At 43.2% G+C, this 144,179-nt stretch overlaps 1 protein-coding gene across 2 annotated transcripts; it reads left to right on the top strand.

Moving 5' to 3' along the window:
* Positions 1-68,733: 68,733 nt before the first annotated feature.
* KMT5B (lysine methyltransferase 5B) lies at positions 68,734-118,061 on the top strand. Of its 2 annotated transcripts, none has more exons than XM_054026562.1 (10): positions 68,734-69,368; positions 80,460-80,702; positions 82,290-82,437; positions 98,324-98,489; positions 102,899-103,008; positions 105,273-105,439; positions 106,020-106,039; positions 106,183-106,319; positions 109,255-109,451; positions 115,386-118,061. In XM_054026562.1, the coding sequence occupies exons 2-10, from the start codon at positions 80,543-80,545 to the stop codon at positions 116,855-116,857; spliced, it is 2,577 nt and encodes an 858-aa protein (XP_053882537.1). In that variant the 5' UTR covers positions 68,734-69,368; positions 80,460-80,542; the 3' UTR covers positions 116,858-118,061. The 2 variants fall into 2 exon arrangements, with proteins under 2 accessions (XP_053882537.1, XP_053882538.1); XM_054026563.1 differs by having other exon boundaries at positions 68,755-68,804.
* Positions 118,062-144,179: the final 26,118 nt, after the last annotated feature.

Genomic DNA, 144,179 nt, shown 5'->3' with positions numbered 1-144,179 from the left:
AGTACATCAGTGTATGCCAATCAGTAATGTAAACACAGTTTCCTCCCCATTACATTAACAGTCATGTCATCCAAAATACAAATTCATGGGACTCCATACCTCCCTCTAGTCACTGTATACAGGGACAGTACCTCCCCCCCACCCATTTCATTGTGTGATGTGACAATACCTCACACCCTGTAAACAGTGCTGTACTAAAACATTACTAAATGTACTATTCTCCATTGGCCCAGGCAAGTCCATAATATGGGAGCACAAAGCATCCCTGATTTCTGTTGCCTGGGTGCATCTTGCTCCAGCTGTGCTTGGTGCCCTTTCTGGTTGAGTGTACCTGTTCAGCAATCCATTACTGTCAGAGTTCTATTCCAGGGGCAATGGCTCACCTTTGGCTTCACAAAGATTGTGCAGAGTACAGCAAGCCACAATAATGCAGACAGCATTGTGGAATCCAAATGGGGTTGTAGACAGCACCGGCAGGATTTCAATCTGCCAAATGCACATTCAACCACCATTCTGCAACTGCGAAGTGTAATTAAATCTTCTTTTGTCAGGCCCTCTGATCTCAGGTTATGGTTTCATAAGACAAGGCAAGAGGGGGCACACAGGGTCCCCCAGAATAATGGTGGGGACTGTAACTCCACTTATGACAATGTCATTTGGTGAAAATAGTGTCCCAACCTGCCCATGAAGGTTGACTCCTGACTAGCAGAAAACCCTGGTATCCTGAACTTTTCCAATGCAGCCCATGTTGGTGTCCATAAATTGGCCTGTGTGGTCCACAACAACCTGCATAACAGTGGAGCAGTACCCTTTGTAGTTTATATACTCATGTACTCCTTGAGGAGGGCAAGCGAGTCCCATTAATAGCCCCGGTGCAGTCTGGAAAGCCCGTTCTCTCAAAACCGGATATTACTTCAGGGATATTGTCTATGCCCATCACCATTGGGGAACTCATATGCCTGATTGCCTCAGAACCTGCTGCCGCCACTTTACTCACAATTGATTTTCCAGTACCAGATTGGTTAGCAACAGATCTGTAGTAGTCTGAGGTAGCCAGCTTCGAGATGGTCATAGCAATTTGATTCTGGGCTACTATGGCCACCCTAATGCATGTGTCATGATGCTGGAAAATCAGGGCCAGCTGCTTATAAAGCTCCAGAAACGTAGCTTTCTTCATGCAAAAGTTCTGGACGCACTGCTGGTCATCCCAGGTCTGCATGATAATGTGATCCCACTAGTCTGCTCTTGTGGCCCTGCTCCAGAAGTGCCAGTCTATGTAGGGGGTATCAGTTGCTATACCAATAGTCATGAGCAGCATCAGCCAGTTCCAGTCTTCCAAGTCTGCAGTGTCCTCCTCCTCCTGCTCCATCAGGTACCTTTGGTGGGTTAAAAAAAAAAAAACCACCACCAAAATGGCCACCAGCATCTCATAGAAGCTCTGCCTGTTTCCTGAAGCAGGAGCGAAAGCCCAAACAAGAGAAGTTCTTCCAATGGCAACTCCTCCATATTGCTAGTTCTGGTTGCTGGGAGCAAGCAAACCAAAATGACGGCTTGGCAGGATGTGTTGGAGGCTGTGACAACTTCCTGTCACATGTGAGTTGGACAATCAAGTTTTCTCATGCATTGCGGAAGGGTGCTAGGTAGTCTGGGATATGGTAGGTTGGACGTGGGTCTGTGTACTGCAGTGTGGACTCTGGCACCCCAGTGTGGTATCCAGGCTCAAAAATTCTTAAGTTGGGCCACCAATGACTGTGGACACTCAAGCCCTGGTGTTTCAAACCCAAGGTCCATGAACTCTAGTCCCACTAACACTGAGCTTACACTGCAGTGTAGACATAGCCATCGTTGCTACTGCTGTGTCAAAGTAAAGCTCCCTTTCAGATACAGCTGCTGCCTGTGGAACATGCTAGTCCCAGCTTGAGTGCCAGCTCCCATAAAACACAGAACATTGAAAGGCCGGCAAAGGAGAGACTCTGCTGCCTCCACTTAAATCTGCTGCTTCCGCCCTGGATTTCAGTCACTATGGATGGCTGCCCACCTCTTCTACAATGACAATATAGCAGAAGGCTAAAATGCCTCCTTATTCTGACCAAGGGGAAATCCAGTCCCCCAGCCCCAGTTATACTTACTGGAGAACTCTAATTTGATCAGAGGCCCAGGGCAGTGTACAGAAAAAGCTCTCCAGTAAGATATCACTGAACACCTCTATGCAGCTTGATTCCTGTGCAGGCCTCCATAGTCTCCCTACCTCCTCTTTACTTTGTTTGCTTCAGGATAATAAAGCATTCTCCCCCCACCCCCATCCCATTTACACTGGACATGAGGTGGTTCTGCTTGGCTATATATGGCACAGTAACTTTGCCAAAAGGCCGGGAATAAATTATCAGGTGGTGGCACTGGATTTAACACGTCAGTCATTTATTCTGGCATACAGGGGTTCTGAGATTGACTCAGCTGCCTTTGTTGTTAAATCCAGCACAGATTTCGCCTGACACTGACTTCTCCAGTGCTTTAGTGACATTGTATTAAAGCAATGTTAGCTCTGCATAGGGAACAGCCTAAACGCCAATATGATTAATACAGCACCATAAACATACATCGTTCTTGGCACACATAGAGATAGTCCTGCATTACCCAGGACTTAAGGCCTGGTTTTCAAAAGGGCTCTTCTCCCATTCAGGCACCACCGCGGAGCACTTCGGACAATCTGGGCACTCAATTTAGGTGCCTGGATGGGAGACGAGCTCTTTTGAAAATCTGTCCCTTGCAAGCTAACTCAAACCAACAAAATACACAGGCCAGCCATTCAGATCCAAGAGCATTCATTTCAAATGCAAAGGCAGCACTGGGCCCTCAGCACAGAAAGGGCTTTGCAAACAAAGTGGGTTTAAGAAGGGATTTGAATGGGGGTAGAGAGAGTTTCAGCTGGAGCATGGGGAGGAGAAGGCTGTTCCAGACATAAGGTAAGGAGTAGAATTCAGGCAGCCCCTAGCTAGGGCATTTTTGCTAAAATTCCTTTCCACCATCAGAGCAGAGTTTGTGATTGGGGCTGAGAACCTCCTTGTGCTTTCCTAGCCAGGGGGTTTGTACCTCCTTGGCCTCTATAGGGACAATGGGCCCAACTCTCCCCGGCTTTGCACCATGTGTGGTCATTTACCTCTTTGCAGGGTAGGTTTGAGCCATTGCCTGATCAGCAGGGTAGGATTTCACATTCACTTTGCACCAGGGTAAAGGACTCTGTCCAAGGCATTGGAGAATCAGGCCCTTATTCTTCTCCATTTACTTTAAAAGGCTGGGGGGAGTGTCCAGCCAGTGCTGCATTCATTCTTCAATGGTGGTTGCACAGTGATCATACAGCAGCTAAATCGGAGCACGGATGCTGCAGAACTGCAGGGGGTTTGCCTTACACTCCCAGTCCTCTGACACACTATTTACCTTGGGAAAAATTATTGCCCGGGCACCAGCTCCATTCACTTCTTCTCGTGTTCTGCTGTTAGCAAAGGAGAAGGGTGTGCATAGAGGTGTGTACGGGAGCTGGGCGTAGAGAAGGGTGATCAGAGCAGAACTGCTTAGAATCCCTTGCTGCTCTTTACACTGACAAATGGCTAGAGACAGACATCGCCGGTAGCGTGCTACGCAGGATAAGGATTAACCCTGCAATAGGCAGGTGTCAACGTGGTGTTATGTGCAGTGCGATGTGTACACAGATGTTGTGCTCTGGAACCTTTTGGAGCCTGGGACTCAGCTCTGTGGTTCTGCCTCTGGTTTTCCACTGCTTTAAATAAAATAAAGGGGGAAAAAAAAGAAAAAACAGAACTGCCACACCATTGTGTTTTCTAGTGGCTAGAACGGCAAACCCAGAGTCAGGACTTCCGCAGGTGTCTAGTTGCTGTGTAGACTACCCCAGCTGGCCAACTCAGGCTTGTGGGACTTGGCCTGCGAGGCTGCTTCATTGCTAGGGCCCTACCAAATTCACATTCCATTTTGATCAATTTCACAGCGATAGGATTTTTAAAATAGTAAATTTCATGATTTTAGCTATTTAAATCTGAAATTTCATGGTGTTCCAATTGTGGGGGTCCTGACCCAAAAGGTATGGCCACCCTTACTTTTGCACTGCTGCTGGTGGGGCGCCGCCTTCAGAGCTGAGCGCCCAGCCAGCCACCACTGCTCTCTAGCCACCCAGCTCTGAAGGTAGTGAAGTAGTAAGAGTGGCAATACTGCAACCCCCCTACAATAACCTTGCAACCCCCCCCCTCCCCGTGACCCTCTTTTGGGTCAGTACCCCCAGTTTGAGAAACACTGGTCTCCTCCATGAAATCTGTATAGTAAGGTAAAAGTACACAAAAGACCAGATTTCAAAGGAGAGACCAGATTTCATGGTCCGTGAAGCGTTTTTAACAGCCATGAATTTGGTAGGGTCCTATTTACTGCTATGTAGACTTCCAAGTTTGGGGTGAAGCCCGGACTCTAGGAGCCTGTGGGTGGGAGCGGGGGCAGAGCTTGGGCTCTAGCCTGAGCCCAGATGTCTACACATCAATAAAACAGCCCTGCAGCCCAAGCCCCATGAGCCCGATTTGGCTGGCATGGGCCAGCCCTGGGGTTTTCATTGCTGTGTAGACATACCTCTGGGTTCCTGGACTGACTCCACTACTGATTGACTGTGCGACCTTGGGCAAGTTGTTACAAGCAAAATTGCCCAGTGAGCACTGATTTTGGGGCACCCAGAAAATGGCAAACCATATTTCTTTCCTTCTCTGCAGACATAGCTTGGTCCTAGGAGGTTCTGAGCAATTGCAACCCTCCTGTCAGCTTGAGTTACAGGGGCTCCACACAGCCCTGGTTGGCAAGTGAGCTGCTGATATAGGCTATGGCAGTTTTGGCCAGAGAAGAGCATTAGCTCTTGTGTCATGCACAAATTCCAATGTCTGTAGTTTAATTTTGCCACCCTGACTTCCCCAGGCCGTTTCAATTATGTGCAGTGTTGTTCTTCACTTCTCCTAAGCCTTTGGATAGTGCTGCTGGGGGCTGTTGGATCAATGGGAGTTAGGTGCCTAAATATCTTTGAGGATCTGGGCCTCACCACCTTCCACCTCAGAGGTGGGTGCCTATATTCCATGGGTGAAGCATTGCATATTTGGCTGAATTTTCAGCACTGCTGAGCCACAGCTTCATTGGAGAATTCAGCGCCTCTAAAAAAAGGCAGGCATATAATCTGTCCTTGATTACGTGTCAGGAGTTATTATTCTGCTTTGAGAAAATTAGCCCAGCTATTGAACAACAGGAAGTGGCCACTAGCACATCACTCTGCTAGTCAGGGGAGTAGACGGGGACATTCTTTTGCACAGTCCAGTTTGGCATCTTAGAAAGTTTTGCATGCTCATGTATCAGGGGGTAGCCATGGTAGTCTGTATCCACAAAAACAACAAGGAGTCCGGTGGCACCTTAAAGACTAACAGATTTATTTGGGCATAAGCTTTCGTGGGTAAAAAAAGCTTATGCCCAAATAAATCTGTCAGTCTTTAAGGTGCCACCGGACTCCTTGTTGTTTTTTTGCATGCTCATGTGGCTAAAAGGAGGGAATGTTCCTGACCTCAGCCCATGGTGCTAGGAAGCCAGCATCTAATACAGTTCCAGAGGGTGAAAGCTCACTGAGGTCTTGGGAAGAACAAGCTGCCGTCTCAGAGCTGAGCTGGATGGAAACTGACAAATTATGGAAAGCAGGAAACCAGGAAGTGCGAGAAACAAACCTGCCTGTAGAAAGGCACCGGGAGAAAAAGTAACAGGGGGATCCGGAGAGAGAAAAGCCAGAGCACTCAGTCAATGCAAACAGTCACATTGCTTAATAAAGATGCTGTTTCCTATAGGAGACCGATGCCATCTCATCCATCTGGAGCCCCTGTTATAAAGCTCCCAGCTAACTCAGTGGCTGCAGACGTGACATCCACAAAAAGTGGCTAGTCCAGCAGCAGAGGCAAAGAAAAGACAGCTCTGGAGACTGGAGGAAAACAAGAGGCCCCAAAGCAAAGAGGATTTGAAGAATGTCAGAATCACCTTGACAAGCCTCAACTGGGAACAAAACCCCATGCTGCTGCTGCCATTGTGTCTTCAGTTCCAGGCAAAGAAGGGGTCTGACGCATCAGACTGAAGTGTGACTTCCCAGGGAAGGAGATGCCTGACAAAGTATGGCCATGAGAATGTTCAGATGTCGCCCCTTCCCTTCCCAGCTCCATGTTTTGGCCAGTATATTTCTTTCCACCTTTCCCATCGAACTGACCTGGGCTGTATTTGAACAGGAACCTACAAGGAGAAGGGCTCCATTGCCCTAAACCTTCAGAATTACTAAACTGGAGAGCCTGCTGTCCCATCCCTGCAGAGGTGACTTCCGTGTTAATAAGCATTAATACCAACAGGAGTTCATGCCTTGCCCCTCTGCACATAGTGGACTGGATGGAGAACCCAAGCCCTGAGAGCTCCCATAAGGATCCATACAAAGAATCTAATTAAGTTAAGGCTGGCTGATCTGTTTAAAGGTCATCAGCAATGAAAAACAAAACTGTAAAAGAAAGCCTGAAAGGTCTGATTAGTCGGATTGGTTTTCAAAGAGCACTTTTCTTCCTTTTTAAAATTACTGGAAGCAATTCCTGAATTCTGCTTGGAGAGCCCCTTCAGGACCAGAGAATTGAAACAAGAGCTTTCTTAGCATCAGTGGTGTTAAAACTTTCAAAGAGATCTTTTTTCCCCCCCAACTGTTTGTCAGGCATCTGAGTTAAATAAGTCTTGGTGAAAGCAAACACTATTTTAAACAACCCTCTTCCCCATTCAGTTGCTCAGGTTTCACTTCTGCAGTGTCATAATCTTATTAGCAGCTCATCGGTTGGTTACAGAGTCTCAAAGAAAAAGAAAAGCAAACATGACTTAATTCCTAATGTAAAACACAAGCAGAAAAAACCCTATTTTATTTTTTAAAAGGAAAAACAATTTTCATGCCTCCTTTAATCATAATATAAAAGCAAAAAGGGGCATAGCCCCTTGTCAGAAGGAGGAAAGGAAGGATTCTCCACTGATTAGGGTTCTAACCTGGAATTCTGGAAATGCAGGTTCATTTCCATGCTTTGCTACAAGCTTATTGCATGACCTATGGCAAGTCACAGTCTCTCAATTTCTCCTCTGTAACACAAGGTTAATAGCACTTCTCTACCTCACAGGGGTGTTGTGACTAAGGGTAAATACACTGAGCACCTCACAGTCTTTAAATAGTACAGGAAGAGGGGCTATATAGATACTCAAGGTAGGTGACCTGAGGAGAGGGGCCATGACTATCTGCACATAGCCTCACCCTTGAAGGGAGAGTCACCTACAAGACAGTTTGGTTTAGCCAGATTACGCCTCTGTTTAATTTCTGCTAGATCCACCCCACTTTAAGCTCTCTGTTACTAAAGGCAGCGTACAGCTCAAGTCACCCTGCAAGCTTCAGTTACTGAACTGCTGTTGGAACTCTTCTAGTCTTGTATTTCCACCTATGGCATGAACATCTTCCCCCATTGTAACAGCAGCCACTGGCATCAGTGGCGACAGCCTGTTGCCCTTGTTATAAGTTGCCTTTTGTAGTCCTTTCCTAATTTTATATAACTGGCGTCAGGAAGCGTAGATCAGTCTCGTACTAGCACTCCTGTCCATTCCCCATTTATTGCAGCAGCTGTCATTTTAAGTCCTATTATGAGTTTTAAGCCCCACAGGGACGTTTAGGTGCTGCCCATCCATCAGGGAAGTCATATTGAAAGCCATAGGGCTGGCAGTTTAGATGTTCATCTGTAAAGAGATGTGTTACTTTGTGAGGCCCAAGGCTGTCTGAGCCATGCTGAAACATCTTGCTGCCAGTGCAGTTCTCAACAGGGGCACCAGGAAGCTTCCCTGGAACTTCTTTCTCTACCAGCATGGAAAGACAGAGGTCAGATAATTCACCAGCTGGTAACACTGGTCTACAATTTTTGACAAGTCGTCTGCTTCAGAGATAAAATGTGCTATTTATTATGTATTTTGATGTGCTGAATTCAAATATGACAATCAAAACAACTGATTGGCTACTGTTTCTAAGATATTTAAGTTTTTACATTTTATGTCTATGTATATTGTGTAGATAGAGTTTTAATCATAAATTGTAAACCTAGGTCTTCTCATGTGTTTATGGTTGCTTTACATGATAATATTTCACCTGTCCTGTTTATGTAACACTTTCAAAATCAGCAAAAGGGTTATATAAATAAAATTGATTACGAAACAAAAGGCAAAAAAACTATTATGTACATAGTTTAGTCCTATTCTGTGTCTATTCGGCGCTTCTTGGCCTGTCTCTTGTATTCATTAAATGGAGCATCTCTTGTCACTGTCCAGCAATAGTCTGCAAGCATTGATGGGCTCCATTTGCCCTGATAGCGTTTCTCCATTGTTGCAATGTCCTGGTGAAATTGCTCACCGTGCTCGTCGCTCACTGCTCCGCAGTTCGGTGGGAAAAAAAAAAAAAATCTAGATGAGTGCAAAAAATTTATCTTTAGTGACATGTTGCAACCAAGGGCTTTTGTGTGCCTTGAGGAGGTTTTCCACCAACAACCTGTAGTTGTCTGCCTTGTTGTTTCCAAGAAAATTTATTGCCACTAACTGGAAGGCTTTCCGTGCCGTCTTTTCCTTGCCACGCAGTGCCTGGTCAAATGCATCATCTCGAAGAAGTTCACGAATCTGAGGACCAACAAAGACACCTGCCTTTATCTTAGCTTCACTTAACCTTGGAAATTTTCCACAGAGGTACTTGAAAGCTGCTTGTGTTTTGTCAATGGCCTTGACAAAGTTCTTCATCAGACCCAGCTTGATGTGTAAGGGTGGTAACAAAATCTTCCTTGATTCAACAAGTGGTGGATGCTGAACACTTTTCCTCCCAGGCTCCAATGACTGTCGGAGTGGCCAATCTTTCTTGATGTAGTGGGAATCTCTTGCACGACTATCCCATTCGCAGAGAAAACAGCAGTACTTTGTGTATCCAGTCTGCAGACCAAGCAAGAGAGCAACAACCTTCAAAGCGCCACAAAGCTGCCACTGATGTTGGTCATAGTTTATGCACCTCAAAAGATGTTTCATGTTGTCATAGGTTTCCTTCATATGGACTGCATGACCAACTGGAATTGATGGCCAAATATTGCTATTATGCAGTAAAACAGCTTTAAGACTCGTCTTCGATGAGTCAATGAACAGTCTCCACTCATCTGGATCGTGAACGATGTTGAGGGCTGCCATCACACCATCGATGTTGTTGCAGGCTACAAGATCACCTTCCATGAAGAAGAATGGGACAAGATCCTTTTGACGGTCACGGAACATGGAAACCCTAACATCACCTGCCAGGAGATTCCACTGCTGTAGTCTGGAGCCCAGCAGCTCTGCCTTACTCTTGGGTAGTTCCAAATCCCTGACAAGGTCATTCAGTTCACCTTGTGTTATGAGGTGTGGTTCAGAGGAGGAAGATTGGAGAAAATGTGGGTCCTGTGACATTGATGGTTCAGGACCAGAAGTTTCGTCTGACTCAAGTGAAAATGATTCTGGTGCATCAGGAACCGGCAGTCCTTCTCCGTGGGGTACTGGGCGTATAGGTGATGGAGTGTTTGGCTAATGCACAGTCCACTTTTTCTTCTTTGACACACCTTTCCCAACTGGAGGCACCATGCAGAAGTAACAATTGCTGGTATGATCTGTTGGCTCTCTCCAAATCATTGGCACTGCAAAAGGCATAGATTTCCTTTTCCTGTTCAACCACTGGCGAAGATTTGTTGCACATGTGTTGCAGCATATGTGTGGGGCTCACCTCTTGTCCTGATCTCCAATTTTGCAGTCAAAATAAAGGTGATAGGCTTTCTTAACCATAGTGGTTATACTGCGCTTTTGTGATGCAAAAGTCACTTCACCACAAACATAGCAGAAGTTACCTGCACTGTTCACACAAGTACGAGGCATCTCTACTCACTTTGGCTAAACAGAAATGTGTCCCTTTGCAAAATCAAACACTGACAAATAAGAGAGCACGACACTGTATGATTTCTAGAGCTGATATAGGGCAATTTGTTCAGCAGAGTGATGTAAGCTTCGTTATGATTGCATCATCCATGACTTCTAGGAATAACATGATGCAATTCATATCACGTATGACGCAATACCAGCTTCAGATTGCATCATTCATTGTTTTGCCTAAAAAGCAAGTACTGTCCAAACCCAGTCATAGGTTTATTCATAGATCCAGTCAAAGATGTATTTTAGTCATTTCTGGTTTAAATTAAGATCCCTTCCCTTTATAACTCACTTATCCTCTGCCATTCCCAAGTCAAGGGTCGTATATACTGACCCAATAGCATATCTTGAAAACTAGAGCCAATCAACAATTTTAAGCATCATTTTCATTCTCAGTGACCCAGAATTAGTAAAGTTTGACTACATTTATTTCAGAAGCATTTTGGCTGTAGAGCAGTGTAATGAGGGGGGGGGGGGGTCATTGTGTTACCTCTCCTTTGTGCACTTTGGCATGTGTGCTGAAACTGCTGCCAGCAGTGACTGGATTGCCTGCTGGGCGTTTTCATGTAAGTGCTGACAACCCATAATATTAACGTTGGCACTGCTGCACTCTAAACAGGAGGAGGAAGTAGGGTGGGGATGGCATGGGAGACCAAGGAAAGTGGAATCTGAGGGCAGCAAAGTAGGAAATTGGTGGTTGTAATGGAGAACCAACTGCCATGGAGCTGAAAGGGTCATTTCATTCTGAAGGGAGTCTTGGATGTTTCTTGCAGGTCCTGTGTTGTTCTATGACCATAGTGCTTTTATTTAAATCTTAGTTAATGTTTAAGTAAAAAGTGAACACAACAGCAATCAGATCCTAATGTTAACTGCAGCCTGCAGCTCCCTGCACTCCAGAATCCTGCCTTCCAAAATAGAGGATGGACATGGTCATGTGCCAGTTTGTGGGGTGGCAAAGTGTGCTTGTGCGCGCACCTGGTGGGCCTTCAGCCTGACCCACCCAAACCGCAGCCCACCCCTTTGATTTGTTTTTTGGGTGCTGCTGTGTTCACCTCTCAGAGCCACCATAGAGAAAGAAAGAAGTGGTTTGAGACATTGTTTCTTTCATCATTATGATGATGATCATCTTCCCCACTCTCTCCTTTCTGTGAAAAATTATGTAGTCTGGAAGGAAGCGACCCATCACTAATCAGCCCTTTCTCGACCCCTGTGAGGCAGGGATTTGTCATCCCCCTTTACAGGGGGAGCAACTGAAGCAGGGGCAAAGTGACCTAGATCACACAGGAAGTCTATATCAGAGCTGCATTTTAAATGCAGCAGTTCCTAGCACAGCCCTTTACTGCATCAATCATTAGCTTGAGTGAAGTTCTTGCCACTGACTCAGCACATCCAGCTTTTAGACCTATGATTGAATCTATCAGAAAACCAGATACTGGCTTGTGAACTAACATGTTATAATAGGGACAACCTTTGATCTAGCTAAGAAAGAAGAATGATGCCCTAACTACTAAAGTTGATCAATCCCATAGGCTCACTTCCCTTTATATATAATCTACAACACTATTCCATGCTCCCTTTGTACGGGTATGCACATGGACAGCAGCTTCCACACTCATGACTTAAGGCCTGGTCTGTCTGGTATTTACAGATTCCGCTACATTGTATAACCCTTTCTTAGCTATTTAAATAGAATCACCTAATGTATTTCAGAAACTCTTCTGTGTTAGATGAGTTAGCAAGGAGAGTTCTTCTGCACCAGATACTTTGGATTGCATTGCCCCAGACATTTCAGTAGTCTGTAGCAGGAGCTGGTGATTTTGGGGAAACCCACTCATCTCAACCTGGTGTGATCTGAAATTAAAAAGATGCAGTCTCCTCCTACCTCTTCTATTTGGACCTGCACTGAGATTGAGTTCCAGCTTGTACAGGACTTACTCCCAGGGTTGGCTCCAGGCACCAGCTCAGCAAGCAGGTGCTTGGGGCGACCAACAGAGAGGGGTGGCACGTCCGGCTCTTTGGCGGCAGGTCCCTCTCGGAGCAAATGACCTGCTGCTGAAGAATGAAGCGGTGGCAGTAGAGCTATTGCGATCGCGGCTTTTTTTTTTTTTTTTTTTTGCTGCTTGGGGCAGCAAAAACCCTGGAGCAGCCCTGCTTACTCCTCACTCATCCACACAGAGAACACCTTTGGGGAAGTAGCCCAGTGTGGAGAGGGAGGCTCATCTTGCCCCAGTGGCTGCCTTCGAATGGATGAAGAGTAGGGCTGTCCCAGCCCCGCTGCTATACAGATTTCAGCTAAGGCAGGAGATGGGGAGCAGGATGTGTTGCTGAGGGTTCTGAAGAGGTGTAACTCTGCGGAAAAATTGAGGTGGAAGTTCAAGCTGTTTTTTTTCCCCAAACCCAGTTTTCCTTACACCTCTATACACACACACACCCCCCAAAGCTTTCTCAAGAAACCCTACCCACCTGCTCCAGCCTGACTCATTTGCTGAGACCACGTTCTCACATTTCTAGCCAATCTAGTGTAATTCATTGCTATAGCGGCCATACTGAAGTCAGACACTGGATTACTCCTAACACCTGGATTATTTCAGGGAAGGTAAAAAAAATCCATGCCTGATAAAACCTGGGCTGCAGAAGCAAAGGGTATACAGTAACTCCTCACTGAACATTGTAGTTATGTTCCTGAAAAATGCAACTTTAAGCGAAACGATGTTAAGCGAATCCAATTTCCCCATAAGAATTAATGTAAATGAGGGGGTTAGGTTCCAGGGAAATTTTTTTCACCAGACAAAAGAGAATACACACACACAATAAGTTTTAAACAAACAATTTAATAATGGTACACAGTAATGATTGTGAAGCTTGGTTGAGGTGGAGGAGTCAGAGGGTGGGATATTTCTCTTACTGCTAAATGATGAACTAGCAATTGGCTGAGCCCTCATGGGTTAACTCTCACTCTGCAAGGCAGCAGGAATGGAGGGAGATATGCGCATTTCCCTTAAGTACACTGCCTTGTTAATTAGATCAGCTTACTGAGACCGCAGCTGCTGCAAGCTCCCTCCGTCCTGAGCCCTGCTCTATGGAAGATGGGGTAGAGCAGGGTGCAGGGGGAGGGGGACACTCTGACATTAGCCCCCCTCTTCCTTCCCTCGCCGCCGGCACAGCAAGCAGGAGTCTCAGGGAGCAGCTCCAAGGCAGAGGGCAGGAGCAGCACATGGCAGTGAGGGGAGGGCAGGGCCAGCTCCAAGGTTTTTGCTGTCCCAAGCAGCCCAAAAAAAAAAAAAAGCTGCGATGGCGATCTGCGGCGGCAACTCGGCAGGAGGTCCTTCACTCCGAGCGGGATTGAGGGACTGTCCGTCCGCCAAATTGCCGCCGAATAGCTGGACGTGCCGCCCCTCTCTGGAATGGCCGCCCCAAGCACCTGCTTGGCAAGCTGGTGCCTGGAGCCGGCCCTGGGGGAGGGACACAGCTGAACTGCAGGCAGCTGCTGCACCAGGAACTTAGGGGAGCGGGGAGCTGAGAGAGAGGCTGCTAGTCCACCCTGGTTCCAAGCCCCCACCAGCTAGCTGCAAGGGGCAACTCTTCCTGCAAGCAGTAGACAAAGCAGGCGGCTGCCAAACGACGTTAGAAGGGAGCATTACACAACTTTAAACAAGCACGTTCCCTAATTGATCAGCAATCAACGAAACAACATTAACCGGGACGACTTTAAGTGAAGAAAGAACAGGAGTACTTGTGGCACCTTAGAGACTAACAATTTATTTGAGCATAAGCTTTCGTGGGCTATAGCCCACTTCGGATGAAGAAGAGTTACTGTATCTTCACTACGAAGTTAGCCAGGGTGACTGGCACCCAGGCGTGAATAGCACACTGAAGCCCTATCCAAGTTACTATGCTCCCCTGTGTCTGTCACCAGGACTTACAGAAGTCCAAGTACATTAGATCAACAGATCTTGGGAGACAGGCCACTCCTCGCTTACAGACAGCCCCCCAACCTGAAGCAAGTACTCACCAGCAACCACACACCACACAACAAAAACACTAACCCAGGACCCTATCCTTGCAACAAAGCCCATTGCCAACTCTGTCCACATATCTATTCAAGGAACACCATCATAGGACCTAATCACATCAGCCACGCCATCAAAGGCTCGTTCACCTCCACATCTACCAATGTGATATATGCCATCATGTGCCAGCAATGCCCCTCTGCCATGTACATTGGCCAAACTGGACAGTCTCTACGCAAAAGAATAAATGGACACAAATCAGACATCAAGAATTATAACATTCAAAAAAGCAGTCGAAGAACACTTCAATCTCCCTGGTCACTCAATTACAGATCTCAATGTCACAATACACCAACAAAAAAAAAAAAAAAAAAACTTCAAAAACAGACTTCAACGAGAAACTGCAGAATTGGAATTAATTTGCAAACTGGACACCATTAAATTAGGCTTGAATAAAGACTGGGAGTGAATGGGTCATTACACAAAGTAAAAACTATTTCCCCATGCTAATTTTTCCCCTACTGTTACCCACACCTTCTTGTCAATGGGCCATCCTGATTATCACTACAAAAGTTTTTTTTCCTCCTGCTGATAATAGCCCACCTTAATTGATTAGTCTTGTTATAGTTGGTATGGTAACACCCATTTTTTCATGTTCTCTGTGTATATATATCTTCCTACTGTATTTTCCACTGCATGCATCTGATGAAGTGGGTTTTAGCCCACAAAAGCTTATGCCCAAATAAATTTGTGTTAGTCTCTAAGGTGTGTGACAAAGTTCCTCCTCTATCTTGGTGGGTCCTGCGCTTATTGGCGGATTTTCTTGCCTCAGAGACTCACCATGTGGATTGGGGAACAGCCCAGAGACCTTCCCCTCTGGAAGAACCCATAGTCCAGGTCAATTGGGAGGTTTGGGGGGAACCTAGGCCCACCCTCTACTCGGGGTTCCAGCCCAGGGCCCTGTGGACTGCAGCTGTCTATAGTGCCTCCTGTAACAGCTGCATGATAGCTATAACTCCCTGGGCTACTTCCCCATGACCTCCTCCAAACACCTTCCTTATTCTCACCACAGGCCCTTCCTCCTGGTGTCTGATAACACTTGTACTCCTCAGTCCTCCAACACGCACACTCAGCTCCTTTTGCTCCCAGGTCCTCACACTCTCACCACAGACTGAAGTGAGCTCCTTTTAAAACCCAGGTGCCCTGATTAGCCTGCCTTAATTGATTCTAGCAGCTTCTTCTTAATTGGCTCCAGGTGTCCTAATTAGCCTGCCTGCCTTAACTGGTTTCTAGCAGGTTCCTGATTACTCTAGTGCAGCCCCTGCTCTGGTCACTTAGAGAACAGAAAACTACTCATCCAGTGACCAGTATATTTGCCCTCTACCAGACTCCTGTACCCCATTGGTCTGAGTCTGTCACAGGTGCCACAAGTACTCCTCGTTCTTTTTACTATTACCATTATCAACCAAACTTGAAATCTCTTCCAAATAAGTTAGTTGAACAATCTATTTTCCATAAACCCATGTTGATTGGCATTAATTATATTACCCTCTTTTAAGTCTTTATTAAAAAAGTCCCACGTCAGTCATTCCATTATTTTACCTAAAAAAAACAACAAGGAGTCTGGTAGCACCTTAAAGACTAACAGATTTATTTGGGCATAAGCTTTCGTGGGTAAAAACCCATTTCTTAAGATGCATAGAGTGAAAGTTACAGAGACAGACAGGCCAATAATTACCTGAGTTGTTCTGTTTGCCCTTTTTAACTGTTGAGATAGATTGTTCATGTCAGTTGTTTTTAGCTACTGTCAGGATGCTTAGATGCCACATCAATGGGCTGAGTATAAAACTGTGACTAAAAGTGACCAAGAGATTTTAAGTGTCTATAAGTGTCTCTCAAAGCACGTCCTCCTATCCCCCCAGATCTTGCTATGGACTCTGATCCAGGAATGAATCCTATGTCATTCCACCTGCATGGAGCTCACTCCAGGATCGGGGCTTTACTCAGATCAGCTGCAATTAGCACAATGACAGACTTCTCAGGCTCCATCAAGCTAGCTCTCAATCAGCAGGCAGAGTCCTCAGAGGTACAGAACATCTGCCACTCCTATCAGTTTTGAACAGGGGCTGCAGACACTTTGCATCTTTCAGAGTCTTTTCCAGCATGGGAGTCCTATGTAGTCTTATTTTAGATTTGATCTCACCAAGACCATGTTTCCAATCATGGTGTGTGGCATTTTTTTAAACAGGGAACATGCAACGCTTTTTTCTGGAAAATTCTGCACAGTAGTAATTTGTGGCCAAAAGCTAGGAAAAGTTGCAGCCATCTGTAGAAGACACACTTGTGATCATTGCAATAGTGAGTTTGTCCCTATCAGGTCCATGCACAAAGACTATTGTTTTTATTTTCCTCTTGCAAAAGCTGTATTGTACTAATGATTCTAATAAATATACTGGGATAAACACTTGTTAATAGGAGTCAGGAGCAAATGAGAAAGGGTTGGGGTGTGGCAATGTAATATCACTTTGATACCCTTGGATGGAAGGTGCTAGAGAAGAACAAAGCACTTCACCAACATTAGTTTAGCCTCAACACGCAAATGAGGCAGGGAAGTATTATCACTCCCATTTTTTAGGTGGGGAAGACAGGCCCAGGGAGTTTGCCGTGACTTGGCTCAGATCTCACAGCACGTCAGTGTCTGAACTGGGAATAGAATCAGAGTCCTGAGTCCCCATCCCCCATGCTAACCACTAGGACAGATTTGATTTTCCATAAGACTGGTTTGGACAGATTTTGGAATCAGATGCTGCCGTTTCAGCAACATATTATTAGCTCCCACTGCTCTCGGTGTGGGGGGGAGGGAGTGTCAATATTAGCCAAAACCTAACTCTGTACATAGTCTCTATTGGTTTCTCTTTTCTGCTATCCACCAACCCCTTTATACAATATACCGGGATGGCCAAACTGTGGCTCACGAGCCACATGCAGCAATTTTACCATTACAGTGCAGCTCACAAGCCCCCTGTGCCCCCCCCATTCTCCGCCTACCAGACTGGGGGTGGGAGGGAAGAGATTGGGACCTCTGCCTTGCAGTGGGGAGGGGGGGAGGAGCTTCTGTCCAGCAGGGAGGAGGGTCTCAGAGCTTCAGCCCTGCGGGGCGCATCTGCCGGGGCTTGGGGCTTCAGCAGAAGTGGGGCTCAAGCCCCGAGCCCTGGCTCCTAGCAGGTGTGCTCCGGCTCTCGAACTTCTGAAGATTGTTGTATGCGGCTCGGAGGGCCAGTAAGTTTGGCCACCCCTGCAATATACCCTCCACTCACCTTGTGATGGCACAAGTGAGCCATATTTATGCATACTTGCCTGCAGCATCATGGGTCACCATTTTAGTATGTTGATAAGACATCTGTATGCACGTCATGCTGTTTTGGACCGGCCGTGGAATCTCTGGAGGGGCTCACCCTGTGGCAATATAGCTTTTTGGGGCTGTGTTTCCTGTGGCCAGTTCACACCATCACGACTGCCAATACTGTGTAGTCCTGTGCTTAATTAAAAGGCGCAAAGCAGGGAGAGGACAGGGGAGGTCTAGCCACAGAATGTACACAAACAGCTTGCACCGAGGTCAAGAACAGTTTCTGAAAGTTATTAACCCTGACAATTGGAAGAGTGCTCCTCAGCAACCTAAGTACATATGATCCTCCCCCATCACTGTAGTACTGGAAGTGCCTTTTCCTAGCATGTTCATGCATTCCAGTTCCTTGGAACATGTGGACATCAGGAAGCCAGTCTCAGTGAAAGACAAGCTCTGCTTTTCTGATTGTCTTTTAATAGGGGAAAGTTGACTAGGAAAACAGATACAGGACGCCAATTCCAAACACAGTTAAACTTTGTCTCATTCCTATTTACAATAAATAAGCAATCTAAGAAACCCAGCTGAGTCTCCTTGCCCCTTTAGACCAGGGTATCAAGCACTCCCCCCACACCCACCCACACCTCTTGAGGTTCATCTTCTCACATAAACCCAGAAACACTTCCCAGGGAAAGCTTACAAAAGTCCCAACTTCTCTCCTCCCTAGAAGAGAGACTGAGCAGCCGGAAGATCAATCAAGGGTTAGGAGCAAGAGACATGGCACAGCATCCTCAAACCCCCACCCTACACACTGAAGCCACCTTATCCCCCCCTCAGCAACACCTTCTGGGTTAGCATCAGAAGGCCCCAGTGACCCTCAGCAGGAACAGACTGAGCAGTAGGTAGAATATCCAGGGCTCCTTCAGCCCCAAGAGCCTGCTCATGCCTTCCAACACCAGGAGGTCTTTCCTCACTGGAGCATCAGTTTGTTGGAGATGGTGGGTTTGTAGAGAGTGGAAGAAGAATAAAGGGCCAATAAGCAAGAGCTACAGATATCAGGTTTTGCGAGGGAAGAATTTTAAAAAAGCAGAGAGTTTCATTTTCTCCACTTTTGCCTCCATGGAATTATGGCTGTTTAGCGAGCCTGTTAGCTCTTCAGGGCAGGGACCTCTCTTACTTTGAGTGCCAAACGCCTAGATTGCTTAATGCCTCCAAATGTGCTACTGTTTAATACCATACGATTCCTTCAGAGGTTTCACACAAATTGCCTTCAGGATAGTTTGATAATCTAGAATTACACCCAGGAGAACCCCATCATGGAGGACACAGCCACACTCCAGAGAGCTCTGTCAGCCTTTGCAAAGCATGTTGAGATCCTTAAATTAAAGAGTACAAGATATTAGCTCTGTTATAAGACCTAGAGCCAGATACAGGAGAGCCTTTTGCCATGGTCTAGAGCAGAGGTTCTCAACCAGGGGTATCTCTAACCCTGGGGGTACAAAGAGGTCTTCCAGGAGGTACATCAATTTATCTAAATATTTGCCTAGTTTTCAACAGGCTACATAAAAAGCACAAGCAAACTCAGTACAAACTAAAATTTCATACAAACAATGACTTGTTTATACTGCTCTATATATTATACACAGGAAAGTAAGTACAATATTTATATTCCAATTGATTTATTTTATAATTCTATGGTAAAAATGAGAAAGTCAGCAATTTTTCAGTAATAGTGACACTTTTGTATTTTTATGTCTGATTTTGTAAGCAAGTAGTTTTTAAGTGAGGTGAAATTTGGGGGTACGCAAGACAAATTAGACTCCTGAAACGGGTACAGTAGTCTGGAAAGGTTGAGAGCCACTGGTCTAGAACAGTGAATAAACCCTTACTCACACACCTATTCCAGCCACAAGATGTCTCCAGGTATCATGTATAATGTTGGCGGTGTATATATTAGAGAATTTTAAGCATTCCCACCAGTAGTAACACTGGTTCAGTTGAGCTGATATTGCCATTGGGATGAGCAGTGGTCTAGAAAGGATCCAGTCAGTAGCTTTTGGTATTTTTACCACTGTGTCAAAGTGCCCCCTTTTGGCCACTCATACTGTGAGGGGACCCAACAGCTAGATCCCCTGTGCTTTAAGCCTCCAGAAGCTTAACTGAGTCCAGGCACTTCCCCTGTCTTGGAAAGTCCAGACACACTCTCGGGGTGAAGACTTCTATCAAGCACCCCCCTCCTGAAAGCTGAGGCCTCCTTGTCCAACTACCTAGTCCCTGTTACCAGTGCTGACCCCCAGGCATCCCTGTAGCTTAAATACACCCTTTCCCAGAACTCAAGCCAGGTGGTATGTGGGGCATGTGGTAGATGTAACACAAAACACATGCAGATAGATTTTGTACAGGATTCTAAAACACAACTGCTTGCCCTTTAATAGTCTGAGAAATGCACAGATCTATACAGAAACAATAAACCTTACATGCCTTCTACAGAGGACAAGTGTCACATAATCTTTAAAAGATATGCCTAACACCAGGTTCCAAAACAGGTTTTGCCATCATTAGTAAGGTTTTTTTTTTTTTGGTTTTTCTCTCCCACAGTATTAAGAAAGCAGCATAAATATGCAAATGCCTTAGTCAAATTGTTTATAAGGAATTATTATAGGCTAAGACGTGGGTGTGTTTTAGGGATAGGTCAGAGAAATAATGCCTGGATTCTATACTAGGTTACATAAAGATCTAGAGACCAACTTAGAAAAGGGTTTGATAGCACTAAAATCATACCACATATTCTTGAAAAATTTCTAACATGTTGAACTACATCTGAAATAGATATAAAAACTAGGTTCAGTCTAGCTTTAGATCTGAAACTAAAAAGGCAGCATACTATCACAATCACAGCATCAAAGCAGCTCTTCTCTGATAGTTTTCTGACTGTTATCAGCTCTGTCCTTTTATAGATTTTTTCCCTCTGCAGGCTTTTCTGGCACCAGCCCTTTAAATCTGGCACAGCTAAACTCTTGCAGCCCTAAAATAGTTCTTTTGTAGCTGCATCTTTCTTTTCTACCTGATAAATTCCTGTTTTCTTTCCTTTATTTTTTTTATTTTATTATAATTTTTTGTCTTGCTAAGGGGCATGGTATGGTCTCACACATGGGCTTGATTCTTCATTTTGAGTTCCTTTGTTCTCTTCTCCAAAATTCAGAGAGAGGATGGAATCAGGTTTGAGAATTTGTTTTGAGCCCTTATCTAATATCTATTCAGTGTGAATAAGTTACATGTAAGATTAATGAGTTTTGTTAATTTGTAAATGAATAAAATTCTAGTTTCTCTACAAATATGTGGCGAAGGAGTAGTTTCCTCTTTGCCTGTAGGGTGATCAGTGATGCTTGAATCAGTTTCTTAGGACCTGGAGAGAGACTTTAATTCAGAAAGCTATTGTAGCAAAGCAGGCCAAGAGCTTCTTTCAGTGGGGTTTACTTGGTTCTATGCCTAGACAGAGGTTGTTCAGGCTCACAGATTGGCTCACTATCTAGAAGGGTGTTTGTTACATCCCAGTCTCTGCAGCTATAAAAAGCTTTGCACATCTCTAGTGTCTTCCAAAGCAATTTCATAACATTGAGATTCACAACACCCTTGTGAGTCAGGTAAATATTATCCCCATTTTACAAAGAGGGAAATCGAGGCAGAGACTGGTTAAGGCCAAAATTTTCAAAAGTGATACATCATTTTTGAGTGCCTGATTTTAGACACAATGGGCCTGGTTTCCATAAGTGCAGGCCACCTGCTGCTTCCGTTGACTTCAGTTGGAGATTTTCAGGTCAATGGGAGCTATGCAAATCAGCCCCAAGGTGTTTAAAGTTTGCCATCCAAAAATTTTAAACGGGGCCAGGAATTAGAACATGATGCTGGCTCCAGGTTCTGTGCTATTGTTTTAGGCCACACAGCCTCTCTTACAATGGATGCGCATAAGGCTCAGAAACCTTGCTGGCCTACTGGATTTTTGTTAATCCCATTTTAAGTAAATTTAGAGCTGGTGTTAGCTGAAAGTCCTGGAGAGTGACATCTTCTGGGATCAACAGACCAGGTACATCATAGGCTGCAGCTTCCCCCATGTTGTCCTGCTAATGTGCCGCACCCTCTAACTGGAAGCATAAGTGCAACCGTTAGGGATGGGGGAGGGTGGTAGTTTTAAAGAGAGATTTTGCACATCCATGTTTTTCTGGACTGCTGCTCCCCCCTCAGCACAGAAAGCAGATTCATGATTTTCACTTTTGGCTCTTTCTTTCACAAATGCTTCTTGTGTGGTTGCACCACTCCTTGGAGTTTCTAGACTCCACGTTTTTCAGTTTCTAGACCCATTAGGTTCCTGTTCTCCCTTCTGGGACTTTCAATTGTGATGGTGATTTTCATTAGGAACTGGAGTGAGACAACTGACTTGTTTTATATAAATGGTGCCAATCAGGTTCTTTGATTTTTTTTCTTCAAGCCTCTTTATAAATGTCTGTAGCTACAGAGCAGAGAGTGTGAAACAGTTTGCTCTAGCTTGGATTGATAGATAGGATAGATATTTTTAGACAGATTGGGGTAGTGTCTCAGGTTACCAGAAGCCTTAACTAGTCCATTAAGACTTTGTATTAAGGCATTCAATGAAACCTACTAATTCTTTACATCCAGCAGTGTCTCTGGTCCAGTCCTACTATTATATATTGATTCTGTGTAATACCTGAGATGGATTCCTTAGGGCTTGTCTGTGATTCAGGTGTTTGAATGCTGGTTGGGGGTATGGAAGGGATGTCAAAGATCAAATGTTTGTGAGCTCTCTCCAACTATAACATTGTACATCTTATCTTTAAATAAAAACATGCTGTGTAGGTAAAAAATGAGCATATGTTGTGTAACTAGGAAGTGGAGCACTTACGAAGTTTCTTGGGCTAAAAATCAATCTACCATACTGTTTTAAAATCTATTTGCAAGGTCCATGTTATTCTGTAATCTTCATACTTTGTTTGTATATTATGTGTTACTGATATTTCCTCTTCCTTTCCTATTACTACCTTTGTGTTACAGTAGCACCAGGAGGCCCCAATCAGGAGCCCTGTTGTGCTAGGCACTGTATGCAGATATATCAAAAAGAGAGTACCTGCTCTAAAATGCATATAGTCACAGATGGGGGATAGCAAGTTGGATATGACGGATGGAGAAGAGCAAGGTAAGAATGAGATGGCTCTGATCACAGTAATAAACAGCAGTTGTGGCAGACACCATGAGAGACATTTGCGTGAAAAATGGACCTTTGTTTCTGAAGAGTTCATTGGTTCCTGCTGTTCTCATCGAAAACACACAATCCTTTGTTTGACATCACAGTTGGTTGCTATGGAAATGCTGATGTTACCAAAGATAGGACTGAGCTGGAGGGCTTTAGAAAGTCCTTGAGACCCAGGAAAGGTCAATGCCTGGTTTATTTTAGGCAGTGACACTGGGACCATTAGCGTGACAGAGAATGCAGTGCCCGTCCTGGGTAATGGCACCTGGAACTTCACAGTACAACAGAAGTTAGTGCTGTTTCTGCTTGCGAACTAGTATCACCTGGGCAACGAAGGACAGAGCTAGAGGAAGAGGAAATAAGCATACAAAAAGAATTGTTTTTATTGGGAATAGTGTTCGTCAGTTTTCGAAGAGAGATCATGTAATCTTTAACAGCCATGTAAAATAGGGATCTGTTAACTAACTACTAAATCTTATTAAATATGGTCTTGATAACCTATTATAACTCTGCCCTCATTTAGAGCTAACCTTTCATCAGGTCTCCATTATCATCAATAATATTTTTAGACCTGATTGAAAAGGGGGGAGGGGAATGTTGTGGATGTGTTTTTGAATTTTTTCCTTAAAAAAAAAAAATATCTAAAATTCAACCAGCTCCACAGTTGGTGGGAAACTAGGGGAACATTTGGAGTAAACGTCATCAACAAATTTCTGATTTTTGATAAAGGATCAACACTTAAGCTATATCTACAGTAGTTTTTTACCTCAAGTTAACTGATTGCCAGGTAACTACAATGTAGTGGATGATACTAAGGTGAGGTGGATACTCCATAAACATTTGTTCCAGGACACACGTTTGGAGATCAGACAAGATGATATAATGGTCCTTTCTGGCCTTAAAATCTAAGACACAAACGTTTGTGGTTTACAGAGTAAAACTAAACCCCTGTGGTGTAGACATAGCACAACAGATGTGCATATATCAAACTCTATGGTTGTATATGTGTGACCATTTTGTTCCTATCCCAAAAATGGGATTTGTTGAAGTGTCTCCTTCTTTTATCAGTAGTATTTTCATTCAGCATTATTATTTATTTGAATTACTGTACCTTTAGGAGCCCTAGTCATGGACCAGGTCCCCATTGTGCTGTACAAACAGGACAAAAAGATGCAAGCGCTTTGTGGCAGAGATCAATCTAAGTAATTAAAGTAACACATACCCTTTGCCATCAGCCTACTGCATCTGGTGACTCTTCTCCTTCTATAGTATTACCTATATTTTATATCTCCAGTAGACAGCACCTTCCGCCAAACGCCAGGCTGTGGTATTGGCTCAGTACTGAATCAAAAGGAAAAGGGCTTCTTGGACGGCTCTCCTCTAGTTCAAAATTGCTTCGTTTGGGAGGTTCAATGGGATCTGGTCTGTGATGGTCTGATTCCTACTGCACTGACAGTGTGTGCACATGTCTATTTGTGTGCACACTACTTTGCATTTGCACACAGCAGAACATGTAATGGTATGTACAAATGGATTGATAGAAGCACAATTACCCAGTTCACCTGTGCAGATTGATGCTTCTGCAAGCCTTGCAGGAAAAATTAAGAAGGCACTTTAGAAGAGCAGGGATGAGGAATAGATACTGTAGATTACACAAATGCAGAGAGAGTGATGCAGTAGATTAGTTTATATATTTATCCAGGAGTTATATTTCGGAGACCTCATTCCCAGTGTTACCAAAATTGCCCAAGAGCCGTTACACCCTCTTCTCACCTTCTGTCAGGGGCTTAAATGTGGCCATCTAAAATGCAAATGAGTCACAGATACAGATACAGTTTCTTCAGCACTCTTCGCCTCCCAGATGAACTGTCACAAATCATTTGGGTGCTAAAGAATGGAGGGATGTAGGAGAATCTTTCTGGCTGGTAAGTGGTACAGATGCTTCCCTGATTATTCCTGTCTCAGTTTAGTAAAATGATTAATTCAGAATGAAAAGTCGAGTTGCCTGATTTAAGACTGAGTCTGTCTGGCTGCAGTGGGGGTTGAAATGGAGTTTTGGGGTCCCCCCCCCCCGCCCTCATTGTTGACCTATGAAGTCACACAGTGAGAGTTTATTTATTGTCTGGAATCATTTGCTGCCAAGTCCTGCCTGGCTTTAGGCGATGCATTGGATAGATAATGATGCTGTGGCTTCTGTGGTGGGTGTGTGTACGGACCATTGGCCCACCCAGTCCATTATGCTGTCTCTCACAGTGGTCAGAACAAACTGCTTCAAACAATGGGCAAGAAACTCTGCCGTTATGGAATAACCTGCCTGCAGGGAACGTTTCCCTTGCCCCCCAGTAGATGGAGGCCAGCTTATGCCCCGAAGCAAGACAGCTATATTCTTGGGTTTGCTAAGGCCATTTTGTATCCTCTAACTGGCACACGGTGGCCTTAAAACATTCAGAAATAACAAGTGAAGAATTACCCCTTTGCTGGGGAACTCTGTGCTGGTGGACAGAGCATTTCCCCCTCCGGGCCAGATCCCCACTGCACTACTGTTGTAAGGGGAAGGAAGGTATGTTGGGGATATTCTGGGAGGGGTGAATGCGTGGGCAGGACACAGAGGGGAATAGAGATATGACAGATCCTTTACTGCATAGATCCCTAACTTGTTTCAGGACTGGATGGCCCTGAATCAGGGAGATGCAACCGACTCCATGCAGCACCCCATTTCCAATGAAAATTGAAGTCCTTGCACTACATCCCTTCCCAAACTCTTTATTTTTATATTTTACTACTAAACAGTCTAGAACAGCTTCTTTTTATTTAATAGAGCAACCCAGTGTGGTTTTGCAGTATTACTAAGACTTTTTTTAATTCTTCCCTGACAGAATTATGGCAAATACAATAATCTACACTAATGACACTTTAGGAATGCTCAGTTACTTAAGGATATGCAAAAGTTAATGCTATATGTGCTGCCTTGATTCTGTCCCCCCTTGCATATTTGTATTATGTATCTGTAATGTGATCGCATACATTTTTGAACTATCTTAGACATAGGTGCTCCAGGGCTGGAGCACCCAAGGAAAAAAATTAGTGGGTGCTTAGCATCCACCGGCAGCCAGCTCCTCCCCCCTCCAGTGTCTCCCGCCCACTGCGATCAGCTGTTCTGCAGCGTGCAGGAGGCGCTGGGGGAGGGGGAGGAGCGGGAAGAGGGCATGCTCAGGGGAGGGGACAGAACTGGGCGGGAAAAGGTGGGGCGGGGCAGAAAGAGGCAAGGCAGGGGTGGGGCCTTGGGGGAAGGGGTGGAGTGGGGGAGGAGCCTGGGGTTTAGCACAGGTTGAGCACCCGCAGGGAAAGGAGGAAGCTGGTGCCTGTGATCTTACATACCTCTAAATCATAAGCTAATATGAACACAGCAAGGAAAACTGTTTCTTAGTATTGAATTGATTCTTGTTCTCCGTCTGGATGAAATCTGAGCCTTCCTCCGCAACACAGACCACACTATAGTTGACCAGCTTGTCTCATTCCAACAAATCTGAATTTGGTAGGCAAAGCGTGCACCATTTAGGAACACTCTGGGGGAGGGGAGAGAGTCATGTCAGTAGGCATCTGTCAGCACTGAAACTGGACCTTCTCTCTGCCTATTTTGTATAGGAGAATACAGTAGGTGGGAGAGAGGGTCTTATGAACAAACTCTCCTCCCACTCAGACAAGATCAAGCATTTCTGGAATGATTGTTGCCATCCTGGGCTGAGTTTTCCCTATAAAAAGACGTTCTCCACATGGATGAACACTTTCACTGCTCCAGGCATTTCATTGTCACACAAGCACCAATCTGTCAAGCCAACTCTGCCTCCTCTTCCTCGCATCCAGACACCACACAGAAAAACAAACCAGTGTCAACAAGACTCAAACCTGAAAAACTACCCTTCTCTCATTCTTTCCTGGCTTCCAGCCATACCACTGCTGGCTGTGATCTTGTCAGACAGTATCTCAGAAGCCCTGGTAATAGTCATATGAAATTTAGCAGTTCAGGCCATAGGGGTTTGGTGGCAGCTTGTTTTTTTGGTTTCAGATTGCTGAGTTTCTATTTCCATGAAATTCACCTTCAATTGTCAGTTTGAACCCCAAAATCTCCCAATGAAGTTCAGCAAAAATCAGTTTCTACCTATAACCCAGCTTGGATTCCGATTTTGTTATGAAAAAATTGGATAAACCGGTTAGATAAGACTTGAATAGGAGACTCCCAAGCAAAACTTAGATGCTGCAAGAAGTTGTGATGGTGATTCAGTAGGTGTGTTCTTCCTTCTGAGTTTTTGATACTGGGCCCAGTGTAAAGGGCTGTGCTAGATTTTTAGAATTCAGCACCCAATATGTTGGCCTCTTTTGAAAAAAGGCACTGATGGGGGAGGTGCAGGCTTTTGGCTGAGTTTTCGTGACCATCAGTGGTAAGGATCTCATTTTTTTACAACAGAAAGAGTGAAACTTGGTGCCTTGGCCAACTGTTTCAGACAACAACTTGTTCTTTCTGCTACCTTAATTGCCCCGACTGTTCTGGATTAAGCAGTTCTCTTCTCCATCTACAAATCATTGTGTAGTTTTAAGGGTTTAGCGCTGGTGACTGTTGTTGCTGGTGGGAATGGGGTTTGGAGGCATGGAGTGAGTACCGCCTGTGAAGTGCTTCAAGATTAAACTGTGGCAAATGCTACATAAATGTAATGTGTCTGAATGTAGCTACCCATGTGATAATTGTAAACCCCACCTAGGACTTAGATAGTAAGGCTTTGTCTACACTAGCAGTTTTGTCGGCAAAATTTCTGTCGGACACCCCTGATCGACATAAGTTTTACTGACAAAGCGCCGGTGTGGACAGCACTATGTCGGTGGGAGAGAGTCTCCCACTGACATAGCTATGGCCGCTCGTTGGGGGTGGTTTAATTATGCCAGTGGGAGAGCTCTCTCCCACCAGCATAGAGTGGCTACACAGGAAAACTTACAGCGGCGCAGCTGCATTGGTACAGCTGTGCCACTGTAAGGTCTGTAGTATAGACATAGCCTAATTTTTATCTTTGGATTGTTTTACAATAATACAATCAGAAGACCTCCCGAGGTAGGTAAAGTATTATTATCCCCTTTTTACAGCTTGGGAAACTGAGTCAAAGAGACTTAGGGTTTGTCTAGATGAGAAAGTTTAACTTTATGTATTTAAACCAATTTAAACTGATACCATGTTCTTGTCTAGACAAGACCTAAGTGTCTTGTCCAAGGTGATTGCATCAGACCCAGGATTAAAGTTTGGAATTCCTTACTTCCTGCCATGTGTCCAGGCCACTAGATCTCTTTTTATATACCATCATTATTTCTAAACCTGGTCACTTTAAGGACTTTAAAAAGCACAGGACCCAGGGTCCTCCACTTTCTTGTCAGCATTACTAACGGCTTTAATGTGGACAGGAACCCATACGAAAATTGGAAGATCTGGATTCTGTTCCCTGCACTACCACTGACTTGTGATGTGACTTTGCCTCTCTGTCTCAGTTTCCCCATCCATAAAATAGGGATACTGACACATTCCATTGTAAAGTGCTTTGAGGTCTATGGATGAAAAGTGCCACATACTTAGTTATACGCTAAGTATTAGTAATCAACCTGTGTTGACTGTGTCAGCGAAGACACCTGCCAAATCAACACAGTGATTACTTTGTTTTTCTCAAGTTACCCTCCATACTGCAAGTGGTTACAATTTACAGATTTAATATTTGGATCTGACCCAATGCCTTTGCCTTAGGTACTTTATATGAATTGAATTGGCTTAATTTAAAAATGTTGTTTAGAAATGTAACGTCTGAGGCTAGCCATGCATATCACAGTCCTCCACTTTCTCTCCCCACCCAACCAGACCATCATAAAAGTGTGATTAGGTTGTTATAGAATTAATGTGCTGTTATCTCTCTAGAAGGAAATTAATTTTGCAGACAAACTTTCTAAACACTTCAATAACTAAGGAACGTTTAACCAAACAAAGTTCCACCACCAACCCCTTCCCAAAATAGAGGGGGTTAATTTTGAGGTTTTCATTATGGGTTGAGCCTATGAATATAAATAAAGGATTCCATAGCACATTCTACTCTCTCCTTGGGAATCCCACAGTCAGCATTGGAGAGAAACACACCATCCAAACAACTCAACCCGCCTTCCTCCCTACTTTGGTTTCCTTTCTGCTTGCTTCATGGATGTTAAACTATGTATTCAGCTACTGTTCTGCCTTGAATTGGCCCCCAAGGGCCTGTCAGTTGGCTGCCTTCTGCATTACAGACTGAGCATAGGCTTGAGTTCATTTCCCTGAATGGTCAGGGTCACAGTCACTTGCCTTGTGTGCAATATTTGGATGATTATGTTTGCTTGGGCTGGGTGAAGGGTTTAGGTGGAAATCGGGACCCGTCTGAGCTTGCCAGACAAACCCAAATATTTGAATAGGAGTGGTTGTGTGGACTAGTTGTTAGGACAGGCAATTTGTAGGTGTTTTCTCTGACTGGCTTGGCTGTGGACCCTGCTGTGTGGCTTCAGGCAAGTCACTTTACTTCTCTGGGCCAAATTCAGAGGCATGCAGAGGCAGATGAAATTTCCACTACTCCAACGGGAGAGGCACCTGCTGACACTAGGACTGAGCTTGGTCTTATGTGCCTCTCTTCATCTGTAAAATATAACATTGTAAGCAACGCATGTTCCAATGCCTGCACATTAATATTTCCCTAAAGCCCAGACCATTGGTAGACTTCATTAAAGTTTGCAATGTGCCTTGAATTAAGGGTGATCCATCAGTGGAAAGTATTTTCAGAATAACTCCTAGAACTCATTAGGGAAACACTTTTAGTGGCATCTGATGGAGGTTATTAACGGCATATGGCCAAACATGGAGAGGGTATCCTGGGTATGTTAAACTCTCTCACGCACTTCCCTGGGCTTGCTTGATTGTATGGAGAATCCTTTGGAATATGAAAATGGACAGAAAGGCCCAAGTTCCTCTAGAGGGACATGCTCCAGCCTGTGACAAGTCATCAGTTCCTCCAAATCCAAAGGAGAATGAAGGATCAGCAGCAAGGCCAGATGTTACTGATGGGCAAAAGTGGATTGAAGATAAGTGTTCTGTACTCAGGGATTTATTTATTTATATTTATTAATGGAGATATCCCATCTCCTAGAACTGGAAGGGACTTTGAAAGGTCATTGAGTCCAGCCCCCTGCCTTCACTAGCAGGACTGAGTACTGATTTTGCCTCAGATCCCCAAGTGGCCTCCTCAGGGATTGAGCTCACAACGCTGGGTTTAGCAGGCCAATGCTCAAACCACTGAGCTATCCCTCCCCCCTTGCTCTACTGGAGGAAAAATAAGGGGGAAATTATCATGAATACTTGTAACGTGTGAGTTTCCATCCTGACAATATATTCCATACCATACAGCTCGTGTTTCATGGCATAAAATAACTGACTTTAGAGTCCAAAAGACTCCACGGTCCCACTCCATATGCAACTGTGCATGCTAGGCATTGTATTTAGGGCTTTGGTTTTTTGTCTTCCTTTCAAGCAGGGGTAGTCTATTTTTTTGTCAAGGTCCAACTTTATTGGTCAAGATATAGTCAAGGTCCAGACTGCAGAGAAACATTTTACACTCCGCAATAATGATAAGTAAATAAAAAGATTTTGCAGATCTGTTCAAAAGCATCCAGTGGTCCGGATTTGCCTGTGGTCCACCTATTGACTACCCCTGCTTTAAAGCATCAGCTACCTAGGCACTTTAAGAAGTAGGATTCCAGAATAGATGGTCTGTCGATCTGATCCAGGATTTGCTTTACTGTGTTCCTGTGACAATTGGAAATGGACATCCAATCTTGATTGGTACTTTTCTAAAAGATGCTCTAGATAAGCCACAGATTATTAGACTCAACACAGGACTTAATGGATGAGATTCTGTGGCCTATGTTATGCTGGATGATCATATGGTCCCTGCTAGCCTTGAAGTCTATGAATCTCTCTTCATGCACTGTCACCCCGATCTCACTTGAGAGGAGTACAGTTTACAAGGGAAGAGGAGATAGTAAACTAATTTTGATGAAGGTGATAGTGGTAGATGTTGTTGCTGCTGGAGTAAGATGAAGGGAGCATAAGGAAGAGACAGAGAATCCTGGCAGTGATGAGGAATAGATTGGAGCGGGAAATGTCTGTAGATTTTACCAGAGGGACTTACAACACAGACCCCAAAGAAAAAACAAATCAAGTGGGGGAAGATGGTAAACAAAGCCAAGAGAACTCAAGGCCTCTGAAAATAAACATGGTTACAGGATGGACAGGGGATTCATTGTGAGTAATGAAGTCAAAGAAGAAGTCGTCTTCTTGGCAACCCGATAATTAATAAGCAAGTCAGGTACTGCTTCCTTACACTCTGAAGGAGTTCAGATCTGCGCAGCTCCAGGCCAGCGGAATACGCAGCGATCCAAACAATGGTTAAGAAGGAAAACAGGAAGGCACACAAAATAAGGAAAAGAGGAAGTTTTAGCAAAGAAAAGAAAAACCTAAATAACAATCTCAATGTCCATTTCTGTTTTGCACACAGACACTCCCATCTACAAATGCTTCACACTCTTCCCTGCCACTGCCCCTCCTCAGTACAGATACTGTCTGTCATTACTACACAAGGACATACCCACAGACACACACCCCTCTAAAAATAAAAAATAAAAGCCTTACAGATAGTGGTGCTTTGATGCTGCTGTATCCTAGAGTCTCTCATATTCTGGTCCATCAATATAATTCTAGGAAATTTAGTTGTTTCTCTGTCTGGAGATCATTAGAGGGACCCAGTCAACTTGGAAAATGCCCTTTCTTCTATAAATGTCTATCTTTTAACAGTAAACAACACTGAAGGTTACAGCAATGGTAAGAACGTAGAGAAAATATTTGTCGGTTCACTTAAAACACTTTGTGTATAGTCAGCTTCACTTTACCCCATGCTTAGGCTATTTCCTTGTTGTGTGTGGGAGAGGAGGTGGGAGGAGGGGGAAAACATTGTAAGACGTATAAATGTGATAGTAAAGTAACAAAAAGTTAGCTGGAGGGGGGGCCCCTCCCTGGGCAGGTGTGGTACCTAAAATTGATTTCCTTTTTTAAAAAATTGCCTATATTTCATGTTGACCGTGTCCCTTTAATAGCGTCCAACAACAGGATCATATGTCAAATGTAAGACCTTGCTGAAAGGTACAGTAAGATTGTCTAGGGAGAGATGCCACAACTGTCAGCACCCAATCCTCTAGACCTCTAGAGGTACTCACCAAGTGCCAAATATGGTATAGTATGTTTTAAATATTTCATATAATACAAATACAGTGTGTGGCCTCCAAGCCCTCAGCTACCTTAAAACGCATTTGCATGCAGGTCTGATGACCTTGTAGTAGTAACCATCTCATAAAACATTCTCTTGGGGGCAGGGGGGGGGGAAGAGGGGGAATCCACAGTAGAAGACAAGGGAGGAAATCTCCACTAGCATCCCTTCCACCTCACCATAGCTGTAATGAATATTGCAGATACCCATCCTGTACTGTCAAAGCGGATGAATAAGAATCCGGTCTTTACAGCTTTCAGTCCAGAATCTTTCATGCCAAGAAGTTCTCTGCGGCTTTGGGTTCATATTACTTGCCCTAATTCATGCACACATCCAAGTGGGTGATGTGCATGGACTCCCTTAGTTGTGCTCAGAACAGTGAGCATTATCTGGAGTTCTCCACTCCCCCTCCCCACCCCAGCACTCCTTTATTATAGCTTTGTCACTTTTAGTTGACTTTGGTTCCTTTGTAGACTCTTCTCTCTCTTGAGGGAGGGTGACACCAAATGATGTTCCCATGAGTGGGCCCTCTTGGAGACTCCTCCTTCTCCTAGTGAGGTTAAACAGACTAGAATCTTTGACCACTAAAGTAAATATGAACACCAATTAAATAAGCTCTCTTTAAAAAGAGAAATCCGACATGGTTTGGAAGAAGTTAGTGTTTGTGGTTGAGCACTGTGCAATGAGGAAGTTTCTCTGAATGTGGTGGCTATGACTCTGAACACAAATGTAAACTAACATGAGAAGCAGAGAGAAGAACCAAGTCAGGAGGAGGGAGGATTTAATTTTAGAGATTAACTCCTTCCATCTTTATTTCAAAGCTTCCTACCAGGCTGTATCTTGAGGCCAAACAACTTTGCAACAGGAAAAAAAAACAAGGCCCATAAATATTGTTGCTCCTCCTATGGCTGGAAAGCTGGCTGGGACTGTACAGAAATGTTTGCGCGTTGTGACCGAGATAGACTCCATTTAATCTGCCTTCACCTCATACCCTGTGGAGCCTAGAGTGACCAGATGGCCTGATTTTATAGGGACAGTCCCGATTTTTGGGTCTTTTTCTTATATAGGCTCCTATTACTCCCCACCCCCGTCCCGATTTTTCACACTTGCTGTCTGGTCACCCTAGTGGAGCCAGGCCTGTCACAGGCAGCACTAGACAGCCCTCCGCACTGAAACACTAGCCTGGCTTCCTTTTCAACTCTTACTTAGTGCCTCTTGGTTCCTTTTTAAATCTTTGGATTTGTTCCCATTTTCATTTGTGCAGTCTTCCTCTTGCTGGTGCTCACCACCTTTCATGCTGCTATTTGATTTTGCCGAATGCGAGTTTCCCTGACCACTATACTGTGTATTTACTAATAAAACAATGATAGTTGAGGACAAGTATTCCCTTTAGGGACAGGAAATCCTTTCTTATTGTAGGACACCAGCCTGCGATACGAATAGAGGATGGCAAAATGTCAGTGTTTAACTCTTTCTTAATCTTGTTTAACTCATTGCCATCAACAGAGTGGTCAAATGGTGCAAAAAAAATAAAAAAATAAAAAAAAATAAAGTGTCTGTGAATGTGCATACAAATTCCCAACAGCTGTTTGTCTGAACCATGTCTGTACCCCTTATTTGCTATTCACAAACACTCGGACTAAAGGTTTTTGTTTGTCCAGGATGTTTGGAGAATGGCTACTTTTCATATTAATAGCCATACTCTCATGCACACAGGAACATGAACAAAAGTATTGGCTCTTTGTCATTTACAACTAGTCACCTGTTTTAAAAAAGTGACTAATCAGGGAGCAGGAATAATATGATGTGACAGGTGACCACTCCACACTGCGAATAGCACATCTCCAAAGTGAACAATTCATGAACAACCCATAGACTGAAAATTGGTCAGCCCCCCTCTCTCCTTTTGTCTTTGTTTTGATGCAGGACATGGCTGGGGTCTCACTCGGCTGCTGAGTTATGTCACTGCTACGAGGCGTTATCACTCTGCCCCTCCTGTTGGACAAATGGCTGCAACTTCAGATCCATAAACCCGGATTCTTGCTATCCTAGCACAGGATGACTGTGCTCAACTCTCTGTAACTGAGAGGCAGCATGGTCTAATTGGTAAGACCCTAGCCTAGGACTCAGGAGACCTGGGTTCTAATGCTGGTTCTGTTAATAGCCTGCTGTGTGATCTTGGGCAAGTCATTCTTCTTTGTTTCTCCTTGTCTAGTTAGGCTGCAAGCTTTTCTTGTCTTTAATGTGCATACAGCGCCTACCACAAGAGGGATGCAATCTTGGTTGACTTCTAGGCACTACCATAACCCTATTAAGAATATAGAACTCAAAGGCATGATAATACATCCAGCGAGGGCATATTAAAGTTCAGTTTTCACGTAACTGAAGTGAAGGGAAGGTCTAAGTAATGAAAGGCCTACCGAACCCATCAGAATGCATGTTAGAGATTTGTAACCCAGATCTTCACAGGTACTCACCATTCCTATGTTCAGTAAGCAATGCCTCAGTGGGAGCTGTGTATCTGTGAGGTCTCCAACACTGGAGACTCAGCCCTCCTCCTATTTAAGTCACCCTGTAAAAGCACTTGAGATTTTGCCAGTCAAATTGCTTTATTTAAATGGACCAATTCCTATTCTCCACAGGACCGAGATCACTTCCAGTTGAGCTAGTGGTTTGTGTTAGGCCCCTAAACTATGCATCCCTGTCACTTTTCTAATATGATTGTTACTACTATTTCACGCTCTCCAGTGAATATCCTTGTCTCCTCTAGTTCAGACACCATAACATTTGTGTCCGCTCAGATTACACAAAGCAGTTAGAACAGGGTATGAATCATGAATCCCATGAAATCTGTGCTTGGGTTTCAGCCTTTTTGCTGATTCCTTAAATAACTTAAAATAAATGGAAAGTAAGAAAAACAAAGACAGTCTAAGAATTTTTTTTAAAACCTTCCCCCTCCTCAGTTTGTTTACTCTATGCATTTGACATCACTTGATGTATAGTTACTTTCACTGCTTCCCTTGTCTTGTTCTCTTCTGCTGACATGAAAAGTTATACAGAACCAAAGCGCACACAGCTTCACTTTTATATGTGGAAATTTTATCATACTGAAGCCTCTCCAAAAAAAATAAAAAAAAAAATTGAGGAGACTGAAAAAAATTAGTGAGCAAGTACCCTGAGAAAGCAGGCCACTTTTTCTAACCAGGCCCTGTAACTCTAGCTGGTGCATTCACTCTCCAGGATGACGTCAGTCTGGTCTGAAGGAAGTATGTTCTGGTCCTTACAGCTTCTGATGCATTACACCAAATGCCATCAGTTTGAATTATGCAATGCTGTTTTTATACTGCAATCGGCCTGCTAACTGACTTACTGCTTTTCAGTGAGGAGAATATCTCTGTGCATGCTGATACTGGCCAGCTCTCAGGATAAGACAGCATGGCCTGATGGATAGAGCACTGAACTGGCAGTCAAACATGCCTAGCTCTGCCACTCACCAGCTCTGTAACCTTGGACAAATCACCTCCCCCGTTTCCCCTTCCACCCCTTTTCTGTTTGGAATGTAAGCTCTCCAGGACAGGGACTGTTTTCTACTCTGTGTTTGTACAGCACCCAGCAGAATGGGTCCCCAAATTCAGTTGGTGCTAGTGTACTACAAATAATGCTAGGACTGAAAGAAGTTAGAAAATTCCCTATTTCAGTTTGTTTACTCTGCATTTGACAGCACTATATGTACAGTTATTTTAACTGCTTCCTTTGTATCTCATCTGTCTATTTCCCCTGTGGCTTGTGCACATCTCTCATGCTGCACCAGGGAAGACAAACATTTAAAAAAATAATAGGAAGATGCACTGTAAAACTGCAACAGTTGTCCGGGGACACCATAGTGGGGATAGTACCTGAAGCTACTTTGGACTCATTTTGTTTTGAGTTGACAAGACTTCATATTGATGATGTCCCATTAAAAAAAAACAAACCACACCACAACACTACTCATGCCCCATATCTCTCTGTACCCTGGGTCTGCCCTCATAAGCCAGTTGGTCAACATCACCTTGATTCCAAGTATTAAATGCTCATTTTCTTCTGACTGTTAAATTAAGTCTCCTGGCCACTGAGCTCAAGAGATTAGATCACAGCAAATAAAAGTTTCCGTTCAGAACATGTTTATCAGGCTCATCATTTGCAATGTGACAGTCACTTAAAAGCAGGGCCGGTTCCAGGCACCAGCTCAGCAAGCAGGTGCTTGGGGTGGCCAAGGGGAAGGGGTGGCACGTTGGGCTCTTCGGCGGCAATTCGGCGGTGGGTCCCTCGGAAAAGACCTGCCGCTAAAGAAGAGAGCGGCGTGGTGGAGCTGCCGCTGAAGTGCCGCCGATCGCGGCTTTTTTTTTTTTCCGCCGCTTGGGGCGGCAAAAACCCTGGAGCCGGCCCTGCTTAAAAGGAACCAAACTATTTATATGTTCTCCATCACCCCAAAGCATCTGGTGCTCCTGGCCTCAAAACCAGCACTGGATTCTCTATGTATGAGAACAAGGGTTATTTACCTTAGAACGGTGACAAACAAGAGGGGATGTGATAAAAATATATGAAATGGTGAAGTGTCTAGAGAAGGTAGACTTGGTATCTTCCCTGTCTTAGTACAAGAATAAGGGGACATACAGTGATGATGAAAGATGGCAAATTTAAAACCAATAAAGGAAATAGCTTTTTCACACAATGCATAAGTGGACTGTGGAACTCATTGCCACAGGATGTCAATGAGGCCAAGAATTTATCAAGATACAAAGAAGGGCTGGACATTTAAATGAATAACTCCAGATATTCTTGGTAATGATTTTTATTTATTTAGAAAATTATAAAGCCTGATGCTTGAGGGTTTAACCCAGTCCCTGAGTAGGGGGGTTTAAGAGGAGACTTCCTGAGCAGAAGGTGAACAGGTTATCCCACAGCTGCCTGCCATAGGGTTTCTTTCTCTGAAACATCTGGTGTTGGTCCCTGTTGGAGATGGGATATTGGACTAGATGGACCAACAGTCATGTATTTGTCTTCTGCTTCCCAAATCAGTGCCAGGAGACACAAGAGAAATGTTCATCAAGAGACTTGCGCTCTTCAGGTCTTTCAACCCTATCTCACTGTACACCCTTTCTTCAGGTGTTCTGACTGGATGTGAATAGAGTTTAAGGGCTCATGGGGTGGGGGGTGGGGTTTGAAGAAATCTGGCCTTAGCTTAAATTGGGTAAAGTTTCTTGATTTTATCTAAATTTATTTGATGGAAGATGTTTGTGAAGATCTAGAGAGCTAGTACCTGGGTCTGGTGGTCCTGGAGCAACTGCTACATCCACCCCATCACCTCTGGCAGAGCAGTGATCAACAGGCTGTGGGGCTAAGTTGGCCTGATTGGCAGTGCTCCTAGGGTTCCAGGTGCACTACTTAAGCATCTAGGGGATACTAGGAAGTTGTCTGTGCAACTAGGTGGATCTCCAGCTGGCTGCTCGTTCGCCTTGCTTTGGTTCCTGGCTTCTGATTGTTAGCTCTGACCTTTGGCTCTGGCCCTACCTGCTAGGCCCAACAGCCCATGCCTTGGCCATGACAATGTTGCTCATGCAGACCTCCTGCACAGTGTGGGCATTTGATTCAGCTGTGACTGTGGGTCCTAGTCACTAGGTAAATCTGCTTCTAGCAGATGTATTCCTTGTGGCCTACTGCTGGTTACACCTGTCTTATAGGAGAGACCGTTTACCCATATATATTTTAATTTATTCTTTTAAGAAAGAACATACATCAGTGCTCTCCTGCAGAGCACTCTATTGGGAGATCATGGAGCCCACCACCTCTCAAGCAAGAAAAATAGCTTTTCACCAAGAGAATTGTCTCCTTGTGATTATGTTCCTGGAGGTTAGGGTACACTGATCTTTTAGATTTTTTTTTTTTTTTTTTTTTTACAGGTGGTGCATCACTCACCATCAGGCTGGTGCCTCCTCCAAGTCATTCTGGGGATTAGCTCTAAGCTAAAGCCCCCATCTGTAGTCTGCACACCATCACCCTATAGCCCCAGGAACTACACCCTCCTCTTTGTGGCTTGGCTTTCTGGCCATGCCACTATCAGTGTTTTCTCCCTTCCACGGGGGAGGGGTTGTATCACAGTACAATAGTCCAGCCCCTTCCCCAGTGTGTGGGGCACTCAGGCCCTCCCACTACTCTAGGTCCCACTCCAAGGGCCCATTAAATAGCAGCCTCCTGTGGTGCCTCTTTAACCTCTTATAATACTGCTATATTTCCCCAAGCATGGCTGTCCCTAGCTATTCTGGGGTCTTACACAGCCACCCCCATGGGGGTGTTGCATTTCCCACCATTGGTGAGCACAGGCCCAGCCCTGCTGCAGTCCTATGGAGAGTGGGGAAGAATCATAGAATATCAGGGTTGAAAGGGACCTCAGGAGATCATCTAGTCCAAACCCCTGCTTAAAGCAGGATCAATTCCCAGATCCCTAAACGGCCCCCTCAAGGATTGAACTCACAACCCTAGGTTTAGCAGGCCAATGCTCAAACCACTGAGCTCTCCCTCCAACTCCCCCAGTCCCATCCAGCAACTACTCTGTCCAAGGTGCTCACAGTTCTTTCAGCCCTCCAAGGACACAGTCCTCATTCCCTAAGCTCCCAGCAGCAACTGACTCAGTCTGGCCCTGCAGCTTCCTTTTATCTGAGCCTGCTGGGCCCGGTTTGGTTGCTCTCTACGACTCCTTCCTGATTGGCTGTGCTTCACACAGCCTCTCTGGGTCACTCAAAGAACTCACATCCATTGCTCCTTCTGGGGCAGGGCATGGTTAACCCCTTCTATGCCTGTCTGGGGTAGGCATCCCATCACAAGGAGTTTACATAAACAAGTAAGGCCCGTGTCTCTAAAAACTAGAGTCCAGATCCTCAAAGATATCTAGGCTCCATCCACTGATTTCAGTGGAGCCTTACGTGGGAAGCTCCTTAAAAGTGAGAGGGCCACCGGCACCCAAACTGTGGCCTTGCCCCCCACGCCACCCCTTCTCCCTGAGGCCCCCCCCTCACTTGCTCCTCTCTGCTCCCCCCTGCCCCATCGCTTGTCCTTACGGCCAGTAAAATGCATAGCCTTCCCCCCTTTAAAAGTGATGGGGCCATGGTCCCCGGACCCTCCCTGTTCCAGCACCCCTGGGCCCTGGTTCTGCTATGAGATCAGTATGGTCAAATTCCTGTGCCTACCTGGGGCTCTGCTATAGTCAATGAGGATCTGCCCATGCAGGATCAGTGCCTGAATGTGGAGCTCATGCATGCCTCCTCACAATTTCCTCTGAATCCCAATGGGCTGTTTTTAAGGTTACAAGCCCTACAGGTTGTCCTGGAGTCTCCAGGAATTAAATATGAATCTAATTAAAGATTATGTCATGTAATGAAACCTCCAGGAATACATCCAACCAAAATTGGCAACCCTAACTGCTTTTGATGGTTCTCTGCCTTTTTCCTGAGTTCCTGGTTGGGCCTTCACTCCCCAGCTCTGGTGCAATACTCCACCTGTACACCTTAGCACTCTAAGCAGGAAGTGAATCCTCTACTGCAATCCAGGTTGGACCTTTGCACTGCATCACATCCATTTAAGACTTTTGACTGGCATATGTGCAAGCCAAAAGGAAAAAACTGCACCTAAAGATCACAGGGATTTCTTTTCTCACACACACACACTTTACAAAACCATTGAGAATGGTCTTCAAGCACATTTTCCTCACTGTTGATATTGACATGACAAAATGGCCTTCCATCTGTCCAGCTTTTACCTGTCCTAAAATTAAACAAAAGAAACTGCATCTTATTACTCAAAAAAAACGAGGAATCCTTGTGGCACCTTAAAAAAAAAACCGAGGAGTTCTTGTGGCATCTTAGAGACTAACAAATTTATTTGGGCATAAGCTTTCATGGGCTACCCATAAGGACTCCTCATATTTTTTGCTGATACAGACTAACACAGCTACCACTGAAACTTATTACTCTTAGTAATTCTCCCCTGTACCAACCTGAACAATTCTACGCCCTTCATGTTTTACATTCTCCAACTACTTTTAGATAGTTATCATACCTCATCCTATTAGCTGTAGTATAGCCAAGCTTTCCTCATATAACAGTATCTGTCTGGTTCACCTTTCCCCTCCCCCCCTTCCCTCTGCCTTCTTGTTTTGGAGGACATGTGACTAGTGGCTTGAAGCAGGGGCTGAGAGTTAGGATAAACTGGGTTTTTTTCACAGCTCTTTCACTAATTCATTATGGGCCTGGTCCCATGCCCACCGCAGTGAATTGGTTTTCCATTCACTTATAATGAGTTGTGAGTTCTTTGGATGAAGATTACCCTGTGCAAATTTCTAGTGAGAGTCTTATTTTTCTCTGAATCACTGCCACCCCTCCTCCCCTGTTCTCCTCCTTTGTTACTTAACCTAGGTCCTTGGCTTTCTATTGTTTGAATGCAGGAAGCCCCTCCTCTGGATATGTGGAGTTTGCAAACTAGCTGATCCAGCATTTTTGGAGCCTGGATGGCTGGGCACTCACCCATATTAAATTACAGCTCTGCCAGACCCATACAACTGCAGGATTTTACATTTTATAGTAACTAATCTTGCTTCCATGCATGAGATCTGCCAAACTTAAATATGGAAACTTGGTGTAAAAAATATTTTGTTACATCTGTATAGTGCTTCATCCTAAATGACACATGCCATGATGCATAGAATCATGTCCTAAAGAGGAGCCATATATTAAACAAATACAAACTATAGCAGACGTGGCCAGACTGTGTCTCGTGAGCTGCATGCAGCTCTTTTACAGTTAAAGTGAAGCTCCTGGAGCCCCCCACGCACCCCCATCCCCATTCTCCACCTACAATACTGGGCAGGGGGGATCTTGGGGCTTCTGCCCTATGTCTGGCTGGTGGGACTAGGGTCTTCTGCCCTGCAGGGAGGGGAGAATAAGGGCTTTAGCCCAGCGAGGGTCATCGGGACAGAAGCCCCACAACCTGGCATTTGCCCGCTCCACAGGCAAGTTGTGCATGTCTTGCAGCTCTTGGACTTCTAAAGATTATTGTATGCAGCTCGGAGGGTCAGTAAGTTTGGCCACTCCTGGACTATAGGCTCAAATGCTTCTAAACAGCTTAAATTCTAGTTTTGTCTCATTTACCAGGGACTACACCATCTCTGGAACTCTATGCAGAACACAGACACCCTGTGACTAAGTAATATACTGAAACGGAGCAACACAGTATGCATTCAGCATCATTGAAATGCAGTGGTACCATGAGAGGACATCAGGGAAACATCTCTTTTATGGAAAATGCCTTGCAGAGCAAGGAAGAACTCTAATGTATCTTTCTTCGAAGGCTGAAAAGTTATCCCTACCAGGTCCTAAACCTGTGGTTCTAAGTATTTCATACCTGAGGCTTAGATAACTAAGACAGCCTGTCTGTCACTAAAGCCCTGATAACAGAATATTTAAACACATTTAGAAGACATGCACAATAAGGCCTGCTCTACACTATGAATTTAGGTCGAATTTAGCAGCGTTAAATTGAATTAACGCCGAAATCAACATTGCCATTTCAAATTAGGGTTAGTGTGGCCGCAATTCGATGGTATTGGCCTCCAGGAGCTATCCCACAGTGCACCATTGCGACCGCTCTGGACAGCAATCTGAACTCGGATACACTGGCCAGGTAGACAGGAAAAGCCCCGCGAACTTTTGAATTTCATTTCCTGTTTGCCCAGCGTGGAGAGCACAGGTGACCACGCAGAGCTCATCAGCACAAGTAACCATGCAGTCCGAGAATCGAAAAAGAGCACCAGCATGAACCGTACGGGAGGAACTGGATCTGATCGCTATATGGGGAGAGGATTCCATGCTAGCTGAACTATGTTCCAAAAGACGAAATGCCAAAACATTTGAAAAAATCTCCAAGGGCATGATGGAGAGAGGCCACAATAGGGACTCATATCAGTGACTCATGAAAGTTAAGGAGCTCAGACAAGCCTACCAGAAAATCAAAGAAGTAAACGGAAGGTCCGGGGCAGAGCCGCAGACATGCCGCTTCTACGCTGAGCTGCATGCAATTCTAGGGGGGGCCACCACCACTATCCCACCTCTGACCGTGGATTCCAAGGAGGGGGTAATCTCAGCCATGCGTGAGGATTCTGCGGACGGGGAAGTTGAGGAGAAGGACGAGGAGGACGAGCTTGCGGAGAGCACACAGCACTCCGTTCTCCCCAACAGCCAGGATCTTTTTCTCACCCTGACTGAAATACCCTCCCAATCCTCCCAAGGCAGTATCCCAGACCATGAAGCCCTGGAAGGGACCTCTGGTGAGTGTACCTTTGTAAATATAAAACATGGTTTAAAAGCAAGCGTTTTTTAATGATTAATTTGCCCTGAGGACTTGGGATGCATTTGCAGCCAGTACAGCTACTGGAAAAGTCTGTTAACGTGTCTGGGGATGGAGCGGAAATCCTCCAGGGACATCTCCATGAAGCTCTCCTGGAGGTACTCCGAAAGCCTTGCCACAAGGTTTCTGGGCAGTGCAGCCTTATTCCGTCCTCCATGGTAGGACACTTAACCACGCCATGCTAGTAGCAAGTAATCTGGTATCATTGCATGACAAAAACTGGCAGCGTATGGTCCCGGTGTTTGCTGGCATTCAAGCAACATCCGTTCTTTATCTCGCTGTGTTATCCGCAGGAGAATGATATCATTCATGGTAACCTGGTTGAAATACGGGAATTTAATTAAGGGGACAGAAGTGGCCGTTCCTACTGGACTGTTTGCCTGTGGCTGAAAAGAAATCCTTCCCTGCAGTTAGCCTGGGGCGGGGGGGCCATTGGTGCTGAGCTTTTCGCGTTTGGCTAGCAGGGATCTTCCCTGATACCAGCCACGCGGTGGGGGGAGGGATAAAGCGATCATCCCAGAGAATTGGATAGGGTGGGGTTAGTTTGGTTTCTGCTGCTGCACGTTAACAGGAAAACTGCAGTGCTCAATGGGCTTTGCTTGGTATGTGGGAAAGGAGGGCGCTGCTTTTAGGAAGGTTGCAGAAGCCGAAAGAGAATGGCTTACCATGGCCGCATGCAAGCCGAATTCTGTAGCCCGGACCTGCGTCTGTGATCTCTAACACCAAAGCCGCAGGCACTCAATATTAAGATGCAAAATGCGACCTTGTACTGAAATCACATGTGCTATGTAATGTGAATAGTGTTTTTCACCCTGAAAGAGTATAAGCATTGTTCTGTAAAATGTATCTTTTTAAATACTTTCTCCCTTTTTTCCCTCCCGCAGCTGCAAATTTTTCAAGCCTCCCTCCTCTGTCCCGAAGGCTATCTCAGATAAGGCAGCGAAAAAAACGCATGCGAGATGAAATGTTCTCGGAAATCATCCAATCGACCCGCGATGAAAGAGCTCATCTGAATGAGTGGAAGGACACCCTATCCCAGTACAGGAAAGCTGCCAGTGAACGTAAGGCCATGAGGGACGAACGTGAGGAGAGGAGGGACACTCGTGATGAGAGGTGGCGGGATGCAACGCTGGAGCTGCTGCGTGAGCAAACGGACATGCTCCAGCGTCTGGTGGAGCTTCAGGAACAGCAGCAGTATCACAGAGTGCTGCTGCAGCCCCTGTATAACTGCCCTCCCACCTTACCATGTTCCATAGCCTCCTCACCCAGATGTGTAAGAACGCGGGGGAGGCGGGGGGAGGCTCTGTGCACCCTCCCACTCCACCCCAGTGGACAGCCCAAGCAAAAGGCTGTCATTATTTTGAACTTTTGAAGTGGCCTTTTCCTTCCCTCCTATCCTCCTCCCAAACCCCACCTGGGCTACTTTGTCAGTTCTCTCCCTCTTTTTATAATCAATTAATAAAGAATACATTATTTTTAAACGATAGTGACTTTATTTCCTTTGAAAGCAAGCTGTGATCGAAGGGGGAGGGTGGGTTGCTTACAGAGAATGAGTCAATCAAGGGGGTGGGTTTTCATCAAGGAGAAACAAACAGAACTTTCACACTGTAGCCTGGACAGTCATGAAACTGGTTTTCAAAGCTTCTCTGATGCGCAGAGCTTCCTGGTGTGCGCTTCTAATCGCCCTGGTGTCTGGCTGTGCATAATCAGCAGCCAGGCAATTTACCTCAACCTCACCATAAAGGTTTTCCCCTTACTCTCACAGAGACTGTGGAGCAGACAACAAGCAGCAATAACAATAGGAATATTGGTTTGGCTGAGGTCTGAGCGAGTCAGTAAAGTGCGCCAGCGACCTTTAAATGTCCAAATGCACGTTCTACCACCATTCTGCACTTGCTCAGCCTGTAGTTGAACAGCTCCTGACTACTGTCCAGGCTGCCTGTGTATGGCTTCATAAGCCATGGCATTAAGGAGTAGGCTGGGTCCCCAAGGATAACTATAGGCATTTAAACATCCCCAACGGTTATTTTCTGGTCTGGGAAGTAAATCCCTTGCTGCAGCCGTTTAAACAGAGTAGTGTTCCTGAAGATGCGAGCGTCATGAACCCTTCCCAGCCATCCCACATTGATGTTGGTGAAATATCCCTTGTGATCCACAAGTGCTTGCAGCACCATTGAAAAGTACCCCTTGCGGTTTATGTACTGGCTGCCCTGGTGCCAAGAGAGGGATATGGGTTCCATCTATCACTCCACCACAGTTAGGGAATCCCATTGCAGCAAAGCCATCTACTATGACCTGCACATTTCCCAGAAACACTACCTTTGGTAGCAGCAGCTCAGCGATTGCTTTGGCTACTTTCATCACAGCAGCCCCCACAGTAGATTTGCCCACTCCAAATTGATTCCCAACTGACCGGTAGTTGTCTGGCGTTGCAAGCTTCCACAGGGCTATCGCCACTCGCTTCTCAACTGTGAGGGCTGCTCTCATCTTGGTATTCTGGCGCTTCAGGGCAGGGGAAAGCAAGTCACAAAGTTCCATGAAAGTGCCCTTACGCATGCGAAAGTTACGCAGCCACTGGGAATCGTCCCAGATCTGCAACACTATGCGGTCCCACCAGTCTGTGCTTGTTTCTCGGGCCCAGAATCGGCGTTCAATGGCTAGAACCTGCCCCATTAACAGCATGATCTCCAAAGCGCCGGGGCCCGCAGTTTGGGAGAATTCTGTGTCCATGTCCATGTCCGCATCACTCTCGTCACCGCGCTGCAGTCGCAGCCTCCTCCTCATCTGATTTTTCAGGTTCTGGTTCAGCATAAACTGCACGATAATGCGCAAGGTGTTTACAATGTTCATGACTGCTGTCTTGAGCTGAGCGGGCTCCACGCTTGCCGTGGTATGGCGTCTGCACAGTTCACCCAGGAAAAAAGGCACGAAACGGTTGTCTGCCATTGCTTTCACAAAGGGAGGGGTGAGGCTGTACCCAGAACCACCAGTGACAATGGTTTTTGCCCCATCAGGCATTGGGATCTCAACCCAGAATTCCAATGGAGGGGGGAGACTGCGGGAACTATGGGATAGCTATGGGATAGCTACCCACAGTGCAACGCTCCGGAAGTCGACATTAGCTTCGGTACATGGACGCACACTGCCGAATCAATGTGCTTAGTGTGGCCGCATGCACTCAACTTTATAGAATCGGTTGCCAAAAATCGAATTCTGTAAATTCAGAGTAATCCCGTAGTGTAGACATACCCCTAAATTGCACTTGTTTCTGTGTGGCACCTTTACTATGGAGATTATGGTCTTTAACCAGGAGGGGGCTCCATTGATCAACTGTAATACAAACATTGCAGCAACTCAGACCCGTGTAGAATTTTGACAGGGAAGAGTATCACTTTCATATTTTATTAATTACTGGAAAGAAATGTATTCAAACCAGGAAGTTCAAATCCAGCCTTGGGTCACTCTCAAAGTCATGGGGAGTTTAGATCCAGTGCCCTGGTGTGGACTCCTTTATAAAATTTAATAAGGCTCTTAACGCTTTTATAGGTAAAATACACTCAACCTCCTCAATAAGACTATTTCACAGATTAGATGTCTACCAGATATATTTCCCCCACTTACATTTTACATCATGTCTCTTATCTTTCCTCTCTCTCATTCCTTGCAATGTTTCTCCTCTCCGTTTAAAAAGGGGGTGATCCCCAGGTGCTGTAGGAGAACACTGGGTGATGCCATTATGCTTTGAGACGGGTTGCATGCTCTCTGTTAAGAGGGAAAATGCATAACTAAATTATTTCTGAATCTCTCCTTTTGGATCCAGATCTCTAGGATTTTGCTTGGTTTATTCATCAGAGAATCAAGAATTAATCCATCTACCATATGGAGGAAAAATGCTGCAGGTTAAGCAAAAAAGGGTTCAATATGAAATATAATATGCCCCAGGCTATTTTGTTACCCAATTGTGTCTTCGTTAACATTCAAATATTTCTTAACTGTGCAGTTCTGCCTTTAACTTGCAACTCGTATGCCTTGTATTATAAAAACATTAAATTACACTGCCATGTTGAGGATTATTTAAACAATCCCCGAAAGTAGGTCAGTCCGTAATTTACTCCTGGTTTATTGGGGCTGTTAAAGGAAAAGAGCAATATTTGTTAAATGGACAGCTGGACCCAAACTGTTAGAGGAAAGGCCTTTGGCTGAGAAAACAGTTGCTAAAACATATATCTCGAAGGAAAGTATGGCAAAATCTTGCGTTCACCACAAATTTCCTAGCTAACAAATAGGATTAGAACTGTGTCTGTTCCAAGAGCAGGTTAGATAAGACATCTGTAGGAACAATGCAGGGAGCAGTCCTGTAAAACCCGAGGAACTGGAATAGAGGAGCCATTTGGTCGTATTTGGCCTTTCTGGTCTGATTGTTTTGTTTTTGTTTTTTTGTTTTTACAAGAACAGACCTGAAGATGCCACTAATTGGCGGGGGAGGGGGGGGAAGGGGAGAGAGAGGGGGGGCAAAGAGACCATTCAGATTTCCTCTTCTTGAATCATAAGGAAAATTGCCTTCATTAAGTTGTGATTTTAATATACATAAAAGCAGAATGATTAAGTTGTCCTTATTAAAGCAGAATGTCCTTCTGGGGCCAGACCTCAGATGTTTGCTTACGAACTAATCTTCAATTTCCCAGTGTTCCCACTGGAAATTCTCTGTGGTATGCTGATATACTGTAAGAATTTTAAAGAGAAGGATATTGATCTGGGAATACAACTTTATATAAGAGGGGCACTGCCAGGATATAAATCCTGAGACAAAACAGCTCCTTACTGTGTGGCATGGAGGAGGTGAAAAGAGCAAAGATCCTGTCCCTGGCGTTTTCCCCCTTCCTCTGACAGTAACATAATTGCCAAGCAACATCACTGCCTTCTCCCTCTGAACCACAGAAGCTCCTTCATATGAATGTTCTGTGGCCAGGGGCTTCTTGGAACTAGGGGGTGTGTGGCTGGGAAAAGGTGGCCTAAAATTGGGAGGGGGACAACCTGTCTATGCAACATTATCCCCAGCAAACCCAGAGGAAAATTCCCATAGTGATCCAGACCTAGATATATAAATAAAAAGGATAAAATAGAGATTTTCATAATTTTCTCGGACAAAGCTAAAACTGGCTAGATATGGGAATTCAGTAGCAAAGGGAATCACTTGGTGTGCTTATTTCCCATAATGTTCTTTTGTCTCATAATTATTTTATAAGTGATACTGATTCGTGACTGAACTGTTGGAGAAAATGGAAAGCTTTGCTGGCGTCTGCACAGAGATCTTTCCTTCTGTTACTGTATCTGTCGGTCACCATTTACCTTAATTTTATTTCTGAGCCAACTGTCATTCTCTTACAAACACAAAACAAATTGTATTCATGACAATAATTCTAATTAGCCTTCCTCCACATAGGAGTAGGTTTTTAAATGTTTGATGGCTGTTTCATATCCACTATGAAATGTTTTTTCCTCTCATTGTTCTTGGCTTAGTCCTTATTTTACAATTTTAGTTCTCTCACTTGTCCTAACTGCATATATTTGGACCTCCCAATATTCAGGACATCACAATGTATTTTGTAAAATAAGCTGCTGAATACTTGCCTGGTATTCAATTTTATAAAATATCTGGCAAAGGCTGAGTATATCAAAGGACAAGAACTGTGTGAGACCTAGATCCTTAAAAGTATTTAGGCTCCTAACTTCCATTTCAATGGATTAAAGGTTGTGGTGGTGTTACCCAGGAGGGAAGGTCAACTCTGAGCCCCACAGTAGCATCTAGTTTAAAGTGAAATCTCTTGATTACCTGAGAAGACTACATGGCCTCCCATTTTCAGTGCTTCTGACAGGAATGAAAGAGACATTGAATAAGAGTAGTGAACTGGGAAACTGAGGAGAGCAAGTTCTTTAACATTCAGAAGCCAGATGGCTAGATTCTTTTCCTGTCTGTTTCTATGTAACCTCTGAAGTAAAACTTCAGCAAGCACTCTTCCAACTCACAGTTAAAAGGCTCCATGGCAAGCTTAACTTCTGAGAGAGGCCCCAAAAGCCCAAATATTGCTGTGTTATAGCCATACTTATTTATTACAGCTCATTAAAATCCTCCTGAACGCAAGCTCAAGCTTTATAAAAATGCAGTAAACAAACAGAACGGTCATGTCCCTCACAATAGAAAACAGATGGGACGTGGGGGGGCAGTGTACAGAGAAAGGGTTCTTTATTTGGAATGTTGAACAAATAGATTCTGTGGTGCCCTAGCTCAGTATCTTGTAGACTGAAGCACAGAGTTTGGACGTCAGTGTTACAACGCGTGATCCCGATCCAGATTAAGCAATTATGGAACAGATTACTGTCTATGCTACAAGGAACAGCATCCCCAAAACACAACTCATCCCAAATCCCCACAGCTCAAAACATTAAGCATCTTCATCCCCTCTGCTCCATGTCTTAAAAGACCCGGAAAAACACATGAGCCTTGTAACACGATCTGAAGGTCAATAAATCTGAGCTCTGCCCAGCCAATGTAAAGAGCAAATTTAAAGTGAAATCAAAGACCCCTCACTGAACCCCATACCTCTAGCCGTCTTGTGATTAAGTAAGGAGGCCATTAGTTTGGACATCTCCTTTAGTTGTGGATGCAGTGGTATGAGTCTGAGGAGAAAGATTCTCTCTCAGATAGCCAGGACTCAACCCATTTAAGATTTCATAGATTAAAACCAGATACCATCTGGAAATCAGTTGGAAGCCAGGGTAAATCTCTGAGTACACACCTAATGAGCTCCCTGTCAGAAATACCCTGCAACAGATTGGCCACCATTGTACTGAGCTGCAGCTACCTTCCCTGAAGCCAAGCCCTGACCCAGCAAGGCACTGGAGAAGCTGATCAACCATACTATCTCAGTCCAATGAAATAGAGTAGAGTTGGGTGTCTTCCACATGTTGGAGACATCTCAATCTGTGCCACCTCACCATCTCCCTGACTGCCCTCAAACACTGAACAGAAGGGGGTGACAGATTAGAAAACCCTAGAGCATCCCCATCCCTGGCAGAAAATGAACAGGTACTCAGAACTCTCCTGTGGGTACTCTCAACAAGGAAAGAATAGAGCCCCTCAAGGTATGTTTGCCCCCTGCCAGCATGAGCAGCCATGTCAACAATGCTTCATGGTCAAGGGCATCAAAGGGAGCTGTTAGAGCTTAGAGGAGCAGCACGGATAACTGTGAGCCACAGAATCAGTGCAATCCCCACACCCTCACCAGGTGAAACAGCAAACGGATCAGGCCCAAGGAAATCTGAAGGCGCCATGTATTGTCAGACTTGCTCTGACTTCACTTTCTCTGTAACTTGCCCTTAAAAAAGGAAAATTGAAGACTGATACTCTTGTTGATTATCATTCAACATCAAGAGTTTAAGCAAGGGTCTAGTAACTCTTGTTTAAAGGCAAGATTGCTTGCTGACAATTGCTTCTATCTCACCATAAGATTTCATTAACAAGGAGGTACATGGGTCTCATTAGCACGTATTAGCCCAAAATTCTCTCCGCACCACCAGAATGTCCGTGAGAGAATTGACTGGAACTCAAGTAGAGAAGACCCTGCATTTGTCCCCTCCAAAAGAGTTTTTGCTTCCATAGAAGCTGAAAATTCAGATCAAATTGTCTTGCCCACAAAGTACAATGAAGTAAGAAATATTCAAACCTGTGGCCGGACAAAGGCAGCAATTCTGTAAACTGCGGCCACCTGATATTGGTCTGATGATGGGGAGTTGTTGAATGCTGTGGTGGAATCAAAAAATGTATTCTTTGCAACATAAGGAGCTTTTGACAACTGATGCCAAAGTTAGGTAGGAAGCAGCCAGCCATGCTAAGACTGGGTTTCCTCCACCAGAATTCTGTCTTCCCTCACATTTCACCTTTCTCATGTTACCAGTGTACCAAAGTGACCCAGGAGGATGCAATCAGTGAAGTAGGCACCTGGGAACTGTCTTATCAATAGACAGGAGCAATTGTTAGTGTCCTACCAGGCCACAGATAGAGCAGCCTGCTGGCTATTGTCTTCAGGACCATGTGAAATCACTCTTTGTGAATCCACTCTTCCACTTGCATTTGACAGTAGACCATCAGGTTCTCATCAGGACTACTGCAGATATGGTTGACAGATGATCATTCTTTGAAAGCCAGATTGGGAACCTTAGGGTAATTCTTTGTATTGCCAATGACCATTAAAGAAAGAGTTCATAACCATTTGAGAAGTTGGACTGACTTAATCAGTCTATTAAGTCTTGGGAGGAGATATAGAAAAGGGGTTATTGGCGAAGTATTCTCAATATATTAATATTTTGTCTCATATATGAACAGGTGAATTATTTATGGGCAGAGTAACAGGGGCAGCTGCCTCCCATGTGGCCAGGAGTGCCTGTGCAGTGCCCTGCCCCTGTTTTTTCCCCTTCATCAGGGATCTTTGAACAAACTCCATAATATCTTTCCAATCACACCCCTTCTTAGGGTCTGGATTTTTATTAAATTACCAATGTTCTGTTTGTTTTGAGAACTGGCTTCTAATAAGGCATAAGCTGGGCACAGCCCCTCCTCCCTGAGGAATTGCCCCTTCCTTGGGACCACTGCAGGAGACCCTCTCTCCCTGCAGGTTCCTTCTGTAGTTCCCTCACTGCAGGAACCGCATCCCTTCTCCTTGCTGTGATTTATGGTGAAGCAGACTCACTTGCTGAATCTGACTGCTAAGCACTGGATGCCATAGATTATTCAAGAAGTGAAGTCTTTCATCTTTCCCAGTATTCTTAAAGAATTGCAATACTGTTTTTTTTTAAATAAGTCCCCTTTTGCCTGATACTCTTACTAGATGCGGCAGCAAAAATTTTAATACTTTAAGGCCTGAGTTTTTTATATAAATTCCTCTTTTTGATGGCACATTCTTTGCCCTCCTAAAGGAGATGATGAGCTGTTTTCTGGACCTTGCACATCCCACATAATCCATCTTTGTTAGTAATTTGTTTCCAATAAATAATTTAAGCCACCGTGGCCAGTTAAAATTCTAACTAGAGCCACTTCACTCTTCTTCTCAGGGCCTTGGAGTAGATCAGCATTTTCAACTTTTGAGCATATTTCACACAATTCCCTCCCTCCTTTGTTTCTTTTGCCCATATTTCCTGCAATTCCTCTCGGAACTCAATTTTAATTAGATTTTTAAACTCCAGTTTACTTAAAGGGATCTCTAAATCAACTTGCTTGTATTTGGCAGCTTTTTTGTCTCATTGCCCACTACCCCTACATGTGCTGGGATCCATGCTATTACCAAATGCATCAATTCTGTTAATAGTAATATTTCATTAAATATATCCTTTCTGCTACCTGAAGTGCCGTTTTTGATCGCCATTAGTCCTGATAAGGAATCAGACAGGATGACCACGGTGGCTGGGCACACATCTGTGACCCAATTTAATGCCAGCATTATCCCTGCCAGTTCAGCCATCAAACAGCACAAGATTTGATAGCCATACAGCTTTCTTGATTCGGCTCAAAGGAACGGAGAATGCAGTTCTTACTCTTCCTGTTCTTACAACTTTGGAGCAGTCAGTATACATTAGGCAGTAGCAACCCCACTTATCGTAAACGTATTGATTTGCTAGATCATGCACATTCAACACACCTTTTCCTCTTTTTTCATTTCATTATACTTCCTGATGTAGATATGGAATTGTATAATTTTCCAATTATAATGCATTTTCCCAAAACTATAGACTAAAAGAGGTTAAAATCTCTCTTTTCATGATCCTTTGTCCACACTTGAATCCTACTTACATGAGACATTTTGAGTTTTTGTCCTTCACATCCATCACTTAAGTTCCAGCATTCCTCATATATTGGCTTAATGTTTCCATCGTCACTGTTCCCAATGATGTTAGCCCAAAAGTTTAAGTCTAAAAGCATAATTCTTAAAATAATAGGCATTTGACCTGTAGCTATCTGTAGTACACAACGCTGCTGTGTGATGAAGGCACCACATGCAATTCACAATGCCTAAGCTTGGAAACCCCATTCCTTCAACTTCCTACTGCCTTTTACCTTGGGAATCACTTGATTTAATTCAGGTGTGGCTCCTCCTGGAATCAGGGTTGGCGTAGCCACAGGCTCTCCAGCTCACAGGAAAGTCACCCTGTTACAGACAGCTTATTGCATTTGACTGAGCTCTGGTAAAACAGAGGTGGCTGAATAAATTTCAAAGTATTGGGGAATGGAGGTGGGGGATATATATAAGTGAGTAGAGCAGTGTCTTGGCTCCAGATTAATTATGTATTAACCTTCTACACGATTTCACCATTTCCTTCCATTAAAGTAGGAGGCTCAGCAAGCTAGGTACTGGAACAGAAGGATCCTGAGGGCATATATTAGGATTTTCCAGTTGACATTTGACTATCTTATAGGGTTTTGTAGGACACATTAATTTTTCTGCACTTCTTTGTATTAATGCATCTTGACCTTTCTATTCTGAGTCCATCCAGCCTTCTAGAGCAGAGAGAAAGTGAGCGCTTGCTTGGTGAGCAAGCCAGACTTCTTCAGAAAAGACCAAAGTGACTCATATTATCTTTGGTGCAAGGGTAATAATGCTGCTCGTTAATGTAGCATTTATCTACCACTTAAAACCTTCAGAGCACTTTACAAGCACTAATCAATCTTTGCAACACACCGAGGAGGTAACTGAGTAATATCTTTGCCATCTTACAGATGGAGAAATAGAGACTCAGAAAGGTTGATTTCCCCAAGGCTTGTAAGAGGTAGTCTGTCAGACCTGGGATCAGAACTGGAGCGCCTGGGTCCAGACCAACTGGGCCACACTGCCTTTTGTAATGGGATGGAATGTCAAGAACAAGCAAGTGTTTCCGTGTGCTTTAGGAATGGCAGTTGAGCAATATAGAAAGAGTAGAAGCTAGGAAGTCCTCAAACATTAGAGCAAGTTACGTAGAATAGGGTGGTATTTGGATTCCTGTTGTTGACCAGCATACTACAAATAGGGTCACCTCTTCTAACCCCCTCTAGTGTTACTTATACTTCATCCAGATCAGTGATATTCAACCTGTGGTCTGCGGACCCACTATGTCTAAGATTTCCAAACAGGTCCACTCTTCCATTAGAAAATTTGTAGGGATCTGCAAATGAAAAAGGTTGAAAACCACCACCAGATGAATACTTCTGCCAGCAAGAAACAATCTTATGGGGGAATAATGCAACAAAGTGACACTTCCTTGTTTGTTTTGTCTAGTTTAGGCAATAAATGGAGTGTCTCTTGGCCAGTCATAGCCCAATCAAGAAAGCCCATTTGGACTGTAAGAGCTGATCTGGTTTATGAAGAGATTTCCTTTAGACCTTGGGTTATAAAAATGTGCCTGACAAGCTGTCAGCTAAAATTTCGTCCCCAGAAGGAAGGAGTGGGGGAGTAAATGCTTCAGTGAAAGGCATTCCATGTTTCTATGGAAATGTAGAAAGTACTGTCTGAAATGCACATACCAGGTTTTAGTTCAAAAGCAGGGAGTTCAGGAATTATCAACCAAATGAAGTACAGGATAGCAAGAGACCATTCTGACAACAGGGTGACTGGAATGAGAGTAAATAACCAGCTAAACGCTCCATGTCTTATGTCTCGTTCTTTAACAGGAAGATTTAGATTAGTGATCCTACTATTGAGGAACTGTGGTTTAGAAAATTCTTCTTCCCATTCTCTAAACTTTCCTACAGTAAAACTTGGTGCTTAATGTTAAGCTGCATCTGCAGCTCAAAATGCCACTTGATGTGACTTTTGGCCCTATTTACAAAAAGACATCTGAACATATTTGGTATGCTTATTTATCAGGGAAGGGATAGCTCAGGGGTCTGAGCATTGGTCTGTTAAACCCAGAGTTGTGAGCTCAGTCGTTGAGGGGGCCACTTAGGGATCTAGGGCAAAATCAGTACTTGGTCCTGCTAGTGAAGGCAAGGGGGCTGGACTCAAGGACCTTTTTGGGTCCCTTCCAGTTCTATGAGATAGGTGTACCTCCATATTTGCAAAGTTTCTTAAACTGCAGACTGACCATACTGTGAAGAGGTGCTTTATGTGACAATATAGCAGTATTTGCTTCTCTGAAACAAGGGAAGGCAGGGAGGAAGAGTATATCTGTATTAGAAGCTTACATGAAGCAGCTGTTGTTCAAGGATGTGGAGTGAATTTTCAGAGCTTCCATACTGTAAGGTGGGGTCTGGGCCTCCAGGGTCAGACAGTAAACTGCTGGCTGCTATGGAGAGCAAGTTCTGGTTTCTATTGTTTTAGAGTTATATAATCTTAATAGTAGTGGTTAAATACAAGTTCTCTTTGCTTTAATCCAAAGAATAACACTTGTAACCAGGAGGGGGATAGAATTAGAAAGAGAGGATGACTTTTCCTCCATTTTTGCCAGGTTAGGCACAGATGTTTTGTTGCTTTAATGTGAAGAACACCACAAAGTTCCTGGTAATTCCAGAGATAGTTGGGGGAAATCCATCATTGGTGGCAAAGAAGTGTGTTTAGATAGGGGAAGCTGTGACTCTCATAACCTGTCAGGATGAACTTACATTGTTCATATTAGACAATCCCCCAAAAGGAAGGTGCAATGGACCTGCCACAAGTAGAATGAATTCCCATTTGTCTTCCTTTCTGTATCCTCACATATAAGGGATCTGCCATGAAGAACCAAAGTACTCTTAATGGAAAATGATGCTTCTCATCAATGACCAAAAATTCTAAGGCAAGTTTCCCCTGCTGCCATGTATTTTATGGCCTTTATATGTATAGGAGGCAGGGAGGAGTGGATGCAAGTGAGCACTGTCTCTTTCTTCAAAGGATACCTACCACTTCAGCTGCTGTAGCCAAGAGGCTTCTGCCCTGAGGGTAAAAAGTATGTTTAGTGACATACTTTATCCACCCCACTGGATCTGCTTATCATCATGGCTATCCTTGTTACCCCATTCTTGTCTCCAGTGGCACTGAATATGAAAGTAGGCAGTCATGCCAAACATACCTTGCCTATCACAATCCATCACCAGGGCAATCCTTTTAAATCTCCTACACCTCCCATACATCTGTCTGGGAGAGCATGACTCTTAGTTTAGAAGAATGTCTGGGCAGTGGGCTACTAATATTGCCAGTGAGTACTTGGTATTTATGGGGATAATCTTCACGGCGGGAGGGTTTGGAGCAGGGGTGGAGTACTGTCTGCTGCCAGAAGTAACCAGCTGCCAGTGTCCACCCTGAGTCATCTCCTCCTCCACCAGTGGTGTGTCAGCAGTCCTGTGTACTGGGACAGCTACCTCAGCTGTCTCCACATGGAGACTGTCCAGGAATTGCTCATGGATTCAGATGCTCCTCAACCTAGCCACCTCCTCCTGTAGCTCTCCCACCTGCTGCCTGAGAGATTCCACCAGCAGGCACCTTTCACATTGGATGGTCCCCCCAGCCTGGATATCAGTAAGTGGGAATTGCAAGTCACAGTCCCTGCAAAACCACACCAGGATCTGGGTAGCAGCATCCATGCTCAGGCGCTCTGTCTGGTTACAGGCGCAGGTGGAGGAGACAGTAGCAGTGCTGGCATAGGTGTTGCGAGTCTTCCTAACCATCGTAGGCCTCCCTCTGTCAAACTCCCTCTCAAACTCCCGTCTGCAGCCCCCTGTCCACTTTGGATCTCACCAAATGCTACTGGCAGGTGCCTTTGGATCCAGATGCCAGGTTGAAACCTGCTTTTGTCACCACTTTGGGGCTGTACAAATCCCTTGTCCGACCTTTCGGCCTCAAGGAGGTGCCAATCACCTGCCAGCGCCAGGTGGATCAGTTACAGGAGGGGGATGGAGAAATTCACCCTAGCAGACATTGATGATATTTGTGTTGTTAGCCAGACGTGGGAGGACCATGTGTTTCAGGTGAAGAGGGGTCTGGGTCACCTCCAGGATGCAGGGCTGACTGTAAAAGCTGGAGAGTGCAAGGTGGGGATGGCAGAGGTGTTGTACCTGGGCCACAAGGTGGGGAGCAGCTGCCTGAAGCCAGAGCCGGCCAAGGTGGAGACGATCAGAGACTGGCCTGCTCCCCAGACTAAGAAACAGGCCCAGGCCTTTATTGGGATGGCAGGGTACTACCGGAGGTTTATGCCCCGCTTTAGCTCTGTGTCAGCTCCCATCACTGAGCTATGGAAGAAGGGTAAGCCAGACAAGCTGGTCTGGACCGGGCAGTACTAGAGGGCTCTCTGCACGCTGAAGGAGGATCTGGTCAAGGGCCCGGTGCTGGGAAACCCAGACTTTGACAAACCCTTTATGGTGTTCACTGATGCCTCAGACACAGGGCTGGGCGTGGTGCCGATGCACACTGATGCAAAGGGGGAGAAACACCCCAACATGTACCTGACTAGGAAGCTGCTGCCCCAAGAGCAGAGTTATGCGGCCGTAGAGAAGGAATGCCTGGCCCTGGGGTGGGCTCTTAAAAGGCTGCAGCTGGATCTATTTGGGCACCACTATATTGTGTGCACTGACCAAGGGTCCAATGTCAAGCTCCTGATGTGAACTGTCCCTCCAGGAGTATGAGATGAAGGTAGTCCACGTTACGGGGAGTGGAAATGTTATAGCTGATGCTTTGTCCTGGAGAGAGGGGCCTCAGGCAACTGGCTAAAGTGACCCCGCTCAGTTCGGTCTCAAAGGGGGAAGAGATGTGATGAAGTGGGGATTTGGTTTTGGTGTTGTATTTTGATGATTTCCAAACTGTATTTAAGCTCCTGAAAGTGTTCCTGGCTTTATTGATTTTGTTCCAGATGTCCTGGCTTGTGCCACCGTCCTGGCTGATGGTGCTGCCCAAGTATGTGAATGTTTCTACAATGGTGAGAACATAATCCTCTATCCGTACTGGTGATGGTGAGACAATATTAAAGGTCATGATGTCTGTCTTATTGCGATTGATTTTCAGTCCAATTTGCTGGCTGAATGCGTTGAGTCAAGTTGTTTTTTCTTGTATATGGTGTTGGGTATGATAGGAGACCGACATCATCTGCAAAGTCTAGGTCTTCAAGGGATAGAAGAGTGTCCATGTAATGTCTCTTGGGATGTCTTCTGTTGTATGCCGCATTACCCAGTCGATGGCAATGTTGAAGAGGATGGCAGAGGATGACACACCCCTGACATACTCCTGTTTTGACTTCAAAAACTGAGCTCACTGTGATCAACACTGCATGTAAAGTTGAAATAAAAGCTTTTGATGACATTGATTATACGGAAAGGAATTCCATATGCCCACAGAATGTGCCATAGGCTGGTCCTCTGAATGCTATCAAAAGCCTTCTCAAAGTCTATGAAATTTATGTAAAGTTTGCATTGCCACTCTAAGCATAGGTGCCGACTTCTGCTCCTGATGGTGGATGCTTGACCACCGTCTGCTCCCGGCCCCTGCCCCGACTCCACCCCTGCCCTGCCCCCTCCTGCCCCTGCCCTGCCCCCTCCTGCCCCTGCCCTGCCCCCATTCCAACCCCTTCCCCAATGTCCCCACCCCAACTCCGCCCCCTCCCTGCCCCATTCTGACTCCTTCCCCAAATCCCCGCCCTGGCCCCTCCTTCGCCGCCTCGTTCCCGCTCCTCTCCCTCCCTCCAAGCATGCTGCCAAACAGCTATTTAGCGGCAGCAAGCGCTGGGAGGCAGGCAGAGGAGCGGGGACGCGGCGCACTCAGGGAAGGAGGTGGCGGAAGAGGAGGTGGGGTGCGGTGGGGGGGAGCTTGGCTGCCGGTGGGTGCAGAGCACCCACTAATTTTTCCCCATGGGTGCTCCAGCCCCGGAGCACCCATGGAGTCGGCGCCTATGATTCTAAGCACTGTTCTATTATGTTTTGTAGAGTGAATCTGGTCTGTGCATCCACACCCTTTCCAAAAAATAGCTTCCCCTTTTCTGAGAAGGCTATCAACTGCCTCTGATATACGCTGGACTATGATCTTACACACTATGATCTGGTACAGCCGTTAGCAAGTTGTTAAACCTATTGGTAGAGAATACAGGCATCATCTCCTCTTGTTTTCAAAGGAAATATACCTCCTGTCTATCAAATCCAGGGAAACAGTTAGACTACGGCAGTGGTCCCCAACCTTTCTGTTGCAATACATATTCATGTTCCCAGAAGAGTGTGGCGGGTGCCGGACAACCAGCCGCCGAAATGCCACCGAGATGTGGAGTCATCGAGAAGCGTCGCCGCCGAAATGCTGCCGAGAACCAGCGTCATCAAGAAGTGCCACCGCCGAAATGCCGCCGAGAAGCAGTGGCATTTCGCGGTGACGCTTCTTGGCGTTGCCGCTTCTCGGTGGCATTTCGGCGTCTGGTTGTCTGGCGGCCATGCTCCTCAGTGGCAGGTTGTCTGGCGGAAGCGCTTCCTTGTCAGTAGGTGGGCGCACATAAATGCCTCAGTGGGCGCCATGGGGACCACTGGACTACGGCAACAAGTTATTTCCCAGCTCTCAGAAAGTCCATTTAGTCTCATTCTCTGTAACCAACAACATCAGATATGCAGAACCCAGTACCGACTGTGCAGTCACTTCTTACACCTGCCATTTTGCATAATTGCAGAAAGAACACAGTCAGACGTATGGAGCCCATAAAGACAGCAAAAGCGAACTCCGCAGCAGAAGCCAAAGAAAACTTGTTGCCAGGCTAAAGCCTATCCAGATGCACTGGCAATTTCTCATTCACAGGTAGGAAAAAATGTACATGGCCAAAACACAGTGAAACAGATTCAAGATGTTAAATTCCATCCAGCGTAGATGGATAATGCAAAGTTAGTTCAAAAGTCAGGACAGACTAAAACCAAGTATCTCCAGATGCATTAGTGACAGCACACAGACAAACATTTTCCAAATTCAAGTTCTGAACAAAACATAAATGAAAGAAAGGCAATGGCATTTCTAGTGGCATGCTTCTGTTGCACGTCCTAAGCAGACCTGATCTCATGTTACACTGGACCTGCAAAAAAACCTTCAGATTGCAAGAAGCAAGACAGAATGTATTTCTATGTAATTTATGGTTATGAAGAAGCAGGTCAATTACTACAACTCCTGAAGTAATAACAACTGCAGCAGATTTATTATGTGACTTTCTGGAGTCCAATGATTCTTTCTACTATATTTATTCACAGAGTGCTATCAAAGCTACACTTCCATACCAATGGGACATGGGAGATGTAAGCTTATGTAAAGCTTAAGAGCAAATGTTCATAGATGATCTGTTTCTTTCTGCGCAGAGAGTAATTGACATCTGGAACTCTCTGCCCCAGATATGCTGGCAGAACCCCACTATACTGGGATAAAAGACAAATAAATGAACACTTAGTTGGACACTAATAGGGTGACCAGATGTCCCAATATTATTGGGACTGTCTTGATATTAGGGGCTTTGTCTTATACTATAAGACTATAAGACTATAAACCACCACCATCCCTTCTCCTCCTCCGCCCCCCACCACCCCCTGCCAAAAAAAAGTGTCCCAATTTTTCACACTTGCTATCTGGTAATCCTAGACACTGAGGCCAAAATTTTCCAAAGTGACTAGTTACTTTGGTGCCTCCATTTTTGGATGCCCAACTTACGATGACTTAAAGGTGCTTGATGTTTCAGGAAGTGTAGAACAACTGCTCTCTGAAAATTAGATCCCTGTAAGACACCTCAAGTTGGGCACCCAAAACCACTAGTCACTTTGGAGAAGAAAAGGAAAAATGTACAGCAAATTTACCCCAACACACAATGCAGTTGTCCTGACATTTTATGAACTTCCAAAGCTGGGCAAATGTTCCAAAAAAAGGACCATTTTCCCATTAAGATGAGATGACCCTCCTTATCTGCCGAACTGGAAAGGTGAGAATTCAGTGCGTAGCAGCAAAGGAGACACGTTGCACCAGTAGAAGACATAAGATCATTGACAAAACCCCAGGTTTGGAGTGCTTATTACGATTTCAAATAAAATACAAGTGTTCTGACTACGGAAGCGATAACTGGTACAGCATCCAACTAGCTAAAAATTGGCTGGCTTTTAAAGAGTACTCTCTTTAATCTGCTGTCAGAACTGCATCCAGCAGAGATCAGCCTCCGACCTGATAGCAAGAAAGAAGATCAATTGCTTAAATGTTGGGTCCGAGCCCTTTCTCCCTCTTTCCGGGTGTCAATATGATACCTAGCCCAAACTTTGTTTCAACCCCTGCCTTTTATAATAAAACTTCAGCTAGCTCATCTCTTCAGCCAAGCTGATAGGGGAGAAAAGAGGGAATGAGTTTATTTTCCAGCCCTTTCCCTAAAGCATTGTCCTCTTGCATTCCTCAAAAGTCACTACCAGCTGGTGACTGACAAACTTCCTCCAGAAACTCAGTAAACTCCACTATACCTCATGCTCATACTCCAGGGAAGTACCAGACTTAATTTTTTGGCCAAAACCCCTCCATTACTTTAATAATCTCCCTTTTGTAAAGGAAAAAAAAACCTGATATGCCACCCCAACAATGTGCATTTAAAAGTACACCCACGCACCCACCCTACAATTACAGTCTTCTCGCTGCACCATACCTGTGTAGAACAGACTCTGGATACAATGGACCAAAGCTGGGGGTCTGAGAGGTCCAAAAGATGTGCATGTACAACAAGCTCCCTTAATGCCCTTCTCATGGAATTTACTTTCTTTGAGATGTGCAAGTGTAGTGTACAGGATGTATAGGATTCACAGATGGATCCAACACTGGTTGTTGGCTAACTATAAGTTCTAATGTAGAGTAATGGGAATGAGCATCCCGTGAATTAGAAACAGTTCTCACACCTGGAAAAATGACATGCTTCTGAGGAAGGCTGAAGGCACATTTAATACTAGTGGGAGAGAGAGAAGGCTAAATAATTCCATCGCTATCTGATAAAACAGAAGGTGCTAACTGAGAAGACATCATTGCTGTGATGCTGCAAGCAGGCATTGAAAAGAAAGAAGATTAGTGTAGGAAAGGCTACTGATAGGAATATGAAGTAGGCAGCTTAACCCTTGCTTATCAGACAACTTTGGGGGAAAAGGCACTGTTATTCCCACATTTGAGAGGGTTGATATGTGCTCTATATGGACAAATAATACCTTGAGCTGTCTATTTGCTACAACTGTACTGGGGGTAAAGCAGAACTTTGAAATCTAACAAAATGTCCCTGTGTCCCTTATCAGGTTTTCAGTAACTTTTTAGCTTGCAGAATTAGAAAGCACGATTTTGTTCTGTTGTGTGAACTTGAGCACTATATTTTCATTCATCTAGTTGGAGAAAACTCATTGGCACAGCTGAAAGTACTTTTCTTTTAGATATAGAGATCTGCAATAGATCGGTCAAATTCTTCTTCCAGTTACAATGGTGTAAATCTATCAAAAGCTAAAGAGGCTGCACAGCAGAATTTGGCCCAATGTCATTAAGCCAGTAATACAGTATGTTGTATTTTTTTTAAATGAGTGGATCCATAAACACAAAATTGCTCCTTTTAGTAGCACATTTAGTCTTAAAAGTCTTTGCAGCAGCATAGAATAGAGAAGTTCGGGGTGGGCAGAGTTTCAGTTAGGCTGTTGTGTTGATTACTGAACAAGGAGAAGAAAAGTCAGCATTAAGCACAAACAGGGCAAGTAATCATTTCTTGCAACCTCACATTCCTGCATTGACTTGCCATTTGGTGCAGGAGATGAGGCCAGCCTAGAAGACGAAGACCACAGAAAGATGAGGGAACTCATGCTTAGCACAGATCCGCCAGTTCCCTTCCCTCAGTGGGACAAACAGGAGTGGAATGACAATTGGATGCTTCCCTTCATTAACATAGGACCCAACTCATGCTTGAAGCCTTGAAGGTCCACCAGGACTAAATTCATATAAAAGAACCCTGTAATAATGAAGAAAAATAAATCTCTGTATTTTATAAATAACAATCTGTGTAGACTCTACGTGAATACAAGGATGTGATTCACTCTAAGATTCTATTTCTGCAGCTGTTAATAAATCACTCAAGCTGCACTCTGGCAGCTTATGACATCAGCAGAACCCCTCAAGTGAATTACAGCCATTTATTTACATAGAGGAGGCCATCTATCATCTACTATTGACCATCTGTTACTTAGAATATGTGCAGTTTTTGATAAATTAATTACAGTTCAATAACGTGACCTCAATTTTATTCATTTTAACTTTTCTGTATGCAAATATCAGTGAAAAATGACTTATGTGACTTCAGTAGAGCGAGTTATATTGACTTCAGTGGGGCTACTCACACTGTAATGTTAAGCACATTCATACTATTTCTTTTGTTTATCATTTTTGCAGTGCAAATATGTGTAATCAAAAATAATAATATAAAGTGAGCACTGTACACTTCGTATTCTGTGTTGTAATTGAAATCATATATTTGAAAATGTAGAAAAACATCCAAAAATATTTAATAAATTTCAATTGGTATTCTATTGTTTAACAGTGCGAGTAAAACAGCGATTAATCACGATTAATTTTTTAAATCACGATTAATGTTTTGAGTTAATCGTGTGAGTTAACTACGATTAATTGACAGCCCTAGTAATAAGCTTACCAGAGATCATCCCCTCATTCCAACTAGGGTGCTGGCTGGTGATTAATCCTTCGAACCCCACACAAGGGTTTATCCTGTGGTCACATGTTCATCACAACTTCAGAACAAGCAACAGAAGTGGGGCAGGAGGAGGGGCCATGGCCCCATCAATTTTAAAAGTGATTTTCACTTTTTACCAGCCGTAAAGGCAGGAGTGAAAGTGACCCGGTACAGCGTACCGGTAAGAACCCGCACCAGCCTGTACAAAGCCCGCGGCCCTGCTGGTAGGGCCGTACCGGCAGGGCCGCTGACAGGGGAGGCAAAAGGAGCAGCAGTGTTAAAGTGCTGCTGCGGCAGCACTTTAAGGATGGTCTTTTGCTGTGGCAGCGCTTTGAGGATCCTTTAATGACGTGGGGGCGGGGGCGCAGCAACATTAAAGCACTGCTGTGGCAAAGGACCCTGCAGCGCTTTAATGTCCCTGCCCCTTTTGCTGCCCCCCCGCCACCGATGGGCAAGGGGGTGGGCAAAGGGAGCAGCTGCCCCGGGGCCGGCGATTTAAAAAGGGGCGGCCGGAGCCCCAGGCCCTTTAAATCACCATGGGAGCCCCGGGTGGTGCGGGCCAGGTGGCCTGGAAGGACTGGCTGGCTGGGGGATGCTGACCATCCCCAGCCCCGCCCCTTCCGCCCGCGGCCCCACCCCTTCTGGGGGCCGGAGCTGGCCCCGGCCCGATAAGTGTCCTGAGTTACTTTCACCCCTGCATAGGGGTGAGCAATGAAGTCAGGAGGGTGCGGAGAGGAGCAAGCAGAGGCAGGATCTGGGGGGAAGGGACAGCGTGGGGGCAGGACCTTTGAAGAAGGGGCAGGGGGGTGGCACAAGGTTGGAGGCTTGGGGGAACGGGCAGCATGAGAAGCGAGGCCATGGTTGTGGCACTGGTGGTCCCTCCATCTTCTAGGGAGCTTCCACCGCTCAGTACCCCCAGTCTTATAGGCCTCAGCAGGCCAAAGTCCTTCCAATCCTTCCCTAAGGATTGGGGTCCCCCTTGGACCAGAGGTGCTGTCTGTTTGCTGAATCAGAAAGCAGGCCGAGAGTCAGTTTAAACTCAGGCTATTTAACCAAAAGTACTTTCTTTGTCTGCTAGTCTGTAAAAAATCCAATCTGGATCAGTATATGTGAGCCTCTGCAGGTAGTGCTGCTTCTTTGGAGGTGTTACAACCTGAATGAATTTGCCTAAACAACTGCCACTGTTCACTGGTGCAACTGTAGCTACCCCGTCTTATGGAAATACATACAATCCCTGACCCACAAAGATACATAAACCAGTCACTTAATACAACAGACTCCAAAGCTATTAAACTTAATTTGATAAGGTTTAACTTAATTGAATAAAGTTTGTCCAGGACACTGCAGGAAATTGCCATACCTACCTGCCACACCTATATGGCCTCATTAAATTGTCAATGGGAAATGGGATTGTCAATTATTGTTGCATGTTCATAGCTCTTGAAATTACCATTACCACAATATTTAAGGTTAGATTTGTAAATAAACCAAGCTGGTCAAATTCAGTCCTGGTGTAAGAGGACACACCATTAATTTAGCTGGAAATGTATTCATTTCCACTAAAGCTAAATTTATAGATTCATAGATTCTAGGACTGGAAGGGACCTCGAGAGGTCATCGAGTCCAGTCCCCTGCCCGCATGGCAGGACCAAATACTGTCTAGACCATCCCTGATAGACATTTATCTAACCTACTCTTAAATATCTCCAGAGATGGAGATTCCACAACCTCCCTAGGCAATTTATTCCAGTGTTTAACCACCCTGACAGTTAGGAACTTTTTCCTAATGTCCAACCTAGACCTCCCTTGCTGCAGTTTAAGCCCATTGCTTCTTGTTCTATCCTTAGAGGCTAAGGTGAGCAAGTTTTTGGCTTGATATTAGTAGAAAGCTTTTCTTCAGAGGCAGGCTGTGAACTTAGGCCCTGATCCTGAAACTGGGGCTGAGTGGACACACCCTTTAACCTGCACAAAGCCTGAGTGATTTCAGTGGAACTCCTTAGAGAGGCAAGGTTCTGACTGTATAGTATGTAAGGATTGGGACCTCAGTTCGGGCCTCAAAAGCAGGTTTTGTTAAAAAGAAATGGTTTTACAAAAACTAACATGATTAGAAATATTTAAGTGTGATTTCTTAATGAAAATTGTTTAGCCAAAACAACAAAAACAAAACATTTAAACACAATATTTTATTGTTTTTTCATTTTTATTTTTTCCATCTCACACAAGTTCCACCGCCCAAGGTGAGAAAAGTGTAAAAAGTCAACAAACAGCACAAGTGGCTACTATTAAATTCAATTAAACTGAAAAAAATTAATCTGTTAACCACACTGCTAAAGAATTAAAGTCACTTAAATTATTTTTATCTTGTCACTGTCCATTGAAATTCCTATCATCCTATCAACTCAGTGGTAAGGGTCCTAAACCTTTCAATCCTATAGCTTCAGAGCAAATTTTCTAATTAAGGTGGCAAATTGTCATAGCTATTTTGAACAAGTGTGTGAATAAAGTAATCTTTTCTGTCTGTTTAAAAGAATAAATGATTCCATCTTCACCTTCCTCTTCCCTGATAGTTAACTCCAAAACCAGCAACATTTTCAGATTTGAAACTTTCCCTATCTTACTGAGCATTATGCCTATTACCAAGTTAGAAAATACTTGGCTGGAAAGTAACAAAATTTAATATTGAAAATTATTTGAGGCCTGTACAATAGAAATTTTTCACTACATTTCTGAGCTTGCACTTCCAGGGAGCTGGGCTTTGTGTGCATGATGGTTGTCATAAATGTATGTAAATCAGCCAGTCAGCCTTAAAGAGACACAGTCATATTGCGACAAAGAGTCCTGTGGCACCTTATAGACTAACAGAAGTATTGGAGCATAAGCTTTCGTGGGTGAATACCCATTTCGTCATATTGAAGTCTAGTCAGTTTTAAAGCGAGTTGAAAGTAGCTTACTATACTAAACTTGCTCCTGAACCACCATGCCAATTTTTGTGGTTTTTACCATCAAACTTTCCTATTTTAAAATTAAGAAATGGATATTTCTTATCCATGTTGCTGTGTGAAATACCCATACAAAAGGAAAATGGATTTACTACTGTACAGGGGGAAAACGGTGAAGTTGATTAACACAAAGTGCTGTCAAATGCACAGTGTAAACAAACTGAAAATATTGCTTTTCTTTAATCTCTTTCAGTTATAATAATTTTGGAATGTTGCAGGGAAAACTCTTTTTAGATAAGTGTATTTTCAGAAGTTGACATCCTTTCCAGCTTAACCTTGATTCTTTCTCCAGCTCGCTTGCAAGGGTCTATGGTAGGGATGTTCTCAAGGTTCATTGTATTTGAACTGGTTTAGCTACACCAACAGCTGGCCATCCATTGCTGGAATTGAGGCAAATCACTTGTGAAGACAAGGCCAAAGGCTGTTAGCTTCCAGCCCAGAAGTAGCTGGAATTCAGTGAAAGTTGAGGTGATCCCTGTATATGTAAAACCCAATATGGCAATTAACTCGGAGGGGGCAAGTTCATAAAGCAAACTGGGCACTATGGGTCCTTGTATAAATTCAGTTATTAATGTTATCATGGTATCACCATTTGTGATGATATTAAGTATGTGCCATCGCTTCTGATTTAAAATCACTATTTTCAGAGGTTTACAGCTTGACAGTAAAAGTTTGTCCTCTGGGCTAACAGCTGGCTGCATATTCTCAGTTTTGGAAGCAATTACTTGTTACTAAATTTCAGTAAAATCTATTTAGTAAGGAATTTTTTTTTACTCAAGTCACTTACTAGTTTTAGACACATTTTTTTGCTTGCTTGCATAATTCAAACTGTGATTTAAAACAAAATTCCGCAATGAGATTTGATTAAAAATCCTTGGATTTCACATCTTTTAATAGTACTAGTAGAACATGAAGCATTCAATACATGTGCTGAGGTGTTGCTGGCTAGAGGTTTTGTGGCATATGCTCCCTTTTTGAGGGAAATGCATTTGCTATCTTATCTTGACTTCTTAATGTGCTTAAATGCTGCAGAGGCCACCTGAAGTGCTTGTAAAAAATAATAAAACTGGTGATACTAAAAACTAGTCATGCTGTGTATATAGATCCTATGATAAGAAACACAAAGAGCAACTTAAAATATTACACAAGTGCAATATAGCTAATGTGGTGAGAACTTTTATTTTTGAATTTCTTTACTTCTGTAAATATAAAATTTTCCACAATTATTGAATTAACATAGGTTTTCAATTCAATTATATTGGATACCAAATTGCAGTACATTTTCTGTTTAGAGGAGGGAGGAACAATTTTCAGAAATGCCCATGGAATTCTTTTTCTTGCCTCTTTTTAAATGACAGAAAAATAACTATTCTGATGAAGAAAGATCACTAAAAAAGCTAAAGTGCAATACACAAGCATGTGTGTATGAAGCTAAATGATTCTGGCATGCAAACAGCTCAAAATGACATTTCACTGATAAATTATGTGTATTAGTGCACATACTAGTATTAATTTATAAACTAATGGTGATTCATAATTGTAGCCTGTCTTCAGTGGGGTTCTGTTTTATGATGTGCAGTTAACCCTAGAAAACTGTTAGGACATGCATTAAAGATGGTAACTGTGTATTAGGGAAAAGCAGTTCATCTACACCCCAACCCTCTGCCCTAGCCCTGATCCCCCTCCCATACCCCAAACCCCTCATCCCCAGCCAGAGCCTTCATCCCCCCACACCCCAACCCTCTGCCCTAGCTGAGCCCCACCCCAGCCCCCTCACCCCCAGCCAGAGCCCTCACCCCCCCCCCACATTGTGTAATATAGGGAAATTGTTAAATGATTACTGTTTCTAGCCCATTTTTACATTATTTAAAAATATATATATTGACTTACAAGGCATGTGGGGGTGGGGCAGGACTTGGACCCATTCTAGGCACCACCAAAAATTATATAAACCTGCTGCCCCTGGTGGGTGTGACGACTCATCCCTGATTTGGGGATTTTGATTGGAAGCCAAAGCAGGACAGTGGCAAGCACCAAAGGACACATACTGTGTTAGCCAGCCCCTGCCTCAGCAGAGCCTCCCCTTCAGCACGGGAGGAATGGCTCCTCAGGCTACAAGTAGCCCAGAGAGGCAGCTATCCAAAGTAAACCCTGGAAACCCCCCGACCCCCATGCACTGAGGTGATGAGCCCCCCCCCATGCCCTCCATGCACTGACACACACAGGTGGGTATTTGGAGAGGAGGTTAGAACACAGGTGGGTATTTGGAGAGGGGTCGCCAGGGCGGGAACACTGGAAGTGGGGGGGGGACACATCCCCCTCAGAACCCCGCTGGCCGCTCCCGCAGGCGGACAGGTCTCCTCTGTGTGTGCGAACACCGGCTCTCGAGCGACTCTCACTCCCTGTGTAGGGGGTACGAGGGGCTCATTTTCCTTCCGCCGCGGCCAGTGCCTGGTATTTAAAGGGCAATCGACGGTGGAAGGATCTTTTAGACTCCACTAGTGTCCAGGACTTCTTTTCGTGCTCCGCCGCGGCCGCTCCGTAAATCTCTGGTGTGGCCGGAACTTGTTTCAGTGTGATTGTCTGAATTCTTCCGCTCGGCTCAGAGCCGTGTGAGAGGTCATGGGAGTCGTTCGCCGTACTGTTGCTCCGCCGCAGGTGAGGCGCAAACGGAGAGACCCGTTCGGCGTTGCCCCTTCGCTCTGTGAAGTAGCGTGAAGAGACAGAAGGGATTTATTTTGAGGCGTATTCCTCCGCCGCGAGGAGCGATCTAGCAGGGCTAGGCTTGGCGTGTCCCTCCGCCGCCTTGGAGCACACGGACAGGAGGCGCCTCTCTCGGCTGTGTGAGGAGACAGTGGGGCTAGGAGGAAGAGAAGGGACCCAGGCGCGCAGCGGAGGCCGCTCTGAGTGTGTGAGCCAAGTGCCGGGGGCTCCCCGCGGAGAAGCAGGAGGCGGTGACTGTCTCGCCACCGCTCCGCAGGGTCTCTGCGAGGGGGCCCAGGGGACTCTTTGTCGCGGGGCCCGGCGGATGGATCTCTAGGCGGCTCTGCCCCACAGCGTTCGGCCTTCGCTGCCGCCATCTTGGATTTTAATCCGCCATTTTTCCCCCTGGAATTATTATTATTATTTTTATGATTAATTTTCCTCTGGTTGGAGCTCGGGGCAGCGGCGGCGGGGCCGGGGACGGCGGCGGGGACCCCAGCGTGGAGGGGCAGCTAGGCGGTAAGTGTTCAGTGGGGTGGGGGGGCTGCCAAGCGGCCTAGGGCCCCGGTTCGGGGGGGCCGTGCCCAAGGGGGCGATCCCCTTCCGGGGAGGGGTCCCCAGCCCAGGGGGTCCTCGGCTGCTGTGGGAGGGGAGTCATGGTGAGCTGGCACGGGGACAGACGGGGCAGCTAATGTGGGGGTGACTGTCGGGGGGGCTGGGGGGAGGGGTCGCGGGAGGCAGTAGCTGGGGCGGTGGGGGCTGCGCCGGGGGCATAGCTTGGATCCCGGGGGGGAGTCGGGCACCGTGGGGGGTGTAATAGCCAGGACCGGAGGGGATGGTGTGGGGGGTAATGTTGGAGGTGACGTGTGGGGAGGGGGGTGCCAGCCGTGTGTCCCCCTCGCTGGGGTGGGGGCGTGTGTGTCTTTCCCCGGGGGAGCGCAGTGCGGCTGGGTGCCACAGCGAGGAGAGCCTGGTCCCACCCGGGGATGTTGCGGGCGATGGGCTGCTCTCTGACAGCTGACATCCTCTGGTTCTCGGGGATTTAAAGGGACCCATGGCGGCTCCGTCGGCCGGGGAGGAATTGATTGACAAGGGAAGTGGTTCTGGGTGTTCCGTCTCCTCGTTGGATGTGGAGGAAAAGAGGGGGCTGGGTGACCGTGACACCTTTGGCTGCAGTGACCAGGAAGAATGAGGACTTTGAATCCTTCGATGGGGTGTCTGTTCACATAGTCCAGAGAAGGCAGGAGGCGACCTCAAGGGGGCAGCACAGGATTAGAGAAGAGGCAGAGTGGAGAAAAGCATAAAGTTGCATCTTCCCTGGCGATCTGAAGGAGCTTCCCCGTAATCCATTTCTTCTCTGCGGTTAGGGTTTGGGGAGCAGTTGCTTGGGTATGTGTGGAAACTGAGGACAGAAGCTCGTTACTGTGCTGGCAACTTTGATATTAAGAGATCTGATCACTAGAGTTCAGTTGTAGAGTTTGCATCCTTCCTTGCTATGTATGAATAAATAATATTACAATCTTTTAATCTGTGTTAAATCTCTGCTAGTTGTCTTTGATGTATTGGGCAGAAGTGTACTTTTTGTTTGTCGGAGATTTATGTTGATAATTATCAGGCTGTTGTGCCCCAATGTCAAATCAGACTTTGGTATATGATGCTCCCTTTACTTGATTATCTCCTGAAGTAAGAAGAAAAGGAAGTGAAAGACATCATTGCTGAGGGGTGTGGTTCCTAAGTATGCCCTCTGTGTCATCAATAACTTGCATCTGACATCATGCTCTGCTTGCATTTGCTGGCATTACTGCATCAAGGCTAGGCATCTTATGCCAAAATCGGGGATTTCTCCTTTAACGTGAAGACCTTATTCAGTAGAAAGACCAATGAGATACTGAAGAAGATGAAGTTTGTGTCTCTTGTTCAATCATTAGGGCTATCCAACATAGGCAGACGGAGTTTTTGTCCAGATCCTTCCACTGCTTCACTTTAACCCTTCTCTCCAGAAGTCTCAACTGTGTCAAACTAAAAAGGCAGGGAGGGTAAGAGGAGGAATTTTTAACAGATATGGTTCTTTAGTGTTCATTTTTCTCCCTACCCAACCTTAAATTGACCTGAGAGCCTAGTCCCAATCTTAATTAGTTAACTCTGTCCTCATTGTCTTCCTTTCTGAGACTGTTTGACAGCTTTCTTGTGGTGTAAAGTGGAATTACTACTGATCTCTGGGTGTTGCAGTGTGTAATCTAACTTCATCCTGTGCTGCTTCCCAAATCCCTCTTTTTCCCTTTCCCTCTTCAGAAATTCCTCTTGTGACAAAGTGGATTCCTTGTTAAGGTTGAGTGCTACATAGGAGGTTCTAATACAATAAAAAGAGTGTCTGTCATTTGAGGTTTTTCCACTTTGCAAAAAGAAACTTTGGGTTTTTATCCCATTGTAAGCCTGCAGTGGTTGAACTGATGTATCAGAGGGTTTTGGTTTTCCATAAAATTTCCCAAACAGTTTGAATTGTGACTGCTATGAAAGCAAAACAGGTTCTATGGATGTGGTTGGTTGTATCTTATTTTAATTCAAACTATAATGAGAAACTTGTCTGTTGGCTTTAAATAATACAGTTACTAATGAGGGATGTCTAGTATGGCAGATTAGAGTAAATGCCACTTGTATACTTTATATCACCTTTGTTGTGGATGTGTTGAGGCTTATTTTAAAGTTTCCTTTTACACTGAATTAAGCTCTACATCTCTGATATGGTGAATATTGCAGAAGTGAGTCCACAGCTTATTTGATTTCATTCTTTGAACACCATACACTCAAACTTAAACTGGCCTGGGCCACCTTATCAATTTTTGTGGCTTTACAGTAATACTTTCCTAAAATTAAAGAAATTCCATTATGGTTCTAACTGCAACAATAATTCGTATGTCTTGCCACTATATAGTGTTCACTGCAATGCCTTAGATCATCCCTACCACAATGATGCCTCTTGGTAGTACAGCAGTACAGGTAATAGTCCCGTTAAACGTATGAGTAGTCCACTGATTTTTAAGGATTTGTATAAGTATTTGCAGGATATGTGCCTGTTTGTGGGTTGGTTTTTTTTTTTTTTTTTTTTTTGAACTATGTTTTTTGTTTTTCTTGTTAGCGTATGTAAAATCTCGAACGTAACTTTTTTGTTGAAATTTTATCTTTTAAACCATATATTAGGTTTTATTTTTCAGGACTGTGAAGACATTTTTGATCAGTTTAAAAAAAAAAACTTGAGGAAAAACTTAAGTTTTGCAAAAGCTTGTTTTTACAAAGAATTTAAAACCAATGAGAAATCTTTCCACAAATTAAAAAAGCAAAACAAGCTGCTTTAAATGGACACTTTTGCAGTGTTTGAAGTCTATGTCCAAACTCCTTCATCACTGCAATCAGTTACACTGCCTATAAAAAGAATAAAGCTGACTTGATTGACTTTCATTTTCCCTGCTGAAAAATGTAAACAGCATAAGTACTGAAAAGTAAACTGGATTTTTAAAAATTATTATAGATAATACCTTAGATTATTAGAACTATTACACAGGTAAGTGGACTGTTTTGTCTGTTATGATTATGTTGGCAATGTCCCAGCTTTAAGTTTAGTTAAAATCTTGCATATTCTGTAGGCCGGGGTCGGCAATGTTTGGCACGTGGCTCGCCAGGGTAAGCACCCTGGTGGGCCGGGCCAGTTTATTTACCTGCTGATGCGACAGGTTCGGCCGATCGCGGCCCCAGTTCCCCATTACTGGCCGCAGTTCGCTGTCCTGGGCCAATGGGGGCGGCGAGAAGCAGCGTGGGCAAGGGATGTGCTGCCCGTGGCTTCCTGCCGCCCCCATTGGCTCGGGACGGCGAACCGCGGCCAGTGGGGGCCACGATCGGCCGAACCTGCCGCGTCAGCAGGTAAATAAACTGGCCTGGCCCACCAGGGTGCTTACCCTGGCGAGCCGCGTGCCAAACATTGTCGACCTCTGCTCTAGGCAATGCATCCTAAAGAGCATGCAAAACTTGAAATTAGTAGCTTGAGTGCTCAATGGAAAGGCCGTCAAGCCTACCTTTCACCCAATCAACAAGAGTCCAGCATAACTGGCAACTTTTTTGCTGGATGTTCTGCCAGTTTCAAAACACCCTTTCTAGAATAGGGGTGGCCACCCTGTGGCTCCGGAGCCACGTGCGGCTCTTCAGAAGTTAGTATGCTGATTCTTGTATAGGCACTGACTCCAGGGCTGGAGCTACAGGCACCAACTTTCCAATGTGCCGGGGGGTGCTCAACCCCTGCCCCCACGCCACCCCTTCCTGCCCCCTCTCCTGAGCCTTCGTTCCTCCCACTCCCCCTCCTGCATGCCACAAAACAGCTGATCCAGAGGTGCAGGGAGGGAGTGGGAGGTGCTGGGAGCAGGGAGGGCGGGAGCTCATGGGGGGGCTGCTGACGTGTTAATGTGGCTCTTTGGCAATGTACATTGGTAAATTCTGGCTCCTTCTCAGGCTCAGGTTGGCCACCCCTAATCTAGAGCTTGGTCCTCTCTGTAGTAAAGTCCCAGTCTGTATGAAAATTGTATTTAATGTGTGATCTAAATAAACGCAGTAGGGAATTCAAGGGAGGTATGGTTTGTTTACAGGTAGGTCCAGAACAGTCAAATGTTGAAGATTGTGTAATTCCTTTGTGAGCTTGAGGGATGGAACTAGTCAGTCTACAGTTTCTGTAATGCGTGTTACCCAAGTATTTTTAGGCCAATTTTTTTCAAACCTATCAAAGACATTTGTCTATGTTAAGGGGTAAATCCATAGCAAGCTTCCATTTAAAAAAAAAAAAAAAAAAAAAAGTTGTCTTCTGAGATATTTCATCACAAAAGAGTATCTGAAAAACTTAGACTTTTGAAAAATACATTTGAGATCTCAGAATTGGCCAAACTGAACCGTTATAAACTTCCCAGAACATTTCACCTTTGGTTCAGAAGTACAAGAAACTTCAGAGAAAAAAGTAACTGTTACAGAAGCTGTAACTATGTGAAAATAGAAGTTTATAAAAAGTACATTCAGAGGTATATTGCAGCACTCTAAGGGTAGGTCTACATTTATGGCAGTGTGCAGAGTACAGACACTGCATGCCTAGGTAGCGTGGGTATAAATACTGGTATAGACGGTGAGGCACAGCGTAGGTGAGGAGAGTGCCCTACATGCCTGAATCTTAAGGAAGGTGTCCTATGTGGTGCTTTACTCACCCAAGCAATGCCTCCTACATCTACACTGCTATTTTTAGCAATATAGTTTTCTACTTCCAGAGCCTTTCCCTGCTGCCATGAAAGACTCAGGTGGAAAATTCTCTGGCAGGGGGTGGGTACCAGGGAAAAGTTTTCCCCCCTTCCAGAGCTTTTTACTGCTGCGTGTAGCTGTACAGCACAGTGAGTGTGGATGCAGCTTGTTTTTCACTGTGGTGTGTAGCTACATGTACCCTACACTCTGCTACAAGTGTAGACTAGGCCTAATATTGGTGGCGTGATTTCATTAATACTGTATTAAGCAATGTGGGCAAGTGACATGAAAAAAACTTAGTGAAATGAGTATTGCAAGAATGCTTTTAAATAGGGTTCTGCCAGATGATCTAATTCTTTATGACTAACCACAGCACTTTACGTTTTACACTGTGCTTTCTAGGGATGTGTAGTAATGTAAATATGGCATTTTTACATATATGATTAGCCACTTTATCTTTGTGTACCTTATAGTTTTGGGGGGTAGGGGGGGTGCAGAGAGCACACTAAGAGGTGCTCTGTTTAATTAAAAAAATAAAAATAGATCTCCAACAGAGTTTAGAAGCTGATAAATGTAATTGAATTTATCATCTTGAAGTCAGCACTCAAAGTGTGAGAGATGTGGAGTGAGATTAGGCTGTACATTGAAACTAAGGGCTTGTTTACCAGTATAATTATACCATAGTTATACTTGTGTAACTCACCATGTGGACACTCTCTTGTTCCAGAATAAGAGTTACATTGGTGTAATTAGCTAGTAAATTTCCTGCAGAGAAGCCCAAGTTAGATTTTATTTATGTAGTTTATAGGGTTACTTAGTTTGAAAGACTAACAAGGACCCTTAAATGTATGTGGGGGGTGAAAATTTACCCCCAAGCAGAGGTTTCTACCACTTGAAAAGGAAGAAGAGCCTGAGATTCCATCAGATATGCTGGGGACTTCACTATTGCCATTCTAATGTGGTTACATGGCTATTACAGTGATGGGTGGCAGTATAAAACCCTAAGACAAGATAAACAGAGGCCAGTTTAGAGAGTGTGTCTGTGTTTTTGTGTAGTAATGTTTACATATAGTTTTGAGCTAGAGTGGACTTTTAAAAATCTGCTTGCCCCTGTTGAATGTTTTACAGAGCCAATAAAACACTACACTAGAAAGTGTAGCTTTTGCACTTTGCCTCTTTCATAGTAGCACTTGACTTTTGACAGCATTAGCTAGATCTCTGGGTGTTAAAGAGAAATTACATTTTTCTCTAATTGTTCAAAGTGAATAGTGTTGCACAATGTACCACATTTTAGAGAATGTTAAAGAATTATTTCAGAATTTAATTTAAACCTCATAAAATCTACCATTGGGGCCATGATACTTCTCTGGCTGTATGTTTGGTTGATTGGTTGGTTTTTTTTGCATAACACAGATTTGATTCTGCACTTTTGGTTGGCATGGTGAGTGAGTCTCTTGCTTTGATGCCTCCATCTGACCTAGCAACAGTGTTGGTCACCAAAGAAATTCTGTTTCTTGATTTTAGACCTTGATACCAGATCTTGGAGGTGGTGTGTGTTTAATTAGGAAGAAATTCAGTGTAGGGCCAAGATGCATATACATGATATGCAAAATTCTGCAGACACCTACAACTGGCTTGCAAACTAAAACTGCTAATGCCAATCCAATATAAAAGAGGTGGGAGTAGTCAGACAAATGAAAGATGGGTCCCAGTTGGGCTTGCGGAGAAGTCCACTGCCCCTTCCTGCCTGCTAGGGTGTAAATTGTTTCTGGTGAAAACTCCAAATTGCATCTATATCCTACTTAGAGGAGTTCCTGTCTCTTGTATTTGCCTTGACAAGTATTTGTCTAATAAATTTTGCATAATCAGCACTTAATTGCATTTTAATTTTTGGCTACAGAGACCGTCTTTACCTTAAAATTTAGCAAGTTAGCGTTGCTTTTGTTCCCCCCCCCCCCCCCCCCATGGATCTCTCTCCTGTCCCCCTTTCCCTCCTTTCTTGTCTTATCCAAACTGTTGTCATGTATTATTCTCCTCCTCCATCCTCTCCCTCTCCTCCCCCCCCCCCCCCAAAATTGTACCTATTCTGAATTTACAAATAGTGCTTCTTCAGTGGCATCTGCAGAACCAGAGTTAAACTGACTCAAGCCTAGTTTCCTCCTTCATGTAGCGTGTTTGTTTTCCTGGCTGAAGTGTAACTGGTGTGATTCTTTCACATGTCACAGTTGGACAAACACTTAATGTGGCTATGTTAGAACTCATCTGCTACAATAAAAAGTTCCTTTCCAACAGACTTCAATTGCCTGTATTTCATTTTATTGTAGCTTAGCAAAATTCAGTAAAAGATGCTGGACTGAATTCATGTCCACATGATATTTGTTACCTCTTCACAGCAAAGAGTTGCTAACACAGATTTAATTGAAATACATATAATCTGCCTCCATAGCTGCAGTGGCTTAACCAAAACTTCCTGCTGCATAGCTTTTCTGAGGAAAATTCCAAACCATTTTTTTTGTTTGTCATATGCTTTCCATTGCATTCTGAATACTTTCACTTTGTTTTATGATATGACAATTACCAGAAAAGGTTCTTGAACCTCTAGATCTTTGGATTAGCGTTCTAGTAGGTTTTGGAGCTTGTAGTTTTGTTAAAACTTCTGTCCACACTTGTCATGTTTTTCCTTTATCTTTTGTTTGAATAATTTTTTGCAGTCTTTTGACAATACTTCTAGCCATCTGTATTACAAACATTTACTTGATTATATGTCACTGAGCACTTTGGAGGCATAGGATGCCTAATAGAATTATTTTTAACTGATGAAAACATACACTGAACAATGTGGCATACTTTTCCCAAATGTTGAGAATTTATATGTATTGCACTCAAAGATTTTTCTAAAATATCTGATTAGGTCACTAAAAATCTTGCAATCTAATCTGCTAGGATACAACACTTTTCAACTGGTAATACTGTAAATTGAGTATGACAAACTCATTGTGTACTCATTTATTTGACGCTATGAAACGGATCTTGCTTTTTCAATTTAACTCCTACAATATCTAAATGCAATTTTTAGATTGTTTAGAACTAGAACACTTTCTCTACAAATCATGTGATCACAAGGATCAAGTTACAGTGGTATACAGAAGCAGTAATGGCTTGCTGATATTATAATTATTTGTGCAAAAGGCTGTGAACAAAAAGCGAGGTTTGCTGGTCATTTACATACTGTAGATTTTCTGCTCTAATTGTGACACTACTTACTACTGGCCCATTGAGCTAGACATAATTTTTTACATGGACCAGTAGGTGTAGAGAGAGCCTCAGGCCATTAGATCAGTACCAGTTTTAAACTCTGAATTTTAAATGAACAGATTTAACCTTTGCTTTTGATGTCTCTTCCCAACCCCCATCCATTTATAATGTTGTCAGTTGTCTCTGCTGTTTGTGTTCCTTATTAATTCATTCTGTTTTAATTGCTCTTCCTAGAGTAATGTCAAGTTGTGCTTTACAGTTCAAAACAAGTTAGTGTTCTTTCACATAGAAATACAGTTGTCTATCAGGAGGTATACTAGAAAATAATCTGCTTACTTTATCGCATATGTTTCCATCAGTTCTGACAGTTGAGGAGTATTCTACTCAGAAACTAGGCACACTCAGAACTTTTAAGTGGACCTTTAGAACTCATAAATTCTGTCTCCTCTGCTTCCAGAAGCTGTAGTTAACAGTGCTGCAATATTATTCCCTCAGATATCAGTGCTTGCAATGGAATATTTCCCTATCTGGGATCAACATGTTTTCTTTTTTATTTACTACTCCAGGACCATAGCTTGAAAACATTTACTAGTCTTTCATGTGTGTGGCAAACTGAGATATTTAACTGTAAAGTCACATCATTCTCATTACTGTCTTTGCCATTTTCCACTCAAATTTCAACACTTGAGTATCTGAGTCTCACAAACTGATGAAGGTAGAAGTGAATGCTTTCTACTATGTAAAAATTGGGATTCTCATTTTTTCGGTATTATCAGCCATTGATTTCTAGCACTAATGATGTAAAGAATATCTGTTACCAAAATCATATGATAATGGTACAAAAAAATTTTGCTAGTCATTAGGGTTTGAATTATACATGTCACTGCTCTCTTAATCTAGCTGGTTTTCTTTTGTTACCAGTTGAGGGATGAATATAGCAAATCCCAGATTTTGGTCTAATGTAATTTTTAATCCCTTCATAGTCATTCAAAATTCCATTTATCCAGATGTTTCAGAGACAGTTAATTTTTAATGGGGATTTCCTGAACTTGGTTTCAAAACTGAAGTGTTTTGTATTTATCAGCACTGAATGATTAACCAAAGAATTTGAGCACCATATGATATCCATCGCTTGTTTGGTAATTTTGTCCAAATGAAACATTGGCTCTAAATGTAAGCATGATCACTCAGAGCTGATTTAGATTGTTATATTTAAGGCTACAATTTTTTCAGGAAAAATTTTATTAACTGTCCCAGCAGAGATGCAGGAAAACAAGGATATGTCACAGGGACTAGGGGGCCCATAGGGTGGAGCTGTGGTTGGACAGCGAGCCCACTCCACACTTACCCTTCAGCAACAGCTCTTATCCCACAGGGCTGGGCACCCCTCCCTGCTCCAGGTGTCGCAAGGTGGCCCATGTAGTCACTGCACCACTCAGGTTTGGCGCATCTGCCCCTATGGAGATGGTGGGGAAGTGGGTTATATTTGATTGGCATTGTGACTCCGTGGGCCAGCTTGCAACACCAGTCAAATTTGACCCTCTGCACCTCCTGTGACCATGTGGACCAGCTTGCAATGCTTGAATGGGTAAGGAGCTGCTGCTGTGGGGGTCACAGACTTCATTCAAATTCACGATTACAGTGAACACTGTGATCCCCGTGTCAATATTGTAGCTTATGGCCATGTCTACACTAGAGACCTTACAGTGGCATAGCTGTGCCGATGCAGCTGCGTCATTGTAAAATCTCCCATGTAGCTGCATTATGCCGACGGGAGAGAGCTCTTCTGTCAACATAATTAAACCAGCCCCAGTGAGCGGTGGTCGATGTGTCAGTAGGAGAGTGTCTCCCGCTGACATAGCTCTGTCGACACCAGCGCTTCTGTCAGTGTAATTTATGTCGCTTAAGGGGGTGGGTTTTTTCCACACCCTTGAGCGACGTAAGTGATATCAACAAAAGTGCTAATATAGACATAGCCTAAGTTATGGCTGTGTGAAAGACTTTTATACAAACAGGAGAAACCATCTAAGACCTGGATCCTTTAAGTGCCTTCTAAATATGCTCTAGTGCTTACAGTTGAATATGGGGTGGACAGCAGCAGTGCATCACCAGAGTCCATCACAGGCAGCTGGGCTACAGCTTTCTTTGAGGAGGGCATGATTGTCAGACATTTTACCCCTGGAGCTGCCTCTGGCCTATTGTGTATATACTATTTTTATAAGTGGTCGAGCTGTGTGTGTTTGAAAACATGATTTAAAATGAAACTTTGAATCATTGTTTCCATCAGAAATGTCAAACACTGGGTAGCATTCCCCCAGTATTTTCTGATATGGAGGTGTCAAGTTTTCTTACCCTGTTTCAGAACCTCCACTGCTGTGGATCAAGTGTTTGTTGCACTTGATCAAAAATAAATAAGGGTGTCTGTGATGGCTTCTGCCAGGGCTCCTAGTTTGAGTCATATGAAATCTGTTTTGTTTCTTTCTGTACCCTGAGTGCTGCCAGAAAGTTGTAAATCCCGTGAGCATAATGCCAGTTGACATGATAATCACTATCACCTATGCTGGTTAAGTTTATAACTTTTAAGAGTCATCTTTTTAAAAAAAAAAAAATATTTAGGACTCATAGTATTTACAAGCTCCATAGACCAACTCAGATTGTAAACTGTTTTGGGGTGAGAAACTTTTTTGGATTACTTATGTCTATAAAGTACTTCACACGCTTATGGTACCATATGGTAATGTAGAAGTAATAATGCCTTTCAGCATTAATCAGCACAGTTGCTGATACTCTCTTGTCTCTTCAAAGACATGGTGCTTTGATATGCATAACTTCCAGTTGTGCATCCTGATCAGTGAAACTTTTGTTTGTATCAAAGTATAATTCCTTTAAATATTTCAAACTAGCAAGTACTCAGTTGGTTTCTTGATTATTATTTTTTAAAGCTTATGGTTCTTGTAATTTGTTATAGTTTTACAATAATTCTTACCATTCCTGAGCACCTCTGAGATTTTGTCTTAAAACTGTGCTTTGAAAATGGCTTCTCATTTAGTTTTAATCTTTTTGTATATTTTGGTGTTTTGTTTCCACTAGGAATTGAAACTGAAATTATTGACCCACTTCTCCAAGCCTTTTGAAAAGTGACTAAATGCAACTGGGTCAGGCTGTCTGTGGGAATGAAGTGGCTGGGAGAATCCAAGAACATGGTGGTGAATGGCAGGAAAAATGGAGGAAAGTTGTCTAATGAACATCAGCAGAATGAGTCCAAGTTGCAGCACACTGGAAAGGAGAATCCAAAGACTAGCAAAAATGGAGTTGAGAGAAGATCAAGCAGATGTATGTACATGTTTGTGGGGTTGGGTTGTGATGTGAATCGTAGTAGCATCTTGCTTACTGATTTGTTAGCTTTTTAGTTGCTTATTCTGAAATCTTGAGATACATGGTTAGTTAACTGGGAAGGCTGTTGTTAGCAGTAGAATATTTTTATTATACTTGTAATTCAGTCGTGATTATTTCAGAAATAAGTTTCTATTAAGTCCCATTGAAAAGTTAAATTCAAATGATTTAACTTTGATTTATTTTGAATTCAGTGGAAAAAAATTGCATACAGCAAACATCCTTAATATGTGACGGCTAAGAACTAACATGGTTGCAGAGTGGACTTTAGATATATTCTAAAATAATAATTTGTCCACAAATCTTGTGGAACCAGTTGTGAAAGTTACATAAATATACATGCTTGTATAGGTAAACCCCAATTTTATTAGTCACACCTACGTCAGTAATCCATTGTAAAACTGAGGTTTCTTAAAAACAAATTTACATTTTTATTATGAATTTCAAGTAGAGGACCCAATACAAATTTCAGGTAACACTGGTATTTAGAGTTTGGAAAATCAGGCTTTACTTTTATGTTGTTAATTTAAAATCTGAGGCAAATATTGCTGAATTTTGTACTGGTAATGATTTTACGAGCACATATCCATGGCTTTTGGCACCCTTAACAGTATTTTAAAAATCAAATTACACCATCCATTCTGCGTAGCACTACTAACCAACAATAGCTAGGAAAAACAATCTTCCCTTTGTGTCCTCACTTTCCCCCTTCCTGACGACTCATTACTCTCCTAATTATCCTCCTTAGATGGGTCTTTTGCACGTCTGAAATGTTAACAGATTTGGGTTACTTCATTCTGGGTGAAATGGTACAAGTTCCAAGGTCAAGGAGAACGTCCTACCAGCAATCCCCTTTCTTGCGGATCTTGGAGTACTGTTACAATAACCTTAAGTTCAGGTATACCACTATAAAAAGCATGCTTCCAAACTTAGCCCCAGCTTCATTTGCTGAATGGTTTTAGGAGGTTTTTGTGAAGCACACTGCAACAATCTAATCTCTAGGCAAGGACGGTATGTGAGACTGTTTGCAAGGTCTGCATCTGAAAGAAACGTCAGTTTCCTGGCCATATTTAAATAATAGGAGATCATCTAAACCAAATTCTAGATCAGCCTAGGATTAGAGAAACCTGCCGTTTCATCTGGTCTTTCGCCCAGTCCAAGAAAGATAGCATCCTAATTGTTTCATGGCCCCTTGCCACAGAGACCAAAGGAGATCAAATAAAACGAAAGAATGAGAACCTACATCATGAACTCACAGGGCAGAGATCACACTCATGGACCTCGCTTCTTCCCCTCTCCCGTTATACTTCCAATCAACAAAACAGGCTGCTGGAATCCCTGGTGATAGCAGAGTGGTCTCTCTTAAAGGGACTTACTTTTAGCTGGTGTCCCAGCTGATTGAGGGCATCCAAGCCAGAGCTTTTGTTGCTGCTGGTATCCTTGGTGGCGTTGCCCTTTTAAAGGGAGGATACTATAAGATTGAATAGTTTTCTATTTAAGTAACCCTGGTGTTTTTGCTTTTCGCAGGTAGTGGTGCTTCAGGATTTGAGGGCCAAAGTCGCTACGTGCCTTCCTCTGGAATGTCTGCCAAGGAGCTGTGTGAAAATGATGACCTAGCAACTAGTTTGGTTCTTGATCCCTATTTAGGTTTTCAGACACACAAAATGAATACTAGGTAACTTTGTTTGCCTTTATTTACCTAGCAGAGAAATAATCATCATAGTGATGTAGGGTAAATGAGGAATTTCTTGCATATCTGTAGAAATTTACAAAATGGTAATATCTGTTTTTATATTCTTGTTCTGTTGGGTAACTTTAGCCTTCAGAGTGGTGCTGCTCTGGTAAATGGGACTCAGAGCATGGTAGCAACATGTAGCTGCACCACTATAGTTGGTATTTCCATTAAACCCTGTTGTCAAGTTCCATTATTGAGCAGGAACTTAATAGAAAGTTTCTTAATCTAGGTAACAGTTACGTTAATCAGTTCAGAAGGGGTTATATTATTAGCCTTTTGAAATAATGTTTGGTGGTAAAAGTAAAATTTTTGTTACTTCAGGTGTTGGACTTCCTTCAGTCTCTGATTTATTAAAAAGTTTAGTGTGACCATTTAAATGTTGTTGGCACTAAGGCCAACAATCTCAAACAAGTGTATGCAAAATCCCACTAGAGGGATTCAATTCAGATTGTCTGTATATATGCCTATATACATGTACACACTTGGGACTTGTGCACCCAAGTCAGGCGTATACATTTGTACTTAGACACGCATCTTCCTGAAAACTTGAACCTAAAATTGGTATGGATGGGTGTCTGGTTTTTGAGTGTTTATTCCTATTTTTCAGAAATACTATAGAGTATACACAGTCTGTAACATCCTGTTAAATTAAATTGTCAGTGTATGGACTTTTATTGCAGTAGTTTAATTCTATATGCTTACCACAAATGCATATAATTGTGGAAGGAACTGTCTCTTATTTTGTGTTGGGCATTATAAACACAATGGGGCCTTGATCTCAGTTGGAGCCTTATTACAAATAGAAAATAATATACAGATAATTCAACCAGTTCATACTAATATTTCCTTGGATAAAGTTTTGTTTTGATTTATTGAAGATCCAAAATATTTGACTATTATGTTAGAATAATTTTTATCTAAGCACGACTATTTATATACAATCCCATTAGTAGATCATTGCTGTATTTTACTACGTTGAGTAGGTCTTGGATGTAGAAAAACAGGTTGACCAGTCCGAATGCTAAATTAATTCATGTTGTCATGCAATAACATTAATGCACTAGTAAGGCCTTACACATTAGGGTTACATTGGCGCAGTGGTGCGTTAACAAACACTTGAAATCTGCAGGCCCATTCTAAAAAGCTGCATTTTCAGAACTCAGCGTCCATCCTTCTGCCATTCATTTAAGGAATGCTTTCATTCTTCAGGTGTATTTCAGGGTATTGGTTAGAATAGCTTCTTGAGTCCACAATAAAACTGCCTATTTAGGTAAGTATTCTTAAGGTCCTTGTTACTGCAGTATTTGAGCATCTGCTGTAGTTGGCCCAGCTGATTACAGATGCTACTGCAATTAAAGGAGCCCTCTTTCTATTGCATGGGAAGTCAGATGAAGGAGATAGGTGTATACATGATTCTGTAGCTTCCTGTCAAGGCAATGATCAAGCAGAGAAATTATTTCTCCTTTCTTTGTTTTATGATTGACATGCCAACTTCATAAATTTGTAATGTTTTCTGGTTATAAGACTACAACGAGCAAACTACATTTCTTAATTTTTTTGTTTCTGTTTTAAGATGTTACTGATTTCAAACAAATGGCTGTGAAACAAAAGACTATCACTATGTATTTCTTCCTTTCTCAGGCCTGTAAAGCAATGTTACAGGCAGTGTACAATTAAACTCTTTAAGTGTAATAGTTATTAAATTTGAAGCAGTGTGGGAAACATTTTGGTGAAGCTTAAAGCTTCCATCAAAAACACATTTTCCCAATTCTGTTGAGAAAGTGTCTTATTGCAGTGAATTAAAATAAAGGCTTAGCATAGTTCTTATTTAGCTTCTCTTGGTCACATCTGGTTATTGTCATGGCCAGACAGCTTGGATTTTGTTGCTTTTATCTAGTAAGGTGTTTTTCTTGTTTTGCGTTATCTTATGAGGTAAAAAACTTCAGATGCAGAATGACTAGATAATTGTTCAGAGAATAAGAAACACTAGTACCAGGACATGACGTGATAGTAGAAATTAAATTTAGTTTCACAACTAGTTTAATTTTGGAACATCTTCAGCTTCAGTGTTAAGAGGTCTTACAAACAATTCACCATGTATATTGAAGTGTGTCTAAAACAAAACATCCAGTCATGGTAGAAAATGCACTTTTTTTCCTTCAGGCAAGTTGAGAGGAGGCTGCTATGCAAATGGTTATCACAAATATTCTACAGTAATCTTGAAGATGTTTGTATCTGCTGATTTGCGTATGGTTACAAGGTTTGTATTTATCCCATCCCATCTCCTAGAACTGGAAGGGACCTTGAAAGGTCATCGAGTCCAGCCCCCTGCCTTCCTTAGCAGGACCAAGTACTGATTTTGCCCCAGATCCCCAAGTGGCCCCCTCAAGGATTGAACTCACAACCCTGGGTTTAGCAGGCCAATGCTCAAACCACTGAGCTATCCCTCCCCCCATTATCAAATATTTTTCCCCCTGAAATCAAGTCATCCCGTGACCTTCTCTTTGCCAAGTTAAACTGCTGTCAAATAGAAAATAAGTGTGGTGAATTTTGTATTGTATGTTACTGGTGATTTTATTATTGTCTCTGAAACATTAGTGAAAGAATATGAAGTCTGAAATAATATGCCTGGATATAGTTAGAAACTTTAATCACGTTAGTGCAGTATTCTCATGATCATGCCTCCTCAGAGCCCCACATGTGCCATGTGAATCACCAAATCCCTTTGAATAGTAGTTGGTTGGTGTTTTGAAGAGGAAATATTATAAGATAAAGGGGTGCTCTGGTAAGCATCCCACCAGACTCCTAGAATTTGGAGAAGTCACCTATACTGGGATCACAAGAAGAATAGAAGCAGGTGGACTGGTCATCTATGGCAAGATGGATCCATCTGACTAAAGCACCAGAAGTCAGTGCCCTTTGAATACTCCAATAGATGGGATATTGGAGACTCAAATTATCATAGTACCAAGGTCCTACTACTTCACCTTCAGGGTCTATCAAAATGGTTTAAGTGAGATTTTCTCTGTACCTCAGCGTTTCCTAGAGCTTTGCAAATAGGACCTTGATGCTATGAAAGCCATGTTTCTGGAGCAAGCTGGTATCACTTTCAAATCCATTGGATCACAGTTCTTACTGAATCTAATTTTGGTGATTTGAACTTCTTGAAACCAAGAAAAACAGGTTTCTTTTCCACTTTCTACTGCAACGCTATGTAAAAAGGAGCCTAGTTTTCTGTACTGGAGCATCTGTGGAGCATTAAATGTCATCTTAGGCAGCTTCAGAGTTTAAATCTTACCTAGGCTTTTCTCCATATGGGTATTGTGCATCTTAGGGCTTTTAGGCCTTTGATCCTCTGCCTCCTGAGTTAGTGATTTCTCCAGGGAGTGATGATGAAACAGGTCATTTTCTTTGTAGAAGGCAGTCTTGTCTGGGTTCCCTTACCTCAGCCCTCACAATTAGTAGTTCTGCTTGATGATGTCAAATGCTTCTAAAAGAGAAACTGGAAGGCCAGTCCTGAGGTTATTTTTCTACCACATCCTCTGACGAGGCTCTTACCCACTTCCTCCTTTCCTCTGAAGGCCCTGCTGTTACTGAGGACTTGATGGACTGATAGCTTTGGAGATCCATTTAGTGACTTTGCACAGAAATAACATATTTTAACATCTTGAATCTCCACGAGAAAGTAGTCTTCTCTATCAATTAAAGTCTGCTGGAACTGGCTGAAGAGGTCTGCAACCAGTCTGTCTTGGCTGCCTTGGTTTCTAGGAAATCACGTGCTTTGGACCAAAAGCTAGGGAGGAATTTGAGATAATCTCTCAATATTCTTCCACATGCTCACTTGTGGTTTTGGCTGCAAATGATAAATCGGAAGCTGGGAAAATGGCATTTACCCCGGGAAACAAAACATCCAGAAGTTAGGTATGCCTAATAGGTTATTTCTCTGCAGTCCTGATGCTCAAGGCCTCTCGCTGCCAGGCTGTCATGCCCCTGGGAGCCAGGCCGCCCCGCTATACAGGGGGAGGTGGGCAAGCCATTTCTTCAGACTGAATCTTACACATGGTCAAACAGGGATGCACCTTTAGTTTGAAACCATGCCAAAACCCAAGCTCTGTTCTGTACCCTTTTTAGACATCCTTCTCACACTGCTGGAAGAAGTAGTGTTGACTCTCTGTTGAAAATGGGAACTCTGTAGATGTGGTGCCAAAACCTTTCTCCTGATATTTTTCACTTTCTGAAAGACTTAGTAGCCTGCACCCTGTTCTGGTCACTTGCAGATTGAATAATACCTAAGGAAATCCAGATTCCACATGGTTTTGTTAGGGAGCATAATTCCTATCATCAACTCTCAAGACTAGTTCAGGGCCCTTAGCTTTCAAGATTCTCGTTTCCCTGTCTCAGTAAGGAAGACATAAGAAGTACTTTAGATTCATGGCAAGCAACAAGCACTACTAGTATAAGGTGTTGAGCTTTGGGCTGGCAGCAACTCCTTGTGTATTCACCAAGTGCTTGATGGTGGTTGTAACTGACCTGCTGAGACATGCAGATGTATTTATTGCTTGTCTGGCTCATAGGAGCTCAATTGTACAGCAGGGTAGCTCCTACCATGGGGCGGGTAGGGGGATTGCTTTCTGTCTCTATCTGAAAGTAAATAAATCTTGGTCTCAACTTAGGCTCTGAGCTTTGTAGGGGATACAGTAGATTCTGCAAGGGCTCTAGCTTGATTCTCAGAATATCAGAGATCTGATCTAGGCAGTAGACCCAGCTAAATCCAGCCCAAAACAGTCAATGGGATTTTTATTTGCAAGTGTTCAGCCTGAGGGTCACCTGCATGTTGCCACTTCTTTTGTGTTGCTGCAGATGTGATCCTTGGAAGGGTGATGGAATCTGTACAGAACAAGTGTTCTCAGCTTGATGTCCTTCTCCCTCAGCAGACTCTTGGTGGAGCACACTGCTAGAGAGTGTATTGAAGGGGGTCCCCTTCTCTTCGCCTGCTGTTGAGATAACTGTAGCCTTTAATCTGGGCTGTACTCTTCTGAACTAGAAAGGGTAGCGCTGTGTCACCTCTGAGTCAGGAGGCAATCCGTCTGTGAGAGTGGTACATCTGAAACAAAGGGGGACACTCTGCTCTGCATCTGGCTAGCACAAACAATACCTCACTTGACAATCTGAGTTGGCATCGTACAGATCTGCATAAGAGATCACTCCGATTCTGGTGGCCATCCAGATATGGGCTTCCTTGTTGTATGCCAAGACAAGTGTCTGAAATGCTACTTGAGATCACAATGCATATCAGATGTTCTGCCTTTTGTAGTAAGAAAGAAGGCTCCTCTACTCCTTTTGGTTTTTTTCTTTTCCCCAAAATACTGGGGAAGGTTCAACAGGATCATTGATCTCAGGCATGTGAGGTTGGCCCTGTCCAGAAGTCGTCTAGTCACTTCTCCAGAGTGAAGATTTTTTGTCCTAGCTGAATGGTAGGGTAGCTCACCCAGACACCCAGACCTCAAGTGGTTTCACTTGGCAATATTGCTGATGGGTTTCTAGGTCAAGATGTCGTCTTCTTGATTGAGAAATCCAAGGTTGCCCTACTGGAGTCCAAAAAGCCATATGGTAGGAAGTGTTATGCTGCCAATTGAGCCACTTTAAGAGGTTTGTCTGGGTCCAGTTATATTGGGCTTTCTCTTTGCTGTAAAGGCTATCCTATTTTTAGCTATGGCTAAGGTCTGCTTATAGTCCATGGTATTTTGTGAAACATTTTTTTTAAAGGGTCTTACAAACTAGTATCCTCCCATTGTGAAACCTGACTGATATGGGAGACTTGACTTTGGGGTTGATCAAACCTGTAGAAGGGCCCATTCATCTGGATTCTTGCTCACTATACCGCCTCTCACTGAAGGTATCATTTCCGGTGGCCTCTTCCTTGGCCATGAGCTTCATGAAGTTACAAGCCTTGGCAGTCAACCCACCTTCTACTGCAGTGGTTCTCATACTTTTGTTCTGGTGACCCCTTTCGCAAAGCAAGCCTCTGAGTGCGACTCCCCCCCCCCCCCCCCCCTTATAAATTAAAGAAACATTTTTATATATTTAATACCATTATAAATGCTGGAGGCAAAGCGGGGTTTGGGGTGGAGGATGACAGCTCGCAACCCCCCATGTAATAACCTCGTGACCCCTGAGGGGTCCTGACCCCCAGTTTGAGAACCTCCGTTCTACAGCATTCAACAAAGACAAGGCAGTTTTTAAGTCTCATCCCAAATTTTCACATTAATGGTATTAGACTGTCTTCTCAGTCTGTCAGTATTGCTGCCTATCTTTCCCGAAGCTCCATGGTGTTCCTGGGGAAGTGAGTCACATCCTGGATGCGGAGAGCTGTCTACCACTTTAGGCAAAACTAAGATATTTGGAAAGTGAAACAATTTTTGCCCATTGGAGAAAAAGCTAGAGGTCAGATTTTCTACATGGATAAGACTGCATTTAGTAACTTTATGAACTAGCTGATGCTCATTGCATCTGAAGATCTCCTGGATTTACGGGGCTAGGTAGCTGGCTTTCCAAATGGTATAGCTCCACAGCAAGCCCATATCTGAAATCTTTAGGGCTGTTATGTGGACTTCACCTCACACCCACACATTCTCTCATCATTGCATAAAGAACACATCCTGATTTCAGGAGAGCAGTGCTTCAGTTGTTTAACTCTGCAGAGCACCTCAGCCCCCACCTCCTCAAGGAATTCACTGCTTGTTAATGTTTCATACAGCAGGGTTCTATGGAGATAGCAGCATGGAGAAGCAAAGTGGATGGGCTACCAACAGTAAATCTTGTTCTATAAATTCATTGCCTCCACAGAGCCACACTGAATCTCCCCTCTACTTCAAAGCCCAACTCTAAATAAGGCTTCTAATAAGTAGAGGAATTCCAGGAACCACTAGAGGGCTGGCATATTTATACCCTTGACAAGTGAAACCTAGAATGTGATGGAATTTGCGCACATGCTCAAACTGCAAAGGCTTGCTAAATATGATTCTATGGTCATGTAATTAAGCACACATTTCCCAAGTTGTGGCTCTGTGGCGGTAATGCATTGGAGAACATGTGTTTACAATCGGTAAGTAGCCCCTTTATAGAGGAGTTTACTGTTTCATGTCAAAGTTTATCTGCATTCTTGAGACCCAGATTCCTAGAAATATCTAGATACTGAAAGTTAACTTTATTTCACTTTGAAAAACCACTGTGGTCTAAAATCTGTGCATTGTCCAATTTTTTGATTCTTTAGTTTTATCTTGCTAACAATAAGTTCCATGACTTTATTGGGTTTTTTTCTTCTGCAAGACGACATGGCTGTTTCGGATTTAACTAATTTGCTGCTGTCTAAGGTATCGGGTGCATTGGGTAAAATGTTTCCCCAGGCTGTCCTATATAAGTGGACATCACAACATTCAATTGAATTTCAGTGGAGTATAGCAACTTCAAAAGAACCTCCACACAGTAGCTGGACTGGAGTGCTAACAGTAGAATGAAATGATAAACTGTATTTATGAAGTGGAGATGGAGGTTAGGAGGAAGAGAAATAACTTCTGAATATCTTAGCCAAAACAGAAAAACATTTACTTGCTGCCCTGATCAATGAAATGATGTGGCTGAGGGTCTTTTTCTGCTTAAATTTCAGACACATTTAAAGATTGGACATATCCGTTTGAGTTTTAATTTTGCAATAGGTTTCTTGAACTGAAACTGACTAAATTATTGGGGTGTTTCCCCCTTGTTATCCATTGAAGATATAGTTTTTGTTTTGGCATACAGGTTAAGAAGCTGGCTTTTCTTAATGACAGCGTTGAAGATTAAGTGCAGAAATAGACTTGATTTAAAAAAACAAACAAAAAAAACCCCCCAAAGTAGTACCACTAGCTTTTGTAAACTATAAAGTTTACAAATATTGTCTGTGTGAAGACCATGCATTATATTACTTTTTATTTCATATGTATTTTAAAAGTAAATTAAAAAACATTTCCTGTTTGGTTATAATTGGAACTGAATTTTTTGTATTCATTGTGTGGCATTGTCTTCAATGCTCCAGAGCCTTACACTGTTTGTCCTTCTATTCATGCTATAGTGCTACTGATGTAATATAAGATTCTGTTTTCACGTCCACCAAAGCAAACTATCTTCTGAATAAAGTGCCTGTCATTCAAGCAAAGACCTTTGGGATGCAACTTTTGGTAACCTCCAACGTGTCTTTCTCTTCATTTTCCCTAGTCTAAGTTTAAGAAGCAGCTGTAGCATTTTATAACTTCCTCATTCACCGGTGCAGCATGTCAGATATGTGCACTATATGGAGCATCATTCTGTATCTCTTGCAGGATCATTTTACCCTTTTTGTTCAAACTCACTGCTCTCAGTGACTGAATTAATCAAGGTACTGTACTCCTGAACTTACCAGAACCTCTCCTTTAACTTCCTTTATAGGCAAGCATCTCACTGACCCTTGGCTTTATACCTTGGACTTTCAAGATTCTTTAAGTAACCCCGAGGTAAGAGAAACTTCAGAGAGAGAGAGAGAGCTTTGGTTCTCTGTAGCTGTTCTCTTGACAGCCTTACTTAATAAGGCCTTCTCAGTTACAAGGGCCAAACTGGGACAAGACAATCATCTAGCCAGATCTCAGCTATTGTGGGATCTCATTGATGAGAAAAAAATACTTACTATACAGGGTAATTGGAAATATTACTATTCTCCAGCTCATCAAAAGAAGGGAAATGACTTTCTTTAAAGATGTTATCAATGCAGAATTTTCATTCTTAGCTCTCTTGGCTCCAGCATGAGCCATGCAGGAATCTCCTTAGCTCATGAGATTTTTGGCCCTTTGAGGCAGTTGGAGATTGTCTCAAGGGGACTGTCTTAATCAGCAGGCTTCAACATCATGTGCCTCAGAGGACCCAGAACATTCCATTTTTGTTTTTTCCCCCTCTCCCCTGACTAAAGCTGGCAAAGGAGCTTATTGCAGGAGCTGCCCTAAAGTTCTAACCAGCACAGCTCTGGTTCGCACTGCAGCCTCTATTTAGAAGCTGGGTATCTTTTTCTGTTATCTAGCTTTGAGCTAGTCACTTACTTTTTGGATCAGTAACGTTTTCTCCTTTAGCTCACATTTTTATGTATGTTCACTTAAGATTTTCTTTTTAGGTTCTTTTAAATTCAGATTGAGGCATTATTGAGGAATTCTCAATCGGCTATTTCCAATGGATGAAATCTGGGTTCTAGCAGAAAGTGCCACAGAGAGAGAGAGAGAGAGCACCTGAGGTGTGGAGTTCAGGCTCTTACTGATGCTGTTTGGATTACTGGTTGAAAACTGTCATGTGACCCAGTGCTAAGTCAAAAGACCCTTGGCTCCTCTCAAATATGACGATCTCAGGCTGTTTTAAGGAGGACTATACCTCTAGGATTCCTTGGCGTATTTGAAGCAGCAGTACCTTGAGGCAAATCAGCACCTTTAGGGTATGTGTGGAAGGACATATCTGAGTGTGTTGGTGCCTTTCATCAGCACTTCAGAGTCCAGGACTCTTGGCAGTTTTCTCAACTCCTAGATGATGATGTTTACATCACCATGTTCTGACAGTACCTACGCAATTGGTCTGTGAACATTCTTGGGCCATAGGCTTTTACAGAATGTGTTTAGAAATTCCATCATGTTGGCACCATTGAAGTCAGTGCCGCATGCCATAATGTCATGCATTGTATGCAGTGCTGTTGTAGCCGTGTTGGTTTTTCCCTCTGACTGGAGTGGTGTTAACAGGTCACTTCACCTTGAATGATCCCTTGAAATATATGTTCACTCTGCTAAACAATCTGTTTCACCTTCTATTTAGCTGTAACGCTCTGAGTATATTTCCCAGACCTGAAGAAGAGCTCTGTGTAAGCTCAAAAGCTTGTCTCTCTCACCTACTGAAGTTGGTCCAATAAAAGATATTCTCTCACCCAGTTTATCTCTATAATATCATGGATTCATATTGCTGGAACCAGAATCCCTCAGTGTATCCATGGGGATCATGACTGTGCACTGTTTACTATCATCTGAGTCTTGTCACCATCCTGACAAGAAGCCTCCTTGATTCTCCATGTGCTTCGGGAGGCTTTGGATATAGCTTTTGAACCAGCAAATCTTTTGGAGTTTACCCAAATGTACAGGTTCTGTGCATTATGGTTTTACAGGCGTGCAGCACCTCAAAAGGCCTACTTCCATTTTCAGATTTTGGAGACTATGCGCAGCATGACATTTCTCTGATCTGTTTCAGGATTTCTATTTTTTTTCCCCCCCCACTCGTCCTTTTGGAAGGCTCTGAGTTTCAAGACCTTTGAATTCCTTAATGCACCCCTATTTAATTGAAGAACACTTTTTACAGACCTACTGGGGAAATTTCCTTGGCAAATCAAAATCCCAGGTTCTTACTTCAGTAGAACACTGTCTCTCTCTGCTACTTATGATCACAGAGGAGGTATGGGCATTTCACTACAATATGAATACTTGTCAGCACCCTAGATGAGGCTCCTAGTCTGCCTGTGGAGTCAGGATGTCATAGGGAATTTCAGATCTGTGGGGACCTCTTGGACTATAAAACATACTTGTTCTCCCTCTTGTTCCCATGGTTCCTGGAAGCTTGAGGTCTTTGTTTCCCTTTTTTGCATCTGGACCCAATGTTTGGTGTCACTGTCTGTCTGCTATCCTTCCTTCCTTTCCTTGAGATCAGGTTAGAATAAGTTTTCTTGCTTTGATTAGCAAGTGCCAGAGTTCTCTCTGTGCACACCAAGATGCAGTCTCTTATAAGACTCTCGGCACATACAGTGCTGGTCTCATTGGGTGGCATTATAATATTCAAAATCCAAACCCATCCCAGGAGGAAACAGAGGCATCAAAGCCAAGTGATATGCACACTCACTGACAGTTAATTATATTCAAGGTACAGTTTTAAGTGTGTGATGTCCTCAAGCAGGTCTCCCTACTCCCAACATCTCAGAAGGAGGCTACAAAGAGATTTCGGCCATCTATGGTGACTTTTTAATTGCACATAGACTCCTTTTTAAATAGCTCCACTTGTTGGAATATAATTTCCTATACTTATCCTAGTTTAATTTGGCACTGTATGTTTGTCAGTCTATCATGAGACAACTATCTGATCTCGACACTTCAAATTCAGCGTTACAAGGCACCCTTTTATGTTTCAGACAGAACTGTTGAAGGCTTCTTTGATTAACTCTGTATTTGTGAGCTAAGGTGCCTTGTGTACAAGATCACTTTCCACATGGGAGTGACTTCAGCTCCTAGAATTAGTATGCTTCATACACTAGGGACTGACTCACCTTATAGCAGATTTTACAATAAAGGGTGCTGCTATGGACTCATACAACATTTCCTAACCCAGATGGGTTGTGTTTTATTTTTGTGAGACTTCCCGTGTGGTGTGTTTGTTTTGTTTAACTTTTCCCCAACACCTGCATGCTCAACCCAGAAAAGTGGCCCTTCTCCAAGCCCTTAACTTAAGACTCTCTGGGGGGGTTCTTGGAGCAGATGAAAAGCCTTGGAAATGCAATCAGTTTTCTGTTTTTTTACCTCTTATTTCCTCGGTAATGCTGTCGCTAGAGCAACATGTTGGGAAGCTGTCTTGTGTCTTGAAGACAGTATTTCAATTGATATCAGTCCTAAACAGAACACTTCCCATTGTCTACTATAGGAAGATTTTCAGTCCTGGGCATAGGATCATGTGGTTGCTTTACATATATCCATACATTTTCAAGTATTTTTGAGCGGATTTGATCTTGAGGATGGAACTACAACTTCAGTCTGTTTTTTGTAGTATGAAGAGCCCAAACTCTTAGCTTATAGGGCTTGCCTTTTTTTTTTTTTTTTTTAAATATGTTCCCAATTACAAAAAATCAGACTTCATTGTGACTTTTTTATAGTCACGTTCTCACTTACTGATTTGGATTTTTCCTTGTTTGCTTTGCCTATTATAGTATTTAATTATTTCATGAGTATTGGGACTTCCCTCAGACTATTTACTCCCCAAAAGTGAAAATCTTACATTGATGGTATCTTCAGAGAAGGGAAAATTATGCTGCTTCTCTAAATATATTATGCAGGCTTCTCACTCACCTAGCCACCCGCTTCCCCTCTGAATTTGAGTTTTTAAATATTGAGAGGATGTCTTGTGCATTTGCCCTATGGGCACTCTTTCCTCCATTTCCTATCTGGTTGACTTCTTTGGTATTATTTGATATATATTTATTTTTTAAAAAGCATATGAGTAAATGAATTGTCTGGCTTTATCAGTTTGGAGTTTAGGGGACTACTTGCTTCCTTCTCTTAAAAGGAACTGGCTGGAATGTTCTGGAGCCTCCAGGGCATTGAAGCATAATTAGTAAGGCAGTATCTTTGAACTGGTCTATAAGTGCCTCAGAGGACCAAAAATCCTAAGAACTAGGGGATTTTCCCTCATAACTCATGTTGGAGATCTAAGACTGACTCCTGCATGATGTCCTCTTCATAGAAACAGAATTTTAAGGTAAGTACTCATGATTTTCCCTTCTATCTGTAGTCCTCAATTCTACAGATGCCTCTTGTGAGGGGAACTATGCTTTTGGTTTAAATAACCATAAAGGTGCTGAAGCCATTTAGTCAACTCAACAATAAAAGTTGAGGACTAATTCACAGGGAAAACCAGATAAGATACTGCCATATCCATTGCAACTAAAGGTGTACATAAACTGTTGCTGTACAGTCTTTCATGTAATGTGATTGCTAGGTGTCCTTCCTAGTTTTGGTCAAGTAAGCGTAGTTCACTGCTTACTGAGGAAATTGATCAGACAATGGAAAGATGAAGCAGAAAACAAGCAAGAAGTCCTACTCTAACATTATAGGCTGTTTCAATTTAGGATCCTCCATTTGGAATGGTTTGATGCTTGTATCTGAGAAGGCTCAGTTAAGTATGGTTATTAAATCCAGGTGTAGTCCCTTTTTGCATCTTGGAAGTACTGGAATGAATTATCCTTTTAACATCTTCTGTGTGAGATGTGTACTGAGGGAGAATTCCCTAGTGTACAAAATGGGCAAAAGCATATCCTCAGTAGTCTGATTACATCGTTCTTCCAAATTGAGGTCTCTCTTCAGAGCTTGTTCAAGAGACAGCTCCCCCCCCCCCCCCCCCGAACCCCCGTTTGGAGATATTCCTTGTATGAGAGGTCCATTTCCAGATTTTTGGCACAATAAACCAAAAATGGCATAATTTGATTTTTTTGTAGGAGAGCATCTGTATTTACCTAAATCTTGCCACCTTATCAGACTTCATCCCAACCATTACAAAGCTAGTCAGTCTGATGTGTCTTCTCTTACAAAAGGTCATTTGCCAAGTTCTCTGCTCAGTGAGAATCCCTGGGCTTTAGATCGTTTGGATACTACAAAAAGATCAGTATGTTTCAAGAGAGCACAAAATGGAGACCTAGTGAAAAGCACACTAGTATAAAAGAACCATGAGGGTTTGGTTGTTTCTAGTACCAGCAGAAGTGCCATTGCTAACATGAAGTCTTCCTCTTCTGACTCCCACTTGTATCAAGGACACAAGAATGGTGGTTGTTTTTTTCCTGAGGCAGAAAGTGATTCAAGCTATTATTTGTTTGATTTTGATTTAACTTTTTTCATTAATTGTACTGTAGAGAAGAGCATCTTGATGTCTTCTGTTCTGAGGCAAGTAGCAAATGGGAAGTAAAGCATACTTGGAGAATACATGATTGGCAGCATTTCATTTTTATTTTATTTATTTATTTATTTATTTATTTGACACAAATGAAGTGTGCAAGTAATTCAGTGACCCACCTCAAAGAATTAATGGGATGTTATGGTCTCACCTAGCCTTGTTGATGTTTTAACCCAAATTAGCTCCAAGAGTTTGCTCAGAGTACATTTTTTCTTGTTTGACGTGAAATATGCTGTTTGAGTGGTAGCTAAACCAAAAATAAGTATAGTAGGTCCCCATTGAAGACTCTGAAACAACCATGAGCCTCAAATAAGATATCTATGTCCTCTAGCTGGCCTATAGGGAAAGTCCTCTGCCCCATAGGGGTATGGTTCAGTCAACAGTTAATAGATCACTTATGCAACAGAGATGTCTTATATAAACAAATAGATATGTAGAGGCAAAAAACCTGCAAAAGATTTTTTTTCTTGTGGCCTCTGTGGGAACAGTCCCCTGACATATACCAGGTACTCAAAAATTTGGGCTGCATGGCATATTGGTTGTCAGAAATCACTTACAGAGAGACTGCATGAACTTTGATGTTTTCTACTTGCTACTAAGGATAACATTTGTATTGCTTGGGCATTTACAGTCCCAGCCTCCTGTAGCCAATACAGAGAAAAATGCCTTTTCTATCACCAGGCATTTCTCTTTGGCAGTAGTTCCCAAACTTGTTCCGCCACTTGTGCAGGGAAAGCCCCTGGCGGGCCGGGCTGGGTTGTTTACCTGCCGCGTCCGCAGGTTCGGATGATCGCGGCTCCCACTGGCTGCGGTTCGCTGCTCCAGGCCAGTGGGAGCTGCTGGAAGCTACGCGGGCTAGCTGCCGCTTCCAGCAGCTCCCATTCGCCTGGAGCAACGAACTGCAGCCAGTGGGAGCCGCGATCGGCTGAACCTGCGGACACAGCAGGTAAACAACCCGACCTGGCCTGCCAGGGGGGCTTTCCCTGCACAAGCGGCAGAACAAGTTTGGGAACCACTGCTCTTTGGTGTATGCCTTTCTTTTTCTTATAATCCTCAATATTTAGGGGGAAAGCTATCCTAGTTTCCTGTTTTAACACTGGTTTTCAGATTCAGTGTTTTAGTGATTTGGCTAATCAGTTTCCTTTATTCCCTTTCTTTGGAAAGACTTTTTCTCTAAGGGTGGACACACCATAGCTTAGGTCAAAGTAAAATCTTGAAAATCATTGGAGTGGGATACTTTTTTTAATATATTATCTCCTGTGAGATTTATTCTTCATGTGTGTGCAAGTGTAGTCATAAAGCCATAGAAATGTGCATTATTGCTTTCTAAAAAAAGGGATGGATAAAGGGCTGGATACCATTAGGTACAGAATTCACCACTTAGTAGCAAAATAAGGTGTAGGATTTATAGTGGGCTTTATAGAGTCAATATACTACATATTTTCTTTAGGCAACAGTTAACACTAAGTTTGGGTTAAGGTAATCTCCATCCTCAAACCAAGTATTGAAGTAATTGTGTTCTTCCATTTGTGCCTTTTAGAATAACTGATTGTATTTCTTGTGTTAACTTCAGTTCACATCCCATTACTCTTAGTGGTAGATCTGAAGATGGAGAAAGAGGGATGAAATTCTACAATAACAAACCAAAATGCTAGGTAGTTCTCCTAGTGTTAATTATGGTGGTTGGTTGGTTTTGTTGGATTTTTTTGCATTTTGTTTTGTTTGGTAGCAAGGGAAGGGATATGAAAACATTAAAAGCATATTTCCTGTTTGATCATTGCTCCCCGAATGACCGATGATAACCTATCTTTTTTTGTTACAGGATCTAAATTTCCTCAGCCAGATCTGCTGTATAGTTAGGAAACTATAATTTTCTCCAGATTAAACATTTGTTAAAGTTCCCATTAAGCTGCTTCAGAGCTCTGGGAATGAGGGACCTAACCATGACTACATGATATGTAGCCCCCTTGATGCTAAGAGTTGAATAATCTTATTGCAAAATTTCTTGTCAGCAATGGAATGAGATATGTGAAAGGATTAAATAAGGATGAATAACAGTTGATTTAGAGTGGTTTTATTTTTATTTCAGGTTTCGACCTATAAAAGGAAGGCAGGAAGAGTTGAAAGAGGTGATCGAACGTTTTAAGAAAGATGAGCACTTAGAAAAAGCCTTCAAGTCCTTGACGTCAGGTGACTGGGCCCGGCACTATTTTCTTAACAAGAACAAAATGCAGGAAAGGTTGTTCAAGGAACATGTAGGTTTATTTATAATTGTTTTCAGATTACTTATATGTATTTCACATGCTTTCGTAGCCTTTTAAGGAGTATTTTGAATATTACTTAAGTGAGAGAACAGGAGAAGTAAAGAAAATAAAGCCACTGTGTAGCCTTACCTTTCTACCCATTTTCATCTTTAGATTTTTAAAACCCAAACTTCAAAAAAGTAAAAGTAAAATAATCTTATCTAATGAACTTGCCCAGAAATAAAAGTATACATGAATTTCCTTTTGCTGCAATCACACATAAGCAGACATACCTAGATGTCAAGCTTTTCCTGCTGTGTGTGGTCTCCTTTTGTAATTGGGTCTGTCAAAGGCCATCATTTTGTTTTCTCCCCCCATTCAAGTCAGACATTCCTGCTCCTAATGGAGGACTGTCAAGGGAGAGAAAATGCTTCCAATGTGGTTGTACGTGACTCTTTTCATTGGCAAATTCTAAGATTGCCCCTCTTATTTCATCGTGAATTGATAGGGGGTTCTTCTTGGTTTTAAAGTTTTGTTTTTTTTTCCCTGTTCTGAGACAGATTGTGTTAATACAATCTTTGTTTGGCAGCCTAGTGCTTCAAGTGCTACTCAGACATATCAGCTTATATTCTTTCAGACTTCCCACCCTCAATTTCCTCAAGCCTCTGCTGGTGAAGATCAGTTTCCCAGCACTCCAGTTTAGTCGAGTGATAATGGAATAATGCAGCCCTTGCCCTGCCTTCCTTACAACCAGGTTGGGCATAGCTGATCAGATTCCAAAGACGCAAGAACGGTGCTTCCCTCTGTTCCCCTTGCTTAGGCAGATAGAGAATCAGTGACTGGTCCTCACCCTGAAGAGGTATTTCAGGAAGTTAAAGCCCCCAGGTCTCATGGCCAGAGGTCTTTGCGTTCCTTTTCTGGAGGCCCGGAGTTTTATCCTAAAGTCCTATAACACTGCTCTACAGCCAAAGTGCTTCTGAAATAAATGTAGTCAAACTTTACTAATTCTGGGTCACTGAGAACGAAAATGATGCTTAAAATTGTTGATTGGCTCTAGTTTTCAAGATATGCTATTGGGTCAGTATATACGACCCTTGACTTGGGAATGGCGGAGGATAAGTGAGTTATAAAGGGAAGGGATCTCAATTTAAACCAGAAATGACTAAAATAAATCTTTGACCGGATCTATGAATAAATCTATGACTGGGTTTGGACAGTACTTGCTTTTTAGGCAAAACAATGAATGATGCAATCTGAAGCTGGTATTGCGTCATACGTGATATGAATTGCATCATGTTATTCCTAGAAGTCATGGATGATGCAATCATAACGAAGCTTACATCACTCTGCTGAACAAATTGCCCTATATCAGCTCTAGAAATCATACAGTGTCGTGCTCTCTTATTTGTCAGTGTTTGATTTTGCAAAGGGACACATTTCTGTTTCGCCAAAGTGAGCAGAGATGCCTCGTACTTGTGTGAACAGTGCAGATAACTTCTGCTATGTTTGTGGTGAAGTGACTTTTGCATCACAAAAGCGCAGTATAACCACTACGGTTAAGAAAGCCTATCACCTTTATTTTGGCTGCAAAATTGGAGAGCAGGACAAGAGGTGGGCCCCACACATATGCTGCAACACTTGTGCAACAAATCTTCACCAGTGGTTGAACAGGAAAAGGAAATCTCTGCCTTTTGCAGTGCCAATGATTTGGAGAGAGCCAACAGATCATACCAGCAATTGTTACTTCTGCATGGTGCCTCCAGTTGGGAAAGGTGTGTCAAAGAAGAAAAAGTGGACTGTGCATTATCCAAACATTCCATCAGCTATACGCCCTGTACCCCACGGAGAAGGACTGCCGGTTCCTGATGCACCAGAATCATTTTCACTTGAGTCAGACGAGGAAGAGGATGAAACTTCTGGTCCTGAACCATCAATGTCACAGGACCCACATTTTCTCCCATCCTCCTCCTCTGAACTACACCTCATAACACAAGGTGAACTGAATGACCTTGTCGGGATTTGGAACTACCCAAGAGTAAGGCAGAGCAGTGGAATCTCCTGGCAGGTGATGTTAGGGTTTCCATGTTCCGTGACCATCAAAAGGATCTTGTCCCATTCTTCTTCATGGAAGGTGATCTTGTAGACTGCAACAACATCGATGGTGTGATGGCAGCCCTCAACATCGTTCACGATCCAGATGAGTGGAGACTGTTCATTGATTCATCGAAGACGAGTCTTAAAGCTGTTTTACTGCATAATGGCAATGTTTTGCCATCAATTCCAGTTGGTCATGCAGTCCATATGAAGGAAACTTATGACAACATGAAACAACTTTTGAGGTGCATAAACTATGACCAACATCAGTGGCAGCTTTGTGGCGATTTGAAGGTTGTTGCTCTCTTGCTTGGTCTGCAGACTGGATACACAAAGTACTGCTGTTTTCTCTGCGAATGGGATAGTCGTGCAAGAGATTCCCACTACATCAAGAAAGATTGGCCACTCCGACAGTCATTGGAGCCTGGGAGGAAAAGTGTTCAGCATCCACCACTTGTTGAATCAAGGAAGATTTTGTTACCATCCTTACACATCAAGCTGGGTCTGATGAAGAACTTTGTCAAGGCCATTGACAAAACACAAGCAGCTTTCAAGTACCTCCGTGGAAAATTTCCAAGGTTAAGTGAAGCTAAGATAAAGGAAGGTGTCTTCGTTGGTCCTCAGATTCGTGAACTTCTTCAAGATGATGCATTTGACCATGCACTGCATGACAAGGAAAAGACGGCATGGAAAGCCTTCCAGTTAGTGGCAATAAATTTTCTCGGAAACAACAAGGCAGACAACTACAGGTTGTTGGTGGAAAACCTCCTCAAGGCATACAAAAGCCTTGGTTACAACATGTCACTAAGATACATTTTTTGCACTCTCACCTAGATTTTTTTCCCACCGAATTGCAGAGCAGTGAGTGACAAGCACGGCGAGCGATTTCACCAGGACATTGCAACAATAGAGAAACGCTATCAGGGCAAATGGAGCCCATTAATGCTTGCAGACTATTGCTGGACAGTGGCAAGAGATACTCCATTTAATGAATGCAAGAGACAAGCCAAGAAGCGCCGAGTAGACTCTGAATAGGACTAAACTATGTACATAATAGTTTTTTGCCTTTTGTTTCATTATAAATTTTATTTATATAACCCTTTTGCTGATTTTTAAAGTGTTACATAAACAGGACAGGTGAAATATCATGTAAAGCAACCATAAACACATGAAGACCTAGGTTTACAATTTATGATTAAAACTCTACTATCTACACAATATACATAGACATAAAATGTAAAAACTTAAATATCTTAGAAACAGTAGCCAATCAGTTGTTTTGATTGTCATATTTGAATTCAGCACATCAAAATACATAATAAATAGCACATTTTATCTCTGAAGCAGACCACTTCTCAAAAATTGTAGACCAGTGTAATTGGTTAGACAAGACCATTTTGGGAGTTCCTGGTGTTGCTCCCTTCCTTGCATTCTCTGGAGGATTTCCACCTGTATCCTCTTGCAAACCAAATTGCAGAATACAAAGAGGTGTACAATTGAATGTCTCTTTCTTGGAAAAAGAAGCCATTGCTGCCTCTTGAGAAATCTCATTGGACACCTCATTGTGACAGATGTCAAAGTGCTGTCTAAACTAGATTAGGGAGACTAAGGAAGCCAAGGAGGAGAAAGTTCTGACCAGAGAGAGGGAAATATTTTTGAGTTAAAACCAAAAAGATGGAATTGTTTCCTGTCCTCAAAATCTGGCAAAAATAGTAAAGCATGGAAGGAGCCATATTACAAATTCTCCTTTCCCAGAGTGTCCGACAAGCTATACAAGCTTCCTTTGGATAAAACTGACAAATCGAACATCTCCCATAGAACTGACCCAGCAATCAAAAAATCCAATAGCTAGTCGTCTTGTTCTCTTGTGGGTAGTATCTCTATCTGACCTGTTGACTAAAAAGCTGGACTCTACCTTAAAGAAACAACGAGGCTGTTCTCAAAAGCTAAACATAGCTGTCTGTTCCCCTTAAGAACTAAGGAGTTTTGACTCCCATAAGAAGTTCCTAATAAAAATTGAACTTTATCCTTCCAATTTGTCTTTGTTGCAGCCTGAGGTATTCCTTTATATTTAATTAAGACACTAAAGTGTGTGGAGGGTATTTATGTGTATCTACAATTCTGTCAAACTCGGGTGGATTAAATAAATAAACCTCTCCTATGGTAATATGTGCAGTTAAAATCCGTAATCCAGAATGTTCACTAACTAAAGGCAACAAATACTGTAAAGGGACATTTTTGACTCCTAAGATACAGAAGTTTTCATTACTTTTATTTGTGTGCACTTAATACAGCAGTACTCTGTCGTCTTTGTCATTCCCTTTCAGGTATTTATTTATTTACGAATGTTTGCAACTGACAGCGGATTTGAGATATTGCCTTGCAATAGATATTCTTCAGAGCAGAATGGAGCCAAAATTGTTGCAACAAAAGAGTGGTAAGCATTGCAACTGTAAATTAAGTCATTGTTTATATCCCCATCTAAAAAAAAATTAAATGTAAAAACTATGTAAATGTAATAAAAGAGTTGGAGTTAAAACTACAGCCAGTAAATGTGAAAATTTAAGTTTGCAGTTTTTCAGAGCTTGCAAGTTATTTAAACCAATCACCACACAATAAATTAATCACACGTACTTGTCATGCATCAAAGTGTAAACTTCGTAGATTTAATGTTTTGTGTTGCCACATGTTCGATACACAATTTTGAAATAATCCTATCCTGTCAATTAATTTAATTTAAAAAAAAAAAAAAAAAGCATTAGTCCTCAGTGAGGAACATGCCCATGTCAAGATTCAGCCATAGCCAGATTTGCTGTAGCTGTGTCAGGGGAAAAAAATGAGGTAACTTTTTTTACAATTGGAAAAATGAGCTTCTCCTTTGAGGGATGGCTTCTGCATATTCCAGTTTGTAAGACAAGCATGCCTGGTATATGCAGCCCCTCCTTTTGGGAGATATTTTTGATTATTTAGTTGGGTAGTCAATTTTTTTGTTGTTGTTTTTAAATTAAAAGTTGTTTTAGCACCTCTGCCATTGCAGGTATCGTCCAGACCTGCAAAGGCAGGAGGACTACCTCAAACCCCTGTTACGGTGGGAGAAGCTCTTCGGACCCAACACTGGTACAGGGTATTCAGTACGGTCTACGTTGAGTGGCTACTCAGATTCAGAGATCTTGTTTCCAGAGTGGCTCTGTGCCTGGCATAAGTGGATTTAAATTTCCCAGATTCATTTGGGTCAACAGAATCTGGTTGAAGAGCATCTGGAACTGTCCACTCCAAAGAACAGCTTGCTAGTAGAGACTCTGTGCCCAACAGTGGGGTATCAAAGCCCCTGGTTTCTGTCTAGGTTGGTAGAGTTCATTGCCATGGAGTATGTCCAGTATGTCTACATTGAGAAGCCTCTAATAACTGAAGACTGATTGGCAGAATGGCTGTATATCATGCATAAGGGTATCAGGATTTTCTGTATCTACTGGTTTTATAGATGAGTGCTAGATAACACCATCATCTTCAAGGTCCTGGTCAACTGAGTCTTTTTCCAGAGCTCTAGCACTGGCAATTTCAAGGAGCATCTTGACTCTAAAGACCCTCTCCCCATAGAGGGAAAAGGTAGCATCTGAATCCCTGTCTCACATGAGTTAGTGGAGAGCTTCTCTCTACTGAGTCCTGTTAAGCAGGCATGAGACTCCAATTCAGCATCCAGCAAGCTACATTCCCTCTCCAGAGGGAAAAGTGGAAGAATCAAGAGAGACAGAGTGCCAGTAAGGTTCCCTCACTCCCGCTTATTATCTACTTAGTTGGGGAGGACAGGGCACCAACTTTCAGTCTATCTCCCATTAACTTTTCAGTGCAGAATAGGCAGACAAGCGTAGATGAAGCCTTAGTATTGCTCTCCTCCATGCTGAGGACTGTATATGCTTCAGCATCAACCTTTTGCTGTTGCCTTTTCTAACATTGGGAAGAGTGCAGAAACAGTGCCAGTTGTGCTTATGTCAAAATCCATTGACCTGAGCAAGGATCCTTCCACTGTAACTCTGCTCCAGGCTTTGGCCCCAGAACCTTTTCTACAGAACCCTGATGCTGTCCCCACTTATTCTAGTTTTTTTTTTTTTTGTAAATCATAAGCACATACAACATTTTATATGTCTAAAATGAATGTATAATATTTTATATCTACATAATTTACGCATTTTAAGTGCCATTATTCAGCAAAGCACTTACACTTAGCATTTGTTTTAAGCATCTGAGTAATCCATCCCTATTCAGCAAAGATAAACACCTCCTTAAAAATGTTTAGGAATGTAATCTTTTAGATGTGAACAGAAATGCTTTAAAATTAAATACTGACAATAGTTTAAGATCCACAATTGCTGACAGATTGCGTGAATAAATTTTAAAATTACAAATATATTAAGAAGTTTTAATTTTTTTTTTTTTTTTCTGATTTAACTGCTAGGACTTGAGTTCAAGTCTCCGATTTTCTTGTGTTAATTGACACTACTAATGTGTAAAGAATTAACTCTTGCAGGGGACACACAGATCCCTGAACTAAGGTTTTCACAGGGGGAAAAAAAAAGTTTTAAACAGTTTTAAAAACATTTTCTATCTTTTAAAACTATTTTTTGGTGAAGAAAGAATTTGGAATGTTTTTGTTACTTGTTTTGTAATTGTTGGAACTTCTGTCTTTAATTTTTTAACACTTAGGAAACGAAATGACAAAATAGAACTACTGGTGGGTTGTATTGCTGAACTATCAGAAATAGAAGAGAACATGCTGCTCAGACACGGAGAGAATGACTTTAGTGTCATGTATTCCACACGGAAAAACTGTGCTCAGCTATGGCTTGGACCCGCTGCATTTATCAACCACGGTAAGCAACAAGGATAGGAAGTATAAGATGACAAAAGGTACTCCATTTAAATGTTCCTGTGTGTAAGCTATGCCATGCAGCCTCAAAGTGGAAATGCTGCTTGGATTCACTCTGAATTATGTATCTGAGATAAAATTAACATAATCTGGAATACTTTATTAGTTTAAGGCCTAAATCCTGGTCAGTTGCTGAGCTGTGCACTGGGAAATTAATTGGAAGCTATGGGAAGGGCCGCCCCCCAACCCCCCACTTTTCCCAAGCATACATACAGGGGAATGGCTGCTGAATCTGCATAACTGCAGATTTCAACCCTCCCCAAATCCCTACTGCATGACAGTGTTCAGAGAATTTTTCAATCTTCCTAACGTAAAGAGCTTAGAAACCAAACTGTATTAAAGCTGTTTAAGATGTCCACTTGTATATAAATCATTCTTGTTTAATAACCTATATCCTCAAGTATTTAGTTGAGATTCTAGCAGATGTTGAAGTCAGAGCAAAACCTTACTTTAGATATCTATAACTATTCATGTTTCAGGTCTTATCAACAGTTAATTGACTTTATCTTTTGGACCTTTTTCAGATTGCAGACCTAACTGTAAGGTAAGCATGAAACTTAAATAAATAAATAGGGGGGGGGGGGCAAACCACCAAATCCTGCCCAAAGCATGCCCATCAAATATATGTATACTTGTTTTGCATTCAAACAACCAAATTAACCTTAATGGTTATCTGTTTTCTTTTAGTTTGTATCAACTGGTCGAGATACAGCATGTGTGAAAGCTCTAAGGGATATTGAACCTGGTGAAGAAATTTCTTGTTACTATGGGGATGGTTTTTTTGGAGAAAATAATGAATACTGCGAATGTTACACCTGTGAAAGGTATGTGCTGACAATGTAAACAATAAGCTATAAGAAGGCATGTGGGCATATTGGATGCCCACATAACGTGCATGTTGTGAAGCTGAAGGGCAAGTGCTATTCAAGAGTTGTAGGTATATAGTATAATCATGTTCTTAAAATGTTACCTTTTTTAAAGTTTTTAATTTCCAATTTTTATCACCATATTTTCCAAAATTTCTTCGTAGCTCAGTTCCTCCCACTCCACCCCAACCCAAAAAATAGAACAGTGCAGACTTCAGAAATTTATTGGATACTAAAATGTGCATGTGTTGAACAGAAAAACAGCATTAGCAACCTCCTAGCCATCTAATATTACGAGAATTCTCACAACTCTTCTTTAAACTATTGTCCTCATTTTCAGGGATATCATTGAAAATGGGGGACAACCCTGTAAGACAGTTTCATTCACTCAGTTTTTGTAACTCAAATGTCTTGCTTTTTGGTGAGAATGGGAGTAGTACCTCTCACAGTCTGTATAGTTGTTAGAATTTGTATATTTTAAACATAGACATCTGATTTGGTGCTACTGCTGTTTACACCAGTTCATTTCATAGTAACAGAGGCAAGTTGGCTGCATTTTTATTTTTTATCTACACTGTCCCTGCTGAACTTTTCTTATTGCATCTATCTAGAGAATTTCAAGACATCTCCCCTTTGTCTTCATTCTGTCTTCTACCCTAATGAAATTTCCATTTAAAAAATAAATAAATAAAAAATTCTGGACATAGGAGAGACCGCTCCAGTACCCTCCTGGGAACTTTATCTAGATTTATTTTGGGGGAGGAGTTAGGGGAAGTGTTGCAGGGGCATATATCTGTATTGCAGCTGGGGAGTTGAATGGCAGTGTGTAGACACAACTGCACTATCTGTACTGTAGGTCAGGAAAAATAGAAGTGAGGATGCCATGGCACAGGCTGCAGGAGCCCATCTGACACCCATTCCCTCCCTCCCCTTTCTCCCCCCCCCCCCCCCCACACTCACTCACTCTCTCTCTCTCTCTCTCACTCACTTATGCAGCTGGTCATAATTCCGTGCCTCTGCATTCTCTCTGTTTTTAGTGAGCTAGTTAGAGTACAGCTAGAGCAAGTACATCTGCACAAGTTGCCTTTCAGACGGCGGCTGCCATGTAGACATATCCTTTAAGAGCCTTTTTGGATAAACTGTTGGAAAAACTACACTGATCTTGTAAGCTCTACACATTTTTGTGTGCATGTCTGTGTGTATATGTATACACACAGACATACATGCACACTCCATGTGTATACAGGAGAGCGCACACTCATATGGGTGTGTGCATGTGTCTGTAAAAGTTTTATATATGAATGAGAAAGGTACTCTTTGTTCCTTGATGTTCGTAATGATTTGAGGGACTCCAAGGAATATTGGTTACCTGCACTATCTGAATCTTTACCTCTTTATAATAAATAGATTGCATAATAATAGTAATCTTCTAGTTTTTTGGAAATGGTATCTATCTAAGTTTAAATTATTAAATGTTTGGAAGGTCTGGTGGAATTTAGTTTCCTTTTAACCTTTTTGCTAAGAAGCTATTGAATTGGTTTTGACATGTAAACCAAGATGCTGGAAAGTGCATATAAATTTAGATCTGGATTGTCCCTAATTCTTCAGATGCACTCTGCCCTTGCTCTCCTGTTTAGCTTGGTATTGGCTGCTCAGGTTGCTGCTCTGATCATAGTGGCTTCTGCCTTTGTTTCCGCATGTGAGCAGATGAGTGGAGAATGGGAAGAAGCTCCGCTCAAAATCCTTCATGCTGGCCGGAGTAGATAACCAGGGAAGTGGGGTCTGTAAATTGCACTCTTATAAGTGCAGAGCAAAAGAAAAATTGTATCTTTCTCAGGCACAGTTCCATCAGGTGGCAGAGCAGCTGACCCCAAAAGCTCAGTCAGTCTCTCTGATTTGCAGAATTTAATAGGACACTTAATATTCCCTATTAAAGTAGCACCAGTTAATTTAACTAAAAAGCATTGGGTTGGCCTGGTGTTTAGCACAACAATGCATGAGAGACCAAGGTTTTATTTTTCATCTCTGTTGTCTCTTGTACTCTTAATTATTATGATTTGTTTGATACAACTATTACACTGGATCCCCAAGTGAGGTTGTCTTCTAACTCTGAAAAGCGACCTCTCTGATCACGTAAGGGTACAAAAGGGAGTCTACCAGTTTTCTGCTGCATGGACAGTGATGGTGACATGAGACCTAAAGTAGGAAGCCTGAAGGCTCTGGTAAATCTCCATCCCCTTCTAGACTTCTTGGGACAATCTCTGCTTGGCCAACAGTAAGGGTTTAATGATGAACAAATCAATTGAGTTTGTATCCATTTACAGGGAAGAAAAATACAAGTGTGAAAGGGACAATCATAATTACGACAATACCATCGTTATCTACTTAGTAACTGTTCCTGACATCACTTTGAAAATAACAAATGCTACAATCGCAGTTGTCTTTTTTATTTATTTATTTATTTATTAAGGCAGATGTGAGGGGGAAATGTTAATTCTCATTGAAATTTTCATAACAGAATTAATAGCAAATACCATTTGAACTTCTGTACTTAATTATCATTCTATACAAGTTGGATTATGCAAATGGTATTGAAACAGGTTTTTTGTAGATAATTACTCTCTTTAAAAAAGGAAAAGGTAATTGCAAAAGACAAGTATCTATTCTCTCAGTAATTAGATGCCAGTTTCTTTTCATCCCTAATTGGAAGTGAAATATGCATACAAATTCTTTACAGTATCAATAGCAGAATGGCCCACAAAATACCAAAAAACTGGAAACAGTTGCATCAACTTACCTTCTCTAAATATACCTGGGATTCAAATGTTATATGCCATCAAACAGAGCCTTACTACTATATAGAGTTGTTAATATGTATTGTTCTCTTTTATAGACGTGGAACTGGTGCTTTTAAATCAAGAGTGGGACTTCCAGCACCTACTCCTGTGATCAATAGCAAATATGGACTGAGAGAAACAGATAAACGTTTAAACAGGCTTAAAAAGTTGGGTGACAGCAGCAAAAACTCAGACAGCCAGTCTGTCAGCTCTAACACTGATGCAGATACCACTCAGGAAAAAGCTAATGCAAGTAAGCAAAGGGAAAACTTTTTTATAAAAGGCTTTGTTTTCATAATATTAGAAAATTCTCACTTCAGTGGAATTCAGTCTTATATTGATGAGACACAATAACATTTAGGCTTTTCATTATATAATATATAGTTCATTTTTTATTTATATATATATATAAACTAAAGATTAAGAAATAAAGATTGTATTTGTACCCAGAATTTTCTATAGGTCTCTTGTTTCAAAGCATACCACAGTACAAAATGTCTCAGTATGCCTGTATGTATTTACTCAGTTTCAAAATACCACATACACAGTAGAATATTTCAGGAAATATGAGTGATCATGAGTAAGAGAAATTCAAGCGGGTAAAGAAATCCATATTATTAGTCTGGGAGCATAGAATTGTAGGATTGGAAGGAACCTTGAGAGGTCTTCTAGTCTAGTCTCCTGCACTCAAGACAGGATTAAGTATTATCTAAGCATAATGTAGTAAAATCTGATTAGTTGGGCAAGTTAGTGATAGAATGGTAAGGAGAGGGTATCATTTGATTCATAAAAATCTACAGAATCATAATTTCAGTGGAGCTGCAGAGAGTGACAAGACAATGGGGACTTGTTCCGCGTCTATCCCATCCCCGTCTCCCAGGTCCTTCAGTTAGTGGACATTTTGATACTGTAACACAGGGATGCATTGATCTGTGATAATCCTAGGGAAGCTAGCCTTGACATGTTGAACTGAAAACATTTATTCATCAAAGGCATCATCAGTGTCATCTCCATCTAGGGCACAGCTGTTGGACATGTCATACTGATCCTCATCCGTGCTGAACTCACACACTTCCATACAAGGCAGGTTGCTAGCCAAACATTTGCAGGGTGACGAGCATCTGGTCTTTGCACACAAGCATTTGAGTAGCTGAATGATTGATTTGGGAGCATTTCAGTCCATCCTGCGACTCATCCATGCACGATAGGGTTGGGCAGTTTTGGATAAGCTTGATCATCCCAGAGCCATTCCGTTGCTTGATTTGCCCTCCTGTTAGCAGGTATAATTGCACCCCTTGTCGGTGGCAATTTTTCTCCATTTGTCTGTTTTTTGGAAAACATCCACCAACGTGGCTCTGCAAGTGTTGTAATGTTGGTCTTCAAGTGGTAAACTCGGCATATGAATATCTCCAGTGCATTTATGACCTCATCTGTGACTGTCTCAGTCATTTCGAGTTCTTTCAGAGCGAGGAGAGAGTATTTGAAGGTATTTGAAGTACCTGAATCAAATACCTTTCCAGCAGTGTCACATCCTGAACGGGTGTGGAAACCTGGCAGTACAGTGGCTTTTAATGGGCTGAGTGATAGAAACACATCTCTAAAGGACATACAGTGATTCTGTTCCCGAACAGCAAGCGCAGAAACAGAATCTTACAGAATCCTGCAGAAGTCTTGGGTACTGTGTCTCAGAGAGCACTAGAACAGCTGTCTCGTGCCAAAATTTGGAGTTTAGTAGTATCTCTCTCTGGCATTGATGGCATGCAAGATAATTTTAGTGTCCGCCTCCTCATGGGAACGACAGAGAAACTCCACTGAACAGTGCAAGGAAGCAGCTTCATTACGCTATGTGACAAAGAAATTCTTTTGAGTAATTCTTTGCATTCTGCAGCATTTTTCCTGCAAGGTATGTAGTTGGCCTCATCCTTCGTGTGAGTATGGGCTTCTTCATTGTGACATTGGAGATGTTTACAGCGTCAGTGATTTTGTATTGGATAAGTGCAATATCATGGAGTCTCTTCTTTATGGTAATATTTTTAAATTATTCCTCTGCGTACCTGTCAGACATGAGGTAGATTTTTGTCATAGGTCCAGTCTTTTCTCTAGCCTCATAATGGAAGTGTTCAGCCAAATCTTGGCAGGTATTAATTATTTCTGTTTGTCAAGAGTTTGTACCTCAACCATACCATCTGATTGCTACACTGAAAGGCCTCTGCTCTCATGAGGTATCGGTCATGTCAGTAGGTGATTACTTAGGAAGACCATGTGCATTAATTTGCTTTTCACCTGGCACGTGTGTGTTGTTCCATCACATTTGAATATCCGTTGTAGTACACTGGAGAACTTGTACTTTCCCAAAGTCTCACATAGATCAACATCACGCTGAGATCTCATCACTGAAGACTGCCTTCATCATGATATTAATGAGCTCCAGTTCATCATATGTGAATGGATTGCCAATGTGAGTAAGCTCTCCTGTAGCTTTAAAATTGCCCTTTCTTGGCATTTAACAGCACCTAATGAGTCTAGATGTTGCTTGGTCACTTCTGGGGAAGTCATCCTAAACATGCTTAATGTTTTGTTAGAAATTCGATGGCATTCTGGTGTTGTCAGGAAAAACTGGGAAAGAGCACTTGGATGCTGTGTTTATGCCCACCAACTCCCCAGTTACTTTCATTGCTCTGTTTTTGTGTTCTAGAGCTTTGTCTGAACCAAGTGCACAGAAGGGAACTGGTGACCTTTTTATCGCTCAATTTCCTTTTTGAAATTTATCCCATATTTTGGGGTCAGACTTTTTTAAGCTTCTTCTTTCAGCGAGGTACCAGGCAATCATCGCAGAATAGTTGGATAAATCTAAAGCAAAGAAGTATTTCATGAAGTCTTCCAGCGCTGCTAGGTGCAAATTCCAATTAGCAGTCCTGACAAATCAAATAAAGAGCAGCGAAGACTCAACCATCTTCATGTATCACCACACCAACCTGAAAGTTGGCTTTGTCATCTATTCAGCTGATCAAATGGTTTGATCTGTGATATTGCAGCTCTTCATCCCGCACAATAGGTTGTTGAGAGCAGAATATACGTTGGGTGTGTGGAACCGGTCTTGCAAATCCTGTACCCTTTGGGAATCAACTTCAAACACATTAGTATGCTTTTCAAAGAAGACATCTAAGTAGCGTTTTTAAAGGACAATAAGTGTTTGGGTCTATTCATCTATAGCGCATTACTGCTTTTTCCCTGCAAGATTTTGGTTCATAGTACTGTCACAATACAAAATCACCCAGATCTTAGGAATACCAGTGAAATCAGCGAAGGAACCGATTGCACATATCACTGTGAAGAACGTGTGTATTTTGTCAGGACATAGAATCCACTGCCCACAGAGATCATCATGGGACATTATTAGCTGTTGAACAGGACTGAAAAGGCCCATGTATAGTGTCACGACACATTTTGATTCAGTTCCGTAGATGTATATTTTATGGCTGTCAAACGATTAAAAAAATAATCACAAGATTTTAAAAAATCAGTCGCCGTTTTAATTGTACCATTAAACAAAATAGAATAGCAATTTAAATTTATTATAAATATTTTTTCTACATTTTTCAAATATATTGAATTCAGTTACAACACAGAATACAAGTGTACAGTGCATTCTTGGTGTAGCTCTTAATGTGATTATGCAGTGTCATTTGCATGGTCTCTCTTGGGTCAGTGAATCCACTTTACTTTCCATGCAATGTTCTTGCTATGAGTGACTGCTTCATAGTTTCTCATGCTAAAACTGAAACTGTTCTCACTAGATGCCTTTGGGCATCTGGCTTACTGCAGAACTGACAGGTGTTCTTCTCGAAACGCATGCCATGATACCCAGTATAAGGCGAGTCTTGCCTACAGCTGACACTTGTCCAGGCATTTTCAACTTTTTTCTGGTGCTTGATGTACTTCCTCTCCAACCTTGCCAAATTCAGTTTATGAATGCACTTCTTATTGCATGTAAGGTGCCATCGAGCATTGTGTTTAACCAGGTCTTCCATGATGGTATTCTCCAAAAGTTCAGCTACCAGTCAGTACTCTTTGTCTCGCCACTGATACCTAAAAATGATCTAATGTGGTGTTACGTAATTATGTGCATACTGTTTGCAGATGGATTCCAGCAATTTCTGACTGGATGCTGATGTCTTAACCAATGCCTCATAAGTCTTTTGGCATAACGAACAGAGCTGATAATCAGTACCTCTGAACCATTTTGTTGTTTGTTTGTTTGGCTGATGATGGTAAAACACCTTGAAGCACACTTTCCATTTATCAGAATCTGTAACATTAACAAAATTAATCAGGTATCCTGTTCTGAGCATTAACTGATAGCACATTAGTCAGTCAAAGGCCACAATTTAACTTTGTGAGCATTGCATGTTTGACATGCCTGTATTAATGTACATTTTTTTTCAAAAACAGGAGTACTTGTGGCACCTTAGACTAACAAATTTATTTAAGCATAAGCTTTCGTGGGCTACAGCCCACTTCATCAGATGCATAGAATGGAACATATAGTAAGAAGATGTATATAAATACAGAGAACATGAAAAGGTGGAAGTTGCCATACCAACTCTAAGAGGCTAATTAATTAAGATAAGCTATTATCAGCAGGTATGGCATAGAATATGTTCCATTCTATGCATCTGATGAAGTGGGCTGTAGCCCACGAAAGCTTATGCTCAAATAAATTCATTAGTCTCTAAGGTTCCACAAGTACTCCTGTTCTTTTTGCGGATACAGACTAACACAGCTGCTACTCTGAAACCTGTCATTTTTTTTAAAAGTTATTTTTAAACATTTCCTGTTATATATCACTACATAATTGTTCTAGATTTGTCATGTTTGGTACCATTGTGCTCATGGGAGAAAATGCTTTCAGATGACACCCAACTCAATCCATTTTTGACACCATTGTATTATCAAAATTTCCACCAACTGGAGGATATAGAGTTGGGAGTTGGGGAACAGTGAATATCCCCAGCAATGCTGCAGAGGGTGGTGCCATTGAAATTTATGAATCTGTAGACTTTCATTAATCAAATTGAATCTTCTTTATCTTTCTATCACTAACTTGCCCACGGAATTACACATTCACAGACCATTATGTAGGAAAAATGGTGTTCAAATTAATAGATAACTTGAATCTATATTATGTAGACCAATGGTCATTTTTCTTTAGAGACAGTTTCTCATATCTCCAGAAACCATTAATCCTATTCTAGAATTTGACAATAATATACCTTGTTGCTATCAGTAAAGTGACTGGTCAATTCAGTTTTTAGTCTGAAGTAAATGCAGACAGCTGATAATCTCAAAAGAAATTCAGAAGAATTTTTATTCAGTGAAGTACTAGAAAGATCCTCTTCTTGTAACAGTAAGCATTCATATCTACCTTTTATTTTCTAAAAGTGAGACATAAATTGCTAAATTGTTTGACTTGACTAGCAAGCAGACATCAAATTGCTTAAAACATTTAGGTTCCATCTTGCTCCCACTTGCTACTGGGATGTCATAGCAGCACTGTTCCTGTTAACTTCCTTAAATTGCTCCCTGTTATGAAAATCAAAGTACAAAGAAAAGGCAGGAAATATGCTGAGTCCAGAAAACTGTGGTGTCCGCCATCATAGAATATGTGTAAATACAGTGCTTTAGAAATGTTGTCCTTAGGCAGACAGATCCCTTCACGCTCACCCAAGTATAGGATACAGACAGTGTGGCACTTGAGAAGATGAGAGCCAAAACGATTGAAAGAAAAGGTGGTCATTTGAGCTCCCTAGCAAAAGGGTGGGGGAAGACAAAGAGCTTTGATCCTCTCCTGTGCTTGGAGAATGTAGAGCAAAACTTGACACTGACATGCACAGATTATTTCTATAAAGCATCAAGAAACTCTCTACAAATAATCTCTTTAGGTGTAGGGTCACCAGAATTTGGAATTTAGATGTATTTTGGTAACTGTAAGGCAGTACCTTGGGTCTGAATCACTTCTCTTCTGCTCGAAAACTATATGTTACATTGACTTAAATCTGATTTTTGTAAATTTATATTAATATTAAGTGTTCTTAATTCTTAAGTAAAAAGTTAGACAATACTTGCAAAAGGCCAGATAATTAACTTGTCTTTAAAAAATAATTAACTTTTTATTTTTATTTTGTAGCTAACAGAAAATCTTCAATTGGTGTAAAAAAGAACAGCAAGAGTAGAGCATTAACAAGACAGTCTATGTCAAGAATTCCAGCGTCATCAAATTCTACCTCATCTAAACTAACTCATATAAATAATTCCAGGGTACCAAAGAGACTGAAAAAGCCTGCAAAGCCTTTACTTTCAAAGATAAAGTTGAGAAATCAGTGCAAAAGGCTAGAGCAAAAGAATGCCTCTAGAAAGCTTGAAATGGAAAATTTAGTTCTCAAAGAGCCTAAAGTAGTTCTATATAAAAATTTACCTATTAAAAAGGATAAAGAAATAGAGGGACCAGCTAAAGTTGCAGTCTCTAGTGGATGCTTAACAAGACATGCAGCAAGAGAATATAAACTGAATTCTGTGAAAGGTGCTCATGAGCATGGTGAAATATCACCCTGCACATACATAACCCGGAGGTCAATGAGAACAAGGATGAATTTGAAGGAGACCTCTGATATAAAGCTTGAACCAAATATGTTGGATACCTATAGAAACAACTTGACGGGAACTCGATCTGATATCTTACAACAGCAGTCTCATGTGATACATGAAAATGAACTGATTCATGGAACATCACATAAAGGGGAGGTTAGATATCAGAAGCATGATATGGGCATGTCCAGAAAGAAATCACGACAAGGAAAACTTGTGAAATCATCTGCAAATATAGAAGAAGCTGATCCTACACATAATCCACCTGGCAAAGATGAAGTACCAAATTTGATTAGTTCTCATTCGGAACATGGAGAAAGGAGTAATGGAGTGGATACGGCCCTTGGATATAAGGATGGTATTCCTATGTCTGGTGGCTGCTCCATTGTTACATCTGACAATTTCAAAGCAAAGGACAGCTTTAGAACTGCTAAAAGTAAAAAGAAAAGACGAATCACAAGGTATGATGCGCAATTAATCCTAGAAAATAGTTCTGGGATTCCCAAACTGACCCTGCGTAGGCGTCATGATAGCAGCAGCAAGGCAAACGACCAAGAAAATGATGGAATAAACTCTTCAAAAATAAGCATCAAATTAAGTAAAGACCATGAAAAAGACAATAACTTGTATGTAGCAAAGCTAAATAATGGATTTAACTCAGGATCAGGCAACAGTTCAACAAAATTAAAGATACAACTAAAACGAGAGGAAGAAAACAGAGGGACATATTCTGAGGACCTTCATGAAAATGGCATGTGTTGTAGTGATACTCTCTCTCTCTTGGAGTCAAGAATGGAAGTGGATGATTACAGTCAGTATGAAGAGGAAACTGCAGATGAATCTTCATCAGAAGAGGAAGAGGAGGAGGAGGAGGACTATGATGATGAATTTGAAGATGATTTTATTCCTCTTCCTCCAGCTAAGCGATTAAGGCTTATAGTTGGCAAGGATTCAATAGACATTGATATTTCTTCTAGAAGAAGAGAAGATCAGTCTTTGAGGCTCAATGCATAAGCTTATAGGTCTTAAACTGACCAGGATGTCCATTTTTAAACAAACAAAAAAATTCCATTCAATTATTCCTCAACCGAAGAACTTTCTGAAAATTTTAGTAACAGCACTTCTTTATTGTTTATTCACTTATCAACATACTATTGTAGAAAGTGTACAGAATACTGACTCTTCTTAAGTCTGATTTGTGCAGATTTTTATTGTACTTTTTAATAGCCTCCTTATGTGCAATTCTGAGTTAGAATAAGAGGTAATGCTCTGTTGTAAAATAAAGGCTCAAGCAAAATTATAAAATTACATCAAAACTTTCCATGCAGGACAATGAGAACACAATGTGGCTACACAATTATTTGTAACCTATAAGGGCATTAGTTTGCCCTTACAATATCTGACTAAACAATAATTTAAAAAAATCATAGTAGCAGCATATTAAAGTTTTCTAGTATATGTTAATATCACCAGCAATGATCTACAGCTTTTCAATTTATTTGCTAGATGTTTTTCCCCCTTGAAGTTTGTCAGTTTTAACACTGTATGCTGTCCCAGACGTACTGTTTGTGGCCTTTGTTATAGTAGCAAACCGTTGGTTGGAAGTCAAATTGATTTCTTTAAAAAAAGAGAAAAAAGAAATAAAAAGGTGTTGACAGTTTGCTGACTTTTTAGTACATTATATGTACAAGGGTAGCAGTATGCAGAATAAAAGTTTGGATATGGTGTATTTATTGCTTGTTATGTAAATTAAACACCTTGTATTTAACACTTTTCAATACTTTTAGATAAAAATTGTTCTTTGCAAGAATGATTGGTGCTTATTTTTTCAAGAATTTGCTGTGAAACAATGTGATTACAACAGGCAACATTTATCCAATGAACTGCAGCTATCCGAAATTGGTTCTTCATAGTTTTCTGTTGCACTTGTAAAATGCTACAAGGAATTTAAAGAAATCTATTCACTTTAACTTATGATAGTTTTATGAAATTAAAAAAACCTAAGTCACAGCTTTTGTTCTGTGGTAACCTATACAAATGTTTGTCTTTTTGAAATCCAGTGTAAAGGACTGAAAAAATATGTATATGTTGTAAATACTTGTGTGTTGTGAGAAATTTTGTCATAAGAAATTGAGATAACTTACCAGAAGGGTTTTTAAGTTTAGAATTACATTCATGCCAATAAAATAGGAAATTATAAACCTAGTTTTAAACTCTGCATCAGTGGGAATTCTTTGCTTTTATTTAGTTTATATTTTAAGATTTCAGTCTGGATATGTTATAACAGTAAAACAAAAAAAATCAGTGAAGAGTTTCAGGGTTTTGTTTTTTATATAAGGCCATTAGGAAGAAGAACAGCCCTTGCCAGGGGATGGAGGGAGGAAATGGAAATTATATATAAATTTTAACAGATGAACTATTTATTTTAGCGCACAAATCTTTTTAAATGTCTTCAATTTGAGTTAAGTGGCAGATTTTTGTATGTTCTGTGTCATACAAGTTTTACTAAACAGTGGATGAAGATTCTGACAAATGTGCTTTGTTAGGGCGCTTTAGTTTCTAGAGACATGGGGAAATCAGAATAGATTATAAATACATATTTAATGGATCAACTTAATCCATGTAACCGACATATTGAAGATGCGTGGAATGTTCACGTTAAACACACATTCTAGTGTCTGCATAGAAAAGCCAGCTGGAGTGACAAGGTGGCTGCAGATCACAATTTTAGGGGCACTAGCAGAGGCGGGTGGGTAAATTTGCCCAGTAGATGATCGTGCTGTAGCTGGTTTTAGCTAGCTTCCAGTCTTCAGGAAAACAAAATCTTTTCAAATTAACTCTTCAAAATAGTTTGGAGTCATAATTTATTTTCAGTAGATTGCAAATGAAACAGTAGAATATCAGCTTCTTCTATTCTCAAAGGAGAGTTAGACATTGGCCCAGATTAATATTTAGCCCTTCATGAGTATTTGCTGCATACTCTCTCCTCCCTGCCATGTTTTAGAATTTAAACTCTCCAGGAGATAAATGATCAGGCAGTGTGTTAAGTGGAACAGATAATAGAATCACGGAAGTGGATATGTCTTATGTAATGCCCAGCCTCCAGTAGCTAAGACATTGGATTCCTGGTTCCTGAGACTGCGTAGTAAACTCTGTGGTAAGTACTGTACTGACTAATGGGTCAGCTACAATGAACTATTTTGCATTCACATTTTAACATTGTATGAGAATAAGATTATTGTATCATTATGGTAAGGTTATTGTAAAAATGGGATTACTAAGGGTTTGTCTACACTAAAAAGTTTTACTGGCAAAGTTTTGTTGGCATACAGCTACCAATATAACTACTTTGGCACGGTGTGTTGACGCTTGGCTGCCTTTGCTGGTGCATTGTGTCCTCATACAGCATCAGATTGTATAGGCAAAAGACATGCAGCACTGGGGGCAGTCTTCCCAGTGTCCCCTGCACTGCCATCCAGCACATTACCTTGTGGAAAAATGTGGATGGGTATTGTGGGACATCACTCTTCTCAGGAATTGTGGAGTTTGGGGTCAAATTTCCAATGGTCCATCCCATAATTTACTTTTTTGTGCTGGTTTTCAATCTCTGCCAATTCACCATCAGAAGCATGGATACTGAACAGATCCACAGAGTTCTGTTGCCTGCTTTAGGGGCAGGATAATTGCTATGGTTCCAAAAAAAGGAAACAATCAGTGCCACAGCAGCCAACCATGCATTAGAGAAACTGAATAATGAAGAGTACGTAGACATAACGAATGAATGAATGACAGTGGAGATAACAGATTCAAAGCTTCCGGTGATTTCCAATAAATATTGTTGGCTGATGGGCAGTCAGTTTGGTGTGGGGAAAATCTACGTTGAGGTGGCTATCATCCAGGTGTGCCAGGCATTCAGTATGTCCTGCTGCACAGGATTGTGAGACTGGCAATGTGAAGGAAATAAATGGATTCAATTAAATGGATGATCCTTCCCCTCCCCACCTTGTCTCCATATACATAAAGAGAAAAGGGATACTTTCCCATACTTATGCAAGCATTGGCGGATCACCCTGGATGTCTTACTGACATTAACATTGAATTATCAGGAAAGGTGCATGATGCTCACATCTTCAGGAAGGCAGACTTTTGGAAAAACTGCAAGCAGGGACACATTTCCCAGACCAGCATATTCAGTTTGGTGGGGTTGTGATTATCAGGGACCCAGCCTACCCTTCTATGGCTCATCAGGAACCTGGACTGCAACAATGAAAGATTTAACTATCTCCTGAGAAGGTGCAGGATGACCATGGAGTATGCCAGTGGTGTACCAAAGGGCTAGTGGATACCAATCTCAGCGAGCCAAATATTCTTACTGTTGATGCTGCATGTTGTGTTTTGCATAATATCTGTGAGGTCAGAAGGGAAATGCCTCCTCTAGGGTGGAGGTAGACAGGCTGCTTGCTGGTTTCATGCAGCATGATACCAAGCCAGTTACTAGAGCCCACCAAGGTGCTGTACAGTTGAGGAAAGCCTAAAGAGCACATTTTGAGAGTTTGCTATAGCCCAGTAGTTCCCAAACGGGTTCGTGAAATGTTACAGGGGGTTCTCGGGGGGGGGGGAATTCCCTAATGGTGGACAGAGCTGTCTCTAGGGACCCTGGGCAGCACGGGGCTAGCAGCCCGGAGCCCCTGGACTTCCCAGAGCTAAGCAGATCAAAGCAAACATATCTATCACACTGAGGAGATTTAAACTTCAAGATTCCTTATAAGAAAGGGAGGTGGATATTTTTTGCTGTTTTTAAAATTAAATAGGCAGCCAGTATTGTTCTTCATAATAATTTTAAAAACAAGTTTAAACTTTGTTGTAACGTGTATTGTTTGCCTGGACTGCTCGAGGCCTGAATGCTTGTGTAGGATGAACTATGAGTTGGTTTCTTAAATACCTTCATGCTGTTTCACATCTGATACTCCTTGATGAAACATAGGAGCCTTGTCTTATAACAGGCTTATTCAAAGTGATACAGTCTGCGAAAGTGAGGTCTTGGAAGAGTGTTGCTGTTTTCATAATGTAATAAAAATACTGTAATGATAAATAATGATTGAGTAATAAATAGTGTGTAATAAGCATGTCATAAAAACAAATTTTATATTTCCAAGGTCACTGCTTTTATAATTTATGCTCTGGTAAAGGAGAAAATCCCTGGAAATATTCATTTTTAAGAGGGGGGGTTGTGAGACTTGACATTTTAGTGAAAGGGGTTCACGGGTTGTTAAAGTTTGGGAACCACTGCTATAGCCAGACAGTGTTACTTTATTGCACATACAGTAGTTAGCTGGTTTATGAATTGTTCATGGATGAAGGGGGCTGCTGATTTGGGGGACTAAATCTCTGTGTTGTAAGACAAAGAAAATCGTGGTTTTCACAAAATTGAACTTTTTTTATACAATAATAATTGCTCCGTAATAACTACTGACCTCTGGGCTGCGTCACAGGTCAATGTAGGTGTATTCAGAACAGTTCTCCTTATTGTCCATGGGTATAGTGGAAGGGAAGCTGCTGCTGAGAATGCTGGTGCCCTAAAGAAGCTGATGGGGATGGTGCATGGTCCTACTCCCTGGAAGAAGGAATTGTCCATGCTGTGGAGTGGCTGCTGTGATTTAGTCCTTTTGATGTTCTGCTCCATAATATTTTGGAGCATCTTTGTTGTGGGAGGAGGGGCGTGTTGTCTTGGTATTCCTCTTGGTCCTTCTGTGTTTCCTCCAGCATATGGTCCCTCCATTCCCAGGTGTCAGATTCCAGAACTGGAAGTCTTGAGCAGTTCTGCAAACATGTCTTCTGTTGTCCACTTTTTTTCTTCCTTACCATGGTGAGTCTTGCAGGTGTAGAAGGATACCCCAGCTGAAGTCACTGATAAAGAATGATAAACTCATAAACATTGTTAGATTTAAGGGATTAGCAGATAGCAAAAGATAAATAATACAACTCTGTAAAACTTTGCCCTTTATAGATTTCCCCATAAAAAATATGGACAGACTCAATTGCTATCACTTCATACCATGGGGAGTATATGGGAGCACTTCTCAAATCCTCTATGAGGGTTTGGGAAGCCTGGGTAACACTAGGGATTGTGTAGTAGACTGCTAAATTTACTACAGGCAGTGATGAATCTTGGCAGATAAATTGCTCATGAAGGCACTGAAGGCTTAGAGAAGGCAGCTGTTAAAAGGGCTCATTGTCGCCCAGGGTCATATGCTGTCAGCCACTTCAAAGCAGTGCTCCCCCAAAGCTCTTTGCAGAGTGGAATGGGAAGGTGTCCTGACATGGAGAGAGAAACAAGGCTGATCTGCTTAGAAATGTCCAGGCAAAGATCAAACACTACTTGCTTGAAGAGTGCAGAGAAATTATCCCAGAAAGCTGTTCAGGCCAAGATAAACCAGCCCCTCCATAAGCAGTGGAAGGTTGTGATTGCCAGATAGTGTCATGATCCTATCCAAGCCAAGCTCCCACTTAGCTAACCGCATAGTTTCTCTCTCCTGAATCTAACTGCAGCATGCAAGTAATGTGTTTTGGACTTGAAAACCAAAGTACTGTGTGTGTAGCTCGAAAACCTGCAGCCAACATATTTGCAATGCATTTTCTACAAAATTATGTTGTCTGAATGCCCAGTCACAGGTTTGCTTGCATGTACTCTTTTCTAGTTTCAATGTCATTTTGTTAGGGAGACAATGCCCACCTGCTATGTACTTTGAATGCTCAGGTATTGGTTTGAGAAACAAGTTGGGTGAGGTAACCTCTTTGGACTGACTTCTGTTGGTGAGAGAAACAAGCTTTCAAGCTACACAGAGCTCTACTCAGTACCTTTCCCAGACTTGAAGAGCTCTGTGTAGTTCAAAAGCTTGTTTCTCCTACCAACAGAAGTTAGTCCAAAGATATTATCTCACCCACCTTGTCTCTTTAATATCCTGTGATCGACATGGCTACAGCAACACTGCATACAGGTATTGGTTTGTGTGTAGTTTACAATCACTGGAAACGTTTTTTTCCTCCTGTTTGTAATGCATTGAATTTTATTTGGTTACATTGCCTGCAAAAGTATGTACTTTGTAGGCATCCCAACTAGTTGCAAAAATAAGTATTTAGAAATGCTTTTTGGCTTCTTTATCCGTTTAGCCTACTAGTGCCAGTGAAGGCTCTAAAAATAAACTAGCTACTTTAATTGTTGTTTGCAGTGATGGTGTAGGTGTGTTGGTCCCAGGATGTGAGAAACACCAGCTGGGTGAAGTAATATATTTTATTGGACCAACTTCTGTTGGTGAGAGAGACCAACATTCCAGCTCTATAGAGCTCTTCTTCAGGTTGGTAATCTGTGTGTCACAGCTAAATACAAGGTTGAACAGATTAAGTATGAGGAGTTAACGTGTTGCAAGAAACTATTCAAAATGAAGTGGGCAAAAGACAAAGGAGAGTTGGGGGGGGGGTTTACAGATTGTAATGAGACATAAAACCAGTGTCTCTGGTGAGGCCATGATTTTTGGTGTCTAGCAGAGTTGTATTTATAAGCTCCTAGGCTTGTCTTTTTATGGTGTTGTGCAGGTTTCATTTGAGGGTGACAAGTGATCATTTTACAATAAGTGTTTGCCTACAGGTGATGAGGTGAAGAGGCTAAAATGACATTTTTCAGCTTGGGCAGCAAGGAGATTATACGACTCAGTTTACTTAGCAGATACATATTTGCATATTCCTAACTGACCTTTCCACAGAAAACTTCTAGCTTTGTTAGATGGAAACTGTACTAGTACTGGACCTGACCTTCAGCTTATTCTTCATCTTCAGGCTTTTTACAAAAGTATTTTGAAGTAACAGAAGCAACCCTGAAGAGGAAAGAGGACTATAGCTTTTTTCTCCCTGGATGACAAACTGCTAAAAGCCAGTTTCCGGCAATGGTAAAGTAGCTGAAATTAGATGGATTAGTAATAAATTGAATGTACGTTAATTCCAATCCATGCTAGCTCTCACCTACTGGAGACCATAGTGACCACAATGAGGAAAGCTATAGTATTTGAGGAGTGACCTAACAAGACATGGTATAGACAGACCAGTGACCCCCTCAAGTTGTTCAGCTCATGCTGGCCTGTGCATACTTCTGCACCGCTTGGGAAAGGAATTGCAATCTCTTTTAGCTTAAACTGTTTTACCTCACCGTTATCACATTCCTGCTTCTGCCTCCCTTAAGGTTAGAAGTCAGTTTCCTTCTACCATGTGCCAAACAGTGATTTTTCCCCCACACACACACCAATTTAATATTCACACATGGTCAGTTCCATTTACCTTAAATAGAGCAGTTGATTTGGCATAGGTGGTTTATTGAGTAACCAGTTTCTAAATAATTTTGGTCTCTATAGGTTAAAACCAGTACCTTTAATTCCATCTGGCGCTAACAGCTAGTTAGTGCAGATCACAGAGAACAAGACTTGGACCATGCTCTGTTTGGTGAGCCAGTTAGTGATGGTGGGAAAAAAAAATCACTCTAGATAAATTTTAGTCTTTTGTTCTCTCCAATAATGCTGACTTTTTCATTCCTTTATTCGCCAAAACTTAGCTATGTGTACCATTAAAAAGAGTGTAATTTTGCTAATGTTAGGAATTAAATTACTAACTGAATCAGTTAATGTATACTCTATGAAGAATATTTTCATTGTGCACAACTTCCTCTGACAGATCTCAATGCAGAAATAGACTATGGAAACTTTGTTCCTGTGGAACTTACAATCTCCACAGGAGGGGGCTTCTCTCTGCAATGCTTATCAACATTGCAAAAACAAATGATGCATATCCAAATGAAGCCAGTAAACCTAGCAGAGCTTGAAAACTCTGCCAGCCCAATAGCTTTTGGTTCAAGGAGTGAACAAGCTCCAGTCTTGTAAGTTTGTCAGGCCAAATAGTTCTGGATTTTTTCCTTATGGGGGCCAAAAAAATAAAATACAAAAGTTACTTTACTGTAGTTAGATTTTTAAAATAGGAGTGACAATTAATAAAAAATTTACAATAGTCAATAGACATGACTACACTGAGAGCAGAAAATGCTAGTCACTCCTGTGTAATGGATAACCATCGGGCTATTTCTTCTGCTTTTACACAGTTACACACTATGTTGTCTTATCCCAGGGGACCCTCTCTTTTGAGAACTCTCCTGGGATTCATTTGTCTTTGTAAATATCCAGCCTGCATCTAGTCCAGACAGTAAACCTAGTCTGTCTTCATAAATGTCCATTGTTTTCATGTTGGTTGGTCAGCTCTCAGACTCCCTCTTGTCAGGTGGTAAGTTTCACTCCAACAGATTTGGAACATAATATCCTATATGTTGCATAACTCCAAATCAGTTCTTAGCTGTTGGCAGAGCTTACACAACCTCATTCAGTAAAATGTTGGAAAAGATGGTTAGATGTGGGATAATTACCTGTGCCTGGGAATGTCTGTGTTAGTCAGGACTTTCTTAAAACCTTTAACTGAAAACCCCAGAGATGTATTTTTCCACAGCATGGACTGATCAAAGTAATTTCCTGAGAAGTGCAAATGTGATTCACTTAACATCTTGATAACTTAGTGGTTACAAATGATAAAAATAAAGAACACCCATTCACTCTGAACTTAAAACAATAAAAAGATAATAGTTGCTAGCAAATTAAATAGAACAATTGAAAACACAAGAACTGGGCTACCAAAAAACACTATGCCATTATAGTTTGGAATAATTCCAAAAGAGGGCCTTCTATGTAATATATCAGATAGTCTATCATTTTATAGAGAAAAAAAGTTTGAAAGATTATTTCTTCTGAGGAAGGATAGCGAAATAAGATTTTATTTTAAAGACTTTTTAATATTTTATATTCAAATAATGAAGAAGCAATTGCATATCTTAGGAACAGTGGTTACTGAGGTGCACCTGCATTTGCAGGGACTGGTGGAAGGAGAGGTGTTGTATAGGTTTGCTTGTGCTTCTTAGGGGTTGAGTGAGTTTGCAACAACTCCCATCTATCACAGGGGAAACTTCAGTGGGTTGTTCATTACAGAGGATAAAATAAAATTGGATTCCACTGCCCCCAAGACACCCCTCAATGTTGTGGTAAAAATTAAAAATATTAAGGGCAAAGGGTTGTCTCCCTGAACACTCTAGAATTGTACCGTATCAACAAATTGTTATGGTGGCAGGAGTTTATTGCACAGAATACTGATAGGGTCCTGGTGCTCTGAGCTTTCCTACCTCCAGAACTTACTGCACTGGTTTCTCCTTTTCCCTGATCCCTGGCTGTAGGTAAAGGGGGGGGGGGAAGCAGGGTCCTGATTCCTTGGACTAAATTCTCTTTCTTGTTTTAGCCCGATAACAGTAAAATAAGCTTTCTGTCTACTGGGAGGCAGAGCCAGGTTGACCGTGCCTGCCGCTAGTCCTGTATGAGCTTTTTGATGGGGCTGAGGGAGAAGGTGGGGCAGGGGAAAGATTTGTCTTAGGACAAATATACATGTCCTCGTTGACCTGAGAATCCACTTGGACCATCAACAGAGGTCTTGAATGCTGGCTCAAACTACCCACATTACTGCCCTCAGGGCACTATGTGTTACTGCCTTGTCTAACTGAAACCCTACTGTAGTCCAATATTATAGTAGTTATAACTGGGGTAAATTTAGCTGTTGCTAGAGAGAATCAAAATGGATCTCACCCCATCCCTACATCATGAACAGTAAATACTGAGGGAGCTGCGGGAGAGGATTTTGTGGTTTAGAATGAGTGGATGTGCAGTGCCACCAGTTACTTCTGAAATTCTGGATACAAGCTGGGAGTTTGCCCATATGAACGCAGATATTACAATATCACTCAACAGAGGCCCCTTTCCAAGTTCATCAGCTATTCCCAGCATGCTGTGTTATACATCAAATTGTCACTAAATCCTGCTTATCTTTGTAAGGGCCACCTAGAGAAATTGTATCCACAGAACATGACAGCTTGTAAGTACTTTGGTCTAAACAGCGACAATGGGAAATGTCAGCAGCTTTGGGATATTAGAGATGTGCTGATTTAACACTTCTAAGGTATTAAATCATAAAATTTACAGAAATGTTAGTGATTGCTATATCTGAGGCATGCAGACATAATTGCTCTCATATCAGGTGCTTGTTCTTCCTTTGAGCTGAAATGTGTTTTGATTTTAAAAGATTATGGTTCTGGAAATCCATAACAATAGATGTGTAGACCAAAAAATTCCTTCCATTAGAATACACAGTAAATCAAGTGCTGTTCTTTGTTCAAATAAATATTCTCTTTAATCCATTCAAGTAAAAAAAGGATTTTAATATCAAGTTTATTCCTTTTGATTACCTGAATTCTGGCCTAACACCACAGCATCCTTTAATAGGGTCAGATGACCTGCATTTATATTACCTAGGGCAGTGATCCTGTCAGATTTTATAAGCAAAGTCAGGTCAGTCTTGTTTCCATATAGGGTGACCAGATGTCCCGATTTTATAGGGACAGTCCCAATTTTTGGGTCTTTTTCTTATATAGGCTCTTATTACCCCCCACCCTCCGTCCCGATTTTTCACATTTGCTGTCTGGTCACCCTATTTCCATACTTGGATGGGAACCTGTGCAACTCCTTGCCAGAGGATGTTGTGAAGGCCAAGACTATAACAAGGTTCAAAAAGGAACTAGATAAATTCATGGAGGATAGGTCCATCACTGGCTATTAGCCAGGATGGGCATTCATTTTGCCAGAAGCTGGGAATGGGTGATAGGGGATGGATCGCTTGATGATTACCTGTTCTGTTCATTCCCTCTGGGGCACCTGCCTTTTGGAAAACAGGATACTGGGCTAGATGGACCTTTGGTCTGACCCAGTATGGCCACTCTTATGTTCTTATGGGAGACCTCCAAGAAATACTTGGTGCTGCAAAAAGTAGCAATGGTGATGACTGTAGGTGCATTTGTTATCTCTGATCAATCCTGAACCCATGCCCCAGCTTGTGTTGGGGGGGGGGGGAGAGGATGGTGCTGCTGAAAGTGCCATCTTTTGGATTAGATTTAACCAAAGTCCTGACCACTTGGGATCATTAAAGATCTCGTGGTATGTTTTGCAAAAATAGGGGTATTATCTGGTCAAATTTCAACTCTCATAATTACGGTCACACTGTCTGAAGTGGCTCACAACCATCAGTGTCTACCTCAGGGCAGACTGTCAAAAGCAGGGCAGACACCCCACACTGGTAGTATGATCTATAATTAGATTTCACCAAGCCAGTAACAAATGTGAATTCCTGAAGTACTGCAATAGTCTTATAATGGTGTCACAGACCGTCCCCTTTGCATTCCAGTGCATCTTGCCACCCAGGCAAGATGGACTATGTTATAAATGATCATTTACCACCAAAAATCACAAATATTCCAGGTTACTCCCAGTCCCAAGAGACCAGTCACTCGCTCAGGCTGAATTGCGTCCTAGATCTCGCACCAAAGACCATGCTGGTAGCCAATGCTACAGTAAACTAAGTAGAGGTTTATTAGTGAAGAAAAAGAAATGAGTTATTGAGAGGTTAAAGGAGGTAAAATATAGGTACAGGTGAGTCACAATCTAGAATTCCAAATGGTAGCAGAGTTGTAGTAATCTGCCAGTTTCCCAAAAGTTTCTCAGGGCTACCCAGAATAACTCTGGGGATCTGTCTTTTCGTTCAGTTATTCCACCTTGTTAGACTCCAAACAGTGCAGAGATGAATGATTTTTCTTTCTATCCATATTTATATTCATTCTCTTAGAACAATCTGACAGGGTCACCACCCATGTGGGCTCTCTCTTCGATTGGTGGAGAGAGAGGAATGTATTTAGAGTCTTTGATTTCTGATAATCACACACAATGACCACTTGCCTTCAAATGTGCAAGAATTAGCACTTTCCTGCTAAAGTTCTTCATTTGCATTACATGAGGCTTCTTTAAAAAGTATAAGTTAAATCCTATTGAGGAAAATAGAAAGGAGCATAAATTCTGGCAAGTGAAGTGTAAAATATAATTAGGAAGGTCAAAAAAGAATCTGAAGAACAGCTAGACAAAGACTCAAAGTAACAGCAAAAAAAAAATGTTTAAGTACATCAGAAGCAGAAAGGCTGCTAAACAACCAGTGGGGCCACCGGACAATTGAGATGCTAAAGGAGCATTCAAGGGATAAAAAGCTATTGCAGAGAAACTAAATGAATTCTTTGCATCGGTCTTCATGGCTGAGGATGAGAGGGAGATTCCCAAACCTGAGAGATTCTTTTTAGGTGACAAATCTGAGGAACTGTTCCAGATTGAAGTGTCATTAGAGGAGGTTTGGGAGCAAATTGATAAATTAAACAGTAATAAATCACCAGGACCAGATGGTATTTTCACCCAAGAGTTCTGAAGGAACTCAAATGTGAAATTGCAGAACTAACAACTGTGGTATGTAACCTATCATTTAAATAAGTTTCTGTACCAGATGAGTGGAGGATAGCTAATGTGATGCCAATTTTTAAATCCCTGCAATTACAAGTCAGTAAGCCTAACTTCAATACCAGGCAAATTGGTTGAAACTATAGTAAAGAACAGAATTATCAGACACATAGATGAACAAGATTTGTTGGGGAAGAGTATACGTGGTTTTTGTAAAGGGAAATCATGCCTCACCAATCTACTGGAATTCTTTGATGGGGTGAACAAGCATGTGGACCCGGGTGATCCAGTGCACTTAGATTTTCAGAAAGTCTTTGACAAGGTCCCTCACCAAAGGCTCTTAAGCAAAGTAAGCAGTCATGGGACAAGAGGGAAGGTCTTCTCATGGATTGGTAACTGGTTAAAAGATAGGAAACAAAGGGTAGAAATAAATGGTCAGTTTTCAGAATGAATAGTGGTGCCTCGTAAGGGTCTGTACTGGGACCAGTACTGTTCAACATATTCATAAATGATCTGGAAAAAGGGGTAAACAGTGAGGTGGCAAAATTTGCAGATGATACAAAACTACTCAAGATAGTTAAGTCCAAAGTATTTCTTCACACAACGCACAGTCAACATGTGGAACTCTTTGCCAGAGGATGTTGTGAAGGCCAAAATTATAACAGGGTTCAAAAAAGAACTAGATAAATTCATGGAGGAAAGTCCATCAATGGCTATTAGACAGGATGGGCAGGGATGCAAAACCATGCTCTGAAGTGTCTCTAGCCTCTGTTTGCCAGAAGCTGGGAATGGGCGATGGGATGGATCACTTGATGATTACCTGTTCCATTCATTTGCTCTGAAGCACCTGGCATTGGCCACTGTTGGAAGATAGGATACTGGGCTAGATAGACCATTGGTCTGACCTAATATGGCCATTCTTATGTTCAATGTGGTGACATCATGAAACAGATAGAATTTAATATAAAAATCAGTAACGGGAGCTGCTGTGCTGACTCTATGATTTGTTTGCATTCAATAAAAACCTCCATTTAAAAAATAAATTAAATGAAGCTGCTGCCAATTTTCTGTCCTGCCACAATGGCATTACACAGAATCGCAGGGGCCTTTGGCGCAGAAGTTAGGTACAGACAACTGGAGGATATGCAAGGTCTTGATAACATTTAGAACAAACCCATCCCAACAAATGACCAAATAATCAGCCATCTGGGCCATCAACTACAGACTAACTCACACACTCTAAAAACTAACCCCCTCTCAGTATTGCTCAGTCATCCTCCCCAGTGCCTGATAAATTAGTCACGAAGTTGGGCTGTTCTGGACCAGGGAGAGAGAGTTCCAGAGTAAATGGCCCTCACAAACAGCCTTGCCCTACCTTTTAAGCCAAGGGGTTCCCCCTTCAGCACCTCTGCCCACCACAGTTGCAGTAATATCATAGGTGGGGAGAAGCAAGTTCTTGGGATAGGTAGGTCTCAGACCACTTACTGCTTCATAGGTCAATACCCACACCTTAAATTCTATCCTGAATCTGATCAGCAGCCAGTGCGGGTTACAGCACACTGATATGGTATACGCCCATCTAGATATTTCAGCTTCACAAGTGAGCACCAGTGTTGCGCACTAGCTGAAAGCCAGGTCTTCACTAGAAAGTTTGCTCGCGTAGCTATATGAGCAAATCCTCTTCGTGGAGACGCAGCTTTACTTTTACTGGCAAAAAGGTTCTTTTGTCATACCAGTTCTCCTAACGAAATAAGCTGTACCAGTAAAAGTACTTTTTAATGATATAAGCTGTTTGTCAGTAGGGTTTTTGCTGGCATATCTCTGTCAGCTAGGGGTGTGGTTTCTTTTCCACACTCTTCACGGACATAGCTATGTTGGCAAAATGTTAAAGTGTAGACCAGGCCTAAGTTACTGACTGGTTCTAAGGGGTAGCCTCAGGTAGAGCATGTTGCAGCAATCCAGTCTCTAATGACAAGGATATGGACAATGGTAGAGAGGGCTGCATCTCAAAGAAAGAGCCACACCTTGGCCAGACACTGCCAGAAAAAGCAGTTCTGGCCACTGGTGCTATCTGAGCCTCCAAAAGCATCTGAGGAGCTAACCAGACCCCAAACTAAGGGCTTGTGTACATTACTCGCTGGATCGACGGGCAGCGATCGATCCAGAGGGGGTCGATTTATCGCGTCTAGTCTAGACGCGATAAATCGATCACCAAGCGCTCTCCCGTCGACTCCGGTACTCCACCAGGGCAAAAGGCATAGGCAGAGTCGATGGGGGAGTGTCAGCTGTCAACTCACCACAATGAAGACACCGCGGTAAGTAGATCTAAGTACGTCGACTTCAGCTACGTTATTCACGTAGCTGAAGTTGCCTAACTTAAATCAATTTCCCCCTCCCCCCAGTATAGACCAGGCCTGAGACAAAAGACAGACAAATGGCACCCATTCAATCCTCAGTGCTGTCCGGATTGCGCTTCAGCCAGCTCGCTGGCATGCATCACTTTGAGCTGATTGGACTCGTGTCTAGAGGCAGGCATGTGTGATATTATCTGGCCAGCACTTCTAGTTTACTGGGATTACTTAAAACAAAGCAGTGGCCTTTGTGGGTTCAGTGGCTCCTAGCGTGAAATGCTCGGACTGACTGACTCAGGACATATATCTTCATGTATTGATGAGAGAAAACATTTGTGATCTTGTTACTGACCGCTCTGGCTTGCTGAGCTTATTTCCAGTCATGGGCCTCTAAGCTCACATCAATTACGGCCTCTAGCTTACTGGTCTGAAACCAAAGGCACCAGTCTTTGAAGTTACTTGTCCAGGGTGTAGAACACGCTTACCCTCCTCCAGGGCCTGACCTCTCCAGTTTGAGGTCCAGGCTCTGTATGTGCACATGCATTCCTGCTACAGGACCTTGGCCGCTGAAGGCTGCTGATAGTAGAAGTTAGGGAAGGCTGATAAGAACTTGTATGCTCCTGGTTCGTAGGTACACTTCTACCTCAATATAACGCTGTCCTCAGGAGCCAAAAAATCTTACCACGTTATAGGTGAAACTGCGTTATATTGAACTTGCTTTGATCCGCCGGAGTGCACAGCCCCGTCTCCCGGAGCACTGCTTTACCGCGTTATATCCGAATTCGTGTTATATTGGGTCGCGTTATATCGGGGTAGAGGTGTATGTACAATAACTCCTCAGTTACCATCGTCCCAGTTAACGTTGTTTCATTGCTGATCTATTAGAGAACGTGCTCGTTTAAAGTTGCACAACGCTCCTTTATAATGTTGTTTGGCAGCTGCCTGCTTTGTCCACTGCTTGCAGGCAGAGCATCCCGTTGCAGCTAGCTGGTGGGAACTTGGAACCAGGGTGGACCAGCAGGTTATCAATTGCTGGGCTGTTCAGGTGTCCCTCCCCTCACAGCCATATGCTGCTCCTGCCCTTTGCCTTGGAGCTGCTCCCGGGAGCCTCCTGCTTGCTGTGCAGGGGAAGAGGGGCGCTGATGTCAGAGTGTTCCTTCCCTCCTCCCCCCCGCTCCTGTACCCCATTTCCACAGATCGGGGGGAACACGACAGGGCTCAGGACTGAGGGAGTTTGCTGGCAGCAGCTGCTGTTTCAATGTGCTGATCTACTTTAAAAGGCGAGTCAGCATTCTCAAAGGGGCAATGCGCGTCTCTCTCTCTCTCTCTCTCACACACACTCACACACACACACACACAGAGTGTGTCTTTGTCTCTCACACACACATGCATCCCCCGGTACATTGGAAAGTGGAGGGAGTGGTGTGCTCCAGTAGGATAGCGTGGGTTCGTCATCATGTTCAGTTTCCGCAGGGAATGTTTGCAGCCACAGCCATGCATCTATTGTGTCTCCTCCCTCCATTCATGTTGCCTGATAGAGTGTGAGGCTACATTAACAACAATGTGTTAACCCTTGAGGGCTCAGCTGAGTGCTAGTTCATGATTTAGCAGCAAGGCATTCCCTGGGAAATATCCCACCCTCTGACTTCACCACCTCAACCAAGCTTCACAATCATCATTGCTGTGTACAGTATTAAATTGTTTGTTTAAAACTTATATTGTGTGTGTGTATACATATGTCTTTTGTCTGGCAAGAAAAATTCCCTGGAACCTAACCCCCACTATTTACATTAATTCTTATGGGGAAATTGGATTTGTTTAACATCATTTTGCTTAGTCGCATTTTTCTGGAACATAATTACAACGTTAAGCGAGTTACTGTACTTATACAACCCCCGTCTTCATTTAATGATCTGTGACCAGATACTGTACACACACAGGCATCTCTAGCATAATCAGATATGCTGCGTGGGGAATCTAACTCAAAATTTGTGGCTCTTAAAAGGCCAATGCCATTTGCTCATAACAAGACTCTCCAAACCAGGGGTATAGTTATGGGAGTGTGGGTGGCTGCTGCATACCCCAATCATAAGTTTGATTCTACAGCAGTGACTGCGTTGACCCAGAAATCCTCCAATGGGGGAGGGGTGTGTGAATTAGCCATCTTGTACCGTTCAGAATTTGGTGTAGCTCTGTTTGTTGTATGCTGTAGAATCACTCTCCTGCAGATTACAATGATGGCTTTCTGTTTTGTTTGTGCCCTGGTGCTTTCCATGTAGTACATTTCAGTTGACAAACTTTTCAGTCAAGGAAACAACAATGAAGATTTTTTGGTGTTATCAAGGATCTTTACAAAGGAAGGAAATTGTATGATTCAGAACTTTGTGAAGAGAAAGTTCCCATTTGGCATCCCGGTTCCTTGCCTTTGTTTAACCTGCAGCCCTGGATCAGCTCGCTCGCTCACTCTCTCTCCATTGCTGAATCCCTTGTCTGACCACCACCATCTCCTTCAACATTGTTCACCTGTGTCCTCTTTCTTCTGCCATTGCGGCAACTTCCAGTCTATCAATGCCCATGGCTTCCCCTCTGCACTAAGTCCCCTCTTCACTTCCCTCTTCTCCATTGTCCATCTTTCTTAACCCTCTCTCTCATTGCAAGATCTTCCTAACCAAATCCTAGCCCTAGCGCACTTTCTTCACTCACTGCTTATTTTAATAAACCTAATTGTTTAATGGTAACTTTGTTCTCCCCCTGCCCCTTTAGTAGCTGTAGCCACCTGATCTTTGAGTGCTTGCTCATGTCCATTCCATGTTAGGTGTGTGTGCTCACCACATGCCCTGGTGCCGGAAGTTTTTCCCTCGGTGGTATCCATAGGGGAGTGGCGCCTGTATGGCACGGTATAAAGGGTGCTGCCAGCTCCCCAAACCCTCAATTCCTTCTTACCGCCAGTGACGGTGCTGGAACGTTCCTTTCCTTTGGCACACCTTTCCTTCTACAGATTTGTTCGTTACGAACTTTCTGTTGTAAATAATTATATTAGTATTAGTTCCCTAATGTGGTGTTAGTTAGCTGTAGTGTCCCAGATGGGACTTAGCCTCGGGACGGGGCATGCCCCACTCCCCGGGGTTTAAGAACTGCGACCGGTGTAAAAAGCCTATGCTGATCAATGACCCCCACACCAGTTGTTTAAGGTGCTTAGGGGAATCTCATATCAGTGACTGGCGTCGCATTTGTAAGAGCTTTAAGCCTTGTACTAAGAGCGGGACATTCGGCTTAAAGTGCTCCTTATGGAGTTGGCGCTGGCACCGGCACCGCAACAACTGCGATCAGACTCTGTGCACAGCACTGCAGCTTCCACCTCCGCGGCACTGGCCAGTAAGAAGAAGAAGACTGGGAGAGGTTGGTCTCCTGCTCGCAAGAGCAAGGAGAGGGCAAGGGGCGAGCCTAGATGCACGAAGGGTGGCTCATCGCCTCCAAGTGGGAGTTGAGCCCAGACGTGAAAGTAAAATTGAGCTCTTACTGGTAAGGGGCCGGCTCTGGCAGCGCTTTAAGCAGGGTCCTTTGCTGCGGCAGCACTTTAATGTTGCTGCCCCTTTTTACACACGCACACGCACACACACACACCCATCGGTGGCAGCGCTTTAAGCAGGGTCCTTAAAGCACTGCCCCGGCAGTGCTTTAAAGTCAGCGGTACGGGCCGCTACCAGTGGCCACTTTTTACCAGTATGCCATACCAGCCCATACCGCCTTACTTTCACCCCTGGTCGTGCCCCAGCTTCGGTTGAGTGGGTCAGCCCATCCTGGGACGCACCCGCCACCCCAGACAGCGGCATGGGAGTCTGGCATTTGGAGATGCCATCGACCCCGGAGGCCCTGCAGGCGGCACAGGATATCTTGTCCCTCCCAGTGCCGTCCACACTGGCAATGTCAACTCCCAAATCAAGGGGTAAGTCTGCCCTTGTACCACCCCCTCGGTCCCCATCAGTGCGGCTCCACTCGCCACCTCAGGGAGCGTCCCGCTTAGAGCCACCGCGCCTTGGATGTAGGGCTGCCTACTAGTCAGAGCCCTCGGTGCTGGTCTCCAGATTCCGGCTACCACTCTGCAGGCTCAAAGCATTGGTCACCGGTAGTGTGGCATAGACCTATCGAGGCATGCACGACCCTGCGACCCCGGTACTGGGAGCGTCATAGACACTCTCCTTCATTACAACGCCAATCCTGCAAAAGCCTCAGTCAGTCAGGACTCTTCTACCGGTCACCGGCCTACAGATCTAGGTTGCCGCACCAGTGTCAACACTCGGCATCGGTCGCGCTCCCACTCCTGCTCTACTATTTGGCACTGGTCAGGAAGCGTTCAGCGTAGATTGCCAGGGTGCTGTCGTGGATCTGCCGAACTCCAACACCGATCACCGGGACCTTGACGCGGTGGGTCGTCACCCACGTACAAATCCCACTTGGAGTATGGAGGTGGACACAGCCAGGATTGGTACACCTGGTCGGCCTCGGTGCACCTGGTCGGCCTCAGTGCGCTCCTGGTCTCCGGAACTTCGCCCTCCATCTCAGGGCTCAGAGTCGGACCAAGAATTCCTGCAGGTGGGTCAAAGTCCTCCGTTGATGGCACCAGTCCTCCCTGTGGTACCACCAGGATTATTGTAGCCCCAGGGCCAATGGCCTGTGCCACAGCACCTCTGGAACCTGTAGGGGTTCCCACAGCCATCCCAAGGGCATAAATTGGTGTCAGGAGGTTCCGACAAACCTTCAGCCACGGTCTCCCGCCCACCTGAGATGGAGGCCACTCTGCCTGGAACCCCCCAGATGCAACAGATGGGGGAAGAAGGCCCTGCCAAGCAGGTCACAGAGGCAGTGACACCTGCTGCATCTGCATCGTCGTCCTTGTCCCCTGATGAGGCCATCATGGGGGCCCCCACCTATAGTCCCCCAGAATGATGCCAAAGCTCATCAGGAGCTTTTGAGGAGGGTAGCCTCGAACTTGGGGCTAGAAACCGAGAAGCTAGAGGAGCCCTTGGACATCCTTTTCAACGTCCTCAGCTCGGCAGCCCTGGCTAGAGTCGTGCTGCCACTGCATGAAGGGGTGGCTAAGATTACCAAGGCTTTCTGGCAGACCCCCTCATCGCTATCTCCAACCGTGCGGAGCGCAAGTACTATCTGCTCACAAGAAAGTATGAATATCTCTATACCCACCCTGCCCTGAATTCGTTAGTGATGTCTGCGGTCAACGAGAGGGAAAGGCAGAGACAACTGGGGCTACTCCCAATATAAAGAGGCAAAGAAACTGGAACTTTTTGGGGAGAAAGGTTTATTTGTCGTCAAGCCTACAGCTGAAGGGGGCAAATCATCAGGCCCTATTGGGCTGCTGTGATTTCAATATTTGGCAATCGACTAAATTTATTGATTTCCTCACGGAGGATCCCAGAAAAGAGTTCCAGGCTATCCTGCAAGAGGGGCAGGGAGTTGCGAGGGTGGCACTGCAGGCAGCCTCAGACGCGACTGATTCTGCGGCGTGGACCACGGCTTCAGCCATATCTATGAGGAGGGTGGCGTGGCTGCAGTCCTCACACTTGTCGGTGGAGGTCTAACAGTCGATCCAGGACCTCCCCTTCGATGGCCAAGCCCTGTTTGTGGAGAAAACAGAGGATAAGATACATGGGTTGAAGGACTCGTGCACCATGCTCAAGACCCTAGGCATATACACCCCGGGGCAGCAGAAGAAGAGTTTTAAGCCACAGCCTCCCCACCGGCAGCGCAGCCAGCCTAGGTAAGAGCCCTTCCAGAAGAAGGGCAAGGGCTACAAATGCCATCAGGTCCAGCAGCCCTCTACCTCGGCACAGGCCAGCTCTTCCTGCTCCCAGCAGGGGTTGAAGGGGGCATTTTGAGGGTCTGCCCAAGGGCGACATTCCAGCCACTGTTCTGGATCCTGCCCCCCTCTGGTTCTCCACCCGCCTTTCTTTCTTTTTTCCTCCCAGCCTGGGCATCTATAACGTCAGACCGTTGGGTCCTCAATACTGTGGCGCAGGACTATACCCTCCAATTTGTTTCTACCCTCCCATCTCACCCTCCCTGCCCGTCCCCTTTCAGGGACCCATATCATGGGAGTCTACTGCATCAGGAGGTGCAAGGCCTGCTGCAGGCGGAGGCAGTGGAAGAAGTCCCCCTAAACCTTAGGGGCAACGGGTTCTACTCCCATTACTTTCTGATTCCAAAGGCCAAGTGGGGCCTAAGGCTCGTCCTGGACCTGCCGGACTCAGCAGGTATCTCAAGAAGTTGAGGTTCCGCATGGTCTCCCTGGCCTCCATCATCCCCTCCCTGGATCCGGGATACTGCTATGTTGCCCTCGACTTGAAGGACGTGTACTTTCATATCGCGATCTTTCAAGGACACGGACACTTCCTACGCTTCACGGTGGGATCCGTGCACTACCAGTTTGCAGTGCTCCCCTTCAGCCTGGCAACGGCACTAAGGGTGTTTACAAAATACATGTCGGTGGTGGCAGCTTACCTCAGGCGTTGAAGGTCACTCCAGGTCCAGGACGCCGTAGCAATGCTGCTGGCCACATGCAGGAGACTGGGTCTGTTGATAAACGAGGAAAAATCAACATTGGTCCCTGTACAAAGAATAGAGTTTATCGGGGCAGTCCTCGACTCTACCAGGGTGAAGGCGTTTCTGCCACATGACAGGTTCCAGACGATGAGGAATCTCATCGCCGGAGTCTTTGCATTTCCTCTCATGACGGCCAGGGTCTGCCTACAGCTGCTGGGCCACATGGCAGTGTGCACGTACGTCGTCCGCCATGCGAGGCTCCGAATGAGACCCCTCCAGCAGTGGCTGGTTACGGTCTATGCCCCGTCCAGGGATCACCTGGACAAGGTCGGCACCATCCCACCAGAGGTAATCACCGTGTTGCAGTGGTGGACCGACCCTGGAACGGTCCTCGACGGGGTCCCGTTCAACAGCCCGTGTCCTTTGGTGTCACTGATATCAGCTGCCTCAGACCTCAGCTGGGGAGCGCACCTCAGCGCAATGCAGATGCAAGGTACGTGGTCTGCAGAGATGCTGTTGCATATAAACATCAAAAAACTCAGGGCGGTTTGCCTAGCCTGCGTGGCTTTACTCCCGCAGTTATCCGGCTGAGTGGTTTGAGTGCTAACGGACAACACGGCCTCGATTATTTTACAGAAACAGGCAAGGGGGAGCACACTCGTTGGCCCTCTGTCAAGAGGCACTCCTCCTATGGGATTTCTGCATGCAGTATGCGATCCATCTGGAGACCTATCACCTCCCTGGTGTCAGGAACACACTGGCGGATCACCTCAGCAGGTCCTTCTTTTCTCACCACAAGTGATCGCGCCTCTCAGAAGTGGTCCAGATGCTCATCCAGCGGTGGGGAACTCCACAAGTGGACCTGTTTGCCACCAGGCAGAACAGGGAATGTTTTCAGTTTTGCTCCCTGCAGGACCTTGGCAAGGGCACTCTCTCAGATGCCTTTCTCCTGTCCTGGTCAGGAGACCTGATGTACACATTCCCGCCCATCCCCCTCATCAGCAGAGTCCTGTCAAAAATCAAGAGGGACAAGGCCTAAGTCCTGATCATTCTGGCGTGGCAGCGCCAGCATTGGTTTGGCACGCTGTTAGACCTGGCAGTAGCCCCCCTGTGGCCTCTGCCCGACCATCCGGACCTACTCTCGCAAGACCTTCTCCTGCACCCCAACCTCGCCTCCCTCCACCTCACAGTGTGGATGCTGCATGGTTGAACTTGGAGGAGCAAACCTGCTCCAGGGAGGTGCAGCAGGTCCTTTTGGGAAGTAGAAAACCCTCCACTAGAGCAACTTACCTGGCGAAGTGGACGAGGTTCTCCCACTGGACGTCTCAGCATAGCATCTCCCCGACGCACTCCTCTCTGCAGTCAATTTTGGAATACCTGCTCTTCCTGAAGAATCAGGGCCTCGCCCTCTCTTCTATCAAGGTTCATCTAGCTGCCATCTTGGCTTTTCATCCACCAATCCAGGGTAGATCGATGTTCTTGCACAAGATGTCCGTCAAGTTCCTGAAAGGCCTTGGAAGGCTCTTCCCTCCCATTAAGGATCCTGTCCCACAATGGGACATCAATCTGGTTCTCTCCAGACTCACAGGTCCACCATTTGAACCTTTGGGCTCTTGTTTCCTTTCCCACCTATCGTGGAAAGTCTCCTTCCTTGTGGCAGTGATGTTAGCTAGACAAGTGTTGGAGTTTAAAGCCCTGACCTTGGAGCCGCCTTACATGGTCTTCTACAAAGACAAGGTACAGTGCGACCCTACCCAGCCTTCCTGCCAAAAGTGGTGTCTTCCTTCCATATCCACCAGGACATCTTCCTCCCGGTGTTCTGTTCTAAGCTGCACAAGACTAATGAGGAGAGGTGGCTGCATGCCCTGGATGTCTGCCGGGCCTTGGCGTTTTACCTGGAGAATACCAAGTCCTTCCACAGGTCAATGCAGCTCTTAATTGCAACAGCAGACAGGACGAAGGGCCTTCCGGTATCCTCTGAAAGGATCTCCAACTGGATCACCACCTGCATCCAGACCTCTTATGAGTTGAGCAAGTCCAACCACCACCTCTGGTGAAGTCCCAATTGACGAGAGCGCAGGCGTCCTCGGTGGCCTTCCTGGCACACGTCCCCATCCAGGACATTTGGAGAGTCGCAACATGGTCTTCAGTTCACACGTTCATGGCACACAACGCCATCACCCAGTAGTCCAGAGACAACGCTGGGTTCAGCAAGAGCTGTTACAAGCTACACATCCATGAACTCCTATCTGCCTCCGGTGGTACTGCTTGGGAGTCACCTAAAATGGATGGACATGAGCAAGCACTCAAAGAAGAAAAGACAGTTACCTGTTCCGTAACTGGTGTTCTTCAAGATGTCATGTCCACTCCATGACCCGCCCTCTGGCCCCTCTGTCGGAGTTTCCGGCAAGAAGGAACTGATGGTGGAGGGAGCCTCCGGCGCCCCTTACATCACGCTATGTGGGCACCACTCCAGCGGGCACCAGAGCTGGTCCCCTACGGATACCACTGAGGGAAAGACTTCCAACACTGGTACATGTGGCGAGCACACACACCTAACATAGAATGGACATGAGCAACACATCTCGAAGAACACCAGTTAGGAAACAGGTAACTTTCTTTTGTCTTTCATCATCTGCTAAAATGTAGGCTCTTCAGGACAGGAACTGTATTTTTTTTAATTACATGAGAGTACAGCACCTATCACAATTAAGGCCTAATGCCTAATTGGAATTTCTAAGTGCAACTAAAATAAATAAATAATAAACCAAGGCGGGGGGGGGGGGGGGACACTTTTCTAAGGAAAATCTGAAAAAGCTCGAGAAAAGCAAATCATTTCCACCAAAAATATGGTTTTGTGAAAACCCAATTTACTGTCCAAAAAAAAGGTTTTTTTTTTTTTTTTGTTTGTTTTTTTTGATGGAAAATTTTCCACTAGCCCAACACGTGCAGGTGTATAGGCCAAACCAGTACAATGTTTGGAGGAAGGAAAAGGAGTCATCTTGCAGGAGCTGCAGCCCTCTGACAGCTCTGTGCAGGGTAGAATTGGGTTGGGGGAATAAACTCGCAAATCTGACAGTGCAGCTTAGCAGGAGCCCAGCTGATCTGAAGCCTCATCTTTACCCAATGTTCCCTGCAGCTGTCCTCCAAACTCCGCATCAGGCAGGAAAAGAAACCAGAACCCCCCGTCATGCTCCTGTATTAGATACAGACAGCAAACAGAGCTTACTTCTGAGCAAGATACACATCAGTTTTGTATATCAAAAGACCCTTTCATGCACTACCAAGGATGGATGAGGGTAGCTTAAAAAAGTTATTTTACACCTAGTGCCACCTAGTGAAAGAAGAGTATAATACAGTCTAGCATTTTATTACACCCATCAAGTCACAAAGTGGAACCAGCAGGGGAGAAGAAAGCCAGGCTGGACAAAGGAGAGGAGAGAAGGAGCTTTCAGACACCACCATCCAGGGGGAAAAAGAACAGGAGTATTTGTGGCACCTTAGAAACTAACAAATTTATTTGAGCATAAGCTTTCGTGGGCTACAGCCCACTTCATCGGATGCATGCAGTGGAAAATACAGTAGGAAGATAAATATAGATATAGATATATATACACAGAGAACATGAAACAGTGGGTGTTACCATACATGTTCCTCACACCTTCTTGTCAACTGCTGGAAATGGGCCATTTTGATTACCCCTACAAAAAGGTTTTTTTTCTCTCCTGCTGGTAATAGCTCACCTTAACTGATCACTCTCGTTATTGTATGTATGGTAACACCCATTGTTTCATGATCTGTGTGTGTGTGTGTATGTGTATATATATAATCTTCCTACTGTATTTTCCACTGCATGCATCCGATGAAGTGGGTTTTAACCCACGAAAGCTTGTGCTCAAACACATTTGTTCATCTCTAAGGTGCCACAAGTACTCCTCGTTCTTTTTGCGGATACAGTCTAACATGGCTGCTACTCTGAAACCCATCTAGGGGGAGAGGCTAGACCGTCTGGCTCACCCATTGGGTCTCCCAAGCACTAGAAGTCAAGGGAGTGCCAGAGTTTGAGTAACACGGGGCCTGCTCCACTCCAGAAAGCAGTCTGCCCTGCTTTGCAGGGAATGTTGTACTGTGAGTTACTGTCCATGCTACACTTCATGTTAGGAAAGGGCTGTGGGGTGAGCTAAGACCTGGTGGGTGGGTGTAAGTGTGCATAGCTGGGGTGAGGCTCACATGGAGCTGGCAAGTTGGGTCAGCACCACCCCATCCCCAAACAATGGTCTGGTCTGCAACACTAAACTATTCACTGTAAAGATACCTCTCATCAGTCAGTCCTGTGGGGCTCCAGCGTGGGGGAGAGTGTATATATGCCTGACCACCAGATAATTTCCCTGATCCAGTTAAGTCCTGAAATTTCAGCGTCACTGCATAGATGGACAGACTGTTTCCTGAGGCTGTGACTTATTTATCCTGGTTAGGAAGGACTTCGAGTTTTTTTCTTTCATGACTGTGCTTATGTCGTTTAGACCCATGGCTGGGTTTTGAACCCCTTGTTTCCAGATGCATGCATTATTAATGAATGGGCAGGAGATGCTATGCTAGTTGACCCAGTGAGCTAAAGATATTCCTGCCTTGAAACACCTGTGCATTTGGCCTCCAGTGGGTGTGGATCTTTTTCTTTCTGGGAGAGCGACCACTGCAGATCTTACTCTTCTCCTGGCTATGGGGTCCTCTCCCGTCCTTGTTTTCAGATCGCTCTCTAGTGCCAGCAGGTTTATATCATTCATCCTCCACTTTCTCCCTGCTTTAAGAAGGTACACATCATTGATGAGCCTCTTTCCACCTACTGCAGATGGGGCTCTATGGTGGAAGAGGATGGCATACAAAAGTGGGTAGCAACATTTGGTAAAATAGGACTCAGCAGGACATCTCCTTACAAACAGTAACTCCTGGGCCTTATCTACACTGGGAACGTGCCTCAATTCCTGCCACTGGAGTGGATGCATCAGTGCAGACCCTTAATGTAGTCAGGGTAAACTGTGTTAAACTGTGATTTGCACGAGTGCAGCTAATCTTAGTTTCTTCGCAGCATTTCTTCATTGCCTTTATTGTGTGTAATAAGGGTTTGCACTGGTGGCTGGAATCAGGACAAATGCCAAATCCCTAGTTCTCCTCATTCATTTCCTTACTTTCTAGCACTCCCTATGATATGAAGCCCACCGTCTCCCCAAGAGCAGGACCCAGTTCTGAGACAGAGGCCGTATCTGATATCAAATTGAGCCAGCTCAGAAAATCTCTCCTTTCTAAATAAATGAGCTGGTCTGAACCAAAAACCCAGATCTGGCTAGGCCTGAAGTTTTGGATCCAAATCTGAAACGTGCAGCTGGGACTGACAGCAAATGAGACAAGGAGAAGTTAATGTAGCCATCTAAATTTGCTGGACTTTACCTTTCAGGTACATTAGGTGGCGCTCACCTTCCAAGAGAGAGATTGCACTTATTTCTCAGCCCTGCTGATGCTTCCTCAATGACCCTTGAAAAGCTGGTGTCTGTTTTTTTACAAGCAGTTTGTCCATTTATTGCTTTTTGCTCTGTACTGGCCCTAGAGTGTGTGAACGTTTTCTCCCCAGGTATCAGACAGACTGGCAGAGAGCTAGAGGGAATGATTCCAAAGAGTAGAATGACATCCAGAGGAAAGTGGGGAATATTCTGACTCTTGACAGAGGGGCACTCGTTCACTCAAATCCTCTCACCACCTACCACTCTGAAGGGATATTTTTTCCCCCTCTGCATGTTCCAGTTCTGTCCACACCTGCCCTTGAATTCTGTTGTTTCTGTTAGTTAAAATCATTTCCACCAACTGCACCTCAGGGTTCCTTGGCTTTTATTACACAGATTCTTGACATAGAAGCTTCTTTAGTGTCAAACTGGATCCAATAGACAGAGGAGGAGGGGTGCAGGGAATGGATGAAACAGG

The sequence above is a fragment of the Malaclemys terrapin genome, chromosome 4 (assembly GCF_027887155.1).
Source record: "Malaclemys terrapin pileata isolate rMalTer1 chromosome 4, rMalTer1.hap1, whole genome shotgun sequence".
NCBI lineage: Eukaryota > Metazoa > Chordata > Testudines > Emydidae > Malaclemys > Malaclemys terrapin.
The sequence above is the reverse complement of the archived record's forward strand: the minus strand, read 5'-3'. Positions and strand labels throughout refer to the sequence as shown.

Bases quoted from the DNA above. Each gene is read 5' to 3' on its own strand.
- KMT5B (XM_054026562.1), top strand. From the start codon at position 80,543: ATGAAGTGGCTGGGAGAATCCAAGAACATGGTGGTGAATGGCAGGAAA. The intron at 103,009-105,272 runs GTAAGCATTGCA...TTTAACACTTAG, and splicing joins ATTGTTGCAACAAAAGAGTG to GAAACGAAATGACAAAATAG. The intron at 106,040-106,182 runs GTAAGCATGAAA...GTTTTCTTTTAG, and splicing joins ATTGCAGACCTAACTGTAAG to TTTGTATCAACTGGTCGAGA.